This window comes from Phragmites australis, chromosome 9, assembly GCF_958298935.1.
Source record: "Phragmites australis chromosome 9, lpPhrAust1.1, whole genome shotgun sequence".
Lineage (NCBI taxonomy): Eukaryota > Viridiplantae > Streptophyta > Magnoliopsida > Poales > Poaceae > Phragmites > Phragmites australis.
In genome coordinates this window covers 33539080-33679461 of record NC_084929.1, presented here as the reverse complement: position 1 = coordinate 33679461, position 140382 = coordinate 33539080, and the positions used below count along the sequence as shown (strand labels likewise).

Below are 140382 nucleotides of genomic sequence, written 5' to 3'. Positions count from 1 at the left end.
GGTGCTTAAGCGAAGAAAAAGATACTTACTTAAGTACTACTATTTATATTAGTGCTAATAAGATAGTTAACCATATTTAAGTATTTTAGTTTTAATTTGCATTAAAAATTACAATTTTTATTTAAATGCTTAACACTCTTTTTTTAAGATACCTAGCTATAAACACCTGGTATTGTTTATGACCTAATGTAGACAGATTTGCATTTTCCCTGAGAATTGCCAAATCATACGTGTGAAATCGAGCTACTTCACACATTCCACACTCTTTTGCCTCAAGCACGCACGTTGGATCTTGTCTGTTTGATTCGCCGATCCATATTCGATACTCCCATTTCACAACGTTTGGGAGCGGGGCCGAACGGCCGAGGCGTCTGCGTGACTACGTCCTTGCGCCACCACAGGTTCTGGGACAAGCAACCCGTGGGTCAGTTCCGCGACGCCTTCGACCCGCCCCTCCCCGACGCGCAACATCGTGCCTCCCTGGCCAGAGCCATCCCCGCTCCCAAACGTTGCGCGCCGAGACGGCGAGGCCTCCCCGCATCCGTGGGTTCTTATCGGTGAGGCCACCAACGCACCGCTGCGGCAGCCGATGACTAGCGTCCCGCTGGTTGCCACTTCCCAGGTGTGCCCGGCAAGCGGGGGACCAGTCCGTGGCGCTCCGGCACACGGGAATCAGACCACCAACCATTCATTTGGTCCAGGCATATCGACAGTGCATTTGCTGCAGGTCAAACCGTCGGTTTAGTAACGTGCATTTCAGGATCGAACCAGGCCACTCCACTGCACACCGGGTCCAAAAATCTAAACAAGAGCAAAGTAATGGTTGGCGAAGGCCTCCAGAAGCCTTAGCTTATGCAGGAAGTACGGAGCCCAAAAGCTCTAAAGAAGCTCTTGACGATGTCTCCTTAGTATTATCTGTGAGCTGAGATATTTTCCCTAACAATACCCCTATATCTGCTGGCCCTAAGGTGTGGAGGGGCGAATAGATGTAGAAGTAACTAGCTTCAGCCCAGCCTCATAGTGAGGATATCCTAATATAATTTATAGTCATTGAAAAGCCTCTCAGTGATGACCGTAAGCGATGGTGACGAAGTCAGATGGAGATGTGGTAACCCGGAGGAAATGGTGTGGTCCAGAGCCCAATGATGAGAGTTGGAGATATCAACTTGGTTTATCTGAAATTCAGCAGGGAAGATGCAGTCCGGAGCCCGACGAGGGTCACCTAAGGTTGAGCCGATGTCGAAGCCAATGGTCGTGGGGGTTTGTTGGGATTTACGTGCACCAAAACCTATGCTGAGGTCGAAGGCGCAGTAGTCGTTGGAGTCGAAGGCCATCGGGATTGGAACAGAGGCAATGCGCTTTAGAGCCCATGCTGAGGCCAGAGGCATGGAGGCGTTGGAGCCGAAGGCCATCGAGGTTCTAATGGGGGGCAATACGCTTTGGAGCCCATGCTGAGGTCGGAGGTGTAGAGGAGTGTGAGTTGAAGGCCATCGGGGTTTGAACAGAGGCAACGCACTCCGGGGCCCATGCTGAGGGCGGAAGTGTAGAGGCGTCGGAGCCGAAGGCCATCGAGGTTTGAATGGAGGCAATGCACTTCGGAGCCTGTGTTGAGGTCGGAGGCGTAGATGCGTTGGAGCTTAAGGCCATTAAGGTTTGAACGGAGACAATGCGCTCTGGAGCCTGTACTGAGCCCGGAGGCGTAGAGGCGTTGGAGCCAAAGGCCGTTTGAAGCCTTACGACGGTCAGAGCAAGCTCTTCAGCTTTTCTGATGGCGAGCCTTTTTGTCATTTGAACCGTCAAAATGGAGATCATATGTAGAGGCAAGATATTCTCCCTGTTTTTTAGCACAAGTACTTAATGACGCGTGGTAATGTCAGTGCGTCTGACAGGGTAATGCGCCAGTTCTCCTGGGGTCTTGTGCCAGTTTCCCTTGCATGCACGAAAATGGATTCAAATAATAAATGCGACAGGATGTGTATGCCAAAAACTAGGGCGCTATCGCGGAGAGTTGCCGCATGTGCACGGATTTGACCGGGATGTGGTCACGAGCCCTTAGAATAATAATTAGGAAGGTCGCGGGACGACACTCGTGGTGGTTCCGTTTCCTTTCCTAGTCATACGCAAACGATTGGCCCAACTATAAAAGATAGGGTCTACCTAGTTGATTATTCATTGCTGTGTAAGGGAGCATTTCTTCTTTGGTTTGATCATGGCGTCCTCCTTCTCCGCATTGTCGGAGATGTCAATGATTTTGATTGGCTTGACTGGGGCGGGGTCACATATGGTGCCGGCACTAGCTTTGCTTGTCGTGGTGCCTCCGGGGGTGACCAGTTCCGTGGGCATGCTTGCAAGGTTGGAGCCGATAACCATCGTGCTTCCATCTTTACTGAGAGAGCCGTCCCTCACCACTCCATCTTAATCTCCAGTTCGATTGATCTCTCTAGTCGATATTATCGATATCTCTGATGATGAAGAGGAGGTCGACATGGATCTTTTAGAGAAGGAGATTGACGAGTAAGAGAAGATGGAAGCGAAGAAGGAGGCAGCCCAAGCGGAGAAGAAGAAAGCCAAGGAGGAGGGAGAGAAGGCCATGAAGGAGTCCTTTTCATCCTCATCCTCTAAAAGCACGGGGGATGGCTACTGCATCAGCTTCTGCAATGGTAGGCCACAGATGAAGCGCATACGCCGATGTTACGGCTTGTAGTTTTCTTCCCCATCCTTTGTCAGTGCTTTTGGTCTCGAGTAGTCAAGATACTAGGACCTCGGGAAGGCATGTAAGTATTTTTTGGATGTGAAATTTAGTAATATAACTAAGTCTTAGTGTTTTTTCTTTTCTTTCATCGAAGTGTATGACAATCCTCCGGACATGCATCCAGGCATGTTTTTTTTGTGTGTGCACCTAAGCTCCAATGCCTCACCTTCCCCGGCCCACTCACACCCAACAATTGTTAGCGGCTGGAGAATGCAATTGTAGGTATTTTTTTAGTATTTTAGGGACGACTGGAGCGACGAAGTCTTACACAGGTTTAAGCCTTAATGCAACTGAGGTAGTTGTCATCTACATGCAGAGGGTTTGGATCCCGACACTTTAGCGGGGGATATTGACCTCGTCGTTCTTGGCGGAGGAGGTGTAGTCGATAGTGGGCCATGAGACGAGTTCTTTGATGGAGGGGAGTTAGTTTTAGAGCCTAGTGGCAGTGAATGGAGGTGAAGCCAATGATTAAGGGAGAGGGAGACAGTTTGCGACCTCCTCATCCTTGGTCGCCACTAGATTCTAGGATGATACAAAAACATTCTTCTATCCGATACCAGTACATATTTCTCTCTAAATTTGTTCCAGATTTCTGACTCAAAGCAATCTATTCGGAGCCCGGCAGCAGTTGAAGGAGGTGAAGACGATGGCTAGGCTCCGGAGGCAGGGCCATCTGGAGCCTAGCAGCGGTTGCCGGAGGTGAAGTCGATGGCTAGGCCGAGGGAGACAGTCTACGAACCCCTCGGCCCTTAGCTATGATGAGGCTCTGGAGACAGGGTCATCTGGAGCATTGTGGAAGTTTTGTCGGAGCTAAAGCCCATGGTGAGGCTAAGGCAACCACTTTGGTACTCGGTCAGCGCCATCGAGTTACTAGAGGGCTCTGTGCCTCTATGGCATAGATGCTATGCCTTCAACTTGCCGAAAGGTTTTTCGTACCTCTATGGCATTGGGGCTTACGCCTTCATCCTAGGGTTTCTTTTTACCTCTACGACATTTGGGCTTACACTTACGACATGTCAGAGGGTTTTTAGTACCTCTACGGTATCGGGACTTTCGCCTACGACTTGTCAGATGGTTTTTAGTACCTCTACAACATCAGAGTTTACACCTACGACCTATCGGAAGGTTTCTAGTACCTCAATGACATCAGGGCTTTCGCCTACGACCGGTTGAAGGGTTTCCTTATTCCTCTACAGCATTGTGGCTTACGCTATGATTCATTGGAGGGTATTCAGTATCTCTACGACATCGGGGCTTTTGCCTACGACTTACCAGAGGGTTTCTTTGTACCTCTACGACATCAGGGTTTACACCTATGACTTGCCGGAGGGTTTCTTTGTACCTCTACAACATCAAGGCTTATGCATACGACCTGCAGGAAGGTTTCTAGTCCCTCTACGACGTCGGGTTTTACGCATATGACCTGTTGGAGGATTTCTAGTACCTCTACAATATTGGGGCTTTCGTCTACAACTTGTTGGAAGGTTTTTTTTACCTAAATAACATCGTGGCTTATGCCTACAACATATCGGAGAGTTTTCAGTACCTCTATGGCATCCGACTTTCGCCTACGAACTGCCAGAGGGTTTCTTTGTACCTCTACGACATCGGGGCTTACACCTACGACCTGCAGAGGGTTTCTTTGTACCTCTACGATATCGAGACTTACGTCTATAACCTGTCGGAAGGTTTCTTTATACCTCTATGACATCGAGGCTTTTGCTACGACCTGTCAGCGAGTTTTCAGACCTCTACGATATCGAAGCTTTCGCTTACGACCTGTCGGAGGGCTTCTTTTTACATCTACAACATTAGGGCTTACGCCTATGACCTATCAAAGGGTTTTCAGTACCTCTACAGCATCAGGGTTTTCGCCTACAACCTACCAGAGGGTTTCTTTGTACCTCTACGACATCGGGGCTTACGCCTACGACTTATTGAAGGGTTTTCAGTACCTCTATAGCATTGAGGATTTCCACTACGACCTACCTGAGGGTTTCTTTGTACCTCTACGACATCGGAGCTTTCGCCTATGACCTGTCGGAGGGTTTTCAGTACCTCTACGAAATCAAGACTTTCGCCTACGACCCATCGGAGGGTTTTCAAGGTTTTTAAGGTATCTCTGTTACCGAGGTTATGCCATCGGTGAGGGAGGTTTTTAAGATTCCCTGCCACCAAGGCTAAGCCATCGGTGGGGAGCTTTTTTACGATGTCTCCGCCACTGAGACTAGACCATTGGTGGGGAGGTTTTTAAGATGTCTCCGCCACCAAGGCTAAGTTATCGGTGGAAAGGTTTTTAAGATATCCTTGCCACCATCGGTGAGGAGGTTTCTAAGATATCTCTGCCACCGAGGCTAAGCCATCGGTGGGGAGATTTTTATGACGTCTCTGTCACCGTGGCTAGGCCATTGGTGGGGAGGTTTTTAAGATGTCTTTGCCACTGGGGAGGTTTTTAAGATATCTCCATCACCGAGGCTAAGTCATCGGTGGGGAGGTTTTTAAGATGTCTCCTCCTCCCGAGGCTAAGCTATTAGTGGGGAGGTTTTTAATCTCTATGCATTATTTCAGCGAAGTTATAACTTAAGTTTTGACTATAGATATAACTTAGGTTTTACCGTTTATTGTAGAACAGAGATATAACTTAAGTCTTACAGTATCCTGTTGATACCTATCAGCTATCTGACGTAGAGACTTTCAATCAGATAAGCTAGCTACTTTTAGAGTACACTGACTATGTTGTATAAATACTAACTAGCTAGGTAAGCTATTGCTAGGTGGCCATAAACGGGTGTACTTTTACCAAAATGAGGCCTCCACGGTAAGGTCGAAGGTCAGGAAGAACTCCACAGCCTGAAGGCAGCGGAAGGGTCGGCTTCTCCGGCCTGGGTTGCCTACCGAAGGGTCTGGGCTGTGTGGGCATCCAGAGCACTTGGAGCCCTATTGCAGGAGCCCTGCACCTCTTTGCCACAGTCAATCCCATTAGTGTCGAACCGGACAGGGGAGGCATGTCAGAGGCCCCTACCGCTCCGAAGGCTCAGGCAGGGCCCCCATGTTGTAGCCTTGCCGGACTCTATTTATGGCTAGGGCCTTTTCGCGACTCGGTCCTCACCGTTGGGGTATTGCACTGTTAGCGGTGGAGCCATGGGTGGCATAGCTAGCCGAGGGGGGCTCGGTAAGGCCCGGCCACCCACCTTGTAGCCCGTTGCAAGCTTGTGACCTCTGGGTCACCTATTGTTGGCTTTTTTCCCTTGCCGGGTGTCCCGTCTACCTCTTGAGGTAATCTTCTAAGAAAGCTATGAGTGTTCGACAACCGTCTGTATTATGGCCACGTCGGGGTCCATGCAGGATACACCAGTACCCCTTCCGGTGGTTTCAAAGCTTGTGGTTGGTGCCAAGGATGTCGGCGGGATCTGCGTCCGCTGGGGCCGTTGGTCTCCCTGAAGCCTGCTTCCACGCAGGGAGGCCGTCGGGGCGCTGGGCGACCAGGCTCTCGGAGGACACTAGATCGACAAAGGGGTCGGGCCCACGCATGAGAGCCCCTAGGCTCGAGCGCCCAGAACTATTGGAAGTCAGCTTGTCTGGCTACAACCTCGGCCGTAACCCCTTGGGGTGCGATGGGGTCCTCGTTGCACCACTATTGGAACGCCTTCGTGCCAACTTGGGCCTCCGTGCCAACCCAAGCTGTTGGGTCAGTGGTGGCTAGATGGTTTTCATTTCGCCTAGCTGCAGAGCTGGTGGGTGCACACGGTGTGCCCGATCGCAGCTGCCATGCATACATTTGCATGAGTGCGATGATGGAAACAGTTGCTTTGGCTTGCACCTTTGTGGCCTTTGGTGGTGTCCTACCCCTTGCACTTCTATGTTCAAGTCCTCACGGACAGTGCGCTATTGATGAAAGAGAAGATGTTTTCCACGAAGAAAGTACGACAAGTCTCTTCTAAAGATGAGACTCGAGCTTAGAGAAGAAGTAAAGAGGAGAGAGAAACAAAAATGTATTTATAGTAAAAAAGATAAGGTCCCCTAATCTGGTGGCCAAAGGTCTGTATTTATAGTGTCATTTAGGGTGTAAATATATAGGTATACTCTTACAGAGATAGTGATACAAGCTATCACTGTACCGCAAGGATCTAGGGCCGATCGAATCGCACAGTCCGAACCTAGATATGATATTTTTACCCTACTCAGAAGATATTATTTACTATAGCAAATACAGTAGTACAAGTGATCCTAAGGACGCGGTACCCAGCCAGTCGTTAATTACAGCGCTGCATTATCCCGGGTGTCAAAGTAGCCTCCACTTGCATCAGGAGGTTAGAGTGACCACCACTTATATCGATATTAACTGTCGATCACTTCATGTCAGATCAATTGACTTTTTTTACTGATATTCTCTCTGAAGACCAGTTTTGTCCCTGTCTCAAGAGGTGGTGGCTTGAGAAATTTATAGCCTCTGGAAGCCTTAGCTTCTGCAGAGATTCCGAAGCCCAAGAGTTCCAGAGAAGTTTTTGGTAGCATCGTCTGAGCTAGGATATTTTCCTCAACAACATCAGTACAGTCGGATCTCCTTTTATATCGTGCGCGTTGTTATCGCCCAAAGACGAGACGCCAAACACGCGCTCATGACGAAGCAAAAAAGACAGCCCCTCCCACTGGCAAAGTACGCTCCCAAAAAAGGCAAAGCCACGGGATCCCCAAACAAGCACCAATCCATCCGCGGCATCATCACTCACATCATCATCGTTTTTCAACCAAAAGAAGCTCCAACAATGAGTACAAACCCAACCAGTGGTCGCTCACCTGTGACGTCTCCGGGGCGGCTGCTGCTTTCGTGCTGCCCCGGTCGGATCGATTCCACAAGGACCACACACCAAAAGAGGAGTAGCTTACATAACCAAGCAATCAAACTTCAAATTGCGAATGGCGACGAGGAAGGTCAATTCCTTGATTAGATAAGAAATCGCCTCCCGAGCCGATACCGGATTGGACAGTTTAGACACTTCAAGAAATGGTAAGGTAAACAAAGACATCAGTGGAGAGCTTCACTTCAGGAAATGCAAGTGCTAGGAGTCTGCCGGTGAGCCTTTCCCGTAACCGAGGTCTGAAATCTCCCAGCTCGTTGCTGGGGCTACCTCCTGGTGTAACCGAGTGTATTGCTGAACACGAACACACAGGTAATGGCTCACAACTTAGTAAACACTGTGATCAACGCATGATAGCTTGAAGATGGATTGTGTAGTCAGATTACCTCCATCTTTGTCAGCAGTTCACTTGCAGTAGGCGCAGAAACAAATATTTGCCTACAATCAGGGTTAATGAAACCTTCCGTTGCGCCTTTTTCGAATAGTGCAAGCAGCGGATCGTAGTAACCATCGACATTCAGCAACCCAACCTGTAAGAGACCTTAATTTGTTTGGATAGAACTTCGTTGCTGATTTGTAATATACTATTTATCTATCAATGTACTTACTGGTTTGTCATGAATTCCAAGTTGGGACCATGTTATCATTTCTAACAACTCCTCCATTGTTCCATATCCCCCTGATAGAAATTGGTAATCAAGTTCTATTGAATTATCAGTGCGATGGATGATGGTAGCAGGAGATCATCAAACATCTGTCACCTGGAAGAGCGATGAACGCTTCGGATTGTCGAGCCATCTCAGCTTTCCTCTCATGCATGTCAGCTACAATCTTCACTTCTCCCACACTTTCACCTGATATCTGTCAAAAGAGACCCATGAACAAATATCAAAATAAGATTATACTTTACAGACTACTTCTCTGGAAAAAAAAAGCATAAACTGAAAAGGATTTTGACATCCAAATCCCCATCCTCTGAGCAAATAAGCAATATACTGGTGAAATATGGATTTTTGAATAATTGGGAGACATAATTCAAGTTCACATCACTTCACTTCATTTGACAACGTCTACTTGGCAAGGGTACTATCGAATTCAGACAGAAGTTAAATCTAGAATTCCAAATTGTCATACCTAACTCTAACAAGACAGGAGCCAAATTGCTAGAAATCCTAGTCCTAGCTTGACCACTTCTTTATAATGAAGGACAATGGGTTGCCTTCATTAGCAAAGGAGAAGAATTTAAAAAGGCGACTGACCGGTACTACAAAGAAAGAACAGAAAGCTCAACAGTCATTGTTGAGTCCTTTCATAGCTAAAGCTGAATAGCAGAATCTGACATGCTTAAATTTGATCCAAACACTGCACGGATCAACGCACAACATTGCATACTAACAAAAGGCTTGATTAACTGAACAGCACTTTCCTATTCTGAAAGACATATACCATGAACAGAACTCAGAGTAAGGAAACTACATACCTCAATAGCCATGAGCGCTTTAGGAATCACCCTGTGAACAAATCAAACAAAAACACCAACCACTACATGAGACAGAATGTTCAAAACGGACTCAGCTGCCGCTGCAGAAAAAAAAAGTGAAATTGCAAGTGCAGAAGCTACCCAAGGACGGGGCAGCCGCCATCGTGAACCGTCTGCGCAATCACGCCCATCAGCCCGATGCTGCCGCCGCCGTAGACCAAATTGATCCCCTTCCTCACCTACAACAAGGGGAAAACACGCGACGCTCACCGTCACCTACCAAGAACCCCAAAAAAAAACAAGAAAACGACGGTGGTAGGCCAGCCCGCGCACCCCGGGACGAGGCGAGCTCCCTGCCATGTACTCATACTCACCAGCTCGTGGCCAAGCTCGAGGGCTGCGTCCCCGAACACCTTGCGTCGGCCGGCGTTGCTGCCGCAGAACACGCAGATCGTACGGAACCTGCTCGGCGGGGCCGCCGCTCCGTCGCCCATGCCGACCGACAACGCAGCTATCTAGCGCGAGCTCCTCCTTCCTTGGTGCTGCTCCGGGAAGGAGCGTGGCGCTGGCTCGGTGGTGTCCTGTCTGGCTGCGCGTGCGTTATCTCCAGCCTCTCTCCGCAGAGCTCCCAAGTGATGGCGGCATTAAGGCCAGTGATGTAACCGATCGCCCCCCTTTTAATTCCAGTGGGTCAAACACCCCAAACCGCACCGCACTGCACCTCCTCCGCCGCTGTCATTTTCGCCGTCACCATACCGGCCGGGCCCTCCGGAAAGCCCGTAACTCTGAATTGTCCCCCTCACCGTCCCCGAGAATCTTTGCCCTGCCCCGTCTCCACTGAATGCCGGCGTGCATGGCGCCGGCACTGTTCTGCGCGTCTGGACCATCCGCCCGTGTCTTCTTAGGCTGCCCAAGCGGCGCCATCTCGACCGTCCAGACCCTGCCCTGGGTCGCTGAAACAATGGCATCGCGTGAACGTCGTTCAGATAGTTGCCTAGAAAAGCTGCTCATCTGTGAAGGGTTGCCATCAGGAAGGCAGCACCAGCGGTAACTCATGGCACACTTCAGACTTGCAGAGCCTCGAGCATGTGCAGCAGAAGCGAGAGGCACAAGTCGTAACAGCAAAGTTTACCAAACATGGATGCGGTTAATGTTTTCGGCTTCGGCAGGTAGCTTTCGCAACGTCCCTTTCCGTCGCCTGTGCACTGGCCAGGAGTGGTACATCACTACAGCTGCTAGCGGCGCTGCAAGGTCTCATACTCTCATCGGCTGCAGATTTCTTCCTCATATTTTATCACTCCATCGATCGCTACTGATATTATGAAAAGCGTAGATTTTGACAAGCAATGTGGACTGGATTAATGTAATCTGCACGTTAGTCAAATAAATGTAATTAAACAAGTCAAGGACGATCGCTCTAACAAGTACCAACCGCGAATGCTGCTAATGTTTACCCCGCCGATCCTGATGAGGGCATCAAATTTGGGACAGCCAATCGGAGTGGACAACAGGATTGTTTGAGCGATTGGACAATCACCCAGGACATGTTCTTCAAGGAAGCGGACACACGATTATTCGTCAGAACAAACAAGATAAACTTCGCGTCATTCTCATCGTCCCAGAATATCATATGCATCATCGGTAACCCAATATAAGAGACTACCACCATCGAACACGACTCTAATTAGAACGCAAGCTTTCTACAGCAGAGACCAGGTGGAGATAAATAACGAGTCAACCTTTTACAAGTCTCCGTTTTCGAAGCTAAATACATAAGTTATCAATAGAAGCAATGAGGAATTGAACTCGGATTGGATGTGTACAACAAACACTAAACCAGGGACATGATTGGAAGAAATATACAAGGCGCCTATAACGTGGACCCAGGATCAATCTTCATTCTCCTTGTCCAACCTTCTTGTCATGCTCCGACCTTTCAAGGACATGCTGTTTAATCGCCTCGAGGTTACTGAAATTTCAGATCCAGCGTTGCTTTGGGTGTCTATTGAAGAGAGTGCCATCCTTGGCATGTCCCCAGATCGTTGTCGTTGAATTTGGAGTGACCCTCTGTGACTGCTGCAACCATTCAGCCTTGCTTTAGCAGATTTGGTCAAGTTCATGTAGTTTGGTCCTCCAACATGACCATTGTCTGATCTTGCTTCTGATGCTAAGATGTTGGCAGGAGACGCCGGAATGACAGATGATGTGGACGGAGAGCTCTCGTCGTATACGAAGTCAGAAGAAGAAGCTGACAGCACTGGAGGCTTTGCTGTTACTCTGCTTGTGACATTGTTTCTTCTGATTTTAACTAAGTTAGCATCAGAAAGCTTGGAGACAGCCAAGTTCAGCTCCTCGCAGTTCTTAGCAAACTGCGAGTCGGTCTGATTTCGTTCCATAAGCCTGATCTCCCAAGGTTTTGTGGCCATCCATCCTTCCAAATAACTCAAGTTTTGATTGCACATATTAGAGTCATGGCTTCTAACACAGAGTAGGCGAGCCTGGTTTTCCACTGTTTTGAACCCCGACGCTGAAAGGAATATGATCAACTTATTATATGAAACTACAGCATGAGTATAAAAAGAAAGATATTACTCCAACATATACCTGGTGAGAAAGAGCGTAAGCAATTGCCCTTTCTCTCTTTGCTGCACCTTCATGCCTAATCTGTAACTTTGATCTTACTTCATCAGCAGAACCATCACGGTCACACCACTGTTCCTGCAATATGAAAAATGTCAAGAAATCTTTCCAACATCGCATTGCTTCTCTGGTGAAAACAACCGAGCATGTATGCTGCTCATCTAACCAACGAAAAATCATAGAAACAACATACTGTAGTGTGAACTCATTCTCTTTTACTTCGGTTCAACTGTAGTCTTAATAGAAAACTTGGGTTGGCAATACCTAATTGGTGTTGTCACCATAGCTTTTCTTACCTAACAGTGTCACTACAAATATTGATTCAAACATACATTGTCAAGGTGAAAGAGCAAGTAACAATCTTAATGGACTCAATCATTACTCAAAATAAAGTAAGTTTAATTGTCCATATCAGTCTTACTGATACAAGTCCCTTTCAAATAAAAGCTTTCAGCTAGTCACAATATTAAACACATCCCTTTCTCCATCAGGAAATCAATGTAAACACCAATATGAAAAACTTCCAGCTAGTCACAATATTATCAGTAGCACAAACGGAATTCAAAATTCAAAATTTACCGGTTCTCCAACCTCCTGATTATTTTTCTTAGAAACATCAATTTCAAATTAAAGTTAGCGTGAAGCTTGTATATTAAGAATCTGAATGAGAGCTTGAGGGCAGTATGACCCTTCAACAACACTCTCAACCAAGTTCTATGGTCAGAAATTAGGTTCCACCAAATTTGCCAGAATGGCTGGTGTCATTTAGCTTTCGAGTTTCGACTCAGTACTCAACAGTCAACACACAGGGGAAATTGTAAGGCAAGCAAGCAGATAAAGAACGACCATTTTGGGCCGTGTTCCACATACCTCAGCGTCCTTGGTAGAACTGGCACGGCCGTTGCCTCGGCGAGCGAGTCGTGGGAGCCGCGGCCGTCGGCAGACGAGCGCACCCGCCGCTCCCGCGCACGCTCCTGCACCCGCAGCAGCGCATTCATGCACTCGAACGTGACGGCCAGCTGCCTCCGCACGAGCCGACCGCGCACCAGCGCCTGCAGCCGCACGATGCCCCTCAGCGCCTTCAACGCCCGCCTCGCCTGCACACGCGAGCCACCGCACGATAAACACATCAGGAGCCAAGATCACATCACATCGAAGTGGTAGTACCAGACGGAGCAGGAATTCGGGCACTACCAAGAAGCAGCTAGCGGACGGCGGCCTGGATGAGGACGGCGGCACACTCCTGCCTGATGAGGCGGAAGTCGCTGGGCGGCGCGCGGACCACGGCCGCGACCAAAGAGCTGAGCGCGTCGGCTGAGACCGACGACGCCTCAGCCGCCGGCGCGGCGGCCCTGGACGCGGGCGACGAGCTCCGAAACAGCCGGCTCCACTTGCGCCACTTGCTCCCCGCCTTCTCTCCGCCGACGGCTCCTTCTGGCCCACCGGCGACTTGATCCACTTCCCCGACGCCCCCATTGACAAGACCACGATGCAAGTTCGGGTGTGTTTGGATCTTTAACCGAGTCTAGCTTCGCTTGGCTGGGCAAACTAGCTCGTTTGAGGTAACCCAGGCTTGCTGCGTTGTGGCGTTTGGTTCCGTCAAGCTATGGAGGCAGTTATGCATCGATCCCTCCGCCAGCCGTGGCTCTTGCGGATGAGAGCGAGCCGCTTTGGCTCTCCTCGCTGGGCAAGATTTTTCTAGCCCATGCACGCTACCCTGCCCCTAAAAACTAAGAATTTTTAGCAGTTTCAAATACAAAACCTGGCCAAACAAGACAAAATCTTTCCTAGCCAGAGATCCAAACACACCCATCCTATTTCTCGCTCGACAGAACCTTCCGCTTGGTTGTATGGTAGTGGGAGAGGAAGGAGAAGCCGAGGCGAGACGCGACAAAATCGAAGGAGCAGCAACCAGTCACCAGTGAAGTAGCGGGGGTAGTGGAGGAGGTAGCCGTTGTCCTTTTCGGCCACGACGGGGGGAGGGAACCGTTCGAAGTTCGTGGGGATTCAAGTTTCCAACGGCGGCGAGCAGCAGCCGGCAAAGGTGGCGGCCGGGCCGTGGGATCCGCGGTGCTCACACTGACGCGTGGGCCGGGAAACACAGGGACCACGTGTCATGCATGCATTCAGGTCAAGGGTTGCAGACGGGAGGAGAACGGCGGCCATGGCGGTTCACGGGCTCGCTGGCTTTCAGCGCGTCGGGCTTCGATAAAGGGACTGGCTTTTCTGGGGACATGGGCCCGAGATGCCAGATGCTGCCGTGTATGTCCATCAGAAGATGAGCCAGCATGTCAGGCACGACGGAGACCGGAGGAAAGTTGGGACCGGAGCTGAGCCGACGCAACCGGAACAAGGTAGCCTCGGGATTGAGGGATCGCTACCGTAGCAGCAGCTGCACGACGGCAGCCGTTCATTTTTCGTGGGCGGAGCCAGGTGGGGGCCCGGGTAAGCCCGGCACTACCCAAATTTTTGGCCCAACATTTCCATAGTATATAGTGTGGAGAAGAAAAGAAAACCATGAAGGAGATGGGACGGTCTGGGAAAATAACGAGAAAAAAGAAAGGGAATTGAGCTCAACCAAGAAAGGATTAGAGTTTGGTCCAAAGGTTTTTTCTTTCTAAGTTTTCTTTATTCTTTTCCTTTTCTATTATGTTTTCCGATTGATTAATAAATTCCAGAAATCAAGGCAAGGCTAAAGAAATACCAAAATACTTCAATTAATTCAGGAAAAAATACGGAGGGCTATTTGGAACATAAGGAACATTCTAAAAGCGTTTTTAGCTCATGAAATTGCTATTGATTCTAATTACTTCTTTTGTTTTCAAGTTGAGTTTAATTCAGGGGAACACTCGCATGACGTGCCGCACAAAGTAAACCTGCCTCTCCATCCCCTGGAACGGATCCGGATCCCCTGACTTCAGACCTCTGAAGTCACGAGTGAACAGTAAAGTGTGAGTAGGTGAACAGTTCTCTGACGTCAATTTACTGTAGCACGGAAGTTTGAAGTCACCTGACTTCACCCGTGGGTGAAGTCAGAGAATCCTATTCCCCCCTGGAACCCAGTTAGCACGAGCTCCTTCAACTGACGGTGCAGAAGCTCGCCGTCCGGCCACGGTATTTCGTCACCCGGCGGCTCGCCTCCGCGAGGAGGCTCGACGTGGACGTGAAGGGTCTCGAGTGAAGGAGCCGACTCGAGGAGCATGCGAGGCCACGACACGTCCCAGGACGAAGGCACGCCGGCGACCAGAGCGCGCCCTCCTCAGACTGGGGAGCACCGTGACCGGCCGGTGCGTGGTCCGGCTTGACCCATGGGAACGTGCCACTGAACCGGATGACAAGGTCCGTCACGGCCGTGGCGCCTTGGAACAGAAGTGGAGGTTGTATATCTGAAGAGGTTGCGTGAGAGGAGACGTCCTCTCATGGATGTGCGCAAGGCGAGGGACAGAGCCGAACTCGAACGGGAGAATGATATGTTGCAGGCCGGCTAGCCTCTCGTGCCATGGGAGAGAGCGCGGCACCATCTTGCTGAAGCAGTTCTCTACCACGAGCTCCCTGATCTGCGACATGGGCGCGTCGACCACCAGCTGCATGCGCTTCCTCGCAGCGGCAGGAAATGAGGTGTGGCGAAGACGCCCTCGTAGATGGCCGCCGGCGTCGAGAAGGGCAGGTGCTGTAACACGAGCGTGTTGAGCGCCCCGAAACCCTGCAGCGGCGGGGGCAGGCAGTTCGAGAGGCTCATGCTTCGCAAGCGAGGCTCGCCGCCGAAACAACCATGGGGCAAGACGTAGCCACGTAGGTGCCCCGCTTCGACAACGTCCACTGGACAACAACCAGGCCCGTCCACTAGGAGGGGCAGGGTGAGCACTCGCACAGGGCCTCCAAATTATTGGGGCCTCCAAATCCTAATTAACTTGATTAAGTATATACTTAATCAGAGATAAAAAATAAAAGTCCAGTAGGCCAGCAACCAATACGTCAACAAACGATCGTGTTCTGCCTGTTTATCTCCTAGATCACGTAGTGTCCTGCCGCCACACCTGCCGAGTGCCAACGCACCCTGCGTCCCTGCCGACTGCCGCTGGCGTCACGCAAAAGCAACAACACGGCGCGAAGAAACCCACAGCGCTGTGGAGTCCGGCCGATCCCGTCGGATCGAAGGCTCGAAGCAGGCCATTCACGACTTCATGTTAAATCGGGGACCTCTGGAAGCTATAGCCATGAAAGCCACTCTAATCAGGTTGTTTCGTTGCTTTCTATTGCCTATACACAGAGTCTGGATTAACTATGGTTTGATTCATGAATTTCTAATATTACTGGTTACTGCTATTTTTTCTTGTATTTGTGTATTTAAATGTCGTTTTTATTTTCTTCAATCATTCCATGTCTTATGAAAGTAGGGATAGAAAATTTGAATCTGAAGGCTAAATTGAGAGACTGATTCAGAAGTTTGGCACAGGACCCCCAATTTCTGCGGGACGGCCCTGACAACAACCGCGAGGTCCTCGACACCCCAGGCGCCGATGGCCTTGCTGATCAGCCGGTCGATGTTGTGCAAGCTGTGGGTGGGATACAGCTCCAGCGTCAGCGCACTGACGATCCGACGACGATCTCGGCCGCCGCCGTCATCCGCATCCAAGAAGCACTTGACGGAGCGCTCCAGGGCGCGCATGGCGCGATGATAGTACCGCCCGATGATGGCATTGAGCCTCCTGGCGTCGGGGTGTTGGGCCCCTTTAGCACCCTCGCGCCACAGCAGTTCTATGATCGCGCCGACGCATCGGCGGGAGCACGTCTCTCTGTCAGCACTCATCCGACAACAGCTCCAGCGCGAGGCGACGGCACATATGGGCTCAGAAGGACGATGCGATAAGCGAAGCCCAACCCGTGCGTGAGTGGAAACAAGTGGGCTAATTGAGTTTGGCCCAAAACCATGTAATCACTGGATGATAAATAGGAGAGGCGTGAGAGGTAGAGGCGGGAACACTCCTCTGAATACAGCTACCTGTCCTCTCTCGTCTCCCACTTCTTCCTCGCGCGTTTCTTTCTTTCCAAGTTTGATCGCTGAGTTCGTCGACCCATCCATCCGAGGTACTAAAAGCAACTCCAATAAAATATCTATAATACACTATCCAGCAACTCTAACAGAACATCTATAATACATCATCTATATATTTATATAGATTATCATCTATAAAAATTTTCCTACTATATTACTCCATCACTCCAACCGTATATACATATTTCACCCTCCATACTCTCTCTCCCAATTTTTTTAATAATATTGTATCCCATCCCCTCCGACTACTCCTTCCTCCTCCACTCTTCTTGTCATTATCTACTTTCTCTTTCCTCCATCCCAGTAGCTTGCATTTTGGGGATTCAGTCATGGAGAGTGACCTTGCAGTACAGCGGATAGGTTGGTGCAAGAATGCAGTGAGGGAGAGAAGAGGAGGAAAGATGGGAAGAAGGAGATCGTGTGCTTGTTTGCTGTAGGGTAGAGTTGGCCATGGATGCCTACGAGGCCACCAAGGTGGTCTTCTCGCGGATCTAGTTGCTGGACCCGGACCACGCCACCAAGATCATGGGGTTCTTGCTCATCCAGGACCACAGCGAGGAGATGATATGCCTCACCTTTGGTCCCGAGGCGCTGCTCCACACCGTCACGACCAAGGCGCACAAGGAGCTCGGCCTGCTCCCAGCGTCCGGCTCAGGGACGTTGACCTCTGTGCCCGCGGCCGTGCACTCGTTGTTCATGCTATCGCGGCAGAACTCCGGTGGGCCCAGAGCAGAGGTGGCTTGTCACTCTCGCTTCCCCACCAGAGCACAACACATGCAAAGCACCAAGCCGCTGCCGGACTCCACCCTGTCGTCAGCCAAAATCCGAGCAACTGAGCCCAGATTCGTGCAAAGGGAGCTCGCTAGGAGCTCTTCCCGCCGGATCCCGCATAGATTTCGTCGTTTCCCTCGCCGATTCGAGCTTCTGCGCCTTTCTTCCCCAAGTACGGCCGACTCTCCGCTACCCCCATCATCGACCCTACATTGCAGCGCATCTTCCCATCATTTTAGCACACGGTGAGCTTCACGGCGTCACCTCTATTCCTTTGCACGCGTCGGTTTCCTCGTTAGTCAGGGTGGTGGCGGGAAAGCACGGGCGGAGCGGCAGTTGGGGATGGCATGGGGGAGGGCACACGTCAAATGTGGCGTGCGCGAGGATGGTAATGGAGCGCTCGCTAAAATATCGAGAGTGATAGCGTTTCTGTTGGAGACCCTTTTTTTCACGGAAGTAGCCAAAAACGAGATAGCGTTTGTGATAGCTATCCTCTTGGATATGCTCTAACAACAGACTACCCCTCCCGCAACCGCACTAGAGCCAACCCACCACCACTTCACTCAGCTTCAGAAGCGTTTCGGCGCCATAGATTCGGCAACCAAACTCATACTATAACAGAATTATTGAAAGCGGAAGATATATCACGGGTGATTTCTTAGAACCTATCATAAAAAATATCCTTAAATAGTTGTTGAGACAGATATATCTATAACAAGATATTTGTTTAGGTGTGAATAAACTCAAAGACAATTTGTTATAAATCCGTCTATTTTTAACATATAGACACGGACGTTTTTAGAAAAAATCGTATGTGACATTGTCACATACGGTTTCTTGTAAGACCCGTATATGTCAATTCGGTAGACACAGACGGATTTTATAAATACTCGTCTGTATTTAAAGATTCTAGAATATTTTTAAATTTGATCACCTATCTTCCCTACCTCTTTTGGCTTCCAACACACACACACACAAATCGCTTGTCTCTTCAGGCTCTTTTGGCTTCTCACACGCATAACCCCCTCAATATAAAGCGACAAGGAGTGTTCTTCTTCCTCACTCATCATATCCAAATGTGTAACTGCACTGAGAAGTGAGGAGTGTTTTGCGACCTCACTCACCATCATCGTTGGACAAACGAGATCTCGGCGGGGGGTCGAATCCCTTTTACTGCATTGAGGTGAGTATCATATGGTTCTCTTCGAGATTTATATGGTTCTCTTCGAGATTTAGTTAGAGATTGTTAGGTTTTTATTGTTTTAATCTGTGCAATTGATGACACAACTTTGTTTCCGTCGTAGATCTACAATAACGTAATTCACGATAATCAGGAAGTGACATGATGGGATTGTTGCTATAGCGGCTTTGACAGCATGGATGCTTGGCATCGACTTTGGCCCGATGGAATTCATCTTCTTTGCTTCTGTGAAGGGCCCCTTTTTCGACCCTGTGTACGTCGTCAACCATATTCTCCATTATGTTCTACCAAATGAAAATTTCTCCACAGTCATTTGTCATAATGGAGATATTTTTGTCAACCGCAAGAAAGGTTTGAATGCCTATTTCTTATTGAACCATAGCTGGTGGTTTGGCAGCAACACATTCTGATTCTGGCTAATGCATGAGATAGTCAAGATGCAATCATTTTTGAATGGTTGTGAATTGCTAATTGAAGATGATGCTAGATCTTATGTTTTTGAAAGATCACGTCGATTGACCCAAGTTTATCGATCACTTTTCGTCTTTTTGAATAAGGCATCTCCATTATATCAATCATTTTATCCTTTTGGAATATGTCGTCGATCGACCAATGATGTATAGCTAGCTAGTTTTATATGTTCTGAATAATATGTGATTTGCATCTGTGTGATGTTCTTAACTTTTATGATATATAAATAAAAGTAAATGCATGTGTTTTGTGTTATGAACAATATGTGATTGATATTATGATCAATGTGTGATCCTTATTCTAAACAATATGTCAATATATTTAATTTGATAATCATAGTGTGTACCTATGTGACCCTTTTTCACTATAAGCAAATTTGATTCCTAGTGGGAGAAAGGGGGATATGGAGGTTTTTTTTAAAAAAAAAAAATCCATCTGTAACAATTAACATAGATAGGTTTAGATAAAACTTATCTATTACTATTAGTAATCACAAACGGATTTAAACAAACAATATCTGTGACTTTTACTACGCACAGATTGGTTTAAATAAATATCATCTATGACTCTTACTATGACACCTTAGGTGCCAAAAATGCTCTGTATTCAACACCCGTGGTGCCGAATATGATGAATAGTGCCTTATTCAGTAGCTCAGGTACCGAATATAGGTGGGCTCATCGTTTTTTGGTGCCTCAGGTACTGGAATTAATTTTTTGATGTTTGAATTGTCGAATACAGACGCTAAGTTTGTAAATATATTGATATATTATCTATTTTGATAAATACGATAACATAGGTTATCTATATTTTTTCGCCAATCAATTGCTGGTTACATTGCGTATATCTGGTGGTGGAGCTAAGAATAAAATTAAGGGAGCTCATTTATAAATGCTAACATGAGACACTAATGGAGCTACTCGTTCACACTAGTTTCTTGTACCAAACAATATGATCTTCAACCACGCACGTACAGAGACAAAGGGAAACTTTCGAAACTGGGTGTATACATATCGGTTATGTAGATCGTTAGTATATTTCGTGTATTAATTTTGAAGCAAATTAAAGAAAAGTGGTGAAAATGGCAGATTTATAAATGTACATGTCGGTGTAGTCTTATTCTGATAGGATACGCTAGTTTCATGGTTTTATCTGACACATTTTTCCAATTTTTTTAATGATGTGTAAATATTTTAATTTTCTATATGTTTATTCTGATGAGATTGTCACACTTTCTTTTTTAATGTTCTGGTTGTTATGTATTTTTCAGTGAGATGATCATATTTTTTGATTATTTTGTATGATGTGTAATTGTTCGAGCTTTTTATACATTTAGCCTTTTATCGTTTTACTGTTTTTTAATACCAAAGCACATAAATGACACAAATAATCGGTGTGTGCACAGTGCACACCCCGAGCGAAGTTGCATTTTCCGAGTACCCATGGTGTGCACTGGTATCATCTGTACTTTCGTTTTTCTTTTAGGCAATGTAATTTCGTTTTGAAGCGAAGACAAGATCGGACTTGATACGTTATCGTGTCTGGGAAAGCGACCATCAGGGAAAATAAACTTGCGGTTTAGCGAGAGGTTATCCACCCTTCTTCTGGATCATTTTAAAAAAATTATGTCAGGGATAAAAACATTTCATAAAAAGATTTTCGTTTCTTTTAACGCTTCAACTATTTTTTTACAGTTCTCGTCATAAATTAATTCTTAATGTTATTCTCTTCACAATGTATTTTTCTACTTTTTCTTCACTAACCACTTTGAAAGAAAGCTGTTGAAAATAAGAGAAAATAAAAAAAATAAAAAATAAAAAATAAAAATAAAATAAATATAGTTAGAGATGATTTTAGGTGGCTTAATAGGGTTGCTAGATATGTAATCAAGTATGCAGCCTGATCGTTGACCTGCAGGGGACAGAAGACTTTCTTTTACCAAATCAGCTACTACTAGCACGTGATGGCACATGTCCGGTGTGTTCAATTAATTCACCAGGTACGCTTGACCCAACTGTGTCAGGCTGGACGGTCGAGCACTGATCTGTCATCTGCGCATCAGGGAGTATTTTGTCGGATCCTCTGCGGAAATGTCAACCGCCAAGAGTGCACGGAGCTAAATGAAATACTGGAATAGAGCGAATGCTATACTTGAGATGCCTGCTTTTTTAGATGGGTCCTCAGCGGTTCGATTGGCATCATATGGCGTTACTTCTTCAACCTCTTACTTTCTCGCTCTCTTTCTCTCACCACGGCAGCCTCCCACCCCTACGTGTTTGCCCTAGTTTTCAGCTCTTCTCCACCATCTTCGGTAGGCCTTCCATCGTAGGTATTATGTTAATCCACTTTCGTCTGGTCGTCTCCGTTTGATACTATTTATCCAGTCACCTTCTACCATCTATGGTTAGTGGCACCCCTATCGCATTGCCTAATCGCTTCGTTATCTCGCTTGTCTCATCTGTTGGGTCATCCTTCCATCCACCAACATCTCTCTAAATCCGATAGCAGACAAATCTTCATCGAAAAGTCAATACTGTGAATCCATAGCCTTAACCACGATGAATGTAGTGCATTCATATAAGTTCACACGGCCATTTGATTGCACATTCTAAAATTTAGGCATTTGAAAAATAGATATAGTGGAATATTGTTCCATATACTACAGATCTCCCTGCTTGCTTGCATTCTTTTACTGCTGCTAGTATTACTATAAAAAGTTTATGTTTCAAACTGATTTTTAAAAAAAAATCAAACTGATCAAACAAAGTTACTAGCCTAATGCCTAGAAGGCACTCTACGTCAAAGAAAATTACGGGAAACCACCAGTCTCCCCGATGCTTAGTCACGGTAGCCAGAATCTACAATTCCTTCACTGTTGCTAGCATGACTGTACTGAGTGTACCAGCCGTTAGTCGTGTACATCATCGCCTGGAGCGAGCCAGTCAAACCGCGTCGGAACCGCCTCCTCGGACTAGAGCAAAGTGAGTCAGAGGATTGGGAACGGCAAAATTAGTATAGTATTTTATGAACAGTATACGTGCTACAGTATTTTACTGTGGATTACTATTATTACCTAAAAACACTTCATACTTAGTCGTCGCGCTAGGAGCTGGTTCCGACGGAAAGAGATGCTCCGCAGTGAAATTATCACTTTAGGAAATAAACAGTGATTTACGTTAGGATCCGTTCTCAAACTGTAGATCAAAATCTAACGGACTAGAGCATTCACTACAGTAAATAATGAATAGTAGAACAGATGATAGAAGAACTGTTCCTACCATACCGTTCTACAGTGCCATTGTACCTTATGGCATATCACTGTTTACCTTATGGCATATCACTGTTTCGGTTGCTACATTCCTCCGCATGACTTCCGCTAAAGAGGATCCAGGTCCGGTTCCGACCGCGTCCTCCTGCAGCGAGAAGATGCCTGTCCCATCAACTCCCATGCATCATCGCCTGCAATCCCGGCGGGTCGGCAGGCGCGGCACGAGGGGCGGCACTTGGGCTCCCACGTTTTCCACCCACCAAGTCAGCAGCAGCCCATCCCCGCCGCGCCGCGTGTTCCCCCCCGGACATAGCCGCCATTTAACAGTTTCGCACCAGTTGGACTCCGCACCAAATGCCAGTCCCCACCTCCACCCTCCCCACGCCCCCAAGCCGTTCGCGTCGCTCGCTCCCCTCGCGCGCCCCGGCAACTCGATCAGATGGACAGCGCCGACGTGACGCCGTTCGGCGCGTGGGCGTCGATCCGGGGCTACTTCACCCCGGCGACGCTCTTCCTCCTCGTCAACCTCGTCATCGGCACCATCGCGCTCACCTCCCGCTCCCACCAGCGCCGCCGCCGGGAGCACCACGACGACGGGCACCCCCACCCCCGCCACCAAGAGCCTCTCCAACAGCTCCACCCACATCAGCAGCAGGAGTACCACTACTACCAGCAGCAGCCGCTGTACGCAACGCCGCCGCCTGCGCCGCTCGCGCGCACGTCCTCTGTCCTGGACCGGCTCCGCTCGCTCGGCCTCTACCGCTTCCGCTCCGGCGACTTCCCACCCGAGTACGGCGCTGCTGGGGCGACCCACACGCAGGATGTGTTCTCTCCTGTGGAAGAGACGACGAAGCAGGCTCACTGCGCCAGGAGCCGGTCCGAGCCGGCGCCCGCGCGGGAGGAGAAGAGGACGGCGACGAAGACGAAGAAGTCGGGCTCGGAGGTGAGGAAGGCGCAGGTAGCTCGGGCTCCGGCAAGCAGGGTGGTCGAGGAGGACGAGGCCGTGGACGCGAGGGCGGAGGAATTCATTGGCAGTTTCAGGCGGCAACCGTCGCCGCCAAAAGTAGAGTACCACTACCAAGAAGAGTACGTTCCTCCTCCGGCGCCCGCGCCTGCGCCGCTCGCGCGCACGTCGTCCGTCCTGGACCGCCTCCGCTCCCTGGGCCTCTACGGCTTCCTCGCTCCTGAGCAACCCACCGCCGCATCAACCCCAGCCAGAGATGGCTTCCCCAACGCCACCCCGGTGGACGAGAAGAAGCAAGCGCACGCGCACTATGACAGGAGCCGGTCCGAGCCGGCGTGGGGTCAGGGTAAGAAGGAGAAGAAACAAGGGGTAGAGGCAAGAATGTCCAAGTCGAGCTCGGGGGCGAAGAAGGCCGCCGCTCCGAACCTAGGGGAGGAGGAGACGGACAAGTGCATCGACGCGAGGGCGGAAGCATTTATTAACAATTTCAAGCGAGAACGGTCGCAGCAGCAACTGCACCACGACCAAGAAGAACACGTTCCACTTCCACCTCAGGCGCCGGCGCCGCTGGCGCGCACGTCGTCCGTCCTGGACCGCCTCCGCTCCTTCGGCCTCTACCTCCGCTCCGGCGACCTCGGTCACGAGGACCCCGTTCCCGCGTCAACCCCAGCCGCGGACGAGAAGAAGCAGGCGCGCTACGGCAGGAGCCGGTCGGAGCCGGAGCGGGAGCAGGGCAAGGAGAAGAAGCAGGGGGCGGAGGCAAGGATGAGCAAGTCGAGCTCGGAGGCCGGCGTAGTGGAGGCGGAGGCGGAACAGTGCGTGGACGCGAGGGCGGACGACTTCATCAACAAGTTCAGGCAGCAGCTGCAGCTGCAGAGGCTCAACTCGCTGCTCAACTACAAGGAGATGCTCAACCGCGGCGGCAGCAAGCAATAGCTGGCGTCAAGGTCTCGAGGATCGAAATATCACTAAATTAATCATGGGTCTATCCCTGATGCGTTTGATTAGGGTGTGTGTTATACTGTTGGTGTGTGTTTTTTTTTTTTTTGGAACTGTTAATTACTTCACGATCTCCAGAGTTCAGCGCTGAAAACTCAAAATCAAAAGTTATCAGCAACCGTGTGAACGTCCCGGCTAGAGTTCAATCGCCTTAAAACTCAAAAGATTTTCAGGCAACCATGTGAACACCTCAGGGTAGATAAGTTTAGAAGAGGTATTAAGGTTCGGGTTCACCAGCTATCTCAAGGTTAGACGGAGGCTCAAGGTTAGACGGAGGCTGGGACTACGGCCGGACCGGCAGTGGACTACAAATGGTGGTGCGACGCGTCAGTGCTGTGGAAAGTGGATAGGGTTGGCGGTGGGGATGATGAAAATGAAGCGGTTAGTGTGGCGACGAGTGGTAAGTGTGAATCTATTGTCGGAGATGGATGATATCAGCGGGTAGGGGAGCGTGGCGAGGCTCAGCATACATAGGAAGAAGATGACCGAGGTAAAATACAAAGTCATGAATGTCTGATCGATATCGGGCTGCTTCTTTTTGTCGCCTAAAGGAGCTCTGCTTTTAGGCATCTCAAAATTAGCATCTCCTAATTACTTATAAGGCTTGCTAGTTTTTCCTTCTCATATGGTATTATGGATCATTAATTCGTTCATGCATTGCGTGGTAGGCGATGATGAGTGAACGGTGATATGAAGAGGTGTGGAGCTTTTGGCGGTTCAGATGTCTCCTTCTGCTGTTCCTTCTCTTGACCTCGAAAAATAATACGCAAGTGGGGAGCAACTCTGGGATCTTGGGCATGCACGGTGGCCCGTGCAACGATGATGCTTCCAGGGTGGATCGAAAACGGTCGAACCGACTATGGATTCCCTGTACAAGGATCTCGCGCAGGACGCGTTGTGATGTCTGGATGAAATCACAGAAATGTTGGTATCAATCCGAATGCAAGTTACGTCCAGCTTCATGGACATAGCTTTCTGAACCCGCTGCAATTGCCTGTACTTCGTATTCTGTAGCTTCGTCTACAGACTAGCGTTGTGCATTTCAACGTTGATAAAGCTAGCGGATCACGGAGTCCAGTGTCATAGGTATATGCCTCTGCCTACCCCGCTCTCTTGCTAACCTAGTTTTACTGGACAGTTATTATGATGTCCCAATTCTAACCCTTTCTAATATGTTGTCTTTCTCAGCATTGTCTGGTCAGCCTGCCCAACCCGCCCCCTAATCTTGAATCTCCAAACCTTAAATTGAACATCTCGTCGGAGATGCACAGATCTCGTCAGAGATGGGGAGGATGGGTCAGATATCATCAGAGTTGGAGAGAAAGGTGAAAAAGGAAGGGTAAGAAAAAATATATATATAGCTTTTTGCTAAGAAGCAGCAGCGGGAGCTGTTCGGACTAGGAAAAGATGAGGTGTAAATTGTGATGCTATTGCACGAGCCTTGTCAACCCAAACGGGCTAGCATTGTTGTGTGGGACGAGATACTCGATTCACTACTTTTAGATTATTTTGGGCATAGTCCAATTTCGAATGGACGAACATTTTTATAAATTAATTGATAATTTAATATTATTATTTAAAAAAGGGAATCCGTTCCCCAAACCCTAACCAACTGTTGTGCATGGCATCCTACCACCTACAACCGCAATTGTTGCACCTCGTCATCGACGACCTCATCGTCCGCGAAGCCTTCTGCACACGAGAGGTTTCTCTTGAATCGATCTCGTCTTTGTGTGCAGAAGAGGTTTCTCTTGAATCGATCTCGTCTTTGTTTGTAATTGTAAGGATGTGTTTGTTTGGAAGATAAGATTGAGTGAGATATGGTCATCTCTATTTTTGAGGATGGGATGAGCCAATTTTCTAGTTGGCTGGATATATGGGATGAACTAATTTTCTGTTTAGTTTGTGGGATTATGACGAATAGAATGAGTCAATTTTCTATTTGGTTGGATGGATTGGATGAACTGAGTTAATTATAATGATTTGTTAGTGAACACCATAATTTATGCATATTTATATTTATAGGCATTCCATAAGCATTTAGATGAATTTATGCATGTTTGAATTTATTTGAATTAAAAAGAGAATATCACTTGAAATAATAAAAATATATATAAATAGAGCATTACAAAGAAACTCATTTTTTTCATTAAATAACTTAGGATTGAAAATAATTTTAGATATTACTATATCACATGAGAGGAATATTAGCGGTTTTTTTCTATATTTTAGAGAATTTCTTTGAGGCCTTAAATATTGCTAGAATTTTTAGAAGTAGCCCTCTTTGGAGATTTTTATTTTGAAATCTACAAGAAATGTGGAGTTGAATCCTTTTAAAATAGATCCATCATAAATTATAGAATCGATAGAAAAAATTGTCATTTTTGAAGCTTGGCAACTAAACTGTCCAAATAGAGAAACAGGGAAGGCAATATTTAGAAGCAAACGGATATGTTCATCCGACATCATCCGCTTCTAGGATCGGGGTGAGGAGCCTCGGCCGGCTGTTTCTTCGGGATAGAACATCCTGGATTAGAGGAATATATTCAGTTGAGTTGGATGATTTCATCCAACCGGAGTCCCCTAACCAAACACCCGAACAAGTATTGTTCACCTAGATGGAACGAACCAAACACACTCTAAGTAGGACAACAAGAGGAGGAAGGTGGTGTCATCCGGCGGCGAGGACGGCACATGTCCAGGCGGCAGCCAGAGCAGGGCGGGGGAACGAAGAGAGAAGTTACAGCGGGCAAAGAAACTCCAATTCAAATCCAATAGCTGAGATGCATCGATTGAGATTTGCTCTATTTTCAATAGACTGATGAGGACAATCCCTATAATTTCACGGAATATCACTGTCATCTCTACAAACATGATAATACATACATACATTACAAATCTGAAAGTCACGGCCATGATTCCAGATCCTCCGGGAAGATGCACTGTAGATAGACTGAGCAAGGATATCTTCTAGCTACGAAAGCAAATTCTTGCAAGACTGCACCCCAGCCCCAGGTCCCCAATTAACTTCCATCCAAGGCCCGAACTGACCTATTTAGTTCTAGTTCATCTCTACCTCTGTAAGAGTACAAGGATTAAAAAATGTTGTGAAATTCAATCTTCTGACCTGAAATGGGCATAAAGAACTTGAAAAAATATTGAGTTTAAATTCAGTATGATATTGCGTACCAGGTTGTTTGACTACAGAATGTTTTCTGCCATACTATTTAAACAGCACTATCAGTCAGATCCCTTCAGCTTCCGAGGCCTCTTGGACTGGGGTGGTGACGGAGGCGCATCTATAAATCTTCCAGTGGACTGGCAAAAATGATTTGGGATGAAACAATTCGTAACATAGTTCTATTGTCTAATTTACCAAAAACATATGTAAGAGGTGAATTGAACTCATATAGTTCCATAGTAGACAATAATAGGTCAAGTCCTGACAAAATCTGGAGTGACCAAGCGCAGATTATCAAAGGAAACCTAGTAGCAGTCAGGGTTGCTAACATTGCAAGACTGTCATACTGCATAATATCAACTCCCGCGCCAAATGGCCATGAGCACAAGGACATGCCCTTCATTTTGATAATAGAAGATCTAAAATGCTGAAGTGCCTTGTATGGTGCTTTAAATTTTATTGGAGTAATGGTATTACTGCCAATTCAAATATATTGTTGTACCATCAGGCTGCAGTTCTGTACACTTGTACTAAAGCCCTAAACACTGCCTAAGTACATAACTAGCATTGCATGTAATGATGGTATGTTCTTCTAAAGCAAAACAGCTGAACCACTGGACTCCCATTAAATCGTCTGTAGTCTAAAGTAGATCAATTAGAAACAGCAAGGATGCATCAAAGACGTGCAATACAAAAGAAACTAAGCAAAGTATGATAGCAGAAAGAAAGGAAGGAAAGGAACAACAAACCTTCCTCTTGTGGTCCCGTTTGACTGTTCTTTCACCTGAGGTCACATGAAGCAGGATCATGCGAGATTTTAATATAGAAGTATAAACGATAACATTGAAGAGGAAAGAAAAAAGTAAAATCAAAGTGTTTGCTTTAAAATACCTGCAAACACAACTGTATCAGGGACAAAAGGCCTATCAATATCTCTATTAGAACGCTGCAAATAATACACAATAATGTTATAAACTAAAAAGCAACTGACCTGTTCATATTTGACAGGGAACTGGCCACAGAGCATAACTATTACAGTAAAAGGGGGGAAACATAATTCACCTTCTGTCTCAGCAAGGATTTTCCGCTAGACATGTCAATCAAATTTACTCTGATCCTGATTCTGGTTTTAATACTTATACTTCAATTAATAAGATATTTGAATCTTGAAATAATGTGAGTTAACATATCTTGTCATCGTTTTGCAAAATCCCATCAAGACTTCACTAAGCTCTTCATATTATACCTTCTATCAACGAGCTACTAATTCTGCAACAGTAAGAAGAAGACTATTTGGATTACTACATTTCTAATCCCCATGTTTTATGATTTCACATTATCTTCCACATTTCTACACAGACAAGAGGAGGCAAAAAGTAGGTGATTCGTATATTTATATACCATAGGTGTGTTTGGTGCCTCCGTGAAGGAACTTTCTCTGTTAGCTGAAACTTCTGCCTCTTTATTTTGCAGCTATTAACATAAAGTGCAAAAGAGAGAACTGTCAGCTGAAGGGAAAGAACTTAAGACGCATAAATATATTTAACAGATATTGTCGGTTTTCATTTCTGCCGTTGTGTTATTCAACAGGTGCTTCCAAAAAATCAGATAACAAATTGGGGATCAAAACTTTTGTAGCCCAAATGCAAATTTAGATTAAAAGCAGATTCAAATTGCTAATTGCTAAGAACCTGGAAGCTCACAATCTTAAAAAAAAGTACCTGCTTCTGTAGGTTAAGCAACGTGAGTATCTCGTTCCGCAATTCAAGATGTTCTACACAAACTGCTTTTGTTGGGACCTTAGGCTTCAAATTAACCTACAGAAAAACAATGGTTATGACGGTAGGTTAAAAATACATGTATGCTAATACACAACTTAGTTTGGTGCTCATCAAGTACAGAACGAACCCCTAGATCTTGTAGTGTCTGATCGACCCTTTTGATTATCCTAAGGCCAGCTGAAGCACTTGCTGCTTGGACCATTTGGTCAAGAGCATGGGTTCTCAAATACACTCGAAGCTGAAAGAGAAAGTATACGAGTCAAATGCATCTAAAAGGAAAATTATGTGGATAGATATATTAATCTTCATATGGTTCATAGACACTGCAGTTATAATAAGATAAAAAGACAACTGGCTAGTGGTGACATATTCATCCTATATCAATTTGTGATATGTTACCACTAAGAGAAGCCATCCTCCATGCAACAACTGAAACTCACTATTATCTTCAATTTTAAAAAATGAATGGGGCACACTTTTATGTAATGCTCAAATGGACACTTAGATCCCTCAAGTCCATGCGCATGAAAGTGGAATGGTTAAGCACTGCACAACTCAACATTAGAACAGTAATACAGTTCTAGCTGTTAGTAAACCTTGTGTCAGTTATAGCTAGTTTAATGTGAGTTGTAGCTAGTTTAATTCTGCTTTTTTTTCCAGTCAATTCAGAGGCCACTAAGGCCACAAGCAATAGGCTGTTAGGGCTGTGTTTAGTAGGTCATTAAGGCCACGTTTAGTCCTTTCTCGTATTCTATAAATAAAGGGGTAAGAAACTAGAAAAGCTGCAGCTGTCGCAGCACAAAAACCATCCATGTCCAAGTGTGTGCTTCACGTGTGTTTCTTCACCAAGTTCAGGATCAAATCCAACATTTGGTATCAGAGCTTGTGTTGTGATCTGGGAGTGCATTGTCTGTTGCATGGCGGTGCGTCAAGGACCCCTTCGCGCCGCGATCGCCGGTTGACACCATCTCCTACCGTCCACGGCGTCGTGACAACGGAGGCGATGATGTTGTGGTACATCGGGTTGTGAAGGAGGTTGGTTCATCGCGTATCCGATCTTGACGAAGAGCAACTACAACAACTGGTCGTTGTTGATGAAGGTGATGCTTCAAGCATGCGGCCTCTGGGACGCGGTTGAGCGCAGTGGTGCCGAGATGCAGGAGGACTGCATGGCGTTGGAGGCCATCCTCCGCACCGTGCCACAGGAGATGATTTCCACTCTAGCGGTGAAGCCAAGCGCCAAGGACGCCTAGGACTCCATCACATCGATGTGAGTCGGCAGCGATCGCGTCCGCAAGGCCATTGCTTTCAGCGACAGTGAAATCGTTGATGATTTCGCAATGCGCCTGACGGGGGTGGTGAACCAACTCAGCATCCTCGATGATCCCGAGCCGCCAGAAGAGAAGGTAGAGAAATATCTCCATGTCGTGCTGATCCGGTTCACTCAAATCGCCCTCTCTAATGAAACCTTGCTTGAAGTCACGTCTCTTTCCATCGAGAAGTGACAGGCAGGCTCAAGGCGGCGAAAGAGCGGTTTGACCCGCGAACCGTCGTCATCGGGCGACAAGATCCTCACCGAGGAGCAGTGACTAGCGAGGTACAAGGAGAGGCATGCAGGAGAAAGGAGCTCCAAACCTGCCGACGATGGTGGAGCGCGCCGTCACTCGCGTGGTCCGAGGAAGAAGGGTGGCCCTCTGGCTCTAACGCCAAGGATGCGTGGCGCGGTGATGTCTCTCGCAACAAATGTCGCAATTGTGGTCGCCATGGCCACTGGGCTAAGGATTGCCAACAACCCAAGAGGGAGCAAGAGAACCTGGCCAAGGAGGACAATGACGACGACGAACTTGCGCTGCTAATGGTGCAGGTCAGCTCACTCTCCGCCGCACACGAACCTTCTCATGGTCACGTTCACCTCGACGAGCCACGCACACAAGTGTTCTTGGGGGACGCCGATAACCATGGCAATCACCTGGAGGGGTGTACCTCGACATCGGCGCCACGAACCACATGATGGGGTGCAACTACATCTTTGCCGAGCTCGATCGTGCGATGATGGGCTCCGTTGGTTTCGATGATGGATCCGTTGTCAGCACCCACGACTGCGGCACCATCATCTTCATCAGCAAGGGCAGCGAACACAAGGCGCTCACCGGAGTGTACTACATTCCACGCCTCAAGAATTCCATCATCAATGTCGGTCAATTGGACGAGAGCGGCTACAAAGTCCTTATCAAGGATGGCATTCTCCGCATCTAGGACCGTCGGCGCCGCATTCTCGCTAAGGTGCAGCGTGGGCGAAACTGCCTGTACATGATGCGTCTTAACGTGGCAAGACCAATTTGCCTTGTTGCGTGTCATGACAACGATGCCTGGCGTTGGCACGATCGGTTCGGCCACATCAGCTTCAACGCGTTACGACGAATGGCGCGCCAGGACATGGTCTGCAGACTGCAGGAGTTGGAGCATGTTAAGCAGCTCTGTGAGGTCTGCGTGATGACCAAGCACCGACGCACCCCCTTCCCCAAGAAGGCCAAGTTCCGAGCTAACGGCCGCCTCGATCTTGTCCATGGGGATCTATGCGGGTCAATCTCACCTGCGACGCCGAGAGGACGGCGCTTCTTACTGCTAGTGGATACATGTGGGTCGCCCTCTTGGCAACGAAGAACAACGCGCCGGCGGAGATCAAACGGTTCAAGGCGGCAGCAGAGATCGAGTGCGGACGACCCCTGTGCGTATTCCGCACCGACAACGGCGGAGAATTCACCTCGACAGAGTTTACGCGCTACTGTGAGGAGCAAGGCATCCAGTCACTCCAGCGCCACTTTGCGGCGCGCCTTACTTCCCCCAACAGAATGGGGCGGTTGAGCGCCACAATCAGTCGATCGTTGCCACCGCCCGCACGCTGCTAAAGCAAAGGAAGCTGTCAGTTGAATTTTGGAGGGAGGTGGTGAGCACGATGGTGTACGTGGTCAATCACGCCCCTACGAAAAGTCTCGCCAAATAAACGCCATTTGAGGCCTTGCACGGCCGCAAACTACCAGTGCACTATTTGCACACCTTTGGGTGCGTGGTGTATGCAAAGGACGTCCAGCCCCATCTCAGAAGCTGGATCACCGGAGCACGGCCATGGTCTTCATCGGCTACAATGCGGGCGCTAAGGGCTACCGCGTCTACGATCCCATGTCTCAACGTGTGCACATCACCCGTGACGCCATCTTTGACGAAAGCACCAGCTGGGATTGAGATGCGAAAGTCGATGGCAACTCTGCTATGACGAGCGAGTTCACCGTCACGTACACAGTAAATGAAGAACTCCAAGGTGCACCACCACCTCTTGATGAGACAGCGAGCCTTGCACCAACACCAGGCAGTGCATCTACACCGACACCGAACAATGACGACCGTCTGGACATCTACCACGCCGACACGCTGGTCCGCTACAGCAGCATCAACAACATTCTTGGTGACGAAGGATTGCCTCCAGGCTATGCGGCACGGGAGCTGGAGGACGGCGAGCTCCACCTCGCCTGCGCAGGCGAACCGAACACCTACAGCAAGTAGAACGTGACGAGGCGTGGCGGGCGGCTTATGTGCGAGGAGATAAAGGCCGTGGAGGAGAACATCACTTGGGAGCTGGTGGACCTACCATGCGATCACCGCCCGATTGACTTGAAATGGGTCTTGAAACGGCAACTCTGCTGAAGCTGAAGAAGAACGAGGCCGGCGCCGTCATCAATCACAAGGCGCATCTCGTCACCAAGGGCTACGTCCAATAGCCCGGAGTGGATTTCAACGAGGTCTACGCGCCTGTCGCCCAGCTTGAGTCCGTCTAGCTGCTGCTGGCTCTTGCCGCCCATGAGGGGTGGCCCATCCATCACATGGACGTTTAGTCTGCCTTTCCCAACGACGTGCTCCAGGAGGTCTACGTCGCGCAACCACCCGACTTTGTTGTTGCTGGAAAAGAAGGGAGGGTGTTGTGAGTCAGGAAGGCCCTCTACGGACTCTGTCAGGCGCCGTGTGCGTGGAATGCGCGGCTTGATAGCACGCTGAAGCACCTTGGGTTCAAGCGAAGCACCCATGAAGCTGTTGTCTATGGTGGTGTGCGACTGCTCATCAGCGTCTATGTTGATGATCTAGTCATCACCAGGTATGAGAATAGCGAGATCGAGCGATTCAAAGGAGAAATGAAAGCTCAATTTAGCATGAGTGACCTTAGCCTCCTCTCCTACCTCGGCATCGAGGTGCAGCAGAACAGGGGATGAATCACAGTGAGTCAGGGGAGCTACGCCAGACGAATCTTGAAGATGGCTGGGATGGCGAGTTGTAATCTGGCACACCCCTATGGAGGAGAGGCTCAAGCTAAGCCGTGACAGCACGACGGCGGAGGTGGACGCCACCCAGTATCAGCAGCTCGTCGGTAGCCTTCGATACCTTGTTCATACTCGGCCGAACATCGCGTTCGCGGTCGGGTACATGAGCAAGTTCCTGGAGTGGCCAACCGAGGAGCACATGATCGCCGTGAAGCGCATCCTCCGCTACATCGTCGGCACTATCCACTATGGCTGCTACTTCGCACACGGGACAAAGGAGTCACGACTGATCGGCTACATCGACAGCGACCTCACAGGCAACATTGACACTCGCAAGAGTACGTCCGGAGCGATCTTCTTTCTCAGGCACAACGTGGTGAGCTGGCAATCCCTCAAGCAACAGGTGGTTGCTCTATCTTCCTGTGAGGCAGAGTATGTCGCCGCCGCCATGGCAGCGAGTCAAGGCGTTTAGCTAGCTTGGCTGCTCGGCGATTTCAAAGGAAAGCAAGCTGAGGCAATCAAGCTGAAGATGGACAACATGTCTGCAATAGCACTTAGCAAGACTCCCGTTTTCCATGAGCACAGCAAGCACATCAATATGCGCTACCACTTCATTCGTGAGTGCACGGAGAACGGGAGCATCAGTGCTGCCGTGCTGAATTCATCAGCACCAAGGATCAGCTCGCAAACATCCTAACGAAGGCACTTGGGCGAGTCAGATTCCATGAGCTACGGGCAAGGATTGGAATGGTCGAAATCAAGCAACCACGCAAGGTTTAGGGGGATATTTATTAGTAAACCTTGTGTGAGTTATAGCTAGTTTAATGTGAGTTATAGCTAGTTTAATTCTGCTGTTTTTTTTCTCAGTCAGTTCAGAGGCCACTAAGGCCATAATCAATAGGCTGTTAGGTCTGTTTTTAGTAGGCCATTAAGGCTGTGTTTAGTAGGTCATTAAGGCCATGTTTAGTCCTTTCTCATACTCTATAAATAAAGGGGAAAGAAACTAGAAAAACTGCAGCTTCGCAGCACAATAACCACCTGTGTACAAGTGTGATTCGCGTGTGTTTCTTCACCAAGTTCAGAATCAAATCCAACACTGGCATGCAAATGCATTTTTTTTCACCTGAATATCAGGAACGTGTTGTGCCATAGAGCCATAGAACGCGGTAAAAACATATTTTACAAATATGGCAAATTATAAGATACCTATTTTGTGTTTTTCAACACAACGGCAGTACTTTTAATGAAAAACTTGAATAAATGCCACTGCAAAGTATGCATTTTAAAACCATTGGTTGTGAGGTTCATATCTGAGGCCTGACCCCACATGTCAGTGAGGCATCCAATGGCATTTAAAAAAACGTGGGGCTTTATAGTGCCATTTATCCAAATTTCACTGTCTTAGTGGGACAAAATATTCATGTAACCTCAGTGTCCTGATAGTGCACTATCATGAGAAATTCTGTCGATATCTTAGATCTAGAGTGCAACAATAAGCATTGCAAATATATATATAAATTGGATCTGGGATGTTTCTGATTTATTCTCCTCCAGAAGTTGCTGAAGCAGTAATGCATTAACAATATGCCATAAAGATCATACAACAATTCTCAGAAAGATCATGCACTCAGTATTTTGTCATGATGGAATAATGGGAATGGTTGTGACACAGATGCATTGACCATAATAAGCTGAATTTAAGATGATGATGATGATTGTTGTTGTTGCATAGTAAAATTATTGTAGAGCAACACAACAAAACGGAATGTAGCTTCTGCAGGATTAAAAAGAACAAATTGTCTAATGTAACAAGAACCAATCAACAGCTCAGTATAAGACTTAACAAGAAATAACAAGAAATAATTAAACCAACAATAGTTTCTGAGTTACCATCCGTAGTGAATTAGGTATGGAGCTATTTGCTGCTGTATATGGATGTGTTAACGATGGATGAGTGCTGCTCATGGGAGATACATCTTCAACAGGAACCAAAGCATTATCAGAGCTCGAAGGCACTCTGGCTTCGTCCGCATTCTACAGACAAAGTGTCAAACAATTAGACATCCAACAATCCATACCATTAACATCAACCAGATAGTCCATTTATCTCTTCAAATTAACAACGATCAAAAATAACAAGGGGAGTTAATGAACAGTATCATGCCGCACATCAGCAGCCACCTGGAATGTCCAAATGGTAAAAATGATATTTGCTTGAACAAATAACAAATATCTAGATGATTTGTCATGAATTGCTTCACAAAAAAGCAACACTCATCCCATAAATACCATACAAATTACCATTAGAAGCCTATTGTTTAAGATTATTTATGTTATAGGAAACATGGAATCACGTTCATTGGTTACTTACTTTGCTAGCAGCGCGAGATTCCATAATACGTTTTGCTTCTGCTAAAATCTGAAAAGGAAACACTAGGCAGTCAGATACACAACCATGGAATCTAGCAAATGGTAAACAAAACGAGTCAGCTAATTTCTTGCCTCAGCATCCTTTCGTTCTTGCTGTTTTGTTCGGGAGAGAAGTGCAGATAATGCACGCTTCCTCTCAGTCTCATGAGCAGCATCGTAAGCTTCCTGAGAACAAACTCAGTGGGCATATGTAAGTACAGGGCAAATTTATCATAACAATCAAGTAATTACTTTTAGGTAGGGAAGAGAATTAAGTACTACCTTCAAAGAAGAATTCCCAGAAACTTCATCAAATGACCGAGCTCTAGCAATTAGAAGAGCCTGAGTAACTGCAAAAATAAAAACAACAATGACTACAGAGGCAAAGTAGAATGCGTAGATTTTTTTTTTTCCTTTTGAAGGTAAGTACAATGCATAGGTTGAAGTGGTGGAAATATAACTAGATTGTACAAATGTGCTTAGCTTTAGGAATTGATTAAATAGGTGAAAATTAAGCCATGAATCCATGATACTACCTAACCTCTGTTAACATTAAATATTACATAGAAAGACATGTACAGAGAAAAGTGTATAACAGACTAAATGCAGTGACATGCTTAGAATTTTTTATTCACCAATTCAAGAAAGTAAAAAAGGAAAAGAAGTCATAAGAGCATGATTTTGAAGATCTAGGATACAAAACTATGTGACCAATCCTTCTCAATGTGAAGGTTACTGTACATGAGTACACATATGACAAATTACTTGTACATTGAATGACAAATTGAATAAACCAGATTAAATCACCAATGTTGGCTTCTCAGCAAATAAATGCATGTGTAAAACATAGAAAATTAACAATGGAAGAGAATTTCACAAAGCGGGTTCTATCTGAGCATCGAGATATATCAAGATTAAATTACCAGAATAGTAACGGCTCTTCAGATCTTCCACACTGCGAGTGGCTGGAAACCTATCTGCTATTACGATGAAGCGAAGGTCAAACCGTTCACTTAATTCAAATAGCTGATCTGTTTCTTCCCTGCTCCATGCCTGAAATAGGCACATCAAATATTTCTTTTAAAACTTTGTAAGGAACAGTGAACAAAAAAATAATTGAAAATTCAACACCCTAAAAGTCAGTAGGTTTGTGAATATCCAAAATGACTGCTGACCAATACCAGACATACAGTCCATTGGTTCTATTCTGGAAATTCTGTTAAGGCAGACGAATTACTGAATAATAACATATACAGGTAAGGTGAAAACATGACTATGAAATTTCAAATATTTCGACATAGTGGTTGATTGTATACAAGAGTGCAAAGTTAAAGATATTCATGGTAGAGTTATTAAACGCAATGAGGCCATCAGCAATGAGGTCCTACCACTGCAAAACTTTTTTTCCTGTTTCTTAAGGTTTGGTTGACATATTTGAAATATTTGAACATGAATACACCAAAAGCAGAATACGGAAGCTTTCATTTATGAATTCCAAATACTCCAAAGGTACACTGTCGGTGAATCAGGAACCGGGGGTCCCCGAATCCCGAGGTCAGGCCAGCAATCCACCACGTGGCGCCATCCCGCGGGGTCACCTCCGCGAGGTAAAAAGACTAAGTCCCGGGAGAGGGCGCTCGGGCCACAGTCAGTGGTCCCCGAGTGCCCGGGTTCCCCGATGAACCACGAAGACTAAGTGACCAGGAGAGCCAAATACCGGGAGAGGTGTGCCTGGGGCCACGAGCAGTGGCCCCCCGGGCACCCGAGTACCCCGAGGACTCAACGAAGGAAGTTCCGGGAGAGAGTGCTCGGGGCTGCGAGCCGCGTCCCCCGAGCACTCGGTTCCCCGAGGATTCGTACAAGCATGCCCGGGAGAGAGTGCTCGGGGAGGTGAACAGTAGCCCCCGAGCACTCAGTTCCCCGAGGACCGAGGAAGGGCTCCCTTGGGAGAGAGTGCTCGGGGAAGTGAACAGTGACCCCCGAGCACTCGGTTCCCCGACGACCCAGAAAGCCCCCTGACAGTGGCCCCCACAGGGGTCCAGAGATGAGGTGTCAGCCAGTGAAAAGCCCGAGGCCGCATTTAAGAGCGCGCGTGGCCTGTCACCTCCAACTGCTCCCGCCACGCTCGGTGTCAGTTCCTACCATATTCTGGCAGAAGGGCGTGGGGACATTAAATGCACGGGTCCCATCCCGTGCCATCCGGCGCGCCTCGGGATAACGTCGTAAGGCCCAAGGCGTTCCGTCTGCCGCGCTGCTGTGGCAGGAGAACAAGACAGGGCGGGCACGCCGGGCCGTTCTGCGGCTGCCCGGTGGGCCCTCTCCACGGCGCCGTTGCCAGTGCCATTATGGCGACTGGTGACCAGGCGCGGGGCGCGTTTTCAACCCCCGGTCACTTCGCACAGAGGCTATGATGACGCCTTTTCCATTTATGGTGCCTTGGAACTCGTGCCCTCCCTTTCGGGGCACGCTACTGCCGACGGGTATTTAAAGCAGCTGGCAGCAGTGGACAAAGGTAAGGAAGTAAGTAAGCAAAAAAGGCGAAGAGTTGGAAGTGGAAGTTGAGGCAAGCTCTGCACGGTTGAAGCAGTTAAGGAAGTAGAGAAGATCGAGAAGTCCAAGGGCACTCAAAGCCAACAGATACACACAGACCGAAGAACAAGGAGCCACAGGCTCTAGGATAGACAAACATTCTTGTAACTAGCAACATCCTTAAGGGACATTCTCTGAGCATTTATAGTATCCATACAGAAGTAGGGTGTTACGCCTCCGTGCGGCCCGAACCTGTCTAAATCCCCAGTGCATTTATTTCATTCCGCACCAGATCATTCCACCCCGCCAGCCATCGCATTCATATTCATTTATTTCTCCGGCAAACATATTCAGAATCATCCCCCCGGCCGAATCTCTAAAAAGGAGTCCCTCATGATCCCTGCGACAAGAGTTAACCCTCCGACATACACCCTAGCAGATCAGCAGAGATAGGGACCGCCAATAGGCAATACGTGTTAATAAGCATGAAGTGCTTACAAAGGTGGTAGCTTGGGAAAATAAGCACGATGTTTACATCAAACAGATGTTTAGAATTTAGAACGTAACTATGTAAATTTGTTGAGATGGGAAAGTGGGAAAGAGAGGAGTATAGTTCAGTGCTAGTATACTATGCCTCAGAAAACAGAGTTTAAAATGGACATTTGCAAAAAGACCAGATTGGTTCTTTCCAGGATTTTAACCGCTAATAGCACAAAAAACATTAAGCGTGTCACAGATACAAATCAGACACTACATTTCCACAATTTTATTGTAACTAGTACCTACAGGATCAACTAAATACTTCTCATATTCCTCATCCGTGTATTTAAGAATATCCACCTTCTGCAAAAAGAAAGGATAAACAGAAACAGAGTAAGCCCAAGATTTTCCCAGGGAAGGCTTCTTGCTCAATGATGTACCTAACATAATACAGTTCTTACCTTGTTATATTTTGCAAACTGATAGTCACCAGTTGGTTGAACACCATTAACAACTCTAACCTGCAAAATCAAATTGATGAGAAGTACAGTTATTATGTGAGCTAGTCATTTTAGTTTTAAATATTTACAGCATATTAGTAAAGCATGAGAGAGAGACCCAATGATAGAGTTGCAGGTTGTCAGTTCGTGCAGAGGACGTGAAAGGTAACCACTGCCATGTTACCTGCATAAGTAATTAAAATGGCGAGGTTAAATCACCTAAAGGCTAGAGCTGTCCCCTAGCTCCAGTAGCATCAAATAACTAGATACGACTAGTCATCGTCTGCATTCCATGTGAAGTTCAATGCGAATTGAATTTCCTTGATACTGAATAACAAATACAACATTTCACAAATATTTGATACATCTAAGGTAAAATTGTCTAGATACCACTATTTCTGAACCAGTTGCAGCATACCACTCTACTGTCTGAATTACTGTTTTAGCACTACGTAGTTGTTGCAACTTGCTCCGGCTAGCACTGCACCATTAGATTGTAAACCAACGGCCTAGATCAGTCTTGATCATCTCCCACCTTCAAGGCTGTTAAGGCCTCCGTCCTCTTCTTCATGTCGCCAAAGCACACCTCCCCTGTCTGTGAAAACGACAATCCTGCTGCACCACCTCCAGCGTGGAGCCCCTGCCCCAGCTCCCACACGTGGCTCCCGTATGATTCACACCGCACGAGCTGCGGAGGAGGCCGAGCATTGGCACAGGACATCGGTGCATCCTCTCCGGCACCCAGATCTGGCTATGTTAGACTGACCCCAGCCACACCTCGAGGCTCAGCTAGTGCACAGAGCAGAATCGCGCCTCCGCCTGCGTACACGTGCAGCCCTGGCGCGCAGGAGATCTGCACGCAACCTCGTCTGGCCTGGTATGGTCCTTGTCAGAGAGGCATAGGAGCACGACCAATGGGCCTAGCTTGGATGTGTTGCTTGTTTGGTTCAATCGAAGCATGCATAGTTTTGTTTCTTCCTTGTCCCATCCTAAGGAAGCCCTTTCATAGCTTGCTTGGGTTGGATGATTGCTCGTTTCTACAAGACCTCTTCCTTGCCACGAGCTCTCAGATATGCCTCCAGGAAGATGAGTAAGAAGGGGAGGAGAATCTCTTAGCCTCGGGAGATGGGTTCTCGAATCCAATGGGGCTCGGAGAGGTGGACGTCGCCTAGATAGGAAAGATCTCACACGGAGGGCTACCGCACACAAGGACGTGGGGAGCAATGGTGGGAGGTTGAAGAAAGCGTACGGACCTGACAGAGTGGTAGACTGCAAAAGATGGGGAACTAACTAGTGCTAAAGTAGTAATCTAGGCTTGGGGAGTGGTATGTTTGCAAAACGGTTCAGGGGGAGTGGTATATAGGCAATTTTGCATAAATCTGAATGCACAAGTTCTTCACTAAACACAGAGGAAATGAATAAGTGATACAGAAAGTTGGTACCTCCATAGAAGCACAACTCTCGTTGCAGGTCTTGCTAATTGCAAACTAATATACTCGGTTGAAGTCAAAAGGCTTGTTTCAAACAGGATTTACGTGTTAATTTACTTAGTTCATGTGGCACAAAAACAGTTTGCTGAGCAGCCACATATGATACAATGCACATGATAAAACTTAATCTGGTAACCAGGAGCAAATTTTACTGGCAATTCAAACATAATTATACATGAACAGGTCAGCATTTCAATCTTCTTATACCAATTCATCGGCAATGTACTCTTCACGCAAAGTTCTCCAAATGCTTGTAGCTTATGAATAGCTAAACGCTCAGCTCAGTTCAGATGTTACCCAATTTCCAACAGACATGAGACGAGTTGCACGCTCACCTTCTCCTTCTCGGCAGCAGGCCGACGCTTCAAGTGCGATGCCTCGACGGTCGGCATGAGCGGGGCCATTCCCACCCCTCCTGTGAGCGCATAGACCTGTATCCCCACGGCCATTAGCACCTCAGCAACGAGCAGCAGGAGGGAGGGTGAAGAACGGTGATACCTCGCGCGAGACGCCATCGGGCTTGCGCTGCGGCTCCTTGGGCGGACGCGACTTCTTCTCCTGGGAGGACGAGAAGGGGGTCTTCGGGAGCCCGAGGATGTCCTTCGCGTCCATGGATACGGCCTCACGAGGAGGGCGCCGGTGGAGGAAGCTAGGGTTAGGGTTTTGGTCCGCCCTACTGCGACATGGGACCAGACGCTGGGGTGTTTCGAGCTCGCTAGGCCGGGACGGAGAAGGGCAGAAGGCAAACCGCAAACCAAAGCTTAGCGGTTCGGGTGACGGGTCCAAACTCGCAAACCCGACTCGGCATTCCAGCAACCCGTCATCTCCAAGGCTTAACGAAGCTTGGTTTAGGGTAGACGTGAGGTCGTGCCGGGCCGTTGTCGGACCATGCCAATAAAAGCCCGATTTATTTCGAATATAAGGGCTTGTTTAGATGTCTTAAATCCCGTTAGGATTCCGGACCATTCTCTGAATACAAATTGGCCTATGGATTTGCTGCCATTTGAAACTCTGACGGTAATTTAGGTACCACATGGATTGAAAAAACCACGGTCATTCCACTTCCAAACCTGTCATTTCACGAGGATAAACAAATGTTTGTGAAGTGAAATTTTCTCCCTACGACTTGTCGCTCTTGCGGCCTCGCTCTCTTACTCCCTCCCAATATTTCGCCCTCATCTCCACAGGCATTGGCACTCTAGTGACTTCGTCGCCACTTGTCTTTGATGCCCCCCCCCCCATGCGCATCGCTACCATCCCACGCCGCCCTTACCCTCCGCCTCTACAAGTACCTCTACCATCGTTTCCTCCCTGTTGCGACTAGGTGCCCTCGAAAGGTGCTAACCAACTAAGCGGGCCTAACTGGGTGGGCAAAATCAGGCTGAGTTTTTTTTTGGCTCAAATCTAGTTTAGAGTCTATCTACCTCTCACTGGAGTGTCTGGATTGAAGTTAGCACCTGATTTTTCTTGAACGGCTCCTCACTCCTTCAAACCCCCTCCCCCCACACCAACTCCATGCATTGTTGCCTCACCACTTACCAAGTCCTTGCCTCTGTCGTTGCCCATTCCCCCTTATTCCTCACCTCCGACAAGTTCTTCATGGTGTGGTTGCCACCTTCCTCATCTGTGATGGCACCAGTTTAGTATACACATATTATTTTACACAATCTGATTGATTTCATCTAACAATCATTGATTTGATTCTTATACTCCCATCCAACGCTTCGAGGCTTCTGAATCCACTGTTCCCCTCCCCACTATAAAAATCACACTCACATGTTGATTACTATAATAAACATTAATGGCTCTAATCAAGCATTGACGTTGAGGACCACAATCAATATTATGTTTTATTTGACACAGCTCCAGATACAAGATTTTTTAGAGGTAATCAAATCTAGCTCTAAAAAAAATTAGATATTTTGATGTGAATGGATTGAGAGTATTTAGTTTGGTTATTTGTTTTTTATTTTAAATTAAAAATAAAAATTTAAACCACTTTATTTTATCATAAAAACTCCAGATCCAACATATATCTTAGAGTTGGAGCTGTGGCGAATAGGCCCTTAATTGCTACAATCATGCATTAAGTAACTCAAATTAAATATTATTCCAAAGAACATAATCATATATTAGATGACTCAAATTAAACCATTCTTTTTTAGTCATCTCATCCCCCCCCCCCCCCACACACAATCCAATTCCTTTATTTCGATCTATCTTTGCTCTTCCTTCCACAACCTTGTGCATCAGGCTCTCCTACACCTGCTCTCTTAGACCATTCTCAACCGTTTCCTTGCCTTCCCACCCCAAAATCTTTTCACGGAGGGATTCCCTTCCCAGATTCATTCCCTTCAGGTTCCTGCACTCCAACAATATTCCCTTCCCCGTTCCCTTCCCCAACAAACTTCCAATATTCTATCATTCTTCATAACTAACACCACCCTACACAATACAGCACGTATCAGTGGTACGTATACGCCCTACATGTATTTTTCATGGGGACAAGAGCGATCGCTACGCATCTAACCCAATCTTTTTCCACGATCAAACTCTCTACCACCATCTTCTATGTTTCATACAAAAACAGTCTTATTGCCAGTACCGTGTCGCCGCTAGCGTCATGTACAAGAATCTTGTCATGGAAGGTAGGAAGCACATGGGAGCTGGCTTCGTGGTCACGAGTCTTCCCATAAAAAGAATTATGCACTTGCCTGACACCTTGCAGGGGAAGCTAGCCATGGGTTACTTCGTTGAGAAGACTAGAGTCCCTATAAAAGAGGCGGCCTCCATAGTTTAGAGGCACATTTGCCTCCATATTTAACATCTAAACAATGAGCATCAGAGTCTGAAGATATGATCATGTTCTCGTCGGACTCGAGCGATGAAGAGGACGAATTGATGTTGCTGGTTGCCATCGAGGAGGAACAGGCTGCATCCCAAGGTCGCAGCCGGCAGCGTGGCTCCATGCCTGGCCATGCAGTCATAGACCGTGGGCATTGGGAAGGTGTTGCTATGCTATTTAGGGACTACTTCGCCGATAACCCAGGGTATGGTGACACATTGTTCCGTCGTAGGTAAGACTATCTTCACTATCCAGCACATATGCATGTTGTGATCCGTACTAACGATTGTTTACCCTATAAGGTTTCAGATGAGTCGGCTATTGTTCTTGAGAATTGCCGCTGCTGTGGAGCACCATGACCCATGGTTTCGGCAGAAGAGGGATGCAACTAGGAAGCTTGATCTAAGCCTCCTACAAAAAATGACAGCAGCCATATGGCAACTGGCGTACAGAGTCAGTGCAGACGCAATGGATGAGTATGTTCGGATAGGAGTAGCACAACGATGCTCGCCCTGAGGAAGTTTGTCCAAGCTGTTGTCTTGCTTTTTCTCCGATGAGTACCTCCACGCTCCCACTGCAGAGGATAATGCTCGACTATTAGCCATTGGCGAGCAGAGAGGGTTCCCCGGGATGCTGGGGAGTATCGACTACATGCTAGGGAGTATCGACTACGTGCATTGGGTTTGGAAGAGTTGTATGCAAGTCTGACAGATACCCAGCATCTACGTATCTAATCAGACTTAGGTCCTGATTCTTTCTGTAGAATAAATCCATATCTTCGCTACCTCGCAAGTAACGTAGAATATCCTTCACACCATTCTAATGCCTTTTAGTATGCTTCACACTGTATCATGCAAGTAGGTTTACTGCAAATGCTATATCTGATCTAGTACAATTAGTCAGTTACATCAGTGCATCTATTGCACTTAAGTATGAGAATTTTGTACCCAATACTCCTCCTCTTCTCTGGATTTATAGGGATCTTGATATGCTTGCAACGAACTTTTGACCATGGGGGTTTTAGCAGGAAATAATTTTTCAAAACTAAATCGCTCTAACATCTTCTGAGTGTAGTTTGACTGATACACAAAAAATTTATCTACTACATGCTCTAGCTGTAGGCCTAAGCAAAACTTGATTTCACCTAAATCTTTCATTTCAAATTTATACTTTCAATTTCTTCTTCTATACTGATGATATTCTGATCATCTTCATATACAAAAATATATTCTGTGACCTGACTGTTTCAACCCATATAACGATTTCATCAATTATACGCTATACAGATGTCTATCTCTTCAATCTTGATTTAGCAATGGTATTACTTCTTGTACTTTCATATAAATGCTAAATCAAGGCTCTCATAAAGATATGCGATCACAACATCCATCAATTTTATTTTTAACTCCACGTCGACTGTCATATAGATTAAATATCTAAAGGTAATATCACATATCATGGGGGAATAGGTTTCTTCATAATCAACGAATGGTTCTTGTGTTAAACTTTGTGCAAGTAATCATGATTTGTATCTCACAGTTTTATTCCTTTCATTTCTCTTACGAACAAAAACCCACTTATATCCTATTGATTTGATGTTAGGAGGTGTATGGCATACTGATAAAATCATCTCTTTTATTTAAGGACAACACTTCAGCTATTATTACATTATGCTAGTCTTCCCAATCTAACCTCATTCTACATTCAGTTAGCGATGCAGACTGAGAGTCATGATCTATAACTGTGACAATTTTATTTGTGAAATATATCAACTATTGTGGTTGCTTTGTTTCAGGATTCTCTTGAATTCACATAATTTATTACTATTTTATCACGAGTTGCACTTTCAGGTACTTCTTTATCTTGCTCTTCATTATTTGTTTTAGGTGTTTCTTCATTATTTCTTACTACGGGAGCAAGGTCCTTTAGTTTACCAATATCGATTTCAGCGTATGCATTTTTGTTCCGGCCGATTTTCTTTTGGGCGGTGGCGGTGTGGCCTCGCTCTTCCTGGCTAGGGCTATAACCAATCTCGATGCGATGATTTGTGATCTAGCAAACAGATCAATTCCATAAAAGATCTATTTGCTCAGTATACACATACAATAGGGATTGATGCTGATAGATCGCGTGGTACAGGATGAATTTGATGCAGTATAGTTCGGTCACAGACAGATTCGTTTCACTAGTTTGGTCTTCGACAAAATTTTGTGCTGATAACGTACTGAGGAAACACTGTTGCCGGGTTTAGTTTAAAGATCCTTTAAAAAATAATTGCACAAACAAGACACGATATAGGAGAAAAACTTTATTTTTATTTATCTGTTAAGAAATTTTATCTCCTATGTGTGTGTATATATATATATATATATAAACCCTCTAAAAGATAAGAGATGAAAAAGACCTGCAGAATAGATTTGAACAACGTTATGTGTCCCGTGGCTAGCCGTTTCGCGAGACGCGGCGCTGGCCGGCTCGTGAGAGCGGCATACGCGCGCGCGTGCCGCACTGCCGTATGGCTGAGGCGGGCAGGCGGCGAATGGTGCGTGGCTGTACTGTCCTGGGTGGCGAGATGCACAATGACCAGCAAAGACGATCGTTTTCCGTTTACTATTTCGCGTCGAATTAATCCTCTTGTTCCAAGCTGCAGAGCAAACTTAATTACATTTCACAAGATTTACTAGCATGACGTATCAGTTTAAGGTGATGTTGACCTGCTCGAATTAGAATGACTTCATTTGTCACCCAGGCTACACGAATTTGGAAGTGAACTTTGCATGGCAATTGGCAGCATGTCACCGGCAAATGGAGATCTTCAGTAGTCGTTACGGACTAGAACTTTTTTTTGTTTGGACCGGGAAGAGGCGATTGCGTGCTCTCGGCCGTAGCCTGCCAGGCGCCACCTGAATCAACGTGTAGCAAGATGTGGGCATGTGGCGCCGTCCAGCCTCCCTGCCGACCGGCCGGCTCGTCGAGAGTGATGTAGTGATCTTATCATTTGTTTGTGTACTTAAATTAGTGTGTGGTTTGAGCACGAATTTAAACCGTGCGTGTCTGTTAGGGAGTTCGGAGGTGTGCTTGGTCCACACTCAGAGCTGTTAGCTGCATGTTAGGAGAGTGGTGAGTGGATCTCGTTAGCCGAGTCATTGCTTAGATGTAGGAGTAAGGGAGCTTTAAAGTGTAAGAATCTAGTCTAGTTTGTAGAATTCATAATTTTTTCATCAAATTATGGATTATGAGTTTTTATAGTACAATTTGAATTGTGCATTGTGACAATCAGATTTTATATTGTGATGGTTTGTTTTTGCTTTTGCTTTTACGGCTAGAATCTATAATCATGATAAAAAAAAAACAAAGCCTAAGACTTAGCATTTTGCGTAATAAAAAGGAAGAGGAAAACCCCGAAAACGCCACGGCCTTATTGCGTCACAAATCCTTCTCCGTGTGCTCTCTGAATTTTCTATTATTCACCATCTGAAATAAGTCCGAACTTCTTCAGAGTTGCAAAACATGAGCAGACAAAGTGAGTGAGAGCCGAGAGAGAGCGAATTTCTTCCGACAATTGACATAAGAGTTAGGTTTTGCATATGGTGTAGAGACCCTACGATGGCAAGCTCCTTTCAATCCTCGTCGTGCCAACGCTCATCAGTCCTAACACGTTATAGGTTCTGCAAAGACAGAGGAAGCGGCAGTGGAGGCCGTGACCTGGTGGTACACAAGGTGGTGAGGGAAGTCGGTGTCTCTACGGCGTACCCGACCCTGACCCACACCAATTATGGTGACTGGTCCGCAATGATGAAGGTGATGTTGCAGGCTAGGTGACTGGTCCACAATGATGAAGGTGATCTGCACGCGCACCGCACGACCGTGAGAAATGTGATGGGTTGTGCGTACCTATCGCGGCCCGATGCAGTGTGTGCACAAAATGTGTGGATGTCCCACAGTTGCATGACATTCGCCTTCACACCAGGCGGCCCGTACTAGCGCCGTGCGGCGCGCAAGAGATCAGCCTGCACCACGTCACCACCTACTAAGCTCGCCTTTGCCGGCATGTGTGTAGGCCTGCTTGCCTACTGCGCCCAAGGAAGGAGAAAGGTCCTCAGAGAGCACGCGCTCGGCGGCAAGGTCTCGCACCATGTGCATGGGGTGGTCGTTGTTTCATTTGCCGACCACCCCAGGCACTCGACCAGCTTATCGAGAGTGGCATCCGCGTGCACGCAGCAACAACAGGCTTAGTGCCTATTGCATCCTGGACGGCACGATGCACGGGCGGACAGAATGGAGATCTGGTGGTGTCGCATGCTGGACTGATATACACAAGGTGTCACCTCGCACCGATTGTCAGAACGGGGTGTGGGTGCGGAAGCACGGCCATGGTCAGCGCCCAACCGGCGCGGATGGGTTGGAATGGTCATCGTGTGCGCTGGCAACCGACGTGGAATGGGTCGTGCCGTAAAGGAAATCGATCGGACGCAGCGAGAGGATCACAGAAGCTGGTGAGCAATCAGATGCATGGCGCCACCAACATGGCAAGATCAAAGTCGGTGAGCAAGACAAGATCATTCCATCATACCATATACAAAGATTTTAGAATCAGAGGAACACTGCAACTGCAAGGGCTTTAGAAATAGAGGAACACTGCAACTGCAAGGCCCAAGGGACAACGCACATTGTACTAGCCTCAAAAAGCTAGAGAAAGGCATTCACGTGGGGTTAATTAATTTTTTTACCACTCTAGCCAATGGCACACTCCCAATAGCCACTCTCTCGAGTTGCTTTGCTAAAAAGCTATCTAGGCCCCATTGATTGTTGCTCATTCGCCTCTCTGAGGCTTGTTAGCCCGCCATATGTCTTTTTTCATTTTTTTGCCCTGCTGACGTGGATAATCACAGGAAAAGACCTTCGTGCCCCAGTTGCCTCGCGTGTTGCCTTGGTGCGGTCGAAACTTATTGCATTGGCGGCGTCGGAGGAGGAGATGGCTGCGGGGCTCCCGCTGCTCGACCTACCAGAGTTGGCACTAGACCACGTGCTGGAGGAGCTCTCGCCAATGTCACTAGTCAGGATTGCATGTGTGTGCGCCGCACTTAGGGACACACCCTATGGGAGTACCACCTATGCCGGAAGTGGGGGCGTGTGCTTAGTGTCGCGCGCGCGGAAGGAGTGAGAGGTGGAGCTGGGCATTAGGGCTGGCTGCCGTAGGAGCCGACCGCCCATGGGTTTCCTCTACTTGTGTAGGGCCAGATGTGGTGGAGCAGGAGTGGATGGTGGATTCAGTTCCGGTGGTGGAGCTAGTTTTGGAGCTTGTGGTGGTGTGGGAGTCGGTGTTGGACTTGGAGGCGGTGCCGACATAGGAGGTGGAGGAGGAATGGGCGGTGGCGCCGGACTTGGAGGCGGTGTCGGCACTGGAGGTGGAAGAGGAATGGGCGGTGGCGGTGGATTCAGGGGTGGAGGTGGCATCGATGGTGGGTTTGGTGCCGGAGGGGGCGTAGGTGGCGACACGGGTGTTGGTGGTGGCACTGGAGGCGACATTGATGGTGGTGGTGCTGGTGGTGGCGACATCGGAGGCTTTTGGAGGAGGTGATAGCATTGGTGGTGGTGTGGGTTTTGGTGGCGGGAACGACGACAGCGTCGACGATGGAGCCAGTTGCGGCTTTGGAGGGGGCGCGGGAGCTGGTGGCGGATTCGGTGTTGGAGCCGAAGCGGGCGGAGCTATGGGTGACGGCTTGCAAGGCTGGATACGCTCGGCGGCAGAGGCCGTTGACGAGTTGGTCCGCACGAGCAAGAAGAGTGAGTTGGAGGCAACCTCTGTGCGAACGTCCCCGCACATGATGCAGACGTCAGTGCGGAGCGCGGTGCGGTCGCAGTAGATGGTATTGTTGGCCATGTTCACGCACTACGGCATAGGAGCAACCTCCTCGTCATGTTGCATCCTCCTCCCGAGCTGCAACAACTCGTCCATGGCATTGGAGACAGGGTTGCCTTGGAGCAGTAGCAAGAGGCAGGAGAGGAGCGTGAACCCAACAAGCTTGCAGAGCAATGCGTCATGGTCGTGCTTCTGGTGGTGGCAGGCGCAGTCTGTAAGCCGCCCTCATAGCTCCTTCATCCTACTGCTTCCCCCCTCTTGCGGGAGTGACTCCACAAAGTTGTAGCCCAGCGCACAGAGGAAGCTAAACATGGCCAAATGGGCCGTTCGTGCCGGGCCGGCACGGGCCCGACTCGGCACGGCCCGGCTACAGCACGGCCCAAACGGCCCATCTACAGTAACGAGCCGTGTCGTGCCGGCCCGCGTGCCTTCCCCTCGGCCCACGACACGGCCCGTCGGTGACTGTGCCGTGCCGGGCCGGCCCGGGCACGATTTCGGCCCGACGGGCCGAAATAGATAAAAAATATAAAAAATAAAAAAATACATAAAAATATATAGAAAATAGATAAAAATATAAAAATATAGATAAAAATATTTAAAAATAGCTTAAAAATTAAAAATATAAATAAAAAATAGAAAATAGTGCCAGGCCGGACCGTGCCGGGCCGTGCCGGCCCGGGCTGGGCCGTGTCCATGCCGGCCCGACTTGACTGGGCCGTGCCGTGCCGGCCCGTCGTGCCGCGCGCTCGGCCCAGGCACGGCCCGTGGCGTCGTGCCGTGCCGGCCCGGCCCGTCGGTAATCGGGCCGTGCCTACAGTGCCGTGCCTCGGGCCGGCCCAGTAGGCACGGCCCATTTGGACGTCTTTAGAGGAAGCCTTGGGCGCCCGGCTAGCCATAGCCAGAGGAAGAGGATAAACCTAGAGAGGGCAGAGTGATCATTTCTAGTGATTATCCACGTTGGCACAGCAAACAAATGAAAAGGACACATGATGGGCTAACAAGCAACAGTGGCAAATGAGCAGTAATCAGTAGGGCCCACATGGCTTTTTTAGCAACTTGAGAGAGTGGCTATTGGGAGTATGCTATCAGCTAGAGTGATAAAAAATTAATTAACCCATTCGCATGTGACTGAAAGATTAAAAAACAATCAAGTGTTGTAGCAAAATTCTTATGTTACAAAAGACGCGAAAAGAAAAACGCAACGCAAGCCCCAGGACGCCAGGACGTTAGCCCAAGCTTAGAAAGGAAGATGTACACCAGCTACGCAGAAAAAGGAACCGAACAATTTGAACTTCCCAGGACACAATTTGCAAACTCCTGTTGTACTTAACAGTTCACAGGTACTGCACAGCATTTGGTCTATTTCAACATCGACTTTAAAAGATTTGAACAATGATCCATCTTGAACATCTCTTGATCTACATAATTCTAGCCGAATATAATACGTACATCATGAATCAAGACCTCTACCAAAAAGGTTATATATAACTTTCCCCATGCTGCAAAACTTTTCGTGGGAGCAACAAAAAAATCTTCAACAAGCAGGTGCTGGTTTGTTGTGTATTCCGCACTTGTGAGACTATTTGTCCCATCCATCTTCTCGCATGCCAAACTCCCATTTCTGAGGGAGGGAACCATATATTGAGGAGAACTTTGCCAAGCAATTTGTTCTGATATCATAGTGCTTCTGTGTGTCTCGGCTAATTGCAACAGAAGAAAGCTTCGATGTGTCGATAGCCCATGCCGGGTGGACATACTCCACGGTCCTCGCGGAGCTTGCATTTGCATACAGAAAATTCATGAGCAAGTCCTCACAGTTGAAATTCTTATGCACATAGTCTCTCCCTTCGCGAGCTTCCTCGCTCCAGTACTTCTTGAAAGCGAACTCACTGTCCATGAAAGCAGCACCTGTGAGGATCAGATTGTACCCCTTCTTACCCCTAGCATATCTCTCATTCCTGTATTGCAAAGGGCTGCCATCTATCATCCGAGGGTAAAAGCCCACCATCCGCTCAGGGTGTTCTCTCCAGACTCTAAATCCTTTCTCTAAGTCAGTGCAAGTCATCATGATATCATCATCCAGTTCAAAAACAGCCCAAGTCTTTATCAAAGGGTCAACCCTAAATCGGTTGTTAAGAGAATTGATATCTTCAACTCGTATCCTGACAGGAACAGTAGAATCAAAGGCGTCACTGCTTGGAGGGTTACCTTTGTTCCAGACGACAACTATCTCCCTAACTGACTCACATCTGGAGTAGTGTTCAACAAATAATTTCAAGTTCCAGAGACGAGCTTCATATGTCATGGTGACCATCGTGAATTGAGAGTGTTGCCCTTGATATGTATATGCCTCTTCAGCACCATTGCCACCACATAAGAAATGCACAGCAATGAAGACATTCACAACACCGATTAGAGCAACTACACAAAAGAACAGCATGTTGGACCAAGTTTTTCCATTGAGCCTTGTTTTGGTAGCAGAGATATATCTGCCGATACATGTCAAATATCTGCGGACTTTCTGATTGAAGCGGTGCAGAGGCAAGATACGAGATAATTCATTTCTCCTTGTCAGAGGAACCAAAAAACTTGGAGGAATGTAGCAACTGATTGCGCCTTTCACGAAGCCCACAAAAATGACAAGAGCAATGGCTAACAAGAAACCTATGTAACCAAAGAGACGACGCCGTGTTGAATCGCCTGAAGGGATACGATCACCATCCATTACAGCAATCCATCCACCAGACGCAAGTTGTTGCGCATCCATGTGATGGTACCTCATGCCATTCCAAGCATTTCTCCCTTTCTTTGACTCGTAAATCCCAAGATTTACAGGGACCTCTTTGTATTCTTCTTTGCTTAGCTTTTCAACTTTGTACAACTTAACCTTCCGTCCATAGGTACCACTGCAATCCTGACCAGGGCGATACAATGACCCTTCAAAAATGAAGAGCCTCCCACCGTTTCGAGCACCCAAACTTTTGTCTGATTTGTAAATAGGGTTTTGCTTGTGCTCGGTCCAAGGACCAAGAGGAGAGTTACTGTACCAAATTTCAAGCTCCGCGTTCTTCTCGACGCCATACCGTGTAAAATCTGAGGCAAATAACCACCAGTATCCTTCATATTGGATTAATGAGGCATCAATAAGCGGCTTATTAACTAGCACCTTGTCCAATGTCCATTCAAGAGGAAACTTAGTAGCACGGTAAAGGCGCAGCTCCTTCTTTTTGTTTCCCTCTGGCATCATATAAATCTAAAAGAAAGAAAGTTAGTATCTTCAGAAATGGCCATTAATTACTCAAGTAATAAATATGAAGTTAAGTGTCTACCTCATTTTCATATTTGAACACAAAAGGATATGACAGATGCCATGCCTCATCTAAAGCAATGCCAAGAAACTCCCACGTTGCACCTTGATCGAAGCTTCTTGCAACTCCAATATCACCTTGCATTGAGGTTGTCATTTTTGTTTCAAAGAAAAGAAAGAGTGTGTCCCCCTAAGAGATGGATAGTACCATATCAGGCTGAGAACTCCAGAAAGAAATAAGAAAGCATTTCATGTTAGCAGAAAGAAATACAATGCATGGATCAGACTTAAGTAGCATCTTAACTCAAGAATGCTATCCATTGGATGAATCCTAGCAACTAATAATGACGAATGCATTCCTAGGTTAATAAAAAAGCATTTGTAAAACTTTCTTTTCCTGCTTGGTTTACATATCATGTATGGATCACACAACAATCATCTAAACAGAATATATTATCCTTGATCCATGAAATGTGTTACTGAAGCTTGTAGAGAAACCAGTTCTCTGTGCATATTTGCTCCTGTTGTCATGCATCCCAAGTTCCCAACGTGCTTCAGTCGATGGAAACATCAATCAAGATAGTAGTGTTTCATATATCTATATTTTATTGAGCATACATTTAAGATCATGCCAAAAGAAATTCAAGAACCTTTATCTACTTATGCGATAATACTTAGTTAATCAAGTCATAATGTTTTTATCAAGTAGACAATGGAAGCAGGGCCTTTTACCAATCAAGTTCTAGATTAATATTTCTAGTGTTCAGTTGTACCTAAGCAAGCATGCTTCATTGTTTATCTTAATAAGATTGAAATCTTTCCCCCAACTATAGTTCACTAGGTACTAGCTCATCGTAGGCTAGCAATTCCGGTATGCACCATGCTTACTTACAAGTGCATCATAGACTAGCAACCAGTACGCTCCAGACTTAACTTTGCATGCCTCGACTGGGACAGGTGCACAATGTTTTTGACACACACTAAGACACTGTAAAAAAAATGATATCCAGGTAATCAGCCAAACAGTATCTGCCCTAAGCATCCGAAAATCAAACTTCAAGCCCTCGTTAAATGTCCCCCGTATGAGCTGAATTCAGGAACACCGGCAACAGTCACCAATTCAGTCAGTCAACCTGAATGTTACATATTTAGCTCAAAGATTTGCTCTCATAGCTCAGTAAATTTGCAAGTCATCGCTACACAATTCCACCCCGGGCCAAGAACACCAGCGGCAGCTCAAGAAGCAGTGCCTCACCTCGATGTAGAGGAACGGATCGGCAACGAAGTTGCTCGGGTACCCCGCCTCCGTCGCGGACGCGCATGTCAGCACGGGGTTCGCCACCGGCCACGCCGAGCTGTTCACATTGCTCCTCCCTTCCTGCCCACCAAATCACACGTTAGTAAGCACCTCAAGAATCAAGCCAGCATGCGAAAGGCGCTCCTTTAAGCTGAGCGCGCGCCGCTCACCAGCTCGATGGGCCGGAGCTCGAGGGGGCTCTTCCCGTAGTACATCCCAATCGCCCATGACCCCTCGCCATCGGGGCGGCACCCGACGGCGCTGGAGTCGGGGAGGCGGAACGACGCGACCACCACCCAGAAGTAGACCCCTCCCACGAGCGCCGCCGCCGCGGCCGCGGCCAGCAGGAACGAGGCGGCCGGCGACCGCGCCATCAGTGCGCGCATGCTGCTTGCTGGCCTCATCGCTCCTCGCCGCCCGGCCATGCCCCGCCACCTCCCGCCGGCATCGACCGCCCGATCGGATCCCGGGCTCCGACGCCCGCCCGAGCTGGAATACCTCAACTAGCCAACTAACTAAACGAAGAAATGCGAGGAGGCGGGGGGAAGCGAGGCCGGCCGGAGGATTCAAGCGAAGTGCTTAGCGTGTAATTAACGTGCGATTAAGCCGGCGGCATGCACTAAAATAATCGCTGTTTCGCAGTCTCAGCTGCTTTGTGGGGAGGTGCTGTGTGCGACGACGGACGAAATGGGGATGATCCGGATGCGGCCGCGTTTTCGTTTTCGGACCGAGGGAAGGGGAGGGGCGAGATTTCCAACAGGGACGCCCGGCGGCGACGGCATGTTTGACCGGAAACAGCACGGACACCGTTTCGCCCGGAATCGGCTACTCTGAATTACCAGAGGTAAGTAACGGACGAACAGTAACGATGACTTACCTTTGTAAACAGTATATGTAATTAATGATTTCATGAATAATAACTGCACGAACAGTAATCCTATGTATAGTATTTTACTAATCTTATATTCAATCCTTATAGCCAGTAAACTACTGCAGATTATTGTTTAACCAGACTCCATTTCGCCCCGTTCTTCTCTGTTTCAAAGATTCTTCTGTGAGAGAAAACCAAAAATAGGAGATTTTTTTTTTGTTACATTTTGACAGGGACATCTCAGGAAAGAAGCAGCAATGGGTTACTAGATTTTAGCAAGATGGTAGCCTTTTTCAATGCAACTCATGTGACAACCTGTAGTTTGAACTCGAGAAACAACACGAGTGTTTTTCCTTCGTTCGTTCGGTTCGACTACAATTTGCTCTGACTAGGTCCTTCTCCATATGTGTGTCCTGCTTGCAGTTTATTTCTACCACAATTTTTTGATCGGGTCTTAAAAAAAAAAAAACTTTCTTCTGACGTAATGATGATTTTAGAAGGGTCTATCTACCGGGCACTCCAGTGTTAGAGCCTGTTTATTTCAGCTAGGAATTCTGAAAATCAGCTTATAAAAGCTGGATTGTGAAAAGCTTTTAGACTGTAGATTCTAAAAAAATTTAATGGACAGTTTAGTAAAATGGACTTTCACAATCTATCAAAAGCTGAGGAAAACCAACTTCTCAGATTCTCACAATACAACCAGCAGATTTTAAAAAGCTATAACCAAAAGCTGCCTGTTTATTTCAGCTTCGGATTATAAAAGCTGAAAGCCAGAATCCGAAGCTGAAACAAACAGGGCCTTAAGCACTCAATTTTTCCCAACATGCACCGACCAACCTCCTCCCCGCCGCTCGCCGGCGTCGTCTCCGACGCCAGCGAGCCCTCCAGCAAGCCTGCGTTTTAGCTTCTTTTTTTCAGAAGCTTCCTTGACACGTCCGTTGTGTCCAAAGTGGATGGTCAAATATGAACAGTCAAAACCTTGTGCAATTTAGCCCTTCCATTTCGGGCCGAGCAGCATAATTCTTGCAAGAACTTGTGTCTAAAGTACAAGCCTATGGTCAAATATTTACATATCCCTGATGGATCATCACAAAATTCAATAACCCGTGCAGCAATGGAAGCATCCACCATTTACAATGGGTATACAAGATGAAACTGATACATCCTGTGACCATATTCCGCATTTGCACTGAAATACCTATAGCCTGTGTTATATACTTGTATTTTCAATCCTGTGCCCTCCCCTACTAGGCACTAACACCACAAAGGACGCAAGCATCCTCCATGCCTCGTATTGTTACGACAGATCAGGTTCCCCACAGAACGCATCAGGCTCAAATGACCTCGCAGCAGTATCACTATAAACTCCAGGGATAGCCCTTCCGCCGTTATTGTCATACGGTTCCTTTGGATTTTCAGCGTTGATGTAACGAAGAATGCAAAAAATCAGGGAGACAGCCAGACCCACTAAGGTGAACTTCACTCTGTTCAACACAGGTTTGACCTGGAGCATAACCAAAACAGCAGCGCTTAACAGTTATGGAAAAAAAAATCATATTTATTCCCTGGTGCGTTCCTTTCGCATGAGCATTTATAATGTTTCAGAAAAGGAAGGCGACAGATAGCACCCACAAAAGGTAGATCTAGAGTATTGATTCTTCATGTGATCATATTGTTTCAAGGATTTCACAGCTCATGCTATGTGCATATACTATTCAATATTCATTGATGTGATTATAAATAGAATACAAAGCAATTAACAAACTCAATAAAAAAACAATGGAATAGGATATTTAAGAAGTCAATCAGGACAACTTACAGAAAATGAACCTAGAAGACGATCACGAGCTAAAACTTCTGGGGTTTTAACCCATATCTGCCAAAAGTAAGAAACATTGTTAGGAGCAACAGCTAGATGCCTAGCTAATGATGTATTAAGTATACTGCTTTCCCAGACCCGTCGGCATTACATGCACCCATCAGCATTACATGCATAAATGATCTAGTCAGCAGAATATATATAGTAGCATTGTCAAGAATCAAATCAGCAAAGGGGAAAACCAGGACCCATCTAGACTTAATGAGGATAGTCAAATTCTATGGGCACCCCAAGAATGTGTGCGCACATGTTACAAGGACGAAAGTAACTTGGCAATTTACATTGTAAGCGAATGGAGTAATGGGCAAGGAAGCACTTGTTATGAAATGAAACACATCACCACTTATTATGGATTGAATATCAATAATGCCAGCCTCAATAAAGATGACAAGAGAGCAACTATTGCAAAAGTTGTTTCAGTGAGACTGGTTATACTACTGATTGAGTGATCCCCACAGCATCTCAATATCATATTCCTTTCACCCAATTGTTTCTTTCACTAAAATTTAAAGCTAAACCAACCAAGTCAGCTCTTGATGGCATCCCTGTTAATTTTAAGGCGGTAAGAGCAAGCTTGTTCTCATGGATATTTGAAGGCGGGCTACTTGATGCCTCATATCACAGTTCTATCACAGCCGAGAACATTTGAAGTTAGCCATGTTTCTCGGGATTAAGAGTGACATCTCACCTGCCCGTCATACCATCCCGTTTCCTCATCTGAGTCAATTGATACACAGGTATCAGATACTCTAGAATTTCAACCTACAGAAAGGAGACAAATTTGGATTCCTCACACTCCACGGTGGCGCTGAGCAGGCGGTTGCCGACATAGGCCCACCCGAGGTACATCCGCACCACGGCGAGCGTGACGGCGAGGATCCCGGACCCTGTGGCCCCGAGCGCGAGGTGAAGGCTGTCCCCTCCGGTCCCACCGCGCCCGCCAAAGGCGGCCACGGGGAGCCCAACGAAGAGCGCGAAGGCGGCGCCCGTGAGCGCGAGGCGGGAGCAGTAAACGCGGAGGTCGCCGGCGGCCCAGGAGAACGGAAGCGAGGCCGCCAGCGCCTCGTACTCGTTCACGGGCCGCTGCTCCGGCGGCACGGGGCACCACTCCGTCTCCGGCGACCTCCCGTTCCGCGACGGCGGCGTCGCGAAGCGGCGGCGGCCCTGCGGACTTCGCCGGGCGCCGCTCGCTGGGGAGGCCGGGGCGGCGGGGTTGGGACAGGGGCTACGGTTTGGGAGGAGGGGGAGGAGGCGCGCGTGGAGGGGAGGGGAGAGGGAAGCGGCGGCCATGTGGAAGGGAAGGCAAGTGAGGTAGTGTGAACCGGGAAGCAACGCCTTGGTGTTGGTTTCGTCGTGGCTTTTGCGTGGCTGCCTCGTCTGCAGAAACTGTTCTCTTCCGAGTTTGGATTCCTACCGAATTAGATAGAAATTGTAATCTAACTATATAAAATATGAGTTAATTTTTATATCACTTTTCTTCTTATAATACCCTTATCTGATAAAAAATCTAAAATTTAAATAATTTATCTATTTTTTACTATTTACTCTGGTTATCTCTTCGTCTGGTTACTGCTTATAGATATAGAAACTATTTTATTAATAAAAAAATTAAAAAAATAGCAGATAATTTCTTTATTTTTTGATTCTATCATAAATTAAACTATAATGATGTTACTGGCGTATTTATTCAACGATATTTTTATAATGTATTAATATCTTTGTATCTCGAGTTTATATTTAATGTTATCGTAACTAAATTTTGTTTTTACTGTAACACATAGATACTTAACTAGTAAGTAAGTAATTTTTGAGATATTTTGGCTTTACTGGGCACTAACAAGCGTGCAGCCTTCTAATAAGCATTTTTTCGATTCATGAAGAAATCAAATTGTCACCTATAACACTTAACTAAAATTTATGCAACCATTTCTTTGATCAGTTTCTCCTGCTACCATGTTTTTATAACTATACTATATACTGATTAGAGCATGTTAGGGTACGAGGAACTTAATCGAATCCCCCCAACTAAATCCCGTTATGTCATCAGAACAACGATTATATGTTAAAGTTGTGTTTTATATGCCGCGTCTATAACGAACAATGGCACTATTCGTTCCGAAAGAGAGTTAACAATTTTCCATGAGGTCTAGTTTCTCTGAAAAGGGGGTAATGCTAATTTTTAATCCAAGCTAAGTATGGAGGATGAACAATCATTCTCTGAAAAGGGGATGCGAGTTCTTCCACGATCAAATATCTACTGATCAGTGATGTATCGACTAGGCTCAATTCAGCTTTCGAAAAACTAAAACTAAACTGTATTTAATTCAGAAAGCGGCAAGCATTATTTCTAGACGGACGACATGTTGCCACGCCTCTGCTGCTTCGCTAACTGCATCATCACTCTTCCAAGTCCCGACAATACTTAACCAGTTAAACATCTTGGCTACTGAATCACACGATGAGCATCACTGCACCTGATGTGATTTTTCTGGGAGATTTAGTCCCAAAGCGAGTTTTGAAGATAGGAGTAGACGACACTGCACGTTGGTCCTTTTGATACGCATGCCATGACCATCTTTAACTGATTCTCGTTAGATTTAGAATCTCTTTAAAAAAGATTTTTGTTCTTTTAGCGCTCCAACAATTCCTCTTCATGATTTTCGTCACGAAGAGATTCTCAATATCATTTCCTTCAAGACAGTATTCTCTCTCCTTTTATTTCATGAATCACTTCAAAATAAAGTTATTAAAAATGATAGAAAATAAAAGGAATAGGAACAAGAAGCAGAATCAAGAAATGAACAAAATAAATAGAATATGGTTGAGATGGACTAAGCTAGATACATGTGACCTTTTTTTTTTTAAGAAAGGCGATATTATATTAGATCAAGTTTTTTGCAGATGACTTTGTTTTGACTTAGTTTTAGTCAGAAGCTTCCATCCATAGCACTTCCGGTCTTTGCTTGTTAAAATCGAAAATTAAATATTTAATTCCGTATAAGTACATGTAGCTAGCTGGTGCCACGAACGACCTCCAGTCAGAACAAGCGAAAGTAAATTCATTTCCTTTTCGTTTTTTTAAACGGGTGTTCTCCTCTTTGCCATTTTCCTGTTCGTTTTGAAAACCATATGAACTCAATTTTAACTATTGGGGCATTTGCAAATTTACCACTGTTTTTGTATTTTTGTAAGAATACAATATGAATGACCGTTCTGATGATATTTTTATAATTTTTTAAGGCAAGTTTACAATAATAATTTAAAGCAGTGGAAAATTTGCATTTGTTCATATTCGGATGCTGCTTCGAGTTCTCATATGGGATTAGGAGGTTCAGGAGGATTTGCCTTTTCATTTGGAAGCAATTGTATGGAGCTTAGGTCACTCTAATACAAATGTCTTACCATGATATCTATCTACTTTCACACATTAGCGTAGAAATTAGCCCCCTAATGTATTGTTTTCTTTCACATATCAAAATATGAACCTATATTAAACTTTAAACTTTATATTGCTCCTCGTTAGTTTGTCTGTTTCATGTGTAGAATTACACTACTACCTCCGATCATAAATACATATTATTTTGAAATGATTTGGTCAAGCTTGTAAAATTTTAATTGAGAATAGTTTTCAAAATATTTAGTTTGAAAACCTTAAAATAATATGTATAAATTTATCTTGAAAAATACTTTCATAATATCACAAATTCAATGAATTTTAGAAATATATTTTAATAAAAAATAATGATCCAAACTATGTATTAGAGACCGTATCTTATATAAAATAATATGTATTTATGACTGGAGGAAGTATCTCCTTATCCTTTTGTTTAATTTTCTGTCGCTCACTATAAATCTAAATCTTATGTGACATGATCATTAAATATCTAAGATATTATCAATGATAGATCACTGGGAGTAGCCTAGCGCACCTCTAATCTCACTGAGCACGTCAATCACTTGCGCAGTCAAAATCATGCCAACACGCTCGGCCTCCCAAATCCAAACCGTTCATCATCTCCTATCTCAAGCCGACGGCGGATCCTAAGATCACCCTACCCGCCGCGTCCGAACCAACCATATGGACCCCACAGTGTCAGAGAAAGGAGACAGTAACTTACTACCACATCAGTAGACATACCCTTCACAAAGGCACTGGGACCTACATGTCATAGAAGTTTAAGGAACAAATAATTGTGACCGTAGCATTTGCCATCACCCGCTCTCAGGTTTTTTAAGGAATCGGACGGCATTTCATTGATAAAACACAAGAATTATAGGCTATTCATTACAACGACTGTAATTTAGATTCACTTCTAATCGACTTTCTTAAACTACTTTGCCTCGTCAGCGTTGGAAGTGTACTAAAGATAAATTTAGAAGCTGTTCCCTCGAACAACGAGGAAGTATAATTTTTTTCAGCACAACAAGAGACAGTCCACTTGAGATAAGCCTTATGAACGAGGAATGAACAGGCAACGCAAATCGACCAACCGCCGAAACTTCATCGGACTTTGAAACAGCAGCTCGTTCGTGGGACGACGCGCTGCGGTCGGGGACGAGGCACTTCGAGCACAAGTGCTACAACCTCTTCACCTGCAACAGCCACTCGTTCGTGGCCGACTGACTGCCTGAACCGGCTCGCCTACGGCGGCTCCGTGGGCTGGAACGTGCTGAACCTGGCGGCGCTCGTCTGGCTGCGCGGCCGGTGGCTGGACCGGATGGCCGTCGTCCGGTCGTTCCTCCCGCTCGCCGCCGTCTCGTGCGTCGGCATCCTGATGGCCGGCTGGTCGTTCCTCCTGGGGATGGCGGCGTTCTCTCTGCTCCTGCTCGGGTGGTTCGTGCTCGTGTGTGTACTGCATGAAGGGCCTGGTCTGCTGATCGAGTCACTGAACAGTATAGCTGCTGAGCATTGAGCTCATGCGGATGAAGAGTGAGCCCGAAACGGAGAGCACGAGAGATACTCACCACAGGGCCGGTCCCTTTGGATCGGAGGAATCGAGCCCAATGCGAAATCCTAAAAAAATCTAGAGCAATTCCGTGAGTGGTTACATGAATAATAGGAGCATTGAAGTTTGCCAGTCTCTCTTCGTGTACTTGCTGTCGTGAGTAGAATGCTCGGTCGGTCCATCGATCCCCGGTTCACGTGTAGTTGGGTTCTGCCATGAAGCACTGGTCACATCATATCTAAGGCCCGTAGCAGATCCTGCATGTTCAGTTTTTTAAGTCACATATTTACCACACTATATATTCACCCACCTAACTAGCGCACATTAAACAAGAGCTAAGGTATAACCTTACTTAACGTGGGTAAATGCTATGACTATTGGATGTATCTATGTATGCATGCTTCCCTTTCGAGATTTAATCTTAAATAAATGTGAGTATCAGGTAAAATCAGAATTTGAATCCGTATATGTAGGTTCTACCAAGATCTGCTAAGTTCGCCTGCATGTTCAGTTGACAGTGCACGGAAAGCAATGAGTGACTGACTTGCCAGCTCGGCTTCCATGTGTCACAGCGAATGGGAGGCCAGGGAGCGAAGCGTACATGCACGAACCTGTGCGCTCGCACAGCACGGAAAGGATTGCTCCTCTGGAAGCAGGACAAGGAAGAATCGTGTGGCTATAAACCTGGTGATCACCGCGCGAGCGCGTAGCAATTTCTGCAACTGTACGGCTCTCTAAGTCCATCTTTAATAGATATTTTAAAAATTTATTATATATAATATTATTACAACATACTTTAACATTATTACAGCATATCCTATTTTTTTATCTTTAACAGCTATCTTATTTTCTAACTTACATTACTCTCCTCCTCCGTTCAGACCCACGTGCATACTAAAGAAACAATGATAGAGGCTCCCTTTTCTATCGGCATATTTGTCGTTGCCGTTTTCGTGTCTTCCCACTCCGGTATCACTGTAAAACATGTTTCCGACTCTGTTAAAAAGCAAGCCGAGGCACAACAATTGATATTTATAGATTGACATTTCTAATACTATAGTATTTTACTTTATAGAAACCGACTCACTTAGAGATGGCCTAAGCCTGTCCATCGTTTACATCCCTTTTGATTGTTGGGAATTTGTAAGATTTCAACACGAATCGTGTTGTTTCGTGTAAAATTTCTGCGTCACAAACAAACCTTCCTACTGTATTCACTTCGTAATTCGTAACTCGGGGATTGAAAACCATGCTAACGTTTTTTTTTATTTCTGTTGCTTGGATTCTATCGTTTGATAATTGGATCCAAAACTCCAAACAATTGTGTCTTTGAAACTGCTCTGAAGCCCTTTTTGAAACGCACAAGCCAAAAGATTTTTTAGGTGATTTCGCGCTGAAATTCCTCTAATAATTTTGTACTAAAGTTCGTTTGACTTTTTTGAACTGCTATATGTTCCTGTGAAATTTCACACGGAATGAAGAGCACTAGGACCGTGATTAATTATTGTATGGACCGTATATGTAAGTTGAGTGGAAGCGGATCGAGTAAAATTATATTTATTGAAAAAATATTTAGTTGTTGTATCTGTATATATATATTGAGTTGAGTTTTTGTTTGATTGAGTGAATCTAAAACCGAATGAGTGGATATAAGAGTGTAGCATCTAGGTCTCTACGTAAGTGTTAAATACTTCGATGATTGATAACAATTATACCATTATGACTAAAAAGTTTGTTTTAAAGGGTAATTAAAAAATTAGTTTACAATATTGTTAAAGTGATTTTGGTTCTTTAGTTGAATGGTTCAACTATCAAAAGATGTGAGCGTCAAGATTAAAGAGCTTCTAGTTCTAAGTATCATAAAGAGATGAACAACACATAGAGTATTATAAACTCTTTTTCTTTGTTTTCTATCATACTATAAAAAGAGACTAAGAGTAATAGTTTGATCTAGTTGAGTCTAAACTTAATTGAATACACACTCGTGAAATCATATCACTAGGTATATCAAAGAAGCTCATTGATGAGTTGAACTGAAGATAGGATATAAAAAAGTTTGAATTTGACAAGTTCTAGAAAAACTCTACACGCCGAATGTTTTGATGTTGATGTGTTTATACACGTCGGAGTTTTTATCTTGGTACTCTTCTACACGCCAGATGATCTAATGGTGTGAGGTTGGCTATACTGGAGTTTTTTTAGAAGATGAACTTCAAGTTTGTACACGTCGGATGGTCTGGCATATACATTGGATGCTTCACCGAAGTAAAATTCAGAAAGTTTTTTTTGTTGAATGGAAAACAAACTTATACATGCTAGATGGTCCAACGCATATATCGGAGGCGTTGTCAGAGTAAAGTCTAGAGAAATTTCTTTCGGTTAAATGTAAATTGGACTCATACACGCCAGATGGTCCAGCGTATGCATCGGAGGCTTCACCAGAGGATTCAGTGCAATAACAAATTTTTTTGGTGTGGAGGATTTACACTGTATGGTCCGATGTTTGGAGCTTGTACATGTCGGACCATCCGACATTCACGAAAAATATGAGTGGCTTAACAACGGCTAGTTTTATACCTCTAACCTATATATACCCCTCATTTCGTCTACTTGGGTAAACTTGTGATTCAGAATAGCTGAAACACTTAGTGTGTAATTAAGAGGTAAGGGAGTGTAGTAGGGTGATTTACAAAGTTTTTTAATTGAATATTAATGATATCATTAGTGTAAGTAGAGTAGCAAGTGTGTATCTATCTGTAGTTTAGACTTGATTTGAGTCAAGTGAAGCTATTAGTTTGTTACTCTTGATGGTTGACAATACCTAACCGATCTTGGTGATCGGAGGTATCTTGATAAGCCCTTAGAGTTTTTATGGAAACCTCAAGATGAAGTTTTACGCTTGGTTTAAAACCCATCAATCCAGAGATAGAGAAGTGACTGTTACTAGGAGCACTTGAGTCTTGGTGATTCAAGGGGGAGCGATATCTTAATGGATGCTCCAACGAGGATTAAGTGAAGTGCCAACTCTTTGATACATTGAGAAAAAAATTCGATATCTTCTTGTCTATCTATTTATTTTTCCACATTTACTTTCTTGCAAGCTTATGCTACACAATTCTCTTCTTGCTATAGTTTGCATATTTTCTTGCTTAGTATTGTATCAAATTTGATAGTTGTAGTTGTTTTACCATTCATTTAGAATAAAGCTTGCTTTAGAGTTTGGTTGAAATATTTTTAATTAGGGCCAATTCAACCTCCTGGACCATTCAATCTTTTTAAAGAGTTGGGATTATAATTAATTATTCATATAAAAATTATTTTATAATACTGATAAGTGAATCCATCTATATAAAGATGCAGGAGTCTGTATCTGCCAATCCAGATTGCATAAGAAAACTCAATTTCCTCTTGAACCCAGCTACAGACTTACATTTACATTCTTCAAACCAGAATAAAATAATATATACAAATAACTAAACATATTTTTTTTAAAAAAAATTATGCACATTCTACGTATCAGATTTGTCTCTACCAACCAATAAAGAGCACTCAATATTTCCAATCAACCCGAGAGCACTTAACATTGCTTGGGACTCCTATAGGACCTCTCTGTTTGGCTGATGGGCCCGAAGATATTCTCTCTCCCCCGACCGCGCTCGCGAGTCCAAACTCCAAAGTCCAAACCAAACCGGCGATTTCCCCCCATCTTCCCGAGTTCCCACGCGCCGGCTATAAAATCGCAGCCCTCAATTCCCCACTCCTTTCTTATCCCCTCCTCCGCCACCACACTCCCCCCCTCTCTCCTCACCCTAGCGCCCCCTCCCGCCGCCGCTAGGGTTTCACCTCCCCTCGCCGCCTCCTCCAAATCCTTCCCGAATCTTCTACAGCCTTACGCAGCCCCTCCGCAGCCATGAGCGAAGGCAAGGACTCCCTCGACCTCTCCGGCCTCGCCGCCGCCGTCCCCAGCGCGGCCGGTATGTTGCTTCGCCCTCGATCTCCGTTCCTCCGTTGGTGCTGCTGTTGGGGTGTGGTATCTGATTGGTTGCGGTGGTTCCGATGCAGAGCTCAGCGCGGAGGACAAGGCCAATCTCGTGGCGTCGATCAAGGTGAGATTTCTCTTGCGGCGGTTCGCTGTTCTATTTTGGTCAGGTTTTGGCGGGGGTTCGTGGTTGGTTTTGGGGGTCTTCTGATAAACCAATGCTGATTCAGTGTTGTTGCGCTTGTTTAGAACACGCTGCAGGGATTGTCGTCGCGCCATATGGACGTGCTCGAGAGCCTCGAGCCCAAGGTCAGGAAGCGTGTTGACAAGCTGAGAGAAATCCAGGTATAAGATGCTTCCGCTCTTGTGGTGCCATACTGTTGTTTTTGTGATGGTTTCAGTGAGTTTGACATGCTTTGGTAGGAAGCTTTGTGTAATCCTGTATCATTATTTGTGTCTACTTTAGTATGCACTCTGTGATTGTGTTGATACTTGTTGAAATCGGTACGGCTTGGTGTGCATTAATACCAGAAATTCCAATGCTAACTAGAGCAAGGACTGTTGAATATTAGGCTGCACGGTTGTTTACAACTCGTGCGTACTGGTTTGCTTTTCATTATTACTGAGAAATGCCAGTAACTGTGAATGTGTGTGCCACTTCCATGACTCATTCACTGGATGATATTTATGAATGTCTAGTTGCCTACTCTAGATTTTTTTTGGCTGTGATGACTGTTAAAACTTTAGCCCCTGAACTCAAAGTGGGACGTGGGGATTCTGTAGGAGAATTTGTGAAGTAGTATGATAACTATACACTTTCACCTTTTAAATCTGAACATCCGAAAACTTCCATCTCTTAACTTGAAGCTTTGTTCCATGATCTGTCGATAGCTATCTCATTATGCTTATGTGGTTGGATTTATCTTGTTTTACTTCGCACGAAATATCTCTGCCTTCTTGCAGTCATGCAGCTCTATCACCAAACGGTTTATCATTTGATTGCCTGTATTATAGTAATCATTTAAGGTGTGCAATTTGAATTTGACTTTTGGGATGTTATGGTTATATCTGGTGGTGAGTTAATTACCATCGTTTACCGTCTGCCAGGGCCAACATGATGAATTTGAGGCAAAGTTTTTCGAGGAGAGGGCTGCACTTGAAGCAAAATATGAGAAGATGTACGAACCGCTGTACTCAAAGGTAAACTTGTGTTTTGTCTTGATATCTTCTGTATATGTTGTTTCTCAGTTTTATAAACCATTGCTAAATTTTACTTTCAACTCCCTAAACTGTTCCGAGCAACTCCCACCTCTACCATAGCAATAACCACTAGATTAGGATGTGAAAAAGAGATGGATTTTCTATTCTGCATGCTCCATACAGTACAGACATATCTTCCTTAAATATTGCTGCATCCTGTTTGATGCTATGAACCATGATCCATCTGATAGCTTTATGTGACCTGAAATTGACAGCGTTACGAAATTGTCAATGGTGTGCTTGAGGTTGAAGGTATCACAAAAGAAAGTGCAGATGAAACCCCTGTGGAGCAAAAAAGTGCAGATGAAACCCCTGCAGAGCAAAAAGGTGAACACACATTCCACCTGTATTAAGATCTCTTGTGTCTCCATTGGGTAATGAAACTCTGTATTAAAGATGGAACATATCTTCTTGAATTTTCTTTTGATTTCGATCATAATGATTCCTTGCAGAAGAAAAAGGTGTGCCGGATTTCTGGCTTAATGCAATGAAGAACCACGAAATCCTGGCTGAGGAGGTGAAGCCTTGCATCCTTGCGCAAATATTTCCTTCTGAGAGCTGTCAATACTTTGTGTCCAACTTGTTGCAATGTCTGTTTGTGCATAATTCCATTCCATTGCTGGCTGTAAATATTTCTGGTCCTTCTGTTTTCAGATCCAGGAGAGGGATGAGGAAGCTCTCAAGTACCTCAAGGACATCAAGTGGTACAGGATTAGTGAGCCGAAGGGTTTTAAGCTTGAATTTCACTTTGATACAAATCCATTCTTCAAGAACTCGGTGCTTACGAAAACATATCACATGATTGATGAAGATGAACCAATTCTAGAGAAAGCCATTGGGTAACTAATATTTCAGCTCATGTGTAGCTCTATATTCTTTTGGATGGATAGAACATTTCACTGATGCCTATGTTTGGCAACTTTTGTTTCCCAGTACTGAAATTGAATGGTACCCTGGGAAGTGCTTGACACAAAAGGTGCTTAAAAAGAAGCCTAGGAAGGGGTCAAAGAACACTAAACCTATTACAAGAACTGAAGGCTGCGAGAGCTTCTTCAACTTCTTCAGTCCACCACAAGTTCCTGATGACGATGAGGAAATTGACGAGGATACAGTAAGTTTAGCTTTTATATACCTGCACTTATGGTGAAACCTTCAAGCTCGAACATGACTTGATATTTCCTTTTTAATAGGCTGAACAGTTGCAGAACCAAATGGAGCAAGATTATGATATTGGGTATGTCTGTATTTTTTTATGTATTATATGCAGTGGCTGCAGTCCTGTACTCATGTTACAAATTACACTTGTATTGATCAGGATTGAATCAATGCATTGACACGCTAAGATTTAGATTTTATTTCACTAGTTCTAAATTGCCCTTGTGTATTGCCAGATCTACCGTCAGAGATAAGATTATCCCGCATGCTGTTTCATGGTTCACTGGAGAGGCTGCTCAAGATGAGGACTTTGAAGGCATTATAGATGAGGATGATGATGAAGATGATGATGACGAAGATGAAGATGAAGATGACGAGGAAGATGAAGACGATGGTGATGGAAAGGTACATAAACTTCTGTCTACCAAGACCCCTTCTACGCCCTTGCTAATTTTGGTATAACGCTATCTCTTACCATGTTTGCTTTCCTGTCTGTAATAGAAAAGCAAGGGTGCTGCTGCAGGGGAAGGGCAGCAGGGGGAACGACCTGCAGAGTGCAAGCAGCAGTGAGGTGCTGCCTGCTGCGTATTGATTATTTCCAGAGACAGTGGTTGTGGAGTGATGAAAGTTTGGTTCTGCCTGATGCAATGTCATTGATTTGGTTTTGTGGAAACCGGAGGGGGATTTTTTTCCGGGACAGGTATCATATGGTGTTGGTAGTTTTGTCACTTGCTGTATTGGGTTCAGATATTATGTGCTCTGCTTATGCTTTGAGTGATCAATGTTGCCAGTCTGGTATATCTTATTGCGTGTACCACTGGCACAGTCTGCTGTATCTTCAAGTGTGTTGTGGAGAAATTTTGATCTAGGGGAACGGTTATCTTTTTACCCGACAATGTTTTGAATTGTGCCTCCACATCGCCTTCAGCGTGGCTATTACTTCAATGTTGTTTCTCATGTCGCATCTCAAGTAGGGCTCAGTGACAGTGAGGAGATGTTATGCCTCACGTCTGCAAAGCTGATGCAGTTTCGACGAGGGATGCATTCTTGTCACATGTTCCGTGTGCTGTCCTGTGTAATAGACTAATGCCGGATGGACAAGTTGGGGAAAATACCTCGTTCCTCGTCACTTTGTCAGTAACCTTGTAGACAAGGCAGATCAGAGAATTAAGGCGAAAGAACTTTTAGGACTTCCCAAATAGCTAGTTCTTAATTGCGATCGAATTCTGTAACCGTTCCAAGCGTGTCCCCGGTTCAGCGCCTTTTACTTTAAGCTAGATCGCTGATCAATGCATGACCTTCCAATGGTCAGGTAAGCCAAAAGCGTCCTCGGCAGCCGGTTTAGCAAATTCTAACGCAGTCTGATGACAGAGAAATCAAGTCCTACTGCCATGAAAGTATCTATAAAAAGGCAGAACTGTGAATCTGTAATGCCGTATGGAACTCTTTTGCAGTTTGGGCCCTGCCAGAGAAAAACAGATGCAGGCATGCATATGCGAAAGGCAGCAGTGGTAAATGGTTTGTTGCAACTACGATAATACGAGATGAACAAACTACATTGTTCAGGCCACGAGGCTCTAGTTACATCCAGCTCGTTAGCAAGCAGGAGGAAACCAGCATCCAGTTACAAAATGCTCGAGCTGCCGCTCCGCTCCCTGTACCTTTGGCCTGATCCCATTCCCCATGTCGAATCCAAAAATCTGTAAAGAACCCCTCTATAACTGTCACAACCTACCCCTGTCCATAAACTTCTTGACCTCATCATACAAAACAAGTACGGCAGCCGCACCAGTGCTCCTAAACATGTTAGATAGCGCCCCGCGGTAGAAGGACCTGACCCCCTCCAGCTTGTATATCTTCCTCCAGCAATCAAGGGTGCTGCTGTACATCTGCACCTCCATCCCCGACTGCATCATCATCCTCCGCCGCACTGTGTCCAGCGGGTACGAGATGAACCCTGCCATGGAAGTGACGGTCTGCGCTGCAACCCAGCGCTGCCACAACGGGGATTCTAGAGGTACCAGAACATCCTTGGCAGTGTCAAAGCCTCCAAAATACAGTCCCCGGTGGACAACCATCCCTTGGAGTGACGCTGGTAATCCCCTGTAGATGCCCCGGATGCCATTTTTCTTGTAGATGGTTTGGATGAAGTGGCGAATGCCTCTGAACTGGCGGGTGTCTGTCCAGCCAATATCGGCTGCAAGACGAGTATGAGCAATGTCGAGCGGATAAATGATGACCAGGGTAGTACATCCGGCAGCAGCACCAGCAAATAAGTTGGTGAGAGCAATAGATGTGAACTTATTGTCTGCTGAGGTTCCTGCGTCTTTCAGTATGCTCCTGTACAGATCCTGCAAGAATGATGGTGAGGAATTAGAGATAACCACTGAGACAATCCTCCAGAGATAACAGTCATTCCAACCATCATTTAGATTTGCTGTAGATCAATGCTCGGTCCTTTACAACAAAAGATAAATGAAGCTTAATCCCCTCGACAGAAATCTTCAAAACAATGCTACTATTTAAGGTAAAGGAACACTATGCTGCAAGACAGAGAGGCTCAGAAGCCTTCCCCCACATATCACAGGACAACTGAGCTTCAGAGAGGAATATAGAGCAAATCAGCAAAACAATGCTACTATTTAAGGTAAAGGAACACTATGCTGCAAGACAGAGAGGCTCAGAAGCCTTCCCCACATATCACAGGACAACTGAGCTTCAAAGAGGAATATAGAGCAAATCAGCAAAGCATAATTATGACCATTATTTGGCCATTTCAAGCAATTCTTATCGCTTCCATTAGCTGGCACTAGATCTAAAATGTCTATGCTGAAGTTTTAGTAGGTCAAAAACACCTATGCACGCATGGATAGCAATGCTATTATTGTTGCGTTATCTAATTATAATGATTAAAAGTGATAAACCATGGTTCCAAGACTTGATGCACTCTAGATTTTACATCCTGCGACCCTCCCTACAAAAGCCTCTGAGCACCGAGCAAATAGCTAGCCAGCTTCTGAATTTCCATCATCTCATCATGAAAACCAAAAAGTAAACTTGATATATTTAATGTAATTAAAGTACTACAACTATAGTAAAAAAAGTCAAATGACACTGTTGCCACCTTGTGCCCCTTTACTGTGCAATAAACCTCTAACTGCAATTCTATTTCTATTAAACATCACAAACATACTTCTGACACCTTCTAATATTACTCATGTACTTTTGATTAATTAAGAAAATTGAACATAGCTGCTCATGTGCATGGGACATGTCACTTGCATGTTGCTAGAGGTCGATGCAAAATCATCTTAAAGATGACAGGCATATGACAGGCCATTTCCATCCACAATGCAAGGCCAATCTGGTCCCCGAGACATAGATTGTCCGGGTATGGCGTATCATGTATTTCAAGTACCTTCCATTAACTTCTAACTGAAGGCTTTTGGAAACTCTTTGTGAAGGTCAGGAATGGAGATACATTTGCCGTATAGGTAAATGAAAGTTATCTGTTACAGTCATGGTAAAACACATATCATAAATCTGCTATGGACTTTGTAGTCAGTAATGCACCATAAACGACTCAGCGTTAAATCACAACATGACGTACCTTTCAAAAACCGTTACGATATTGTAATAAAGCATCACAATATGCCATTATGAAGCTACATTATTCGCTACCTTCCAAAACCTGTGGCAGCAATGTCAAGTCCAATAGATGCTCAGGAAACTATATCCAGAAATCTATTACTCATTCAAGCTGTGCCATTTACTATGGTTCAACATTACTTTTTGCCATCTTGTGGAAAAGCTATTTGACAATTGTAATATTTGGCAACCAAGCTTTCATAATAAACTAGTATGCACGATTATTTTAGAAATTGATGTTGACATTACATTATACAGCAAGACAAACAGCACGAATTAATAAGCAACGAACCCATGAATAAAGCCCCATAATTTTTTCCCCAGTTTAAAACTGTTGATAAAATCATTTTACCGAATATTCATTGTAGTTCAGTCCACGACATAACAGTATTAGCATAATACCATCCCAGTGACCAATCATCAAAATTGTACTGGTGTATTGTTCCTATCTCCTGGATCCTCGACAGAAAATTCGATTAATACTTACCAGGTTCTCTGTTGAAAGTATAAACTAGCCTAAAAGTGCAAGAATATATGCACAAAATATACCGTTAAGATATTTTGATAGCACTAGCTAGTATCTAGTGCTTTTTTTAGACAAGCCACACGAAAGCTTTATTCTCTCATTCTTTTGCCATTTGTTGCGACCAACATTCATCTCTAGAAAGCAAAATCCCTCCAAATCTCATCTGTTGTCAACAAAGAACGACGAACCAGCAAAGCAGCGACCTAATATCAGAAACGAATCCGGTCTTTCCTCCACCCCTCACGCTGCAAGCATCAAGACGAATAGTACTCGATGCCCCCAAGCTAAGCACATCAATAAATAACACAAGCACATGAATCAAGCAAGGAACGAAACCACGAACCTAAAACTGCAGCATGAACATCTCATGAAATAATCACAAGATCGCAACTAATTCAATGTCATCTCACATCAACATAAGAAAAAATGGCAGTTCTAACTTGTAATGCACGAATCAAGACCTACAAAAAACGAAGAGAAGATAAAAGGGTGTGGGAGTGCGGGGTCGGGGCGGAACCTTGAGCGAGAAGTTGAGGGCGACGGAGGGGTAGTACCGGATGACTGCCGTGCCGTTGCCGCGCCAGAGCGAGAGCACCCCCTCCTCCCGCACGGTGCGCGCGACGCAGTCGGCGAAGCCCCGGAACCTGCGCGCGCGGCCCAGCAGCGCCGCGTTGCCTTCCTGCGTCTGCAGCAGCAGCTTGACGCGCTCGATCGGCGCCACCACCGTGTGCACCGCGCCCCCCATCACCGCCCCCGCCACCAGATCCCGCTCGAACTCCCACACCCGCCCCGCCGCCGCTGCCTTCCCGCCCCCATCGCGCCGCCTCCCGATGGTCTCCTCCACTCCCCCTGGCCCCGCCGCCGCGACCTCCTCGCTCATTCGGCTGCCTCCCCTGCGCAGTGCAGGAGTGTGCGTGCGTCGCACCGGAGGAGAGCTTTGTCCGGTTCGGGTCGGGTCGGGTCGTTCCGGCGCGGGCTCGACCACTTGAGTCGGTTGGGCTCGATGAGCGCATCGGGATGGGCTCTGCGTGTGCTCCATCTCCGAGATGTCATGTGGGGCCCACCTGTCACTGTGCTGATGAATGGGTTGCGATGGCCATCCAGCGAGCCTAGGTTGACCTAAGGTGGTGCACTAGTATCCGGATGAACAAATACTTTATTAGTAGATTGTTTATATCCATTAGATTATATATTGTTACGGTGCACTCGTATTAAGAGAAGAAAAACTTTATCAGTAGGTTGTTTATATCAATCAAATTATGTATTGTTGTAGTGCACTTGTATTAAGATGAAAAAACTTTATCCGTTGACTACTTATATCGATCAAATTATATGTTATTAGATGTATCATAAAGTGGTACAAGATCATTTTAGCTCGAGCTTCATCCTGATGGCCACTACTGATTGGCTACTACTGATTTTTGACTCGAGAGTCATGGCAATTTAGATAAATCTTCTAGCAACTCAAGTTCTGGATAACTTCGTCCATTCGGATTGGGAAAGGAATTTACATGAATCAGGCTTCACAAATAGTCAAAGAGTTCTACAATTTTGGACGCAAGGGCAGTGTGCTCTGGTGATGCTACTTGATGAAGTCCAGAACAAGTGAAGTCAGCTCCTGGTCATGGCCGGTGTACCGGTGGTTGGCTCCTGCGATCATGAGCAGCTCATGGTTGGGGATGCTTGCCGCGAACAGCCGGGACGATCTCGTCTTTGGAGCCATGGATTGTGAGGACCCTGCACATCAGAACAGATTTCCCTTTTCCTTTGGGCATAGTTGAAAAGGAAAGAAAAAATGACATCTATGTGTTGATACAGGTGTAAGTGTAAGGGAGTATCTTGTCACCTGCAGTCTTTGCTTGTGGCACTGCTAGAGAGAAGGGGTATCAGTGCTCAGCCGGCACCTTCAGAGAATCAGAGTTGCTTTTGTCACCCGGTACTCGAACTCCCCTGCACAAGAACCATAACATTGCAATGGGGCTGTGATTTTTACAAATGAATCCTGCAATAGCAATGTCTTGCAGGGTCCTATCTGTGGTCATATGGGCCGAAACACCGGACGATGTTTCCTATACTGATGTTTGACACCATTAAGGTAAACAAAGGACAGTAGTGCTTACAAGTAATTGAGTAAGCTCGATTACAGTTCAGAGCGGAAATAAGTACAGATAACTAAGCAGTAATAAAGAATTGTCACATATTGTAAGTTATCTTAGGTTGAGACTTTTAGGGTCGAGATTCTGAGCTGCTCAATAGACTAACATCAAAATGTTTGCAGCGAATACAAAAAAAGGAAGGAAAGAAATTATTGACATTAATTCTGTTAAAAATTATTGACATCCAGGTGTACTGCATGATGCCAGTGGTATAGCTATCAGGAACCAACAGGCATTCCAAGTGAAGGAAGTGGAAATGCCATAACCCACGTTATAATTTGCCATGGCATGTGCCCTAGCTTGGAATGAGTGAGCAGAATCATCGACCATATAGTTTAACTTTTTACAATTCCAAGATCAGATGCATTACTTTGAACTTGTGAATGCGCGTAACCAGGAAAAAGCCTACGATGCACACACAATGCCAGCAAAATCCTCTCAATGATCAACACATGAATGTTTTAATTAAGAAACTTAGCAATATTCAATTGAATCAGATGTTTGTAGTAAGATGAGACGTACTGAACTAACAAGAATGGCATAACAAGTAAACTAGGGTGAATGAAAAAAAATGATAAATTATTCAAATTTTAAGAATTTTTATTAGATACGAAGAGAGCATGAGAAGAGGTGACGCGTGAATCAACTTAGGTTTTATATAGTAGAGATCAAGTCTATACCTTTTTTATTCTTGACATCTATGTATCCATCTTTCTTTATTCTCTGCATAAAATTCTTCCCGAGGCGCCCATCAATACCTTGCTCTAACGCAAGGTGGCCAGAAATATTCACAATAACGGGAACATCACGGTACATGGATGCACATAGAAGCATTTCCACCTGAAGATAGGAATACAAGTAGTCATAACAAATTGTTGGAATATTGGTCCAAACAGCCCATCCTGTGGTTGGTTCTTTGTGGCCCAATGTTCAAAAGGAAAAGCCGAGGTGATGTGTAGAGATAGCATGGGTCAGACCAACATAGGAGGGGGGCTGCTCGTGTAAGGCTTCTATATTCTGAGGCATGCATGGAGAGAAGGCACTGCTATGAACATATGAACACACACATTTCGCGCTTTATTTGTAATTATCGTGTGACTTGTAACGTGCATCGTGGTGGGGTGTCCAGCTGGGCAGTTTCTTTTTGCCACACGTGCAAGGGGTAAACATCACTGCCACGCCAGCCCTCGGAGGGAGAGACACACTATCGCATGCGGTCGTTCTGTCGGTTGCACATCAAGAGATACCAAGGGGCGATTCTGAGAGATCGATTCCATCTCTTGAGCTCTGTCATCCCTCTGTTCGCCGTGCAGCAGATCGAGGGAGAGTGATGTCTCAGAGCCGACGCCAGCGCTTTGAGGATTTGCACAGCGACCGCTTGATGTGACTTTCCCTTCTTCAACATCTACATCGACTCCATTATCCAACCATCTACTTCCACATAGGATCCACTTTAAGTAAACCCTTCCAATCTGCAAACTATAAATGCGATGATAAAATTCCGCGCTTTGTCTATCTTTCTAGCACGTGTAGGGTTTGATGTTTCATTCTATATTTTGGTAGTACTAGCATGGTTCATTTTTGGGCCTAGTAGATCTGTCCAAGGCCTTGTGTTCTTCATGTGTTATTTCATATGATCTTATGGATGCACAAATACGGAATCAAGTTAACCGTAGACCTTATTAATTTTGCAACACATATAACATAATGCCTTACCAGCATATATGCATTTTGTCTACATGTAGAAAATATGGATCGTGTAAATTATGGGCCATATATTTTTGACCGAAAGGTAAGTACCATATAGCCTCTCTCAAATTGCAGCATCTACATAGACTATGGTTATAAGCTGCTTGTGCTGATTAGTAAGTTTCGAAATACAGGGAATACTATCTCTTATTCAAATTTTTTTTCAAAGAGGAGGCCCACACCCTCCAGCTACAAAGGGACTGAGGGGCGCCTTCGAGGGTGGGAGCCAGGGATCGAACCTGGGTCTCTCAGCGAGGACAACCTGCAGAACCACTCGGTTCAACTGCCCCCTTTATAGGTGGCATTACTCTCCATCACTGGAAAGTGTATCCGCTTTCATTCAATGCACCGGACAACCTTCCAAAACTCCAAATAACCACTCAGATGCCTGATGTTAGAGCTAATAAAGTGTCCATTCATGGTGATCCAGAAAAAGAAATTGCAGGAATTGTCATTATATTCAAATGGTAAGTCTCTACTTTGAAATTATTCTGCAAGGTGCAAGCAGTGAAATGATCAGACAGCTAATTCCCATGCAGTCATGCTCATCGTAAAATAGCCAGTCAAAAACTATGGTGCATCATGGCATAAGAAACAGATCACCTCTAGGATAATACTGATCTTAATGAGCAAGATATAATTATCTATGAGGTAATGTGATTTGCATAGATTTTGTCATAATAACCAGGAGTCTGAAATTGTGAAGTTATCCAAATTTCTTCACACAAGGACTGTAAGGATATTTGTTATTAGGTCAGGACAAGTTAGTTGAGTACCGGAGCTCCTTCTGTGCTAGTCAGCAAAAATACCGAAACTGGAAAATTCTCACAACAATAAATTGTTGAGCTCTACATGAACTGAAAAATAAACTGAATGGTACCTTTTCTTTCAGAATTGATAATCTACATGTTTTTGTGTTGGATTTGTACATGGAAGTCATAGCCGATTGATGTATTGAAAAGCATGCTGCTTTAAAACTCAACATCCTTGCATCATCTTATGACAGAAAGCACTTCAGAAGAACCTGAATTTTATGAAGGCCGTTTCCATATCGACTCTGCGAGTGAGATAAAGGATAGTACATTCATATCATTTCGTGGTTGGAACAAGGGTGTTGCTTTTGTGAACAACTTCAACATCGGAAGATTTTGGCCGGTAACATCCTGAGAGTCCGTCGTGTAAATTATTTTATGAATTCCAAATTCATATTAATCTTTTCAGTTTTCATAAAGAATTTATGTTTTGTAAAGGCGACATATTTATTTTTTAAAATATATCGTCCGACATATTTATGTTTTAAACTCCTCCTTTCTAACAGGCAACAATATACTATTCTTATAAATTTTCTTAACGGACACCTAGTTTTGTGTCTCCACGTATGCGCGCTCCATGCCAGGCACTGCAGCTGCCGCGCACGGCCGGACTGCTCACCGGAGACTTCTTGACGGGTTTTTTTGCATGGCTGTGGCAGTTCAGTTCTGTTAGGTCAGCTCTAACAGATTCTCTTCGAAGACTAAAATCTCGCTGTGAAAGAATTTTTATTTCCTTCAGCGTTTCAATAGTTTTCCTTCACGATTACTTTCACGACGGATTCTCAGGATCATTCTTTTCATGACGGAATTCTCTCTACTTTCCCTTCATAATTTCTTTCGAAGGAAAGCTATTGGAGATGAGAGAAAATAAAGAGAATGAGAACTAAGAGTTAAATCAGAAAGGAAACGAAATGAAGAGAATATAGTTGAGAATGGTTTTACCGAGATACATACAGCATTCAGAGATTGTAACATAGCAGTAGCGTGCGTGCGGATGAAGTGGTTGGAGTCATCAAATTCGCAGAGGCTTGTTTTCTTGAAGCTGGTCGCCTGCGCACGAGCTCTGCTTGAAAAAAATGAGCTGTACTGTACGCGAGATCACGTAGGCAGTAGGCTCATAGGAAAGTGAAATCTACGCATCCCCACATATAATAATATATAGGAAGATGCTAAGCCTCCCAGCTTTGTTGACACGTACAAAAGTGGCGCTGGACACTTGGGCCGATGGGAAGGCTCCACGATCGATGACAAGGACGGGCCCGTGATCCATATCCAGTAGCACGCCAGGGCAGCTTCTTCCCAGCTTTAACGACGAATTCTCATTTTTTTTTTGAAATAATAGCCAGTTTGAAGGTGCCACGCATTTTCCACCTCGATCTATCCATCGGTGGGTAGCATCGGCTCACGATGATTTGATAATTAATAATTAGATTTTTATTAGAAATATGGTATATTTTAAGAATGAGGTACATTGTACATCGTATTGTATGGTAAATTTAATAATCACTATTAGGAAAATAAGGTATGTACATATGTTTTAGGCAATTCATGTATTCCCACACAGAAATTATTCCTAGATCAAAAAAATTACCCAGATAACCCAATCTGGTAAACATGGATGACAATTTCCCCATGGAGGTAGAGATCTGCCCTGAATGCGGAAGGAATGGTGCTATTTTTTTCCTGTGGAACTCACGAGGTAGGGCTCCGAGTCCATATCTGGGCGAGCTCGGTGATAAAAATTTCCCCATGGGGCTTCATGGGACCTCGAATCTCTGACGCACCTACCGGAGTGAAGCGTGGCGACCTCATCCCTGGTCGCCATGGGGTGCTCGAGGAGACGACGCAGTGTCCTCACGGTGACGTGCAAAGGGGCGCAGCCTGTAGCCGTCTCCCCCACAGGTCTCAACGGAGATCGGAGATTCGACGAGGACGATTTTTGCCTCTATTTGTGTTTTGGGTTAGGACGGGGACGGGGTGCCCCTCGCTCCTGCCCCGCCTCGTTGCCATCCCTACCGATAAGGTTATGTTGGAGACTTTGAGTATGTATGTGTGCCCCCCCCCCCCCCCCGTCTTACTCTACCCTGTTGCCATCCCTACTGATAAGGTTATGTCAGAGACTCCGAGTATATATACCTTCCTGACCACTCTTTATATGAAGGGGAGGGGTATGTCAAGAGTAAGTTAGACCAGAGAGATAGGATCAAATAGAGAAGCGATACAGAGCCAAACAAAAATAATATGAGATTGGATAGGAGTAGAAATAACATATTAAGATTTACAATAAATTTAAGTCATAATCATATTTATCTGATAAGAGCTTTAATATTTAGAACATAAGAGAGCATGCTAAGATTTATAAAAATAGATCTAGACACACTCGTTGTATTGTCTTGACCTAAGATTAATTAAGACAATATATGATATATGTCTATTATACTAAAGAAGTTCGAACGTATATAAAATTTTATGGCATCTTTTTCAATACACATAATTAATGAGTAGGTATATCTAATTTAAAAAATATTTGCACAGTAGAATTTACTAGTCAGTCGTTAGCCTTTCAACCCAAATCTCCTGTGGATCGGACGAAGTCCTGCTCAATTTCTTCCCACTGACGCATGGCGACATCTATATTCTAATGCCTGGATTACAAGTGTCGTTTGAGGCGGTAGGAGATGAAGTGGCACCTGACAAAGTCATCGGGTCTGAGATGATCGATCGGTAATCGTCAATGATTGATTGGAGTGGACCAGCTTTGGAGGCGACAAACGGCCGGGAAAATGGTCACCGTACACCGGCTCGCATGGTCCGAGTCAGTTAGGGATTAATTAATAATAAGTTGTTTTTATGAAAGATACATGTTCTTTAGTCAAGAGATTTCATACTTTTTATTATGTCTACTAAATAGAGATATCTCTATATCTCTTCATTATGTATATATATGTAAATATTTTATTGAATTAATAGAAGAGTTTTATTCTCTACTTTCTATTTTTACTTTTATTTCCTATTGTAATACATTGTGAGCTACTTTGCTCCCCAAATAGCTAATTGGTCTCACCATCGAAGAGCACAGCAAGGAAGTACAGAAGGACGAAAAGCGCCCAACATCACAATTGTGCTAATCGGCCTCGACACAAGTCAGCAAACTGCACGAAGGCGGTGCTTAGAACATCAACACAGAGGCACGAAAGCCTCTGCACAGAAGGACGAACACTGAAGAATTCGGCGATTATAGAAGAACACGACTGCACCATCTTCATCACTGACATCATCTCCTGCATCGCACACCTCGATGTCGTTGTGGGTCTGAGGCCTCCTACTGATGCCGCTCCACCCTTGAACCCCCCGCTTCCCTCAACGACGAACACCACACAAGATCATAGGCCAATCGGCCTCAACATCCAACCAAGGTGAGCATCACCGATCCATGGCATCCCTCCTTTCGTGCATCGATGATGTTAATCCCCAGCTGTCGGGGGGTGAACTCCTCAAGCAGGGATCCGGAGAGACCTCCTTTGAGATTCGGCCGGGGGATGATTCTGAATCTGTTTTGCTGGTGAAATAAATGGGTGTAAATGCGATGCAGGTGGAATGGAATGATCGGATGCAGAAATAGTAAATGCACAAGAGGTTTTTAGACAGGTTCGGGCCGCACTGAGCGTAACACACTACTCTTGTGTGTATGCTATAAATGCTCTGAGAATGTCTCTCAGAGGTTCAGCTGAGTTACAAGAATATTTGTCTAGTCTAGAGCTTCGGGCTCCTTGTTCTTCGGTGATCTGAGCTTCTGTGCTTGTACTGAGCCTCTGTCTTGCCTAACTTCCTTTCACTTGGCTGTAACTAACTTCCCTTTCTCTGGGGAGCCCGCTGCGCCTTAAATACCCGCCAGGGCGGTAACGTGCCCAAAAAGGGAGGGCACGAGTTCCGAGGCACCATAAATGGAAAGCAACCATCATGGGTTGCTACGCGAAGTGACAGGGAGGGTTGAAAATGCGCCCCCGTCCGGTCTTATTCGTCATCATGCCGTTCTTCAACGGGCGCCGCAGGAAGGGCCCACCGGGCAGCCATTGAGCAGCCCGGCGTGCCCGCCCGGTCAGAGCGAGTCTGACACAGCAGGGCGGCAGACGGGGCGCCTTGGGCCTCGCGATGTCCCGCGATGGGACCCGTGCATTAAATGTCCCCACGCCTCACTGCCAGACTGTGGCAGGGACTGACAACAAATGTGGAGGAGCAGTTGGAGGTGACAGGCCACGCGCCCTTTTATATACAGCATCGAGCTTTTCACTGGTTGACACCTCACCACTGGACCTCTGTGGGGGCCACCAGCGAAGGACTTTTGAGGCCGCCGGGGAACCGAGTGCTTGGGGGTCACTGTTCACAGCCCCGAGCACTCTCTCCTGGATATGCCCTTTCTTGGTCCTCGGGGAACCGAGTGCTTGGGGAACCGAGTGCTCGGGGGCTACTGTTCACGGCCCCGAGCACTCTCTCCCGGAACTGACTGTTCGGGTCCTCGGGGAACCGAGTGCTCGGGGGCCACTGTTCACGGCCCCGAGCACTCTCTCCCGGAACTGACTTCCCTTGGGCCCTCGGGGTACTCTGGTGCTCGGGGGCTACTATTCGCAGCCCAGAGCACCCCCTTCCTTGTACTTAGCTTTTTTGGTCATCGAGGGACTTGAGTGCCCGAGGGCCACTGTTCACAGCTTCGAGCACTCTCTTCCTGGCACTTGGTCTCCCTGGGTCATCGGGGAACTCGGGTACTCGGGGACCACTGTTCATGGCCCCGAGCACCCTCTCCCGGGACTTAATCCTCTCGCACCTCGGGGAGGTAATCCTCACGGGAGGGCGCCACGTGGCAAACTGCTGATTCTGGCCTCGAGACTCGAGGACCCCTAGTTCCTGTGTCACCGACACCGGCGGAATGACTTTTTGCGGCCACCATGAGCGCTGTTGTGTGTTCCTCCGACGGCTACCACGTGGACATCCATGCGCACTTCTACCACCACCATGTGCTTCCACGCCCGACCTCAACAATCAACACATGCCTCAGCGCGTGCCTTCATCGCCCACCACACCGACCCATCACCCCTCCTTGGCGGTGGGAGGCAGCACACGTGGCTCACAACGGTGGTGCTAATCCCCTTGGCGGTGCCCGGCGGTGGCTTCCTCCATGGCGGCATGGCGCCTAGTGGAGGCTTCTTCCATGGCGACGCGATGTCCAGCCACCCCCTTTGGCGTCCCTTATAGTGGTTAGTGGTGGCGACACCCACCGTGGATCGGCCTCTCTCTCGATAGACTCGGCTGCACAACGCGATGGCTCCGGGTTGTCTCCACGGCGATCCATGACAGCTAGCGCCTCTTCGTTAGGTGACGACCGACGACCCGACTCTGGCAGGCGATGAGAACCGCCCTAGCGGCGACGACGACGCACAGTGAGAGGGAGGGCCAAGTGGTTAGGGTTGTAACCCTAACTCACCACCTCTCTCCCCTTATATATGGTGCAGGGTGGTGGAGCCCGAATGAGCCATTGGCCGAAAGGCCAATTGCACTCAGGCCCACGTTGCCTTGCCACCTCATGCCAGAGCCTTCAACCAACCTAAGGCCATTTTGCAGAAAACCCCTTGGGTTTCTAGCATATTACAAGATGTTCCAACTACAAGTACTGTGTATTAAGTACTTGTCATGTTTAGACCCTCGATATTTTCAGTAATTATACATTGTGTTATTTACTGATGTAAAATTGTATTCCAGACCATATTTTCTGGAAAATTTGTAATGTCAATGTGTTTGCTATTAAGCATTCCCTATAACATGCTGTTGAATTAACGACCATGTTAATTTTGCAATTGATAATTTTCTTGCAGAATTACATATTAATTCACCTTAATTAAGTCCAAGAGCTCCTACACCCAAATGTGCTTAATTCAAGCAGAATTAAAATGAAAAATCAAATTAAGTGATTACCTCAATTTAACATTTGTGAAACACAAGATGATAGAATCACGCATCTACTGCATCTTTGCAGATTATACTCAATCACTATGAGGTCTACATAATGTCATTTTGACATTATGACTAACTTCAAAGTGTCCATCTAAATATTCAATTTTGCATAACACAAGGCAGTGGAACTATATCATCTATTGTATTTTGACAGATTATCCACCACTATTGTGCGGTCTACACCACTTTTGGTGACTACCATCAACGTGTTACATCACTACGTTAGAGGTCTATATCATTTTGATAATTACTGTGAGGTCTACATAATGTCATTTTGACATTATGACTAACTTCAAAGTGTCCATCTAAATATTCAATTTTGCATAACACAAAGCAGTGGAACTATAGCATCTATTGTATTTTGATATATTATCCACCACTATTGTGCGGTCTACACCACTTTTGGTGACTACCGTCAACGTGTTATATCACTACGTTAGAGGTCTATATCATTTTGATAATTACCTTCTAAGTGATTACCTAATATTCTAAATGAGCATAACACAAGGTAATATGAACATATGCATCTACTTACAAATGTCAGATTATGTCTTCTACTACTGTGAGATCTACACCATATTTGATGATTATCTTCAACGTGTTAGTTACATAATTTAAGGTCTACACTATGTAGTTTAAATCTCAACTTAACTTTACAATTTTTGCATCATTATTACAATATTATCGTGATATTTTTTACCTATAGTAAATTAATCAAATCTATGATCAAATTCATATAGGATACAATGACCGGTAAAGAGTTCGATAAACTCGCGCTTGACGGTCACAATTATCCAACATAAGCTTGGACATTAAGGTCGGTTTTATGTCCTATGGAATAGTAGCGGTACTCCAAACCTCCCCATGCGAGAGATCTATCGCTACCAGATCAAATAAAATACGGAGCTTTATACATAATAAGGCACCATATCCATCCAGATCTCAAATATGAGTATCTGATGAAAGAAAATCCGTGCACTAGCTCTCAAAACTAGATATGAACAGCAATAGGTAGTCAATCTGCCCGATGCAAGTTATGAATGGACACATCTCTGACTCTAGGACTTTAAGTCCATCGGAGATTACATTTATATTGTTCATAAAATCTGCTTACAATTCTGTTTTTTGCCCAAAAAAAATCTACATATGCGAAAAAGATAGAGAAAACTTTATCTACTATACTTCTCGCAGATTGGATCTTACAGCACAATACCGTGCCAGAATACCAAATTTATTCTAACTTAATCCACATATTACTTCAGATTGAAAAGCATGATGAACTCCTTCTAAGGAATCATTATTAACATCCAATTGGCGCTGCTCTTTTACCTAAAGTGCATACTAATATTTAGAAGGAATAGAATAGCAACAAGTTTGAAGGCTTTTTTAGACACCATCCAAAGAACTTTAATGGTAATACAAACGCTACAAAAAGCAGAAGTCATATGCACCGGATCAGAAAAAGGCATTTATATACCCAAATTTGATAAATCTATTATTTGTCGTAAGTGTGGATGCTACAAACACTCCACTACGAAATACTACAACCTGAGATATTTAGTTGATCTGTATTTATAATCCATGGGACGTAACTAACCTGCTCAAGGGTAAAGATTTGAAGCACACTTCAATATTCAAATTGACTCCATCAAGAAGGCTAGTTGTTCACAACAAGTTCTACAAGAACCAATTAACAATCAAACTCTTTTACAACTAGAAGATTCCTTGAGCACGGAAAACATGTTTATCAAATATGCTTTGCACGACATGTTTGGAGATTTTAACTAGTCTCATAATTCCTTAAATACTATGTTATCTACGTCCCATTAAATATTATAATACAATATTGTATTAGCACTATGATACTACAATAAAATATGTATATATTCTATACATCTGATAAAAAATTTCATATCAAATTATTCAATTCTATATATAGATTTCTACAGGAGTCAATCCGATGGAGGAAATGTACCTTGTGGATAGCTATACCACAAATTCTATACTTAGTAAATCAAAATATTTTCAAACTCTTACTAAGAGATAAGAAAATATTTTGATAATCACTGGACACGATATAGTGATTGTTGGCTCTAATCGTGCGATAATTACTCTCCCTATGGGTATACAAGTCATAATTGTTGATGCTCTATTGTATCCCGATTCAACCTGTATCTTACTAAGTTATAGAGATATCCGTTAGACTTGGCATGATTGTCTTGGTCACTCTACCTTAGAGATTATGAGAAAAATTATCAACAATTATATTGGTTATAGTATTATCAAAATCTTCAGATTTATGTGTACCACATGTGTCATAGGAAATTTTATTTTAGTGCCCTCTTATCTTAAAATTCAAAATGCGCCACCCAATTTTTTAACTCCTTCAAGAACATATATATGTCTCTATTCAACAATATTATGGACCATCTAGGTACTCTACAATGCTGAATTATGCATCTACAAAATAGTTCTGCATATGTCATTATACATAAGGCACCATAATTATGCCAAACTCCTTGCACACATAATTAAAATTAGAGCAAATTATCCTGGATGCAGGATTAAATCCATTCACATGGATAATTCAGTTCCTTAATGGCATTCAATTATTGTTTGGCTTTATACATTACTGCATTAAGTACCATATGTACACATTCATAATGGTCTAGCTGAATATCTCATCAGGATAATCAATTCATTTGCATTACCAACCATAGAATTGTAATTTGCCAATATCTTGTTGGTGACATGTGATTTTATACACTGCATCATTAAACCAAATTCATTCAACTACAATCATACTGCTCCCTCTGTTGCAGTTAATACGTGAAAATTTAGCCTCCCAAGTGTTTTTCATCTGCGAATCGGTTACGTTCTGCACGTATCAATGTCACCACCGTACAACATAATCAAAGGGCATTGAGGATCTATATAAGGTATAATTATCCATCAATCATATAATACCTTGTGTCCCTCACATGGGACATATTCATTGCCCGTATGCTTATAACATTTTGAGGATAATTTCTGGTATTAGAGGGGAGATTAATACCGCAAAGAATACCATGAATCATAAGAAAACGTCATATACATTCACATTCAGTCATCATATCTATATACCTGATATCTGAATACTTATTCAGAACATCTTGTATTTGCAACACATTGCAAATAATCTGTCAATATATATTTACTGACAACAAAGGTGTTACAAAATCCTATATTTCTATTAGGAATGTGCAAGAAAAATTGGAGGTACCAAATAAAATCACTCAACTCCCAAATCAAAATAAGAGGGGGAAGTACGGTCACAAAGGATAAAGCTTCTTGCAAGTTACTATGAAAATAGAGGAATCCCTCCTCCAAGACAGTAAATACAAATCAACATCAAGTTGTTAGACATCTTGTAAATATTCACTATCTAAACGTCTATGGATGTTCAGTATCCAAATGCCCAGCATAATTGTGTACACAAATTCAGGTACTGGGTCATGGGAACATCCTAACTCTATTGTTTTGGAAAATACACGAAGTTAAATAGGATAATATTTCCACAAACTATATTAATTTTATAGAATCAATCAATACCAAAGACTATAAATTATCGATAAATAATTTATCCTCAAAAATTACAGAAGATCTTTAATTGGATCTAGACCAAAGTCCATGGCCATAGCAGAGTGTCTCAAGCACTCGAACTGGACAAGATAGAAGTAAACAATTGAGATAGAATTACACTTACTCACAAAAAGAGAGGTATTCTCATAAAAAAAAGAGGTATTCATAAAAGTAATACCTATACCTTCAATATCTTTCCTACGGAAGCAAAATGAATTTTTATTCTATAAGGTGGTGAAATAGCGAGGCTTGTTGCATAAGAGTTCGCGCAGAAATCCAGCATTAATTATGATGCTACATACTCTATTTTATGTGTGAAAATTATGTTCTCATATTCAATATCATTGGAAAATCAAACGAATTAGATAGATTCGGACATATAAGTCCATAATGGACTTCGTATTCTGAATCTAAATACAAATCGCAATATATATTGTGTACAGTTTAAAGTCATTCTATGACTTCAAGCAGTTAAATTGATTGTGGTACAACTGACTAGATGAGTTCCTTCCATAAAAGGGTTACTCCAACGATTGCATATGTGTATTCATAATGAAATCTCAATTGGATTTTATATCATCTTCAAACTACACACGGCAAAGTATGCAATCATCTTAAGACATAATTTGAGATGAACGATTTGGTTAAAACCAAATTTTGCTTAACTCTATAACTTAAGTATATTCCTTCAAGAATATTTATCCAAATGATATTGGATAATCATATCAATCAAAATATTTATAGTCATTCAATCCCTAAATATGAATCAATATTCATTCATACCTTAGGTTAACAATGAAAAGATATTGAATCTAAAGTTTTATATCTTAGTGCAATTAAAGCGCTCATATATCTTGCAAATCGTAACATGTATGATATTATATTTGTAGATAACTTGCTAGCTTAAACAACACAACTCTAACAATATCATTAGGCGGGAGTCAAAGAGAATATCTACAGATATCTTTATAACACCAAAGATCTAGGTTTTTCTATCAGAAAAATCAAGATATAACCACAATAGAATATCCAGATCCTAGCTATATAATTGATCCTATAACACCAGCTCATAGACTGATTTCATGATAACATAGATATCTCATAGAAGTCATCAAAATAGATTTCAATGACTATTTCTACCTATCATTCCGAAACATCACATACATATATATAGCTTCGCACAATAATCAATCACATAAAAATCATGTGATATTGGTCTCATTGAATCACTATCCATTATCCATAAAGATAATTCTACATACATTGCTTAAATACAAATAAATTACATAAAAAATAATATAACTAAACACATTGCTCTTAAATTGTTCTATCCTCGTAATAGCAAGATATAAATCTTGCAAACTAAATCATGTGATTTATTCTCTAAGTTCATACCAACTTCCACATTCCAAATATTCATGGAATTGGTATGCGACGACTCCGAGATTTGAAAGGTTCAGGAAGAGTTTATCCCTAAATAATAACATGTTCATAATTATATGCACTCTTTTTCTTTATGAGTTTTTCCTATACGATTTCTCATATAAGATTTTTAATGAAGCTATATCTGCGCAAGATCATATATCATATCTCTTATTTTTTCTTTCAAGTTTTTTAAAGGAGATATCAAAGATATATATATATATATGGTTCTCTAAACTCGTTTATGGGTTTTTTCTTTTAAATATTTTCTCATATGAGTTTATAAAGAGACAATAATTAATATACGATGTACTATTTTCTCTTTATTTTTTCACTATATTTTAAAGGAGTTTTAACAGCATATTACCATTATTTCTCCTATTTTCTCAAGAAATTTTTTGATGTTTTAATATGATCTATAGATCATAGTTATTGTTCTCTAAACTCACCATGAGTTTTTCCTATTTAGATTTCTCATATAAGCTTTAATAAAACAATAACCTATATATGCCATATTATTTTCTTCTTATATTTTCTTATTGTGTTTTAAAAGAGTTTTAATAGCATATCAACATATTGTTTTTTCTCATATTTTTCACAATATTTTAAAAGAGTTTTTCAACAAAAAGTTTACATTACGGATAACTGATCAAGTGAGAGTCTTAGAATTTGATTACAGTTAAGAGACTTCATATATTTTCATTATATACATTGAAGAGAGACATATCTCTCTAATAACACACCTCATATATATATGTAAATATTTTATTAAATTAACAGAAGAGTTTTATTATCTAATTTCCATCTCTACTTTTATTTCCTACTGTAATACGATCGTCGACAAACCCCCCAATTCCCGGGCCGATCATTCGCTCACTCCGTCAATCGCTCGCCATGGCGTCGGATCAGAGAAAGGCAGCGCTCGCCATGCCCTCTCCCGATCGCGCGCGCGGCCGCCGCCGCCGCACGGTGCTCTTCCGTTTTTCCCTCGCCCGGCGCGCGCCCGTGTCCGTCCGTCACCGTGGCAGCCGCCGCGACGGAGTAACGCAACGCCTGGCCCGTAGCGTGGATACATGTGGAGCGCGCGGTGCGGGCGCTGGATCACGTGCCGTCCCCGGCCGAGCCGCCACGCGCCGGCCTCCCCGCGCGAGGGCCCGTCAAGTCCGTTCGCTAGCTACACCAGACCAAACCAGAACTGACAGCTCAACCGCTCGACCAAACCAGAACTTCAGCCACGCGGACCTGATTACTCCTGCTTTTGCTGTCCCCATGTGATTGGAGTTAATACTGGCATTAGGTCATGTCCGAGGAATTCCTCTTTCCAATAAAATTCTCGTCGTGAAGAGAGTTTTATTTCTTTTTAATGTTCTATTGATTTTTCTTCACGACGAAATTTTCAGAGTCATTCTTTTTAGGATAGGATTTACTCTCCTTTCTTTTCGTGATTTTTCTAGAAAGAAAATTGTTGGAGATGAGAAAAAATAAAGAGAATGAGAACGAGAAAGGAAATCGGGAAGAGAATAAAAAGAAAATATGGTTGAAGATGATCTAAACAACGGCGGACGTAAGATGGACCGGTAGGGAGGCTTATCTTCTTGTTCTTTCTCTTCTAATCTTTTTGGATGAGAACGGTTTAAAAACGATAAGAAAAAATATAAATTACTTTTAGTTTTACATTTTCGTTTGGAAATAAAGTCAATAATAATAATACTATAAATGAATATGACATCTATAATATGAGAAAACCGAAAATGGTGTAATCGAAACAAAAATATAACGGTATCAATCGCAAATCGATAATTCAAACTCAAAAGAACAATCTAATGTCAAGACTTATGGAATCATAAATTGAAAATGAAGAATCGGGTTAGTCATGAAAAAACTAACGATGGAGCGTGATTCTTTATCATCCGTATTAAGTATCACCACTACTTTGTCATGGATGAAGGAAACAACACTGGTAGAATGCAGGTGCTGGTATGATTCAAATGAGCAGAAGAAAGCAGAGCTATGCTTTGCATTTTATCAGGATAATACCTGATAATAAATCCAGGATATACCAGTCGATGGACATATTAATCAACGTTTTTTGGGTTGTATCTAATGGACTAAAGAATACGAGAATTTTATCCATATTCAAATCTAGTCCTACATCATGTGTACTTTTTTTTATAAATTAGATAAATTTATTATAGAATATGTTTTTTTTCTCTCTATCCTACAAACCGGGTCATCTCTCCTTTATATAATAGGAGAAGAGGTGCGTACACAAACATACCGTGCTAAACTCTATGGTAAATCTACACCTATAAAGCCAACTACTCCTATCTTTTTTTCCGAACGAAGTGGGTCATTGTGGTACCAGCATTGGTAAAACAAAGGTAACGGTAGTTATGTTAGCATTTATTTTTAGTATATATGTGATTGTAGTAATTAATGATAATATAGTTAATGGTACTAATATATTTATTAAGTATATGTTTTAATAGGTCTTATGAATATAACACATAAAGAAATAACTATAGTTGGAACAAAGATCGTTTGAATTGGATAAGTCCTAGGATTTTTATTAACATCGAAAGGTCCGGTGCAGAAGAGTAGTGCACGCCGGAGCATTCTAAAACTGAAGTTCAAGGAAGACACACGTTGAATGGTCTGGCGCATAGTGTTGTGCACGTCAGAGCATTTGTTACAGAGAGGATGACAACTGTCGAAGACCGAAGAACTACACGTCAGATGACCCAGCGACTATGGCTATGCACGCTGGAGGCTTCGCCAAAGCAATTATTGCAAAAGAGATGTCAAAGGCTGATTGGTGTGGTTGATCATGCCGGATGGTCAGGCGACGAAGCAAAGCAATACCGAAGTATTTTGCACAGAGGTTGACACGGTTTGGCTCAAATGTACATGCTGAATGATTCGGCGATAGAGCTGGTAAATACACCAGAACATTTGATATTTATATTGGTTTTGAGTGAGGTTTCAACGGCTAGTTCTTAGAAGGTGTACATGTCAAATGTTCTGATGAGTGTGATCTGTTTACTCACTTCTCACGCACATATGTGTACGTAGTCTAACCACACGCTAAAAACATATTGGAGGACCCTAAAGCCTCAATATATGAACATGCACATCCTATTTAACAATCACACGTGTAAATACTCTATGTTACATCTAGAACCCATCTCGAAAATAATTGGAGGATAAATCCGTGATAAGATTCCAAATTCCATCCCCATAATCAAATCCGAGTGGCAACGCTTGCACCCAAGCTGTTGACCAAGCAAACTACTGCTGGTTCTCTACCGATAGCCGGTCCCGAGGGACCCAAACTTTCTGCATCTGACGCGGCCAGGTGGAGTCCCATTGGCTGGAGGGTATGGAGCCCGGCTCCCTGTAACGATGCGATCTCGAGAAACAAATTTTATAGGATCATGTCTTACAAAAGACTCTCTCTTCTTTTCAACCCACCTATTAGATCACAAGATAGATGATATAAATAAGGTCTTAACGAGAATTTTTTCACGATCTGAGACTTCGGCACTAGAGGGCGAAAATAATAGCAAGGGGTAATCTGGTGGGGGCACCCACAATGGTTTACCCAAAGAGGGTCGTGGTCCCCAGCTATTATTTGGCTTGTTACGTTACACGGCAACATATCACCCATCCCGAAAGCTCGAGTGATCAAGCATCCAAAGATATCTTGAATATTCTCATGGAAACTTGTGTTAAAAAATGACTCGTGTTTTCTTTTGTTTATTGGATGCTATAATTCATATTCTAGAAAAGATGTGCGGTGCATCATATTTAAATAACCATTGTGTGTTACATGACTTAATCTCTTTGTTCACCGATAGGTGAGAAGCAAATTTGCAATAAGGTACAAATACCACAATGGACATAAAAATATATGGGTGTTGCCATCTTGTACTTTTTTAATAAATAAACTCACTCGGATGTAAACACATCAAACGAGAAAATAACAAATGAACACGTAATTTATGTGCAGTTTGGGCCACAACTATGCTATATACCCTAAGCACTAGGGTTGTGTTGCAAAACAGAGTATATTTCAAAATCTTTCCGCAACAAGAATATTTCTACTATCAGGAGTTCATAGCACCTCACAATCAGAAAAAAAGTGGGAAAACATTTCCTTAAAAAAGATGGCAAAACACCTAATCTCCCAAGTGTTAGGTTTCTTGCTAGAATCAAACATGCAGCTATATTATATTGATGATCCAGATCACGGTGGAGTCAGAGAAAAACAGTAATTTGCGAGAGGCCAAACAGTACTCTACAGACAGTACTGTTTATAAAAGTAATGTAGCATCAAATCTAATAATTCATAGGGGAGTGAATTGGATTTATTCTATGCGGGCCCATCAGTCCACTGGCAAACCGGCACGAACTGCTCACGAATCTCAGGAATCCACGTGCTACCTAGTCGGAGCGTAACAGGTGTACCGGAGTAGCGTGAAGGTAGCAGAAACCAACCAACCTAGGGAGCAAATAATTAATAGTAATATCAAACGCCACGCGGACCCCCTCCTGCGGCACACGGGAAGACCGGCCCGATGCGGCGCGCCCCCGTCCAACCCCCTCCTCCCACCTCGCTTCCCTCTCCCTCCTTCCTTCCCTCCTCTCCTCTCTCCTCTCTTCTTTCCCCTCCCCGCACACGCGAGCGCGCGCGCGCCACAACACCCCACCTCACCGGGGCCTATAGCTATACGCTTCTTCCTCCTACCCCAAAGCCCGCCGCTTCTTGCAGCCGCTCGCGTCTCGTGGGCGCGCTCTTTCTAGCTGTCTTGCGCTGGGGCCGAGGGTTCGTGGTTCGGAAGGTTTTTTTTTTTTTTTTTTAATCTTGAGATGGCGGCGGCACCGGCGATCTGCGCGGAGGACGAGGCGCCGCGCGCGGAGGCGGAATGCGCGGGCGGCGGGATCGAGAAGCCGGATCTTGTCGGCGGCAAGAGGAGCGTGTACCTGATGGACTGCGCGCCGGTCTGGGGCTGCGCCGCGACGTGCGGCCGCAGCGCGGAGATGGAGGACGCGTACGCGGCCGCCCCGCGGTTCGCCGACGTGCCGGTGCGCCTGCTCGCCAGCCGCCGGGACCTCGACGGGCTGGGCCTCGACGCCGACGCGCTCCGGCTGCCCGCACATCTGTTCGGCGTGTTCGACGGCCACGGCGGCGCCGAGGTACGCGGGTTCGGAACCCTCAAAAGGCACTTGATTGGTCGCCGCGCGCAGGCTACCCCATGATTTGACGATTTGTGGCGTCGTGCTGTTGTGTAGGTGGCGAACTATTGCCGGGAAAGGCTCCGTGTCCTCTTGAGCAAGGAGCTGAGGCGGCTCGGCAAGGATCTGGGGGAGATGAGCGAGCTGGACATGAAGGAGCACTGGGACGAGCTGTTCAGTAAATGTTTCCAGAGGGTAGATGACGAGGTGTCAGGACGAGCGAGCAGGCTCATCGATGGCGTTGAGCAGTCCCGACCGGTTGCCCCGGAGAACGTTGGCTCAACGGCGGTTGTCGTAGTCGTCTGCTCCTCTCATGTGGTGGTCGCCAACTGTGGAGATTCACGTGCCGTGCTCTGTCGCAGGAAGGAGCCCGTGCCGTTGTCAATTGATCATAAGGTGAGTTTTTTTTGTTGTTGAAGTCATGATCCATTTGGAGTTGCTGTGACCGACACTTGTTGTTTCAGCCTGACAGGAAGGATGAGCGAGCGAGGATTGAGGTCCAGGGAGGCAAGGTCATCCAATGGAACGGTTACCGGGTGTCCGGTATACTTGCTATGTCACGATCAATCGGTATGCATGTTGATTCCTGTGCTAGATTTAGGTGGAATAGCCTGTTTTCTTTTCAAGCGAGCTGCAAATTATTAGTCGTTGCGGCATAAGAGAATGTTGTGAAACTTGTGCTGCATGATGTAAAGGAACTTAATATGGGTGAAGTAGACCTGTCATGGAAGTTCTAAGATCATTCTAAGATCAAATCCAAACGACTAGTTGGTGTATGTGGTAATCTTAAGATTACGCAACCGAAGTCACAAAGTCCTGCTAGGGTGTTAATTGTAATTTGTGGGATCTGCAGAAGCATCTCAATCAATCAAATGAAGTATTATTCATATTGACCTAGGCAAAATGTCCTCTAGTCATCTTGTTGAAAGACCTTGTATTATGCTAATGATCTGTGGCATGGTGATCTTTTCTAGATGTTATATTTTCATGTGCTAGGCATTTCGTAAAATGAGATATTTCTATGTGCCCTTGTTTCCATTGACCATGTTATATGCTGTTTCATATTAAAAAAAAGAGTGTAAATTGCCCAAAACTACAAGTATTGTGCCATTTGTAACACAAAACTACAAGTATTGTGCCTAGTAACACAAAACTATAAATATTATGTACTAATTTCATATAAAATCCGATTTTAATTAGATTCACAAAAAAAATGGTCTTATGTTTCTTCAAAAATTCCAGAATTTGTTGTACGTGTTTCATAATCCATGTGCAACCTATTTTAATTGGATTCACTCAAAAAACCTGTGTAGAATTTAAACTAAAATTATCTAAAAATGCTACTTTTATAACTCCTAACAATTGTTAGAGCCTCCTAACAATTGTTAGAGCCTCAAATAAAATCCTAGAAATATGGGAAAATTCACTAATATTCTTTTTATATGATGTACTAATTTCTAAAATTATTTTCAGCCCTAGGTATGTGGTGAAAAATTGAGTTGTTTTGTAAGTATATAAATGGAGCATTACAAAGGAACTTATTTTTTCACCATATAACCTAGGACTGGAAATAATTTTAGAAATTATTTCATCATATAATCACCATATAACCTAGGACTGGAAATAGTTTTAGAAATTATTTCATCATATAAGAAGAATATTAGTAAATTTTCTCATATTTTTGGAATTTTATTTGAGGCCTTAACAATTGTTAGAAGTTATAAAAGTAGTTTTTTCTGGAGAATTTAGTTTAAATTCTACACAGGTTTTTTGAGTGAATCCAATTAAAATAGGTTGCACATGGATTATGAAACACATACAAAAAATTTTAGGATTTTTGGAGAAACATAAGACCATTTCTTTGGATGAATCTAATTAAAATCAGGTTTCATGTGAAATTAGTGCATAATACTTGTAGTTTTGTGTTACTAGGCACAATACTTGTAGCTTTGTGTTACTAGGCACAATACTTGTAGCTTTGTGCAATTCACTCTAAAAAAATGATTACTCTATCAGCAATTTGTGTTATAGAACCTGTTTCTATCCGAGATAGGAAATATGTTAGACTTGATATTCTTTCCCAATCATGTTCTGGGATTGGACTGCCTGCATATTGGCACTAATCCTGCCAATGAAGTTGTAAAATGAGCTTAAATGCATTTCTATGATAGAACTGAGCATGCAGATGTGATTAGGAAATGAAAAGAAATTACCTCTCCAAAGTAGACAAGCCATCTTTTATCGACGCTACAAAGGTAGCTTATGATTCATGCAAGTGGCACTTGCAGCTTGGAATGGCTAACAATGGGTCTTGGTTGGACTTGTTCACATTTCTTGCCCTATTCAAAATAAGCTATACTATTGTGTTAAAACACTTGGACAATATTGTTCCTCCAATATCACCTGAATTTTTAGTTGAGCCGTCAACAGTTCAGCTGACTTCTCTGTGCATTGGATAGCACCTGTCCAAACTGTGTGCTCCTCTGCTAACTTGAACCGGAAAACACTGGTGTTGCAGGGGACCGATATTTGAAGCCATTCATCATCCCCAAACCGGAAGTTACAGTTGTTCCTAGGGCCAAAGATGATGACTGCCTCATTATTGCAAGTGATGGGCTGTGGGACGTCGTGTCAAATGAAGATGCATGCAAAGTTGCACGGCGACAGATCCAGCTGTGGCACAAGAACAATGGTATTGCAGCATCATTGCCTGATGGGCGTGATGGATCCACCGATCCTGCTGCACAAGCAGCTGCCGATTATCTTATGAGGCTGGCGCTAAAGAAAAGTAGCGAGGACAACATCACCGTCATTGTGGTCGACTTGAAACCTCGAAAGAAGCTCAAGAACAACTCATAACATGGCCTGGATTCATCTGAGTAGCTGACCATGATCTGTCCAAAAGAGTTCATACTGCTAGTCAGTCTTCGTCATAGATACTTGACCCACCCTTTTTGCGTTGGGCTTCAAGAATTGTTCATGTATATGCTTGATACATTTTCCATGTAGGGGGTTATGATGTTTACCCCCATTCTGGATTCGGGTGGTTAAAATGTTGAGTAAGCTTCAGCCTTGAGCCCTGGCATTTAGTGTCCCATGCAATGTTGTATAATAGACGAACTTGTAAAGAGCCAAGCGGCTGAGACGGCCACCAAAATTAACATATTGTTGGTACCTTAATGATTCAAAGCTTACTCAACTGGCTGCATCCAATGAAATTTTGTATTGCGAGTCCCGTGTGTTGGCATCCAAATAAATCAACGGAGAGTGGAGAATCGAGGAAATGAAGTGGCAGGGTCGGACGAACGGAGGTAACAAGTAAATTTACTGCTTAATAAATCTAACAAATCGGATACGGAATGAGAATCACATGTAATATACAATCTAGTGAGGAAGGCACTACTGGTTTATCCACTGCCGATGAAGGCTCCGTGAAGCGAGAGTTACTCATTCTCTCTACTGCAGTAGAAACGCAAAGCTTCGATTCTCGTGGATAAAAGGCAGAAGGTCATTATCTACCGTGTCCTCGATGGTTGGCAACGACTTCGCAATATCTTCAAGCGAAAAAGGTATGCTGCGAAGAGGAATCAACCATTACAAGTATAGCCAATCAAATAGAAGTTGACAGCATGACGATTGGAGACTACATTTTTTTTGCTAGTGAACAGACCTGGAATCATCATCCAGTAGGACCGAAAAGCTGGAGACGCTATTTGATTCATCATGCAACGTAGCTCTCATGCTTGATATGAACTATAAATAGTAAGGGAATAAAACAGAAGTCACTAACATTTCAAATGGAATAGCAAACCAAACGATGTAGGATTAAACGGACTAAGCCTGATAATCTTGCCTCGGCTGAAGTGATGTTTGTGCCATTCAAATCGTCCCAATACATGCCAACTATCCGCTCTAGCTGCTGCAAGCTGAGAGCCTGAACAAATAGAGAAATGATTCCGAAATACAGAGTTAAGGAAAATACTACAAGTTTTTTTTTAAAATTTTATCAAAGCCAATAACACTTACCGGGCAAACATCATTGCGTATCTCTTCCCATGTCCTTATTGACTTTAGAGAAATTACCTGATGAATGAAAAGGGAAAATATTTGAGAAAAATAAGGTTCATACAATTCTGCTCGTGTACAAGAGTCAGAAAGGTTTGTTTCTTCTCAAGGGGAAAATGATACAAACCAGGAAATCAACAGCTTGTCTTATATGCCTCAGTGCTGTCCATGCCGAATCTGCAAACTGGATCAATAGAAATCATAAGCTGACAGCAACAACAACAACAACAACAACAACAACAAAGCCTTTCAGTCCCAAACAAGTTGGGGTAGGCTAGAGATGAAACCCATAAGATCTTGCAAGTCTAGTCATGGCTCTGGCACGTGGATAGCTAACTTCCACGCACCTCTGTCCATGGCTAGTTCTTTGGTGATATTCCAGTCTTTCAGATCCCTCTTTACAGACTCCTCCCATGTCAAGTTTGGTCTACCTCGACCTCTCTTGACATTATCCGCACGCTTTATTCTTCCGCTATGTACAGGCGCTTCTGAGGGCCTGCGTTGTATATGCCCAAACCATCTCAAACGATGTTGGACAAGCTTCTCTTCAATTGGTGCTACACCAACTCTATCACGTATGTCCTCATTCCGAACCCGATCCTTTCTTGTGTGGCCACACATCCATCTCAGCATGCGCATCTCCGCTACACTCAACCGTTGGACATGTTGCCTTTTAGTTGGCCAACATTCTGCGCCATACAACATCGCAGGTCTAATTGCCGTCCTATAGAACCTGCCTTTTAGCTTCTGTGGTACTCTCTTGTCGCAGAGGACGCCGGAAGCTTGGCGCCACTTCATCCACCCGACTTTGATTCGATGGCTCACATCTTCATCGATTTCACCATCCTTCTGCAGCATCGACCCCAAATATCGAAAGGTATCCTTCTGAGGTATCACCTGCCCGTCAAGGCAAACCTCATCTTCCTCGTGCCTAGTAGTACTAAAATCGCACCTCATGTACTCAGTTTTAGTTCTACTAAGCCTAAAACCCTTCGACTCCAAGGTCTGTCTCCACAGCTCCAACTTTCCATTTACCCCCGTCCGACTATCGTCGACTAGCACCACATCATCTGCAAAGAGCATACACCATGGGATATCACCTTGTATATCCCTTGTGACCTCATCCATCACCAAAGCAAAAAGATCAGGGCTCAAAGCTGACCCTTGGTGCAGTCCTATTCTAATTGGAAAATCATCGGTGTCACCATCGCTTGTCCGAACACTTGTCACAACATTATCGTACATATCCTTGATAAGGGTAATATACTTTGTTGGGGCTTTGTGCTTCTCCAAGGCCCACCACATAACATTTCGCGGTATCTTATCGTAGGCCTTCTCTAAGTCAATGAACACCATATGCAAGTCCTTCTTTTGCTCCCTGTATCTCTCCATAAGTTGTCGTACCAAGAAGATAGCTTCCATGGTCGACCTCCCAGGCATGAAACCAAACTGATTTTTGGTCACGCTTGTCATCCTTCGTAAGCGGTGTTCAATGACTCTCTCCCATAGCTTCATCGTATGGCTCATCAGCTTAATCCCACGGTAATTAGTACAACTTTGAATATCCCCCTTATTCTTGAAGATTGGTACTAATATACTCCGCCTCCATTCTTCGGGCATCTTGTTTGCCCAAAAAATAAGGTTGAAAAGCTTAGTTAGCCATACAATTGCTATGTCTCCAAGGCATCTCCACACCTCAATAGGGATACCATCAGGGCCCATTGCCTTGCCTCCTTTCATCCTTTTTAAAGCCTCCTTGACCTCAAACTCTTGAATCCTTCGTACAAAACGCCTGTTGGCATCATCAAAGGAGTCGTCCAGCTCAATGGAAGAGCTCTCACCTCCTCCATTGAACAGCTGGTCGAAGTACTCTCGCCATCTATTCTTAATCTCATCTTCCTTCACCAGAAGTCGATCTGTCCCATCCTTGATGCATTTGACTTGGTTGACATCCCTCGTCTTCCTCTCACGGATCTTGGCCATCTTATAGATGTCCCTTTCCCCTTCCTTCGTGTTTAACCGCTGGTAGAGGTCCTCATACGCCCGACCTCTTGCTTCACTCACTGCTCGCTTTGCGGTCTTCTTCGCCACCTTGTACTTCTCTACGTTGTCAACACTCCTGTCCAAGTGTAGGCGTTTGAAACATTCTTTCTTCTCCTTGATAGCCTTCTGGACATCCTCGTTCCACCACCAGGTATCTTTCGCTTCGCTTCTACTTCCCCTCGTCACCCCAAACTCCTCGGAAGCCACCTTCCGAATGCAAGTCGCCATCTTTATCCACATATTGTTTGCATCACCTCCTTCCTCCCAAGAGCCCTCCTTAATTACCCTCTCCTTGAAAGCTTGAGCCGCTTCCCCCCTGAGCTTCCACCACTTCGTTCTAGCGACTTTAGCGCGCTTATCCCGCTGGACACGTATCCGAAAGCGGAAGTCAGCCACCAAAAGCTTATGTTGAGGGACAACACTCTCTCCAGGTATCACCTTACAATCTAGGCAAGCACGCCTGTCTTCTCTTCTCGAGAGGACAAAATCGATCTGGCTAGAGTGTTGGCCACTACTAAAGGTCACTAGATGGGATTCCCTTTTTTTAAAGAGGGTGTTAGCTACGATCATGTCGTAGGCTAGAGCAAAGCTTAAGACATCCTCTCCTTCTTGATTCCTGCTTCCATACCCAAAGCCCCCATGCACCCCCTCGAAACCTGTGTTAGATGTACCCACGTGGCCATTGAGGTCTCCTCCTATGAAGAGCTTCTCGCCAATAGGTACACTCCTAACCATGTCCTCCAGGCCTTCCCAGAACTCTCTCTTGGTGCTCTCATTGTGGCCTACTTGAGGGGCATACGCGCTGATAACATTGAGAACTAAGTCCCCAACGACCAGCTTGACCAGGATAATCCGGTCCCCTTGCCTCTTGACGTATACCACTCCATACTTGAGGCTCTTGTCGATCAAGATGCCTACTCCATTTTTATTTGTAGTTGTCCCCGTGTACCACAGCTTGAAGCCGGTATCCTCCACCTCCTTCGCCTTCTGTCCTTTCCATTTGGTTTCTTGGACGCATAGGATATTAACCCGTCTCCTCACCGCTGTATCAACTAACTCCCGTAGCTTACCAGTCAGGGACCCTACGTTCCAGCTACCTAAGCGGATCCTACTTGGCTCGGCTAGCTTCCTTACCCTTCGCACTCGTCGAGTCAAATGCGAAGACCCTTGCTCATTTTTCACTACACCCGGGCGCCGATGTAGCGCGCCACTAAGGATGCGACGACCCGATCCTTGCCCACTTATCACCGTATCCAGATCAAGATACGGCGCGCCACTAAGGGGGTGACGGCCCAGCCCTTGCTCATTTAACACCACATCCGGGTTCCAATGTAGCGCGTCGCTAAGAGGGTTACGCCCCAACGATTTTCTTTCAGGTTTCATCTCCATAAGAGTGGCTGAGTTTTATGTTGGCTCGCCAAGCCTAACACAACCCTCCTCCTTTACCCGGGCTTGGGACCGGCTATGTCGAGACAACATAGGCGGAGTTAAATCATAAGCTGACAGCATTTAAAAAAATTCCTTAAAAAAACAGCATTATAAATGAGCAAATTAAAAAAAAAAGACAAAGGTTTTATGGTCATAGTTGCCCAGAAAAAAACTGGGTTATGACAATCCTAGATATATGGCCCTAATATTTTGTGGAAACCCACATTAACGAAATCCAACCCGAGGCTGACAAATTGAGCCCACCCACCGCTCCACATTTCCTATGCCAAGGTGGAGGGGCAAGGACAACATGGCACTGCAAATGGGCCCATCTTGTCAGCTTGGGTGGGAGTTCTTAAAGATGGGGTTTTGTTAAATATTAGGGCCATAGAACCTGTGGTCTTCTGTAGTTTACTACTGAAAATCTATCCTGATACAACAGAATAACAGATAAGTGAACAACCTCTCGAGTGACATCATCGCACCAATGTTTTAGTTGAGTTAGTCCAGCTCTGATGTATTGCCCGTTGCTAAAGGAACAGCACTCACGCCGCAAGAGAAGCCTGTTTCAAATAAGGAAGAGGACGACCCGGGAATAGAAGTGAACAACAGCTCATAATTCCAACAATAAAATATGATAGGCGGCAAAAAAAAATAAAATGCTTACCTGTTAAATAATTGAACGTTGACCATAGAAAATATTTGGGTAAGCAACTTGTGGACTAAAATTGATGGAACCTGCAAAATAAACAGAGTAGGGCAGTGTTTTCGTAACGCTGCAAATGGATACTTGATTGATGCTTGTGTTCACTCAGCACGCACATGATTGGCTCTGAGAAGATGCAAATAGTTGTTGAGGATTTTCACGATGCTCAGCCAATGCATGAGTTGGTCCTGTTGCCCCAAGCCACTAGCAGGAGACAGCGAGGCCTTTGCTTGATTCGAGTTAGAAGTTCTTGGATCCTGAAGATTTAGAATTTTCACAGATCTTTCAATAGGCAAAGTTTTCACAGTGGATGATTATTTTCCTTAAGAGAGGCAGTACCTGTACGCATATCTCAAGTAATGGGTTTAGCTCCTTCTTCAATTTTTCACTTATCATTCCATACACCTTTTCAATCAGATCCACAAGCTGCTGCTTGAAGAGCAAAGCCGGATATTTTGCTTCGATTTGGTGCAACCCACTAGCTCCATCCACTGATTGAACACTGAAATAAGTAAGTCCACTATTTGAAGTTTGATTGGCTTGAAAAATCCTCTCGCAGGAAAATCTCCGTCTATGTTGGGCTGAGATCGTCGCCCCGGTGATTTTAAATGAGCGTTGCAGGAGAACTGACAACGTGGACAGGTTGGATAACCAATAGACCAAACTTCTCGTATCATGTTGAGCCTTGAAGTGAGAACGTCAGTTAATATTACAGGTACTAGAAAATTGGATGCGTCTCATATAGAGTTACAAGGTGCAGATTATGAGCTACTGGAGTACCACTACGGCATAAGAAGCTTAAAGAAACTCAAGAGAGGTGCTACAGACCTCGGTCGCTGAGTTTATAGCTTGTATAATATTGTCAAAGACACCAGTCTTTGTTTCTTCAAAAGATCTCCAATGAAGAAGACAGTAGTATATAAGAGGAGCAGCAATTGTTTTGCTGCCAGAGAATCCAAGATACCGGGTAATGTACTTAAGCAATAACTGCTGATCATTCTGGGGTTGCTGGTGCTGAGAAAGGTACCAAAAATATACAAAGCTACCGTTTAATACTCACGGTTTAGGATAAACTTAGAAAGCACAAAATAGCAAACACACACCTGATATACTTCATTAAGTAACCTTTGCATTGTGTCCCCATTTTCATAATCCTTTTGGTTCATCAAATCAGGCGAACTAGCCTGCAATATTTTAAAAAAAAAGTTACGACAGCTCAATTAATCACCCGGCTGTCATGCCTGTCGCAGAACCGCTGTATATAAAAAATATGTGTACCATTGAGGACCTTGCTTCTGTTGGACCAATTGATGACTTCATTTCAGCATATGCTACGTTGCCATTTAAAATATGACCATTTTCTTGACTTCTCTGTTGAAATGCATCTATCAGTTCAGATTAGAATATCATCAGTCATTCAAATTGAGCTCTACTGAATATATATTACATGGATCATATTCATACTGATTTTGGAGCATGCAGCTTGAGACTTGGCTGTAGATGGAGTAGCAATTGCTTGTTGACGAAGCACTTGATTTTCGGCCTCTAAGTTGGCAGCTTTTCCTTCTAACCTGTGTTCGTGGAAGGATAGAAAGCAATCAAAAGATGACACAGAAGCGCAAGATGTGGCCAAATGAATTACCAAAAACAGAAAGTTATTTTGTATGAATAAGATACCTTTCTAAGTTCTCATGAAGCTGAGTAACAATTTTTCCAGAATCTTCAATTTTCTTGACCAAGTCATCATTTCTTTTTAAAAGGTCTTCATTTCTCCTTATTAGATCTTCATTTCTTCCATGGGCTTCAGTGTGTTCCTTTTTGACACCATCACTTCCTTGTTTCTCCATTACAAAGGAAGACAATCTTGATATGGCATCTACTTGAAGCCTAATTAGTAAAGACATTAGTCTTCAAAAGGATGATAGAATGATCGGTAATTACAGTACTATAGTCGGTGCACTATAATTGGAGAAAAGTAAATAAAAAATTATGATACCAACTTTTGCACAGTATCTTGAAGCTGGTGAGCCCTGTATTCACTATCCCTAACTTTCTTATATAACGCATCATTTCTCTCCTGAGCTTCAACAAGAGACCTCCTGATTGTTTCATTTTCTTGTCTTCCAGCTTCCAAAGAAGCAGATTGTGCTGATAAATTCTCCTGAAGCCTGTTTGGGGCAAAAACAACTGTTGTAACTTCATATTTTTTACAACAAATAATGGACAACAGCAAGAAATAATAGGGTTAAGAATAATAGGGTTAAGAAATAATAGGGTTAAGAATAAAGGCTAGAACAGACTTTCAATTGCCTTTCTTCATGGAAGTCTTCACTATTGCAGCTTGGCACATCTGGAAACAGCGAAAGCTTAATATTCCAGAACATTAGTCCTACTTTACAAGAATGGAGAAAAGCTTTGGTGGATGAAGTTAACCTTCAGCTACACAGGGTCAACCACAACTTCAGATCCCCAATTTCATTATACCTTAACATGATTAACTAGCCTATGTATCTTTTCTTATTTTGGCTGCCTGTTGCACGCCTTTTCCCCTACCTGTTACCTGTACAGTTCCCTTGTTCGCCCCACTTTTTTTAATATAATAAAATGTGCAGTAAGGACCTCCCCTAATGTATTTCCCCCTTAAAAAAAAAGCGAAAAATACACAAAACCTAGGTTGTCACATAGCCCTAAATTGATGAAAAGTTTCAATTTATCTCAGATGCTCACAAATGCACTTCTATTTACTTTCTGTTGTAACTATTCCTTCAACTTCGATAGGCTTGCGGCACCAAAGACATTTTGCATGCACATGGCACATGGCAACTTGTCTCTTTGCATATATATCTTTTTAGAACAACAATTTTGTATCGAAATATTTGATCCGTTCAAGTGTTACGTAATAGCTATTGTGATATAAGAGTTGTATCGTGAGTCGTGATATTATAATTTTTTTCTCAAACACACAGGAGAGCTGCGAGTCATTATATTAAGAAAAAGAGCCGTCCGATTACATAGCCGCACCAACGGCCGGGTTAGTTGTCATACCATTACCAGATCCACGTGCCATTATAATTGTCATACCATTTCCAGTATAACGTGACAAATAGGTGCTATATTAGCAGCATGTATACATTGTATGGAGCCACGTGCCTCCGAACACCGATATTTTAAAATGGGAAGAAATTCCAAAAAATTAATGGATTTGGTAAGGATTAAACAATTTACGGCTAATTCAAAGGTTTTAGTAAACTGGGGGTTCTTTTGAAACATGTAGGAAACCACCTGGGTTTCTGCTTTTGAAGTTCATTTCAGAACAAGATCACATGCTGAAAAGGGAGAACTATAAGCGCGTACTTGTAATATAATATCAATAAAGCTTTATTGAAGGTACATACGAATTTATAGTGTTTTGAAGATGCTCGATTTTTTTGTTGGCTTCTTCAGTTTTCATCAGCCACTCTACCTTTTTGTATTCACTCTCAGTAAGTGCTTTCTTCAGAGCATCCTTCTCACGTCTCTCAGAGAGCAGCAAAGTGTCTGTAGCTGTATTATCACCAAGCCTGAATTGATCAACAAAAGTTATGTCAGGTACTAGCATCTAAGTTTATGCAAACACACTCGCACGCAGTGCCAAAGCCAAACACAGCTTAACAAAACAACAGATAGATATAACACCTTTGTACAGTCCCTTGAATAAGACCAATTTTTTTGTCAACATCCTCAAATTTCTTTAGTAACTGCAGATTTCTTTCTTGACTTTCTGTTTGTGCCTTCATGGTTGCATTGTTTTGTTCTCGTTCTCTCAACAGTAAAGCCTCCGTAGCAGATGTGTTTTCCTGAAGCCTGTATTCAGGGTAGAAATATGGAGTTGATACAACAATTAAGACAGATAAGATAGATCTTCTGATAAGAGAACTTCATATTCCTCGAGGTTGCTAGGCAGAGCATAAGATGAGCAATCTACACGATAGAATGATAACAGCGAACTGAGCATTAGCTTAGTTGGTTAGTGCCTCTGCGGCTTGAACTCGGAGCACACCGGTTTGTGTGTACCTCCCTGAAAAACTAGTTTTAGCGAGTTTCCTAACTAGGTAGGGTTCAATACTCCCCTACCTTAAATTTAAAAAATGTCTGGAGAAAGTCGCTCCTCGTGGTCGAGAAAAATAAAATAGAATGATAACAGACTGCCAAAGAACGATTATGGACCTCTCAACAGTTAGCCGAAGCTGAAGAGTACTGTTATTACAATCCTGAATTTTCTTGATTAATTCTCCATTTCTCCACTGAGTTTCAGCTAGAATTTTCTTGGTCGTCTCATGTGCTTGTTTCTCTGATAGTAATGTACTGTCTCTGGCAGTAGCATCTGCTTCAAACCTGTGATAATCAAAATGGAAGGTCACTATTACAGTGCAATGATAATATTGAGAAAAAAGTTGGGACATGTATCCTCTGAAGAGAAGCATCAGACCTCTTGATGATATCTTCCAGTTGTTTTCTGGTTTCTTGGGAATGTTGCGACTCATGTACTAATTCAGTGATCTTTTTCTGGGCATTGGTTAGTTCTTCTTTTGTTGCTTTGTTTTCTTGCCTTTCTACTGCCAACAAAGAGTCTTTCTCTGCCGTACATTCATCTAGTCTATGTGCAAAGAGAAATATCATGATTGGAGTAACAAAAAATGGAAAGGTGTGATGAAACGGGGAAAAAAGAGAGAAATTGCTTGTATCTTCCCCCAGTTTGTACGGCAGTCAATAGCTAAAAAAAGGGAAGAAAGCAAAAGCTGCTGGTACTTAGGTTCTGAAATCGTATAAAAAACAGAACCAACCAGGTTCTAGTTTTCACTTTTCACAACTCCCTCCCTCCCATCCAACCCCGAGAGATTTCAATTATAACACTGAAATTCACGTGTCTTTCAGGATTTGACACCCTCGACCACATGCAGTGACTTAGAGTGGCCTCACATGTCATTATGATAGCCGAAAGGCACGCGAATTTCAATGTTATATTCTAAAATATCTCTCCACCCCCCCCCCCCCGGCCAGTCCAGCACCAATAGAAATGAGGTCACAAATGCTTGTAAACAAATGAAATCTAACCTGTTCACTGAATCCTCAAAACTTGTCATTAAGTCTTGGTTCCTCCCTTGAGCTTCAGCTAGCGCTTTTGTCGTGCAATCGAGATTTTGCTTTGTCTTAAGCAGCAAAGATTCCCTTGCTGTTGCATGTTTCTCAAGTCTAAATTCATTGAGGAAAAGGAAATACGTGTTAGCTAATAAAGTTGAAAAGACAGGAGTGGCTATCTTAAGTTGCAGGTAGTGCATTATGCCTGAGTAAAGAAAGCTCAACTCAGCTGCGAATTGTGTTAAACTACAAAGTACAGTAAGACAAGAACCTATGAACGTTCTCCATCAGCTTGTTTATACTTTCCTCAGCATCATCAACTTTTCTAAGCAATTCCCTATTTCTTTCCTGAGCTTTGGAAAGTGCTTGCTTGGTTTGATCATGGTCTTGCCTTTCTGCTACATATAAGGCATCCCTTGTGGTTGCATTTTCTTCAAACCTGTATTCAGTGAGCGAAAATTTTAACAGTGCCAGCTTGTCATATTGAGGACAGGAGGAACGAAAAAAAAAGGGCGGAGGTTGCATTGCTTAAGACATGCCAAAAGGTACACAGTAGCACCCGAACCAAGCTATGATCAATCACCTTGTTTTTTTTCTCAAAACAATGATGCCCTGCAATTCAGGATCTCAACTGTTTCCTCTATACAGTACACATCATTGCCATGACTCTCTTTTCCATCTATATATACAGTCTTATAACAATTTTTAAGCCTTTATTGCAAAGAGGTAGTGGTGATGAACCTATAAATATCCCTTCACGGTTTCACGTGATTACAATTTGTATTGAGATTCTTAGTACCTTGCTCACAAATGTTTATTAATTTTCTTGTTGCACCATTTTGTTGCTATTAAGTTCAGAAAGAAAGAGAAGAGTGTCGTGCCTTTGTGTGTGTGTGTGGGGGGGGGGGGGACGACCAGTAGTATTAACATGAAAAGTAGAGCTTGGATGCATGTAATTTACATAAATGATTAACTAGAACATCAACTTGTATTCCTTTCAAACAAAAAGACCCATACCATCATCAATTGTTGAAGTATGATAACATTGAGTAATTAGTGTAGCATGAGAAATCAACCTCTTCAAAGAATCTTGAAGCAGATCATTTGTCCTATTGGCGTCTGCAAATTTCTTCTGCAGTACTTCAATGCCCTGTTGTGTTTCAGCTAATTGTGACATGACTGCAGTACTTCGTTGTTTTTCACCTAACAATGAAGTTTCCAATGTTGCTGCAGTTTCTTCAAGTCTATGTTAATTGAAAAGAATAATCAGCCTTGTTGTTTTAAGATTATGATACTATAAAAGATAGTGAAGGTCAACCATGAAGTGAAATCAAGTACAGGAAAAGGAAATTTTAGGCATCATACAATATACCTTAGGATGTTGTCTTGGAAGTTGGCAATGTCATTTTCAGCTACTTCAATTTTATTGAGCAATTCCTCAATTTTTCCATGAGCTTCAGTGATTGATTTCTTGGTTGCTTCACTTTCTTGTCTTTCAGTAAGCAAAGTAGCATCTCTCGCAATCAAGCTTTCTTGCAGCCTGTGTTCATGAAGAAGAAAAAGATCACAAACTGTAAGTCAACTAAACGTCTAAATGATCCTACAGTTTTTATGTGGTTGCCAAGAATCGCACATATATAAGTACTGATTTTTTTTTAAAATATTATACGAGTGTAGGACAAAGCTTATATTTCTTAGAAAACAAAAATGACCTTTGCACAGAAGTTTGAAGCTCTGTGGATTTTCCATTGGCATCTGCAACTTGTCTCATTAATTCTTCAACTCGCTGTTGTGCTTCACCCAGTTCCCTTCTAATTACCTTATTTTTTTGCTTTTCTATCACCAATGAAGACTCCAATTCTGTCTCACTCTCTTCAAATCTGTATTCAACAGAAAGGAAGAAAGTTGTTTCCAAACAATAGGGAAGGATGAGTGGATTTACTTGATTATGGTGAAGTCTATGGTACAAAGAAACAAACTAGTACTGAGCAACAATAGCTGCCTGCTATATAATTAAGCTGCACCAGTTCTTAGGACAATGAAGTCCCTTCGAACAGTTTGCTGAAGCAAATAAATCTGTTTTCCAGAGTAAAAAAAAAACTCGACCGACCTAGGAGGAACTAGGTGACATTATAAATAAGAAGAAATAGACATCCAAATTTGCGTCGAAGAGGACTCGAACCTAGATGGTCTAGACATACATCCACACCCTCAACCAACAGATATTGCTACTAACCGAACCTGTTTTCCAGAGTATTCGATATCCTCGCTAATACTTCAATAAAGGCCGGGCCTTTGTTTAAAGGCATATTTTTTATATAAAAAATACAAATGCTCATGGATAGTGCTGTTGAAATAAAAAGGTTTGAAATTTTGTGATCCTATTCTGAAAGTAATACTACTTTTTGGTATTGGCTCCTCAAAGAATGTGATATTTCAGCCAGCTTTTGTGAACCAAAGAAACCTGCCACACAGCCTCCTAGGGTCTAAAGTCACTAAGTAACTAACCTCTTAACAGTACCTCTAAGTTGCTCCATGTTTTCATCCGCAACCACAATTTTCTTATTCAGGCCATCATTTTCTTCCCGAGCAACAACAAGTGCACTCTTAGTTGCAGTGTTTTCTTCTCGTTCCCTTAGTACCAATATCTGTCAAAGTCGTACCACATCTATATAAGTTACTTCTAACATTAGCCTCTAATCAAATATGGGAACCAAACTGTTCTTGATTTTATTAATATAGTGATGCAATACTTAAATCCTTACAAATTTCTACACATTTTGGATAGTTCGTAAGTTGATTTAGGAAAAAGTACCTTCAACTCCTCAACTTCATTAGTCAATAAAGTGGTATTTCCTCTTTCTTCAGCTAAAGCTTCTTCAACTGCCTTTTTGGCTAATTCCATCTCCTGCATCTCTGTGGCTTCTTCCACCCGCTGCTCCATCTCACGAAGAGCAGCCTGTAGCTTGGAAATTTCTCCTGCTGTGTTCTTCTCTAGATCAGCCTGAAAAGTGATATCGTGTGAACATAAAATCACCAATTAACTCAACCACATGATTTTAATTCAAGAGCAGCATTTACCCTAAGTTTCTTTTCCAAACCCAAACGGGTAGTCAGCTCTTCCACATGCTCCTCAAGTTTCTCCTTCTCCATCTTCAGGGCTTCTGTGTCTCTTGCAGCCTACAAAATTATGCAGCAGATAAAAGGATGTGCAAGTAAAATACAGAATCAACATAAAGTAAAAAAATGACCCGGTTGCTTTAGTACCATTTTGAGTTTTCTGAGTTCTCCTCTAGCGATCCACCTTCTCCACACACACTGATAAATTAACACTGATCTCTTCATTTTAAGATAGTTCGAATAATCTCTATGACAACGCCACTGAGCCTGCAGGCAACCATTATTAGAGTGACGGTTCAGAGATGAACAATAAAAAAAAACAACCTAGGAGCAATTAGGTGGCATTGCATATAAGAAAAAATAGGCACTCAAATTCAAGTTGAAGAGGACTCAAACCTAGGTGGTGGGGGTGTACACCCACACCTCTCACCAACTGAACTAGGTTCAGTTCCTCAGAGATGAACAATTAACATATGAATCTGTAACTTGTAAGTTGTAACCAGCCTTCCCGTTAGATAAAAGAAGAGAACAGAACAGAACTGTAATATACCTGGATATGGATAGAAGCTTTCTTTTGTTTTCTGATAATGTATTCATTATAAGCACCGAAAGCCCTTAATCCTGCCTGCAACGTAATGGCTGAACAGCGTAGCTCAGAATAAGACTTCGAAGCAAAATAGCAGTGATAACTTTTCTGTATCTGCAGTGCTGCAGCCTGTTTTCTCAGGAAAACACGTAACTTACAAGCCAATATTACTGCAATAGAGAATGTAACTCTCAGTATATGGTTCCGCCAATGCAATGAGCATTGTTTCGTAGTGGCACCATACCTCTAACAAAAGATTGCAAAGATATAGATGTGTTGCGTAGTACAAGGAATCTCTCACGAGAAACATGAGTCCGAAATCTACTCTGAACGGCTCTAGCTGCTTCATTCCGCACTTCAGTTCTTCTAGCTTCCAGTTCAGCCATCTGACCAGCTCTCAGGAACACCTTTGTTCTTCCAATCTGTCACATACATTAATTATTTAAAACACTGCGATAAGGCTCATCATTAAAAAACAACTTCAGCATATTTTGGACATGTTTCAAGAAGACATTCCTGTAAACGAATGCTAGTAAATTGTATAATTTTGTTTACACCTTTTATTGTTTATCACCTCATAGGTTGTAGCTACTCAATGGGAACAAACGTCTCGTGCCTTACTTGACTGTATTTTTTTGGAATATTTAGAAATGAGGATAATGTAGGTATATAGCATACATAAAGGAGGTTAATTATAGCTTGCTACACCTGATAACCATGGAGTCCCATCTTGTCCAAAATCTTTTGGCAGATCACCTTTTCATTGTTTCTATCAGATATCAGAAAAGAGTTATAAATGCAGGCCAGAACCGGCAGAATTAGCAGATCTAGGGTAAAATAATTTGTCCTCAAACTGAATACTCACCTTTCGCTGAAAACTTCAGGAGCAAGAATATGAAACCGACAACGAAAATCATGAAATACTTTTCTTGTAGGATATCCAGCACAACTGATTCTAATAGCTTCAAGAACACCCTGAAATGCCATGATTGGTTAAAGTATACAATGATACTGAGTTTCTCTGGAAACTTTGCGATAAATGATCTGTTGCTTACAGAACATCGAAGTTGCTGCAGAACATTGATGTTTTCAAACGTAGCAGGCTTAAGAAGATTATTGGGCTTAATGCATCTAATGTAATGAGGTTCTGTAGAACTCAACGTCTCCATTAGTTCTTGGAGTTGCCACTGAGAGTTACATGGAAGGATCAGATATAAAATGTCATCAGCTCATGATACCAACAATTTTACATGAACAATAAATGGATGACGGAGCAAACTGATATTTTTTCACTTCACTTTTTTTATCAAGTAATAGGCATTTACTTTCCAGATGTATCACTGCATACTCTGTGCAAACATAGGTACGTATCTGTTCATTGTTTGCAAACCATTTCTTTTCTTTCGCAAAAACTCAAAAGTTTATGATGTGAAGATTATGTATACCTGGAACAAAACCCATAAACAAGATATGGAACAAGAAGCACGGTCGTATTTCTGTTGTAATACTGCTACATTGTACAGAAAGTCTTCTTTCTTGAATATGCAGAAGGAAAATACCCTCGTATTCATACATTTTGATCAAATAACACACCGAAAGAACTATGATTAATACACAAATCTCAAGTATATACCCTAAACCCTAAAGTTGGCGACAAATGGATCTCTGAGAAGTTTAGTTCTTAAAACAGAACCAAAGCCAACTTCAAGTACAAAAATAGGACTTTTATACAAACTCGGTGATTGTAAAAAAAAGGAATTGCGTACATAAGAATTGGATAGAAGAATCATACCTTAAAGCGAGTAGCAATTGAGAACTTTGACGATTTTGTGTTCTCTAGTACTGATGGGAATAACCCTGACACAAAGGAGCATTTGGAAGCATTAAGTAATTCTTGGTGTTCTACAACTACATAATCTCTGTTTTTGTCCAGGAAATGATCAGACTCATAAGTTACCTGGAAAAAAAATCATGAAATTGAAAGGAATATACTCAATAAATTTTACAGACAAAGAAAGTTATGTAGTGAAAAATGCTTACTTCTCCCGCATAATGTTGGATTGTAAATGCAGTGCGAGAAAGCTTTGGTTTGCTAAATCTTTTGTTGTTCCTGAACTTCTCATATAGCTTCTGAGAAAATGATTCGTGTGTGCATTTAGGAAACATACTGGTGCATAAAGGATAGGGGAAAAAAAGAACTATGGTTAGAAGCATCAATTCAGAAATAGAAATAAATAATGCTGTTTATAGTAAGAAAGAAACTATTTACGAGCTTTTACATTTCATGTAATATAAGAAGACTTTAGACTCACCAAGCTTCATCAAGAAGTGCAATAATCCCACCAGGTTTCTGAAAATGAAAAGAGGAGATGAACATTGAACTTCAGAAAAAGAAAAATGATATACAAGCACAATTAGAATACACAAATATGTTAGCCACTAGCACGACCCGCCATGTGCTGTTGCAAAACGACTTGTGTTGCACATCTCTGGTGCTTATGACAGTAAGTTAATAAGTTAGAAATACCCAATAGCTCCAAGTCTCCGAACTATAGTACCGCAGCAAATTGTTCAGAGAAAATATTGCGTAAATGTTAGAGCCCTATTTGGTACTCCCTCCGGTCATAAAAATATGACTTTTTGGACAAGGTTCGATCAAACTTTTAAAACTTTGACTAACAATAACTTTCAAAATATTTAGTTTGGAAACACTAAAATTGTATATACAGATTTGTCTTTAAAAATGCTATCATAATAGGAACTAAGCCTAGCTCAGTTGGTCGAGGGTGTAGATGTACGCCTAGACCACCCAGGTTCGAGTCCTTTTCGACGCGAATTTAGGTGCATATTTCTTCTTATTCATAATGTCACCTAGTTCCTCCTAGGTCGGTCAGAGTTTTTTAAAATGCCATCATAATATCATAAATTTATTGGATTTTATGAACTTATTTTAATATGAAATAGTGGTCAAAACTATGCATAAAAGACCGTGACTTATCTAAAACGTCATGTATCTGTGACCGCCTGACCGGAGGGAGTACTTCACTGACATTTTTTTAAGAACACATAACAGCATTATACTCACGTAATAGCACTATAATCAGTGACATTATACTTCATTGACGTTCGATGAGAGAAAGAGAGGCGCGTACCATCATTATACTCACGAAACAAAAAATAGCCGATCCATAGGTAAACAGTGCTAGTGTCATGTCCAGCCCATTAGGGCCGTTACTGTAGCACCACGTCTACTGTATCACGTGGGTTACTGTATCGCTTGTTAGTGAATAGATCTATTAGTTAGTCTTATAGATAAGGTTTGTTAGTTAGTCTTAGAGATAAGATTTGTTACTCTAGATTGTTAGGTTGGGCTCCTATATGAAGGAGGGCACATCATCCATTATAATCAAGCAAAAGAAGAATTAATCTAAATCTCCTCAATATTCTAAGTCTTCTTAATCTATAGTCTAATCCCTCCCCTAGCAGCCGACGCCGCCCGACTATCTTCCCGACGGATGTTTATCCCCCTAATGATTCTAGGATCATAACAACTAGAGTACTGACTGATGAGTTTCGCTTAAAACTGTTGTCGATGCCTTTGTTGGGAAGGCCTATACTTGCAAGATTGGGACTAGGGTCAGCAGCAACAGCGCCACCACACCCTCCAGATCGCTCACAACCACACAGGCTTAGAGCTAAGAAGCTGTCTCCTAAATTAGATATTTTTTCAGTTGATTTGCTTTGAGTTAAGGATAAGATTAGAAGATAAGATGTAGTTAGCTAGCTAAGATTTTAAGCAATAATTAAACCTCAGTTCCATCTAATTGGCAAGTCAGAGCCTCCTAGTTGGCTGGAACAAGTAGCCGAATTGAGAGGGCGATGACGCCTTTGTCTACCTTGTGCCCTACCCAATTCCACAAGCCATATAAAAAACCCAGCAATTTGTCCTACCAACAATAACAATTACTAGACTGGAAAGATACAAGGCTAAGCAGCTTAAATAATAAAAAAGACCTTCTCAATCAAGTCCAGAACATCTTGGTTGTCAACAAATTCTATGTAACTCCAGTCGATCTGCTCCATGTTATACTCTTCCTGCTCCATTTTAAAGACATTCTGCCAAGACAAATACTAACTATTTTACCAACCAGAAAAGCAAAGAGAAGTCTAATATCATGAACATTGCCAACATTTAAACATTTGTTACATAATTTACCTGATTAAAATGATGTTGGAGTTTTTCGTTGGTGAAATTGATGCATAATTGTTCAAAGCTGTTTCCATAGTATGATAAATACAGGAAGCATCCATAAATGTTATTCATTGTGCATTGAAATAATTTTTGTTAATAATTTACCTATTAGTCTTAAAGCTTTCGAAACCATAGATATCAAGTACTCCAATCAAGCGGTCCGAGGATGCATCTTGTCCTATGGATGCATTTAGCCTGTTTACAAGCCTGCACATGGTACAATCACAACTGATTACAAGGGCGCACTGCGTACATAATTTAGGGATGAAATACACAGTCATATTCACTACCAGTCAAATAGTTGAGAATATATTTGCTTTGCTAAGCCATCCCTGCTAACAATAGCAGAATTAGGATCAACTGTTGTAGTTATAACTCCTTCTGGTGTGTTTATTTTCCTCTTTATCAATGTGTTTTCCAACTTTCCACGATCACACCTGTAATAAAAATGCCATAATGCATCAAAGATTTTAAATGTTAATGTACCCTGTGTGTTAGGATTTGGGTCCATATTGTATTCCTTTTCCTGTTCTATCTCTTTCAAGGTAAATATTGAAAAGAATTTGCCAAAAAATGGAGGAAATATTAGGCATACATCAAGAACTCTGCTGCTGCATTAAGATGGAACCTAGCTTCTTCATCCTTTATTACAGATGAATCTACCTCTCTCCCTTTCACAAAACTGATGTTCCCAAGGTGGAGCACAGCAGCAACTACCCGGAATGTGGCCTCCTGCATTATAAACGCGTTACTTGAAAAAAGTTGTATGCACATCCGCATATTCTACAGTGCGTTCAGAGATGCAGAAGTCAGAAAACCTGCTCCTGCTCAGTTATGCCAACTGTATTCATCGCACTTCGTGTTGCATGATACTCCTCAGCATCACTAATTCCATCAAGTTTAATGCAAGTAGATTGGTTGAGATAGTGAAACGATGATGGGTCAGCCAGCTTGTACCTTATGAGATCCTGCCAGTAGGGTTTGTTCATCAACAAATAAAATGGAGATACAACAAATCAATCATATTGAGCTAGGAAAATTACCTCTGATGGTGCAGCACATAGGAAGTAAAAGCAATGGTAGTTTCTCTCTGGACTATTGATTTGGCAAACACGAGATCTTTCAAGCAAGTATGTTCTAATGGCAGCACCACATATCTTCCCACTCTTGTCAAATTGGATTTCAACAAATTTGCCAAATCGGCTGCATCATGTCGTAAAAAAAGTAAACAGGTGTACAAGGAAATATCTATTGTTACTTCAGAAATGAAGATTTAGGATTATTCCTTGCTATACTAATTATCTTTCAAACAATCGTCTTCCAATACTCAAGTCTGAGTGTAAAAACATCACCTTGAGTTGTTGTTACGAACGGTCTTTGCATTGCCAAAAGCTTCAAGGATTGGATTAGACTGCACACAAAACATAAATAGATAAAACAGATTAACTGGAAGTGAAACTACATATGACATATTACTTTAAAAGCATTCACTGCCTTTTGGACATGAAGAACACTGTTGTTAACAACAAGAAGTAGTGTATGAAAATTATGATTCCTAACTTACTTCTAAAACTTGTTGTTCAACTGTCCTCCCTCCTGTTCTAGACCGTCCACCCAAAAAAGCAAGATATCTCATAAGCATCTTTGTGGTTTCAGTTTTACCAGCACCACTTTCACCACTCACCAAAATGGAGTTGCTCTTTCCCTCATTCATCATTTGCCTGTTTCCTTATTCAAAAGAATGCCACAAAAGGTTCCATCAATATCACTGCCACACGGACTTGTTTTTAAGAAATCATCTGACAATGTTACTGTAGGCACTCACCTGTAAGAAACCTCGGCAATTGCAAATACATGAGGGTCTAGCTCACCAAAATTTGCACCTTTGTACTTCTCCATAGTATAGGGTTCAGCAAGATGGGGAAGCCTTTGGAATGGATTAATTGCAATCAAAATATTGCCAGTATAGGTCTGGAGAACAAAAAAGTAGAATTAGAAAAATAAACTAATTTTGCTTTGATCATATTTCGAGTGACAATACGATTGAGCGAACAAGCACTCACATAAATTATATTTTTTGCATATCGAACAGCGAGATTATTTAGAACACCAGGCTCATGCAAGTATGATAGCCGTGTCATGTCATCAATGCCATCGGATGGCACTTCTGTGTCCTTCGGATGAATCTCTGATATGCTCGCAATAACCTGGTTTCATGAAACTAAGGTAATGGCACAGGTTTTGCAACAGGAAACAAATTAATATAGATAAATATATTAAGCTACAAAATAAACAGCGGCAAGTTTGCGTACCCTAATAAGGTTCACAACGAAATACAAACATCCCCCCATAAGTATTTCATTAGTTAAAGAGGCATTAAAATTTAAAAGATGGTAAGTTATGGAATTGGATTGCATTTGGTAAATGATAGACCCGTTTTGGTTTCGATACGATCCAAATCATGTGCAAAACAGGTTTTGACATTGATCTCCATGATTAAATAATAAAACAAGACATGAGTTGATCAGAAATATAAGTTGGGTAAAGAATGGCTCCCGCAAGCTCCCTCCCTCGCTCTCGCCGCTCCCCCTCCTCCGCCACTCTCGCCTTCTACCCCACGTCCAACTCTAGCCCGGAAGCCCTTCTCCCCCTCCCCACTACTCTCGCTGGTCGTCCTTGCGCTCAGGAGTGAATCCTTGCAGGGGTTCTTCCACCGTGGTGATGGGTGACCGCTCCCCCATGCTGCTGGTGGATTGGGACCTCTCTACTAGAAGAAAGCTCTAGACAGAGGTCCTAGCGCGCTTCGGATCATCAGTACATCATCCATCTTCCTCCATTGATGGTTGCTTCTTCTTGCTCATGGTTTTTCGTCGCTACACATTCAGGCTTTCAGAGTTCATCGTTAACCATGCTCTGCATGCAGCTCTGGGGGGCACCCCAAATGGTTTTCATGTGTCCTTCGAGTCGGAGAGACATTTCCGTTTCTCTGTTTTCTCTAAAGTTGTGTGCCTTTTCATTTGCTCTCTTAAGAGGATCACAACGAAGCACTTTGGTGTTTATTTTCACCTTTGGAGAGATGGTGGTGCCAATTGGCATAGGGAAGCTTCTATTTGGGAAGTAGAGGAATCAAGCCAATAGTCCTTTGTTTCTAGGAGAAATCTCGTGGATCCAAGAGGGTCTCTTCCCCCCGAGAGTGGTTCAACACTCTCCTAGGAAGAAATCGTAGCCGGTGTTTTCTCACTCTAGTGCCATCAAGTTCGGGAGCTTCTTGTGCCCTCTGCGAGACCGTCTTTCTTTCTCGATCCCTATTACCCCGTTAGGTTCTTCATGCTTACCTTCAGCCTGCTCTAAGCTAGTGTTTAAGGGAGCTAATTGGGATCCCAGTTCTTTCTCTTATCTGCTGGTCAAGTCCCATAATTGTAGCAACCAGTAGTTTGAAAAGAAGGGTTCCCATTGGTCGCACGCTCAAGCAAAAGATTTGGTATCCTTGGTCACATACCCCCTCTTGCTCATTCACTCCTTCCCCATGATAGAGGGTCCGAAGCCCAGGGGAAAAGACTGGATGATGGCCCTATTAGCTCCATGGTAGCCTACGCAAATTTGCACTCGAGTGGGACAAAATTCGAGAGGATGCCCACTTTTCGTTCAGAGCAGCCGCTTGGTCTTGTCACTAGGGGAAATTTGGAGCTCCTGCTACCGATGCTTGAGCCTAAACCACCTCGTTCGTTTTTGGATGAACATGTTAAGATGTAAGAGCTGCTACAACTATGGTCACAAGAGTTTTCATTGCCTTTCTCGCAAAAGGAAAAAGTTTTTCAGCCGAACCCATCTCTACTCAAAACCACCATCTGTGAGACGTGCAATCGTCCCACCATCAGTTCTACCTCATAGTCGCCTTAGTTAGAGAAAACCCCAGCACCCCCTCCAACTCTTGGCCTCCCCGTTGCTCTCCTCCTCAACAGTGAAAACTATCTAATCATTCCTCCCTCTTGGATTCCATGGCGAACTTTGCCATCAATCCGATGTGCTTCTTGCCACCAGAGATGGTGGTTGAGGATGGAGGTCAATAGCGCATTCCGCGGGCGAGGGTTGCGCTCATAGGCAACCCCTCTATGCCCATGAGGAATTCGTCATAGACGAGGATGAAGGGGAGGTCCTCCATCCAGATGAGTACAATAACTTCAGTCACCAGGCCAGACACTACCTGCAAGAGGAGCTGAGACTTCAGGTTTTTTACAGTTGCCCTCACTCATTTGGTATCGGTTTATACCAACTGAAAGATGTGTTTCAGAAGGAGATCCTCCTTAGTGGAAATGATCGTCTGGTGAATGGAGTCTTAGTGCATTTTGTGGAGCATGACAGAGTCCTTAACCTCAAAAACTCCCCTTTTCATAGGATCAGTTTTTTCGTGCTACTGGGCTATCCCTTAGATTATATGAACCTGGTATACCTTGATCAAGTTTGTGCTAATTTTGGAAAGTTGGTGCATTGGCACTCCAATGTGCGCAGCAAAGCGTATGTGCTAGTCTGATGTTTGTTTCAGGATGCCCAGTCGGTTCCTAGAAGCCTGATCATTGCCCAGGGCTCTTAGATGGGAGGTGCGGGTCGTTCTTGGACGGTGCCAGTTTATATCCTCAACCAGGGTTTTGTAGACCCTTTCATCCCTAAAGAAGACGACCCTCCACCACATAATGGCAACCCTCACCTATTCGAGGAGCCACAACATGAGGAATAGGATTAGAATGAGAGGCAGGACAATCAGCAGCTGGGACAGGGCCAAGGAGACCCCAATTGGGAAATAGCGACACAAGAATTCCATAATTAAGGTTGGCCTGAACACAGGATAGAACCAGGCTCCGCAAATGCCCCCTCAGCAGCAGTTGGTCTTCTCATCCTCATTGGAGAGTGCTTTTGATGGTTCCAGCTCCTCATCTAGCACAGAAGGGTCCTCAACCAATAAGCTCCCTGTCCATGTTCATGCCAACTATCTTCGATCCCAGAATTTGTAGATCATCCACCTTGAAGTGTCGGAGGTACGACCATACTGGATTCAATCTTTCCTTTTAGAGGCTTTCATGGACCTCCTCAATTACACCTTTCCGGTAGCACCTCAATCCGCGTGGTGGAGGCATGGTGTCCCAGCCATCCCGAGCATCCTTAGGATCGGTGGTCACGACATACCAACCTAACTTGGAATCCTGGTGCTCCTCAGGCCCCTACAGTGGAATTGAAGGAAATTGTTTGAGCCTGCAGTGGACAAGGGTAAGCAGGTGGCCGAAGAACCTGCTGACAAGTGGTCTTCTCTCATAGCCAAACTAGTGTTCAAAAGCACCTACCAGAGGAGGCAAATAGCCCACACTTTCAAAGCCAACCCTGTGATTGGAAAAACAAAGAGCGCTGGAGAGAACCAGCTTAAGGTCCTTTCGGCCGGAAGTCAGATGGAAGGTAGCTTGAGGAGAAGCATAAGGCTGGAAAACAAGCACAAAGGTTGTCGCCCGGTGCTCACTACCTCTACTTCTTTCAGAGGAAAAGGAAAAGCTAAGGCTCCCACAACCCCGATCGCTACTCCACCTTACAGTGATGATAAGGCAACCCTCCTCTCTCCTTTCCCTAGTCCAGTTAAATTTCCCTCACTTGTTGACCTTGATCAATATCCTGGAGTTTTCCCAGGCATTGCCACGGAGGTGATCAAGGAAGTGGCGGTGGAGAGATGAAGCATAACTCCTGAGGAGGTGTCCCAAGGAAGGTTGTTGGAGCCCAAGGCATCAGAGGAGTCGATGCAGGATCACAGTCAGTAATTATGGAAAGACAAACTTGTAGATACATTTTAGAGGGGAGACCTCTTGCCTTTCTTCATGCTATTGTTATGGTTTCTAGTTGTATCGGGGTGCTCTTTCCCCTGATAAACTTGTTGGTCTAGTCTCTCAGTGGGAAGACTTCATTTTTCCTTTCGGGTGTTATGCTAGTGTAGCCTGCTCGATACTCTATCATGTTGGTTCTCCTTTGCTATCCTGGTGGTTCTCAATGCTTGCATACCTATCTTTTTTGGGGCTATCACCTATGCTTTCTTTGTCGTTGCTCCCAATCTCTTTCCACAAGGTCTATGTTGCTAAAGCTACAGATGTCCTAGGTTCGACCTAGCTATGCCCTTCTCTGGGTTCCTAATGTCTGGTTAGTGTTAGTTTGTCTTGACGGCCCTCCCAGTCTTCTGGGTCCTATGGATCGTGCGTCCGTTTTGGAGCATAATTCCCCCTGCTCTCGGTCCGACAACAGAGGTTTCTGGACCGACAATAGCCAAAATGCCTAGGAGACCTTTCCACCCCTCGATAGTCTGAGACTACCAAGTCAGTGCTACTCTTTTCAAATCTACTCCCCATGAATCTGAATTATAGAAGAAGGAACATTCTTAATTGGAATATCTGAGGTTTTGACAGTGAAGTGAAATAGGGCTCTGCGTAACAAGATTGAGGAAAGTGGATGTGTTATCTTTTGCATTCAAGAAACAGAGGAGGTTATCGATCACACCTTCATCAAGAAGTTTGCCCCGAAGCACTTCAATAAATTTGATTTTGCCCCTTCAGAGGGTGCCTCGGGCGGGATTCTCTTGGGTTGGAATGGTGCCCTATTTGTGGGCGATATTCTCTTTATCTCTAACTTTGCTATTACAGTTTGTTTTCAGTCCTCTATTAATGGGTCAAAGTGGACTCTTTCCACTATTTATGGTACATGCCATGTGGGAATTTGAATGATGTAATGGTCTTCAATGAAGTCATCAGTGATCTTGGGTTGTTGGAAATCCCTCTCAAGGGCCGTCAATTTACTTGGAGCAACATGCAAGATGATCATCTTCTTATTCAGCTTGATTGGTGTTTTACCACAATCAATTGGAATCTCACTACCCAAATACTCTCCTCATACCAATGGCTAAACCGACTTCAGATCACAACCCCTGTACAGTCCAAATAGGTACTTCCATTCCATAAGCCAAAATCTTCAGATTTGAAAACTTCTGGGTGGAGCAACCAGGCTTCCTAAATCCGGCACAATCCACTTGGAACATGGAGGTTAGGGTAGCTTCCAATGCCCTTAAGATTACAGCAAAGTCCAAGAATATAAGAAGGGTCCTGAAAAGATGGAATAAGAATTTATCTTAGCTGTATAAGATCATCCAAAATTGCAATGATATTCTTGAGGCTCTGGATGCTTTGGGAGAGCAGGGACCCTTATATATTCAGGAATGAAATTTTCGGAACATTCTCAAAAAGCACACCCTGTTGATGTTGAAGCATAAGAATGATTATTGGAGGAAACGGTACACTGTCAGATGGGTTTTGGAAGATGAAAACACCAAGTTCTTTCAAGCAGCTACAACGGAAAGGTTTAGGTTGAACACTATCACAAGCATGTTGGCAGAAGATGGCAGAGAAGGGACTAACCACAGTAAAAAAAAGTCGTAGTTGCATGGGACACATTCAGGTCTAGAATGGGACATTCAGATAACCCGACTATGAACTTTGACCTGGAAGGGCTTGTTCCCTCAAGGGTTGATCTAAATTCGCTCTCGACTCCCTTTACCAATGATGAAATTGACGGCATAATCAAGGAGATGTCGCCGGATAAGGCACTAGGTCGTGACGGGTTCAACGGCCTCTTCCTCAAAAAAATGTTGGGACTTCATCAAAGGAGATTTCCATTCATTGTTTGCTAATTTCTATGCAAGCAGCCTATATCTGCGGTCAATCAATAGCTCCTTCATCACCCTTGTGCCGAAGATCAGTACTCCTAAGACCCTAAGCGACTACAGACCGATCTCTCTTCTCAACACCTCACTAAAGTTGTTAACCAAGTTGTTGGCTAAAAGGCTTCAGTCGGTAATTCTGAACCTCATTCACAAGAAGCAGTATGAATTCATAAGAGGTAGAACCATCCAAGACTATCTCGGATGAGCTTTTGAGTATCTTCGCCAATGTCATTAGTCAAAGCAAGAGCTCGTCACCCTCAAGTTGGATTTTGAGAAGGCTTTTGACACCATCTATCATCATACGATTTTGCTAATGATGGAACGTCTCGATTTCTTTAATAGATGGCTAGGATGGGTGAGAGCAATCCTGGACTCGGGCACCTCTTCTATCCTCCTCAATGGGGTCCTTGCAAAATCATTCTACTGCAAAAGAAGGGTCAGACAGGGAGATCTACTTTCCCCCTTCTCTTTGTGCTTATTGCTGACCACCTCCAAATCATTGTGAATGAAGCGGTCACCAGAGATCTGATCAGTCACCCTTCAGCTCTTCAAAATGACTCGGACTTCCCAATGGTGCAATATGTAGATGACACTATTTTAATTATACAAGCTTCTCAAAGATAAATCTTCTGCCTGAAAGGGCTCCTAAACACTTTCAGTGCTTCCACAGGTTTGAAGGTCAACTACCACAAGTCATGTATGGTCCCCATCAATGTCTCTGCAGATAAAATGAAAATCTTGGTTGGCACTTTTGGTTGTAAGATCGGATCATTTCCCTTCACTTATCTGAGCCTTCCTTTGGAGACTAACAGAGCAAAGGTGGAGCACTTCTCCCCACTTATGAACAAATTTGATAAGACTTTCAGCCACCTCTTCTTTATTGGGAATGGTCGGTAGACTTATTCTGGTAAATTCATCCCTTTCTTCTCTTCCAACTTATGCTATGTGCTCCCTAAGGTTGCCCAATAAGGTTATTGAGAACATGGACAAAGCCTGCAAATATTGCCTTTGGAGAGGTTCGGATATCCATGCCAAAGGAAGACCTCTAGTGGCGTGGACGTAGGTCTACACCCCAAAAAATAAAGGGGGGCTCGGAGTCATCAACCTGCATGTGCAGAATGAGGCACTTCTATTGAAACATCTCTTTAAGTTCTACAACAAGGCTGATGTTCCTTGGATCAATTTGATCTGGAACACTCACTATGCTGATGGTTCCCTACCACACATCTCTCCTCCCAAAGGCTCCTTTTGGTGGAAGGACATCATGAAGTTATGTGATCACTTCAGATGAGTGGCTTCGGGATCCCCGAGCGATGGTTCAACGACTCTTCTCTGGCTTGATGTCTAGAATGAAAAATACCTCAAGGATCATCTTCCAAGACTCTTCTCTTATGTAATAGACGAGTCGATCTCTCTAGCTCAATTCGTATCTTCTGGGAGCCAACAAGATCTCTTTCATTTCCCTCTGAGTCAGCAGGCTTCTGCTGAGCTGATCGTTCTTCATGAACACATAAATAATGTGCACATCACTCCTGGACAGAGATACTTGGTCTTGTGTTTGGGGTTCCAAACCATACTCTTCTAGCAGGTTCTACACCTTCATTTTCAGGAATCTCACTTACCCTCCACCCACCTTTAACTGGATTTGGAAGTCAAAATGCACCAAGAAGATTGTCTTTGTTTGGCTTCTTTTCAAGGATAAGCTCAACTCCATAAATCTCTTGAGAAGGAAGAACTTTCACACTGAAGGAAATAATTACAAATGTGTTTTTTGCTCCCAGAACATTAAAGAGACAACTTATCACCTCTTCTTTGAATGTCCTTTTTCCACAAGATGCTGGCAACGCCTCTAGGTGGTCTGGGATCATTCCAAGCATTTCTTTACCATGTTATCTTTCTTTATGGAGGTTTTCATGATAGCGGCGTGGGAGTTATGGAAGCAAAGAAATGGGAAAAACTTTCAACAAGCGTCATCATCGTTCTTTATGTGGAAGACTTGTTTTAGATAGACTGACATGTTACACACGTATAGAATGAGCAATGATATGAACCTAGCAGTCTCTTCCTGGATAGATTTCCTCCCCTAACCTCCCCTTTTTTTCTGCTTCTGCTCCCTGTACAGTTGTTTGTTGTAGTTCCTTGTACAATTTGTTTTGATTTCTTTGCTGGTTTAGGCTATGTTTTTTTTCTGCTTCTGGTTTTGCTTCTGTTGCTGCCAGAAGCCAGAAACCAGAACAAACGGGGTTCTGAAGAAGTGATTTCTGAAAAAGACAGAAGTCTGCTTATGAGAAAAATGAACTAAAGCTGGGAAGCTCGTTGAGAGATGTTTTTCTAAAAAGCTAAAAAATTATTATAGAAACCAACAGCCTATTTTCAAAAACAGTTTTTCAGACAAGCCAAAAAAAGAAGTCCAAACAAATAGACCTTTAATATATTAACACAGTGGAGGATTCCCCTACTGTACAGTTAAAAAAATATAACAAACAGGAGCTTCATTTCTTCTGTCTACAATGCTGCATAGAGTACTACTGTACATCATAACACGATGTTGCTCTCCTTGATGCATTCAAAATGGCATTAACAAAATTTATCAAATAGCATCAACAAATCTTACTTAGCTTTAAAGATATGGAATGGTAATAGACCATGACAATAACATGAGAAAGGCACAATTTAAAATGATTTTTATTACCCCAAAATTAATTTGTTACCGGTTCATGTAAGGTTCACTAGATAACATCAGTCACACATACCGTCTTTCCATTGGTAACGTGGACATGGACATTTCGACCTTCAATTCGGAATACCTCACCATCAATCCAAGCTAAATTTTTATCCTCCAGCCATATATGGGAGCCAACGACAATTTTTAATGTGGCCGCCTGCAGATGAGACAAGTCAAAAACTCAACATGCCAGAAACATCCCTGTTGATAGATAAAACAAATGTACGTCTCTATATGAAGTTTCATACAAATAGATGCCAAAGGACAAAAACACCACTAGGATTTAGGAAGATACTACCGCATTATAATAAGTAACAAAGTAGCATGACGCATGGGTCATTACTGAAATTGGCTGAACCTAAGAATGGAATGTCAAATGATGCGACAAGGTTGTCATGCAGAAAAGGGCCAAATGAAGAGAGTGATATTGATCCAAAAAGAACCAAAAAGCATAAAATCAGATAAATTCATGGAACATATACTCTACAAAAATGGGTCATACTGTAAAAATAGAAATAGGATAATGTTGTACATTAAGGCATAAAATCTAGAGCAAAGATTGACTAAAATTGCAACCTGTCATGGATAAGAAAATGATAGCATTCGGTCCATTACCAATTTGTCCACAATTATCTTGACTACTGATGCCTTACCCGGTTTCAAGGCAATTACATGAGACTATGAACTACTAGTCTACTGTTAATTTCATCACCAAACTATTTCTAGCAAGCGACTTTGCTTGCTGCAGTCTGAATCAATTCTGGAATTCTCGCCCTCTCATCTTGAACACACCGCGGAGCAATCAGAAGCCACCGAGTTCACCTCGCGCTCGGCACACGACCAGTACCACAATGCTCTACCGAAACTGCCTGATAGACTACAATGACTGGGAAGTGCACGACGAGGCGAGCGCGCACGGCACATCGTGCGAACAAAAGCAACGGAACTCCATCGTTCATCTGACAACGACAGCACTGAATCAAAACAACGCACCATGAGTCACGCGACCACCGCAACGCTGCAGCCGCTGATCAGCGGGGGAGAACTGCGTCGGTAGGCGGCCGGAGGCGGGCGGCGGTGGCGGTATCTCCCTCCTTTGTGCCGCTCGCCAATCGCCTCGCCGCCACGTGGTCACCGCCGGGTCCCGGTGCGGTGCGGTCCGCCTCGAGTGCGTGCGCGAGGAGGCACGCGATGCCAGCAGCGAGCTCGCGTGACGAGGGGGAGGCGGAGGGGAATTGGGGCCGATCGCCTCGTGACCGCGGGGGAACAGCCGGGTCCCGGTCCAGTGCGGTCCGGCGAGCGAGTGTGTGCGTGCGGAGGCGCGCGATACCAGCAGCGGGGCTCGCGGGAGGAGGGGAATGGAGCGCGAAGCAGAGGCGATTCCTCATTCCCCCTATCTATTTTTGGTGCTAGGGTCGGGGTGGGAGGTGGGAGGCTGATCGCTCGGGCTTCGAATGCGCGATTCCGGGCGCCACCCGCACCACCACCACCGTGGCGTTCGCCGAAAGCCGGTGAGTAGCCGAGCAGGGGGAGGGGGAGCGGAGGAGAGAACGGGCGTCGATGGTGGTGCGGGCGTGGTGTGTCCGTTTGGTTGCCAGTGATTTCAGTGTGTTGTGGGGAGTGGGACCGGAGCACGGGAACGGAAGTAGAACGCACCAAATTTGAATCTGTCCTTTGCACCGGTGAGCAGGTAACCAAAATTTGGGGAAAATGAATTTTGAAAAATGCCACTGCAAATTGTGTGGCTCTTATTTAAGACACCAGTATAACTCTCGTAGATCCACGCACATACTCACTATTATACATGGATCAATTGATGATTTGCCACCGCTAAAAATAAGCTTCGTTTATTTGCTACTTGGACCCCCAACCATAGACTCTGACGGTACCATATGTCATTGACTTGGGTAGCATTATAATCAAAGGGGCCAAAATTTTGGATGGAAAATCATCATTTTTTTTAAATTACATACACTCACACAGCGCCTACCGAAGATCAGAGCTGTAGAACTTAGAAATTGATAGAGTCACCATGAATATCTCGCTGTCAACAGGTACATCGTGTAAATTTGTCATAGTGACACACAAGGAACAACCGTGTGATTTTATCCTTAGTAAACAGAAGATAAACCACATTCATTAACCACCCAAACAAAACTTAGTTCTTAAATTGTGCCAACATTTATGTTAGTCTTACAACCGATGACATAATAAAAAATCAAAATCGTGCAATTTGAGCTCACACTTTCACATTTTTATTTGACAGGAATATATTAAAAATTAAAATTGAGATAACCGAAACAATATGTAAGCATGAACATAAGTTCCACTTAACATGGCAGAAAAGCACCCCATAGCGCGATTTAGCGCACATTGAAGAAACCACATGCGTGCACGTCATCCGTCCACAGATCTATATGTAACTAAAACTAGTTTAAGATACGGTTTATCAAAACTGTTTATTTATGTTAAGATTCATACTAGAGAAATAAATAATAAAAAATATAAGATATATAAGTAAAATTAAAGGATACATGAATATCATGTGTAATAAATATATAGCTAATATAAGCCGTGTGCGAGGCCATGCTGTTTTGCATTTCCGCATAAGACTGTGACGCCGTGCACTCGTGCAGTGCAAATACAGGTGGGCGGAATTCCGGTGGGTCCACTAGAATCAGAATGATACACAGTGAGCGATCACAACGACATTTTGTTCATTTCTTCGTCCACTGTGCATGTCCAGGTGGTTATCCGATTTTCATTCGAGGAAGATGTTGTCGCGCAGCGTATACGGGTTTTGTTTGGTGTGTGCATATGCAATCTTACGCATACCGCACATAGTCCCTCACTTCCACTGAATAAAAATGTAAATACAAAAATCTAGCTTTGATCAAGTCGAACACCGGATCGGCAACCTCTGTACATTGCATCTTATTTGCACGGTTAAGCAATTTTTATACGCTACATTTCCCAGACTATTTTAGCTATGCTCAAGGGAATATGGGATAGGTTGAAAACCTCTTGAGCTAGCTAGCTAGCATGAACACAGCAGCACGATGTTTGATCGCAACAACCAGCCGCTGGGCCTTCCCATGATCGAAACAGGAAAAGGACGGGGAAAAGAAGAGGTAGATCCAAAACGATCCACCTCGAGACCGAAACGGACCCGGATCATCTCTACCCTACCAACAACTAGCTATCCAGCTAGCTTGGACACCCGTGCTGCATGCTCCGGTCGATCAATTGAGGGAGCCTGGAGGAGGCTGCGTGCCGGCGACGAAGAAGCGGCCGGAGGCGGCGTCGTGGCTGGCGTAGTACACCGTGCTGGGGCTCACGTGGTTGTGCGTCCCCTCGTACGTCGTCACCACGTAGCTGGGGTCGTCCTTGTCCCGCTCCACCCGCTTCTTCACGTTGCACCCTTCCGTCGAGCACCGGTAGTAGTTCCTGCACGCATGAAGCGCAATTCAGTAAGTAGTCGTCGTCGTCAATTTCGAATGTGCTGATCGATCATCAGTTGCTTGAAAGAGACTTGTGTGATTGATAGATCGTTTTGTCGTGCATGTGCGATGAGATCAGGATGAATTTTCGAGCATTGTTTGGTTCTTTTTTGTTTGTAGTGCTGATTGGTTCGTTAATTACCTTGGGTTGGGGCTGTTCTTGACGGACTTCTTGCCGTACTTCCTCCACTTGTAGCCGTCGTCCAGAATCTCGATCTCCGACCTTGTCCGGAACGCGATCCGCTCCGTCCGCGGCCGCTCCGGCAGCGCCTCCGCCGCGCTCCTGAAATGCCCAATGGAAAGAGTCCGGCCGGCTCAGATCAATAATGACGAGCTAGCTGAGAACCTAAACCCAAACGTAGCTGCCAAGTGACGCACGCCACTCACCTAGCGTTGTGTGCGGTTGCACCTGCACCTGCACCAGCAGCAGCAGCAGCGCCGTCCGGCACGACGGGGGCCCCGCCATCGGCCGGCGGCGCGGCGAACACGGCTGCCGCAGCGTCGTCGAAGAGGTACTCGGAGATGTCGAACTGCGCGGCGGCGGGGTCGGCGAGCGGCGCGGGGCCGAGGGCGGCGGAGAAGCTGGACGGCGAGCTGGAGCTGGAGCTTCCTCCGTGGGAGAAGTACGAAGACATGGAGAGGGCGTCGCCCGCCGGCGCCTGGTAGTGGTACAACGCTGGGCGCGCTCCGACTGCCGCCATGACCGGGTAGACCACCGGCGCGGAAGCTTTGTATTTATATATATAGTACTACCTTGAACTCGAAGGATAAAACTGCCGGTGTGCATGGGGAGTGAGAGATGTCGATGCGTTGGCGGGTGGATTTGTAGCAGCAGAAGGGAGGGGGGGGGGGGGATGTATGTGTATTTTGGGGGACTTGGCCGGCTTCGCGGTGAGCTTCCTGGGCAGTGAGAAGGTTCGGCGCTGGTGCGGGGGTCGATCGCCGCACGCCGCCGCGTGCCTGCGGCGTGCTACTTATTGGAGCGGCGAGGGATGGCGGAAATGTCTGCGGAGGCAAGACTTGAACGGTCTCCGCCTGCCACGTAGTGCCGTGGAGGTGCGGCCTCTCCTCTCAATCGCATCCCCGGTTCAAGCCGTTTTTCCTTTCCTTTTGTTGGTGCTGGTTCTTTGGACCGTCGGTGGAATAGCGGAATTGGTTAGTGCGAGGATAGTCTCGGGCTCTCTGCTGTATAAAACAACATTAGTTGTCGCATCATCTTTTCTCTTTATTCCCCTTCCGTCTAAAAAAAATATTTAAAACTTAAATAATTTATTCATCTTTGTTATCTATCCTCAACATTCAGTTTTGCTATCTGGTTATCGAATACGTATATGAGGTATATTTTATTAATAAAAATAAATAAAGAAATTAAAAGTGAAATTAACAGACAATCTCTTCCTTTTAAGGATCCCATCTGAAATCAAGCTACGGTATCGCTTCCGACGTATTCGTTCAGATCTACATAACTTGAGTTTGTGCTTAATATTATCATGTCCAATATTTATGTTTTTATTACAACACGTGTGCACTTAGCTAAGTATATATGGATGGATCAGTTGCACGGTTCATTATTTGATCCTAACAAGAAATATATAATTATATATTTACTATAAATACGATATACTAGCCATACACGTGTCATTAACTTGATATTGTATATTTTATAATCAGTATGGGGTAAATAAGGCTTATGCCAATATTTTAAGTAGTTGATCATATTCTATATGAAAACCATCTCCAGATTATGAAAAAATCTTTTAGACATACAGAAGAAATATAATTTAAGAAGGTATACTCAGAGTTTCTAAGTGTAATATGACACCTCCACCCCTAACTATATAAGAATAGGAAGGGGTACTTCAAGACCGACAGATCCTAGGTTGATTCCAAGCCAGAGATCTTGAGCCAGTTCAAATTCTCTGTAAAAAAGTCAGATCACCGATATAGAGAAAGCCTAATCAGCTAGAACAAAGACTGTCTATTAAGATCCACAACAGATTCATACCACGAGAATAGAAAAATAGCCAAAAGAGCCAAGTAAGCCTACCTATTGGCGGGTTGTATCGCGTTGGCCCACGAGCCTGAGAGACAACCTACGGCACAACCCATCAGTCTTTGTGCCATGTCGGGCTATCCCACGGGCCACGGCACGATAGGTCTATCAGGCATGGCCGACCTATCAGGTACAATAGGCCTGATAAAAAATAAAAATGAAAGCAAAAAAAATCCTAAAAATAGAGAAATAATGAAATAAATATGGAAAGTCTTACGCAAGTCGTTATTGTGCTTTAGTGTTATTTTGGATGTCTCGTTAAAAACCTTCGTAGCCTGGAGAAATTTTCAAAAGATGGATATATTTTCAACTAAATGGGTCGTGCAAACCCGTTAGGCACGATCTTGCCTTGTCGGGCTAGTTGGCTTATCCGGGCGTGCCATGCCAGCCCACCGTGCCCGAGTGGCAGCTGATGCATAGCCTGAAGCATCGTGCCAGGCCGGCACGGACCGTTTCTTACCGTGTTGTGTCATATCGTATCTGGGTCGTACCTACAGTTACAGGACCTCAGGCAGCCCAATTGGCCATCACTACGATAATATTCATCTGACAATAGCTTCAGGACTTAAAGACACGAGAGAACTCATCGAGAGCCTTAGAATTAGAACTAAACACACCTTAATTATAATTATCCTTTTCTAAAATTAATTAAGATAAAACATGACAATAGCTTCAGGACTCAGGCTGTACCTACAGTGACAGGCCTCAGGCCGGCCCAGTTGGCCATCACTACGATAATAGTCATCTGACAATAGCTTCAAAACTTAAGACACGAGAGAACTCGCCGAGAGCCTTAGAATTAGAACTAAAAACATCTTAATTATAATTATCTTTTTCTAAAATTAATTAAGATAAAATATGGCGTAGATCTATTATCTTAAGAGATATATAAACCAAGTGTTCCTATGTTATATAAGTATTTGCATAATCGATGACTTTACCAAACATCGATAGATCCACGGCTCCGAGCCTAACATTCATGTTCGGTTTGAGAGTAGAATTGGTCCTCATTAGCACCTCATTTGTCACAAACGTATGGTTTGTGTAAAACGAGGTAAGATGTTTTCTACTCAACGATATTGAATTGGTCTCATTTATAGACATTTACAGTATCAAATATTCAAATGTGACATCCTCCATTACAGATTTGAGAGTGTCTATACATCATATAAATTATATCTTTAGAAATTTTAACCCGAAATTTGGGTAAACATGAGGTCTCCTCCACCTCCATACAATCACCATGGTTCCTAGGTAGGGTTTTACTAGACGCATCGTCCTCGCCTCCACCTAGCAATCCACCCCAACGGACCATATTAGCAACCGTTCACCATCGTCCCTCCGGCAGACGGCCCTCAAGTACAATCATTCGAGGGAAGCTAACCACCAACCTGAAGGTCCAAAACGACGTCGTTTTCATACGTCCGTGTCGCTATTTGCACTGCATATTAAACTCGGATGAATGTCACCTTCATCTCAAATTTGTTTAACCCAAGCTAAAACGTGCACCGTGACCGCGATCTCCTGCGAAGCGCAATCTAGAAACCATTGGACTAGTCGGATTCTGCGCAGCTTCCTGGGTAAATTTATTGGCGGGCTCATGCACCCATCGCCACCCCTGCGTCGCCGCTCGATACCAAGTGAAGTCGTGAAGGTCCCTGTCGTCGCCGAATCTGCCTGTGGTTGGCGAGCAGCCGATCGAGCTTGCTTCGCTTGCAGTTTTCTTACATTTTATGTGACCTCACGCGAGAGAGAGAGAGAAAACGGGAAGGAGCCCAGTAGCCGTGCCCGCTAGAGTTTGATCTCCCGATCGACGTCGTATGTCGTCAAAAACCTCCAATAGAAACTCCGAGAAGGGGGCCGGTGTTAAAAGAGAGAGAGAGAGCGGCGGTGCCACGCTGCTGCCACTCGATGCATCGATCGCTGGAGAGTTGAGACGGCTTCGGCTGATTGGGTGGGTGGCGGCGAGCACATGCGTATTACTGTCAGGGTGCGCCTGCGCTGATAGGCGTCATATCAGGACGTGCATGTGTCACCATTTCTGCTCATCCATCCGCATAACCGTCGAAAGCTTGGCCCTTTTTCTAAGGGCGTCCATATACTCGACGCGTATTAAGATAAACAACTTTCACTCGATCTATATCGGCAGTAGGATGAGCATTGCATGGCCGTCATCTTTCTTCTTCATCAGGCCGTCTTCTTCGTTGAGTTATTCTCCACCATAACACGCTCCCCCACCTATCATCCTCTATCCATCTTCGGCAACGCTTTCATCGTCGTGGTAACCTGATGTCATTGGGCCGCATCCCTACCCTGCCATTGGCCAATCTGACGGTTCTCCACCGCCCGTAGCCAGCGGCGTTCCCGCTGTCTCACCGTCCCACCGCCGGTCCTTCCTACCTTCTGTGTGACCTCGCTCTAAGTCAGTCGGAAATCGAACCCAATCTCTAAACCTTGTCGGCTTCTTCAGTTTAACACGCCTAATATAATGAATAGGAGGCTTGCTTCTAAAGAGTTGTGTCAGACGCAACTGATGGATGAGTGATGAGTCAGGTTTTGCGAGGCAGTAGCTCATCAGACCTTTTCGAGTAATGTCATGTAGGCTACACTCAAGATCATATGATGCCAAATATATAGACATGATATTACCTAAGCATCTTAGAAGGAATTTTGCATCAGGATAAGATGATAAATGTAACTATTCTTCTTGTAAGGGGTAGCAATTTGAAATCACTTCTAAGATGTATTTGCGACTTGAAGTCACTCTACAGTGTATTTGCAATTCTTCCTTAAAAAATCAACTAATATATTCCTACTAGCTAGTTTGAATGTTTACACTAGATATATACACCGATTTATAAACAAAAGTATGATTACGTATGCGTACCAATCACCATCTTCTCATGACCTATTCAAGTAAGTACTCCTATAAAACAAGCAATTAATATATACAAAATATTGTAGTCCACAACAAACCAGTGATAGAGCAAGAGATAGCAACAACAAAAGAGCTACCCACCAAGTGTTGGTGCCAACCATCGGCGAACGATTCGATTCGATGGAGTTCCGTTAGCTTGCTCCACCGTCTGTTCGGTTGGTGGCACCCACATACAATAATTCGTTCGATCATAAATACTTATCGATATTAATTTTTTATAGCGTTTGATGTGCAACTTTGACTATAAATTTTTATTACAATATAATTTGAATATCTAATAAAAATATAATATTATGAAATTATTTTTTAAGATAAATATATATATATATATGAATTTTATGTTTCTAACGTAAATATTCTGAAGCAATTAATGATTAAATTTTTAAAAAAAATAGTTAAAATGATAAATATTTATGACAGGAGGGAGTATTTATTTGTTCTCATTTCTCTCTATCATCTCAGAATTTACTGGTTGGGCATTCCAATATATTGGTTTAGGATCTGCATGGTTCGCTTTTTCGTAACATTGGAGCTGCTCTAAGCAGTATTTCCTCGGGTTGTAAATACATCTCGTTTAAAAAAAGTTTGGATAAATATTTAAAACTTTGACTATTAATAGTTTTTAAAATATTTAGTTTAAAAATCTTAAAAAATTTATATTTAAATTTGTGTTGAAAAATATTTTTATAATATCACAAAATACATTAAATACTATGTCTTATTGAAAACGACATATACCGTTGTCCATCGTCACCATTCTTTCCCGATTTAAGAAGCTACGTGCATATGTGCAGCAAGCGTTTTGTCTTTGCTCCGTGAAGGGCGAAGCCTTGCAAGAAGAGAGGAAAGGGCGATCGGATCGAATGAGGGGCAGTTTTCATCGGCCCACCCGAGTTAAAGTTTGGGGAGGGGGGCGCCCGCCGGTAGAGGTGGATTCTGAGAAACCAAGTTGAGATGTATCTTGGTTAATATGTGATAAGTGATTGATAAGATTGTCGATTTAGTTTGTTAAGTTTTGGATTGTTTGAGTTTGGTTTGAGAATTTTGATTATAGACTAACTGGAGTTAAAGTTGGAGAAATATGTTTACTTGACTCATGATGTGCAGTGACAGATGCAACTTAGCGGTTGATGGTGGATAATCGGGGCTAAGCTGGTACTTGGTGTCGGACGATCAAGGAGACCAGATGGAGTCAAGGATGATACTAGCTGTACACGTGGAGGTTAAACAAAGTATGAAACAGAGGATGGAGATAGCGTGTTGACAAAGTTAAGCAAAAGGGATCGATGCCGGTGCAAGTGACAAGGTAGCATGAGGGATCAAGAGTGGGAGAGACTTACCGGTAATCAGAATCGCAAGACGGGGTATACGTGTTAATATCAGAGCACTTGCTTAAGGTGTAAGCAAGTGACGAGTCACACGTTGAGAAGCATGCAAAGGGTTTCACGGTTGGACCTTAAAACTATGGGAGGATTAGAGTACTATATGGCACCATCACGAAGTTTGCGTCGAGATGAAGCTAAGCCATGAAGGCGTTGCGGCCATTCGATAGACGGAGTAAGAAATGGACCAAAATGACCTCAGTGGTAGGTAGGAATATATTACAAGATAGAGGTATTTTGGTAACAAGCTAGGAAATTTAGTGATCAAGTTTTCTATGCCTATAAATAGAAGAGTATGGCTATAAGAGAGTTTGAACCAGCCACTTGAACTACTTGTACTACCCATTCGAGAGCATAATGCTAGGATTTTAGATGAGAGTAAGATGAATACTTAGCTTATGTAATAGGTGAGAGTTTTGGAGAGAGTTCTTGTAATCCATCTAAAATAGGCTGATATCTTTGAGTAATGAAGTTTTATATTTTTTTATATACTTGAATTCCACTCCTTCTAGTCTTCTTCTTTTGGTTCTCCTGTCATCGGTTTAAGTTTTTTGATATTCTAGTTGATTTTTGTTTTTGCCTTTGAGCTACAATTTTTTTAACCGTGGGAAATTATTTTTCTTATTACTAGAGACATAAATGTTCACATACTTATATATTTGAGAGGGTCTTAGATCCCCTTGCCTTTAGACTATCAACTTGGAGAATTGTTTCTTTTGGTGATTGTCTTTCTGTTTTGTTTTCCGTTCAAGTTTCAAGCTTTTATGCACAAAGATATATTGAATGGAGCATATGTTTCATATTTCATCTGTTAAGTCATGTTGCTTTGGAACTTTTTTCTCGTATTGTCTCCCTAAAGTTATACTTCCATTTATGCATTTTTAAGGAGTGTTAGGTGAACTAAGAGTATACCATCTATTTCGCAAGAAATTTGTAAGGCGTCTATTCGCTCCCTCTCTAATCGCTTATCTCGGTCCTACAATTAGTATCAGAGTCGGTTTGATCACTTCTTGATCTTAACCGGCTTTGTGAGAAGTGGGAAGATTTTGTTGTTCGATGGAAGAGACTTTTCATACTGAAAAGTGCGTATAGAGACTTATCTTCTAAGCCAAGGAAGTGCAATATGGGAAGTAGTTGATTCCAACTATGAGATCTCTGCTGCTCACATGACTCAGGTTTAAATCGAACAGTATAAGACCAACAACAAGGCTAAAAATATCTTGTTCACTATCCCGTGTCAGAATATTCTAGAGAGTTTGATAGGGTTCAGCGCCTCCGTATTGCCTAGGAGATCTGGACTATTCTGAGTGTCTTCCATGAAGACACTAATCAGATTAAGGTCAGGCACCAAAACACTTACAACTAAGAATACAAAATGTTTGTGCAAGGACCCAGTGAACCTTTGATGCTATGTTTACTCATTTTGATGAAACTGTGAGTAACTTTAGATCCACTGGTGTTTTATCCTACTCTAACCATGAGATGACGATCAAGCTTCTCTATGCTCTCGATCATAGTATATGAGAAGTGAAGATCTCGATCATTGAAGTGTCACTAAGTTATAACATGTTAACTTTTGATGAACTCTTCAGCAAACTCAAGTCCATCGAGATGGCCAAGGTGGCTCAGATTAGTCTCAGAAACTCCCTGTCTCAGAATATGACGTTGGTTTTCGAACCTAGTGGTGGTCACCAATCTGGAGGTAGTGTTTCTTGTGCTAACACTTTATCTGGTGAATTTGCTTTATCATCCCTTATTTTTATCATAGAAGAGCATATGGAGGTACTTGATGATGAAGACCTTTCCCTTATTGTGAAGAAATTCATCTGTTTCTACAACAACTGTCAAGATCGGATGAGGGGTGACTCTCGAGCCTATTTTGAGTGTGATGACACCACCCACTTAAGGCAGATTGCCCCGAGCTTAAGAAGAGGAAGGACAATGACCACAACTATAAAAGATGAGTATTTTGGTAACAAGCTAGGAAACTTATGATCAAGTTTCATAGGCTTATAAATAGAGTGGTAGGGCTGTGAAAGAGTTTAACCAGCCACTTGAGCCATTATATCATCCATTTGAGAGCCTAGTGCTAGGATTTTGGATGAGAGGAAGGTAAGTGCTTAGTCTATGTATATGTGAGAGTTTTTTAAGAAAAATCCTTATAATTCGTCTAAAATAGGACTGATATTTTTAAGTAATGAGGTATATGTTTTTGTATATGCTTGAATTCCCCTAATTCTAGTCTCCTTCTTTTAGTTCCCTTGCTAGCGGTTTAAGTTTTTCGATTTTCTAGTTGATTTTCATATTTTGCATTTGAGCTACGATTTTTTAACCGTGAGAAGTTGTTCTTCTTATTGCTAGAGGCGTAAACGTTCACATACTCATATATTTAAGAGGGTTTTAATCTTCTTGCCTCTAGACCATTAACTTGGAGAATTATTTCTTTCGGTGACTATATTTTTGTTTTTTTATACAAATTTTAAGTTTTTTAACATAAAAATATATGAAATGATCTTGAATGGCACATATAGTTTATATTTCATCAGTAGAGTCATGTTGTCTTATAACTTTTTTTTATTTTCCTAAAATTTATACTTTTATTTGTATGTTTTTAAAAACGCTAAATGAATAAAAAGTATACCATCTATTTTTTTTAAAAAAATATAAAATATATATTTACTTCTCTCCAGTGGTCTATTTAGATCAGCAAATTCTCGCATTAGTAGGGTGGGCAGAGCAGCGCCCGCCGGGCGCGAGGTGTGTCACGTCGCCCCGTCGTGTCGGTCCCCGATTCCTCTCCGAAGCGCGCTAGCGTTGATAGGTGTTGGGGCGTGATTCCATCCCAGCGAACGACGCCGCTCGCGCGCTTTCGATCGCGGCGTCCCTGTCGGTCGATCGGAGGTGGCGTAGCGCTGCGGATGGGTGGGCGCCCCGGCGTCAAGTTGCGATTGCTCTCGATCCGGAACCTGCCACGAACACGGGCCCGTTCGGTTTCTACCGCCGATCAGTGCATCACTATGCTTAGCAGGTGGCTCGCGTAGGTCATCTAGCTTGTTTCACGTATACTCTGTTCTCGATCTCGCCTGTCCAATCAGGAAGGACGCAATTGAAAACAGACGTTATTCGCTGGATAACCTAGCATCGCTTCAGGTGGGTAGCAGTAGTACAACAGGTGTGCTTTCACACACTCTCTCTCTCACACACACATATATATATATATATATATAGGAAAACTAGTATGTACTCCTGGGTGTATGTACTCCCACCTCTCATATACCATTTTTACACGTGTGTTATACTTCTTTATCACTTTAAATATACTTCATTAGTAATATATATATTAATCCAATACATATCTTAACTATATAATTTGGATTTGTAATGTTTATCATATATACAATAGAATTTTTATCCTAATATTTCATTGATATTTTCTAATTATTTAGATATCTTCTAATATTTGTACGAATTTCTTTATATCCTTAGATTTTATGTCTCTATACCGCTTTGGTGCGAATGATTGTAATTCAATGTATTCTATAAAAGAATTTGTTATGTAATATTCTTCTATACTTGCATTAATCTCATTTTCTTTATGTTTGTTTGAGAACTTATTGTCTATACTACATTCAAGATTACTATTTTTAAGATCATATATATATACTCATTCCGATCATAAATATATATCGTTGTACTAAATATTCGGTCAAACTTTTAAAACTTTGAATAGAAATAGCTTTTAAAATATTTAATTTGAAAAGCTTAAAATAATATGGGTAGATTTGTATTAAAAATTATTTTATAATATCATAAATTTAATGGATTTTATAATATATTTTGATAGAAAATAGTGGTCAAAGGTATGTATTAAAAACCGTGTTTTATCTAAAATGATACGAATTTATGATCAAACGGGGTATGTTTGGTAGGTGATTACAGAGAACAACCAATCTTTCTATGTCGTGCCTGATTAGGATTTAGGCATCAAGGTGCGGTTCTAAGTTCGCATAACCACAAAGCGTTTGCATTTGTAACTTGGGCTCTTAGATAGATGCCCGGTGCCGTGGAATCCTAATATATAAGGTGCTATAAGTACCTAGTAGGGTCACCAGTATAGTATGTCACCAGAAAATGAATTGTAGTAACCTACAACCTTTTGCGATCCTGATAAACGAACAGAGAAATTAACCTAAATGTAAGCCCTATTTGCCAACCACTTTCTTTGACCTCGGCAATTGACTACCAATATGCAATGTATGTTAACTTATGCTACACATCTTTTGTAAAAGCGATCGGAACCGATAAAAAATGACAAATGGCACGTCTTAATTTGAACCGTCAAATATAGCATCAACTTGTGATAAATCATCCTCCTAAGTGGCGAACTTTGTTATAAAAATACCATCAAAAGCTTCACCTGCTCCTTCAAAATGAGAATGACCAAAAGTGGGCGCTTTCCCACGTTTGCAGTTTCTTTCCTGGTGAGTCTAGAAGCTTTTAGGCGAGTTGATTAGTGGTGAAGATGATATCTTAAACCTTTCACTAAGCACTATGTGGTGTCCCTTTTTGTCTGAATCAAGAGCCTGTTTTTTCTGGTCAAGCACGTGCGATTAAGAAGGGGCCACGAAACTCTTTTAACGTAAGATAGTGCCATTATTGTAACATGATTTGTTTATTAGTACATTCTGATGATAACGAAATCAGCATCGTGCGTCCCCTTCAATACCATGTTCTTGCATGCATGCTTATCCAGCTGAAAAACCTCTCTTTCTCTTGCACAGTTGCACCGCAAAAGGGCGGCTTATATTCTTTTGGAGCACCACAAGATATTCAATCTTTACTGATAGTTATCTATGAGTGGCCGACAGTTTTAGCCTTCTTTAGTATTTTTCTCAAGTGGCCTATAGTTTTGTTAAGTACAAATTTATATCTTTCTCGACAGTTTAAAAAAAAAATACCAACAAACTTATTATCTACAGTTACAGTAAATATCAAACCAGATATCCT

General features: G+C 43.8%; 11 protein-coding genes, 1 long non-coding RNA gene and 3 pseudogenes across 19 annotated transcripts; 5 read left to right on the top strand and 10 right to left on the bottom strand.

Moving 5' to 3' along the window:
- Positions 1-7462: 7462 nt before the first annotated feature.
- On the bottom strand, positions 7463-9756 carry LOC133929321 (probable cytokinin riboside 5'-monophosphate phosphoribohydrolase LOGL7). Its single transcript, XM_062376031.1, has 7 exons — positions 9466-9756; positions 9233-9330; positions 9092-9122; positions 8373-8472; positions 8220-8290; positions 7998-8141; positions 7463-7905 (listed from the first exon to the last, which is right to left on the bottom strand). The coding sequence occupies exons 1-7, from the start codon at positions 9583-9585 to the stop codon at positions 7813-7815; spliced, it is 657 nt and encodes a 218-aa protein (XP_062232015.1). The 5' UTR covers positions 9586-9756; the 3' UTR covers positions 7463-7812.
- Positions 9757-10516: 760 nt separating this feature from the next.
- Positions 10517-13611, bottom strand: LOC133929322 (protein IQ-DOMAIN 6-like; annotated as a pseudogene).
- A 9102-nt stretch (positions 13612-22713) lies between these two features.
- On the top strand, positions 22714-24442 carry LOC133929318 (pathogen-associated molecular patterns-induced protein A70-like). Its single transcript, XM_062376029.1, has one exon. The coding sequence runs from the start codon at positions 22938-22940 to the stop codon at positions 24396-24398; it is 1461 nt and encodes a 486-aa protein (XP_062232013.1). The 5' UTR covers positions 22714-22937; the 3' UTR covers positions 24399-24442.
- Positions 24443-27225: 2783 nt separating this feature from the next.
- On the bottom strand, positions 27226-41877 carry LOC133929317 (SWR1-complex protein 4-like). 3 transcript variants are annotated; one of them, XM_062376026.1, is made up of 17 exons: positions 41640-41876; positions 41477-41572; positions 39770-39835; positions 39613-39672; positions 39458-39514; positions 37066-37195; positions 36425-36492; positions 36236-36328; positions 36105-36152; positions 35624-35767; positions 29551-29661; positions 29364-29459; positions 29044-29115; positions 28534-28588; positions 28392-28426; positions 27651-27779; positions 27226-27539 (listed from the first exon to the last, which is right to left on the bottom strand). In XM_062376026.1, exons 1-16 carry the CDS (start codon positions 41751-41753, stop codon positions 27702-27704), a joined length of 1323 nt encoding a protein of 440 aa, XP_062232010.1. In that variant the 5' UTR covers positions 41754-41876; the 3' UTR covers positions 27226-27539; positions 27651-27701. The 3 variants fall into 3 exon arrangements, with proteins under 3 accessions (XP_062232010.1, XP_062232011.1, XP_062232012.1); XM_062376028.1 differs by lacking the exon at positions 27226-27539 and adding an exon at positions 28705-28911 and having other exon boundaries at positions 27755-27779; positions 41640-41877; XM_062376027.1 differs by lacking the exon at positions 28534-28588 and having other exon boundaries at positions 41640-41877.
- Positions 41878-49123: 7246 nt separating this feature from the next.
- LOC133928180 (uncharacterized) lies at positions 49124-49870 on the bottom strand. Its single transcript, XM_062374421.1, has one exon. It carries the CDS (start codon positions 49868-49870, stop codon positions 49124-49126), a length of 747 nt encoding a protein of 248 aa, XP_062230405.1.
- A 1320-nt stretch (positions 49871-51190) lies between these two features.
- On the bottom strand, positions 51191-55354 carry LOC133929316 (glucosamine inositolphosphorylceramide transferase 1-like). 5 transcript variants are annotated; one of them, XM_062376021.1, is made up of 4 exons: positions 54624-55354; positions 54412-54534; positions 53179-53346; positions 51191-53102 (listed from the first exon to the last, which is right to left on the bottom strand). In XM_062376021.1, the coding sequence occupies exons 1-4, from the start codon at positions 54876-54878 to the stop codon at positions 51429-51431; spliced, it is 2220 nt and encodes a 739-aa protein (XP_062232005.1). In that variant the 5' UTR covers positions 54879-55354; the 3' UTR covers positions 51191-51428. The 5 variants fall into 5 exon arrangements, with proteins under 5 accessions (XP_062232005.1, XP_062232006.1, XP_062232008.1 ...); XM_062376022.1 differs by having other exon boundaries at positions 54412-54530; positions 54624-54816; XM_062376024.1 differs by lacking the exon at positions 54624-55354 and adding an exon at positions 54049-54136 and having other exon boundaries at positions 54412-54538.
- Positions 55355-56290: 936 nt separating this feature from the next.
- Positions 56291-58606, bottom strand: LOC133929315 (uncharacterized protein ycf36-like). Of its 2 annotated transcripts, none has more exons than XM_062376019.1 (4): positions 57998-58606; positions 57892-57920; positions 57144-57200; positions 56291-56729 (listed from the first exon to the last, which is right to left on the bottom strand). In XM_062376019.1, exons 1-4 carry the CDS (start codon positions 58491-58493, stop codon positions 56622-56624), a joined length of 690 nt encoding a protein of 229 aa, XP_062232003.1. In that variant the 5' UTR covers positions 58494-58606; the 3' UTR covers positions 56291-56621. The 2 variants fall into 2 exon arrangements, with proteins under 2 accessions (XP_062232003.1, XP_062232002.1); XM_062376018.1 differs by having other exon boundaries at positions 56291-56828; positions 57998-58601.
- Positions 58607-61281: 2675 nt separating this feature from the next.
- On the top strand, positions 61282-62081 carry LOC133928179 (protein REVERSION-TO-ETHYLENE SENSITIVITY1-like; annotated as a pseudogene).
- Positions 62082-65905: 3824 nt separating this feature from the next.
- Positions 65906-69439, top strand: LOC133929314 (nucleosome assembly protein 1;2). Its single transcript, XM_062376017.1, has 11 exons — positions 65906-66123; positions 66212-66255; positions 66378-66473; positions 67236-67328; positions 67604-67715; positions 67841-67905; positions 68043-68227; positions 68322-68499; positions 68579-68622; positions 68780-68948; positions 69045-69439. The coding sequence occupies exons 1-11, from the start codon at positions 66060-66062 to the stop codon at positions 69111-69113; spliced, it is 1119 nt and encodes a 372-aa protein (XP_062232001.1). The 5' UTR covers positions 65906-66059; the 3' UTR covers positions 69114-69439.
- A 620-nt stretch (positions 69440-70059) lies between these two features.
- LOC133929313 (probable ADP,ATP carrier protein At5g56450) lies at positions 70060-73678 on the bottom strand. Its single transcript, XM_062376016.1, has 2 exons — positions 73235-73678; positions 70060-70894 (listed from the first exon to the last, which is right to left on the bottom strand). Exons 1-2 carry the CDS (start codon positions 73595-73597, stop codon positions 70268-70270), a joined length of 990 nt encoding a protein of 329 aa, XP_062232000.1. The 5' UTR covers positions 73598-73678; the 3' UTR covers positions 70060-70267.
- Positions 73679-74260: 582 nt separating this feature from the next.
- On the bottom strand, positions 74261-82617 carry LOC133928177 (uncharacterized; annotated as a pseudogene).
- A 10405-nt stretch (positions 82618-93022) lies between these two features.
- LOC133929311 (protein phosphatase 2C 50-like) lies at positions 93023-96953 on the top strand. Its single transcript, XM_062376015.1, has 4 exons — positions 93023-93679; positions 93776-94114; positions 94183-94288; positions 96237-96953. The coding sequence occupies exons 1-4, from the start codon at positions 93353-93355 to the stop codon at positions 96575-96577; spliced, it is 1113 nt and encodes a 370-aa protein (XP_062231999.1). The 5' UTR covers positions 93023-93352; the 3' UTR covers positions 96578-96953.
- Positions 96954-97165: 212 nt separating this feature from the next.
- On the bottom strand, positions 97166-126630 carry LOC133929310 (myosin-9-like). Its single transcript, XM_062376014.1, is given in 49 exon segments — positions 97166-97292; positions 97389-97471; positions 97572-97652; positions 97745-97801; positions 97911-97967; positions 101718-101817; positions 101922-101992; positions 102077-102217; positions 102300-102644; positions 102789-102974; positions 103064-103144; positions 103239-103345; positions 103425-103531; positions 103638-103847; positions 103961-104128; positions 105356-105520; positions 105636-105803; positions 106167-106334; positions 106429-106596; positions 107055-107192; positions 107350-107517; positions 108155-108322; positions 108451-108618; positions 108791-108958; positions 109587-109726; positions 109894-110082; positions 110160-110258; positions 110346-110465; positions 110749-110954; positions 111029-111206; positions 111493-111553; positions 111650-111759; positions 111840-111971; positions 112577-112741; positions 112825-112951; positions 113097-113134; positions 114799-114900; positions 115001-115058; positions 115142-115243; positions 115327-115473; positions 115632-115768; positions 115855-116004; positions 116080-116239; positions 116389-116447; positions 116601-116757; positions 116862-117007; positions 117100-117243; positions 125531-125659; positions 126496-126630. Coding segments are annotated over 49 exon segments (6459 nt in total). The 5' UTR covers positions 126499-126630.
- LOC133929312 (uncharacterized) lies at positions 102172-102803 on the top strand. Its single transcript, XR_009911590.1, has 3 exons — positions 102172-102301; positions 102378-102602; positions 102676-102803. It is a non-coding gene; the product is annotated as an uncharacterized LOC133929312 (long non-coding RNA).
- Positions 126631-128410: 1780 nt separating the features above from the next.
- On the bottom strand, positions 128411-129938 carry LOC133929309 (probable WRKY transcription factor 50). Its single transcript, XM_062376013.1, has 3 exons — positions 129390-129938; positions 129145-129285; positions 128411-128949 (listed from the first exon to the last, which is right to left on the bottom strand). Exons 1-3 carry the CDS (start codon positions 129701-129703, stop codon positions 128745-128747), a joined length of 660 nt encoding a protein of 219 aa, XP_062231997.1. The 5' UTR covers positions 129704-129938; the 3' UTR covers positions 128411-128744.
- Between the last annotated feature and the right edge of the window lie 10444 nt (positions 129939-140382).

Excerpts from the sequence above, each read along its gene's own strand:
- LOC133929311 (XM_062376015.1), top strand. The coding sequence starts at position 93,353 with ATGGCGGCGGCACCGGCGATCTGCGCGGAGGACGAGGCGCCGCGCGCG. Across the intron at positions 93,680-93,775 it reads ACGGCCACGGCGGCGCCGAG|GTGGCGAACTATTGCCGGGA; the intron begins GTACGCGGGTTC and ends GCTGTTGTGTAG. Across the intron at positions 94,115-94,182 it reads CGTTGTCAATTGATCATAAG|CCTGACAGGAAGGATGAGCG; the intron begins GTGAGTTTTTTT and ends TTGTTGTTTCAG.
- LOC133929315 (XM_062376018.1), bottom strand. The coding sequence starts at position 58,493 with ATGGCCGCCGCTTCCCTCTCCCCTCCCCTCCACGCGCGCCTCCTCCCC. Across the intron at positions 57,921-57,997 it reads GCTCAGCGCCACCGTGGAGT|ATGAGGAAACGGGATGGTAT; the intron begins GTGAGGAATCCA and ends CAATTGACTCAG. Across the intron at positions 56,829-57,143 it reads GTCTTCTAGGTTCATTTTCT|GTCAAACCTGTGTTGAACAG; the intron begins GTAAGTTGTCCT and ends GTTATGCTCCAG.
- LOC133929316 (XM_062376021.1), bottom strand. The coding sequence starts at position 54,878 with ATGGCCGGGCGGCGAGGAGCGATGAGGCCAGCAAGCAGCATGCGCGCA. Across the intron at positions 54,535-54,623 it reads AGCTCCGGCCCATCGAGCTG|GAAGGGAGGAGCAATGTGAA; the intron begins GTGAGCGGCGCG and ends TTTGGTGGGCAG. Across the intron at positions 53,347-54,411 it reads ATCCGTTCCTCTACATCGAG|GGGGACACACTCTTTCTTTT; the intron begins GTGAGGCACTGC and ends TCCATCTCTTAG.
- LOC133928180 (XM_062374421.1), bottom strand. The coding sequence starts at position 49,870 with ATGGCCAACAATACCATCTACTGCGACCGCACCGCGCTCCGCACTGAC.
- LOC133929314 (XM_062376017.1), top strand. The coding sequence starts at position 66,060 with ATGAGCGAAGGCAAGGACTCCCTCGACCTCTCCGGCCTCGCCGCCGCC. Across the intron at positions 66,124-66,211 it reads CGCCGTCCCCAGCGCGGCCG|AGCTCAGCGCGGAGGACAAG; the intron begins GTATGTTGCTTC and ends GTTCCGATGCAG. Across the intron at positions 67,906-68,042 it reads ACGAAATCCTGGCTGAGGAG|ATCCAGGAGAGGGATGAGGA; the intron begins GTGAAGCCTTGC and ends TTCTGTTTTCAG.
- LOC133929313 (XM_062376016.1), bottom strand. The coding sequence starts at position 73,597 with ATGAGCGAGGAGGTCGCGGCGGCGGGGCCAGGGGGAGTGGAGGAGACC. Across the intron at positions 70,895-73,234 it reads CCCTCAACTTCTCGCTCAAG|GATCTGTACAGGAGCATACT; the intron begins GTTCCGCCCCGA and ends TCATTCTTGCAG.
- LOC133929317 (XM_062376026.1), bottom strand. The coding sequence starts at position 41,753 with ATGGACGCGAAGGACATCCTCGGGCTCCCGAAGACCCCCTTCTCGTCC. Across the intron at positions 39,673-39,769 it reads ACCTGCAACTCTATCATTGG|GTTAGAGTTGTTAATGGTGT; the intron begins GTCTCTCTCTCA and ends TTGATTTTGCAG. Across the intron at positions 28,589-29,043 it reads AGGCACCAAACACACCTATG|CGTTCTAATAGAGATATTGA; the intron begins GTATATAAATAT and ends TATTATTTGCAG.
- LOC133929309 (XM_062376013.1), bottom strand. The coding sequence starts at position 129,703 with ATGGCGGCAGTCGGAGCGCGCCCAGCGTTGTACCACTACCAGGCGCCG. Across the intron at positions 129,286-129,389 it reads GCAACCGCACACAACGCTAG|GAGCGCGGCGGAGGCGCTGC; the intron begins GTGAGTGGCGTG and ends TGGGCATTTCAG. Across the intron at positions 128,950-129,144 it reads AAGAACAGCCCCAACCCAAG|GAACTACTACCGGTGCTCGA; the intron begins GTAATTAACGAA and ends TCATGCGTGCAG.
- LOC133929318 (XM_062376029.1), top strand. The coding sequence starts at position 22,938 with ATGGACAGCGCCGACGTGACGCCGTTCGGCGCGTGGGCGTCGATCCGG.
- LOC133929321 (XM_062376031.1), bottom strand. The coding sequence starts at position 9,585 with ATGGGCGACGGAGCGGCGGCCCCGCCGAGCAGGTTCCGTACGATCTGC. Across the intron at positions 9,331-9,465 it reads TCGAGCTTGGCCACGAGCTG|GTGAGGAAGGGGATCAATTT; the intron begins GTGAGTATGAGT and ends CCCTTGTTGTAG. Across the intron at positions 9,123-9,232 it reads GGCGGCTGCCCCGTCCTTGG|GGTGATTCCTAAAGCGCTCA; the intron begins GTAGCTTCTGCA and ends ATTTGTTCACAG.